Below are 144,179 nucleotides of genomic sequence, written 5' to 3' on the forward strand. Positions count from 1 at the left end.
AATATAAGCAGCTACCAGCAGCCGCCTCTGCGGGGCACGACACCGCATTCAGAATTGTGCACTCAACTCGCCTCTTCTTCCATGCTGGCCTTATATTCGGCATGTTTGCTGCAACAACTCACACAGCCTTCCTGCGAGACTGTGCCCTGGCATCGACGCAATGGGACGAGGATTGCACGCAGCGACCAGTTACGACCAATTATCAGCGGCTAATCTGCAAACATCGAGCACATCCCGGCGCTATCAGCGATAACCGCCGAGAATATAAGCAGCTACCAGCAGCCGCCCCTGCGGGGCACGGCACCGCATTCAGAATTGTGCACTCAACTCGGCTCTTCTTCCATGCTGGCCTTATATTCGTCATGTTTGCTGCAACAATTCATACAGCCTTCCTGCGAGCCTGTGCCCTGGCATCGGCGCAATGGGACGAGGATTGCACGCAGCGACCAGTTACGACCGATCATCAGTGGTTAATACGCAAAAACCGAGCACATTCCGGCGCTATCAGCGATGACCACCGGGAATATAAGCAGCTACCAGCCGCCGCCCCTGCGGGGCACGACACCGCATTCAGAATTGTGCACTCAACTCGCCTCTTCTTCCATGCTGGCCTTATATTCGGCATGTGTGCTGCAAAAATTCACACAGCCTTCCTGCGAGCCTGTGCCCTGGCATCGACGCAATGGGACGAGGATTGCACCCAGCGACCAGTTACGACCAATTATCAGCGGCTAATCTGCAAACATCGAGCACATCCCGGCGCTATCAGCGATAACCGCCGAGAATATAAGCAGCTACCAGCAGCCGCCCCTGCGGGGCACGGCACCGCATTCAGAATTGTGCACTCAACTCGCCTCTTCTTCCATGCTGGCCTTATATTCGTCATGTTTGCTGCAACAATTCATACAGCCTTCCTGCGAGCCTGTGCCCTGGCATCGGCGCAATGGGACGAGGATTGCACGCAGCGACCAGTTACGACCGATTATCAGCGGCTAATCTGCAAACATCGAGCACATCCCGGCGCTATCAGCGATAACCGCCGAGAATATAAGCAGCTACCAGCAGCTGCCTCTGTGGGGCACGACACCGCATTCAGAATGGTGCACTCAACTCGCCTCTTCTTCCAGGCTGGCCTTATACTCGGCATGTTTGCTGGAACAATTCACACAACCTTCCGGCTAGTCTCTGCTCTCACAGCGACGCAATGGGTCGAGGATTGGACGCAGCGACCAGTTACGACCAATCATCAGCGGCTAATCTGCAAACATCGAGCACATCCCGGCGCTATCAGCGATGACCGCCGAGAATATAAGCAGCTACCAGCAGCCGCCTCTGCGGGGCACGACACCGCATTCAGAATTGTGCATTCAACTCGCCTCTTCTTCCATGCTGGCCTTATATTCGGCATGTTTGCTGCAACAATTCACACAGCCTTCCTGCGAGCCTGTGCCTTGGCTGCGACGCAATGGGCCGTGGATTGGACGCATTAACCAGTTACGACCGATCATCAGTGGTTAATACGCAAAAACTGAGCACATTCCGGCGCTATCAGCGATGACCACCGGGAATATAAGCAGCTACCAGCAGCCGCCCCTGCGGGGCACGACACCGCATTCAGAATTGTGCACTCAACTCGCCTCTTCTTCCATGCTGGCCTTATATTCGTCATGTTTGCTGCAACAATTCCCACAGCCTTCCTGCGAGCCTGTGCCCTGGCAGCGACGCAATGCGCCGAGGATTGGACGCAGCGACCAGTTACGGCCGGTCAACAGCGGCTAATCTGCAAACATCGAGCACATCCCCGCGGTCTCAGCTATGACCGCCGAGAATATAAGCAGCTACCAGCAGCCGCCCCTGCGGGGCACGGCACCGCATTCAGAATTGTGCACTCAACTCGCCTCTTCTTCCATGCTGGCCTTATATTCGTCATGTTTGCTGCAACAATTCCCACAGCCTTCCTGCGAGCCTGTGCCCTGGCAGCGACGCAATGCGCCGAGGATTGGACGCAGCGACCAGTTACGGCCGGTCAACAGCGGCTAATCTGCAAACATCGAGCACGTCCCCGCTGTCTCAGCGATGACCGCCGAGATTATAAGCGGCTACCAGCAGCCGCCTCTGCGGGGCACGGCACCGCATTCAGAATTGTGCACTCAACTCGCCTCTTCTTCCATGCTGGCCTTATATTCGTCATGTTTGCTGCAACAATTCACACAGCCTTCCTGCGAGCCTGTGCCCTGGCAGCGACGCAATGGGCCGAGGATTGGACGCAGCGACACGTTACGACCGGTCAACAGCGGCTAATCTGCAAACATCGAGCACATCCCGGCGCTATCAGCGATGACCACCGAGAATTTAGGCAGCTGCCAGCAGCCGCCCCTGCGGGGCACGACACCGCATTCAGAATTGTGCACTGAACTCGCCTCTTCTTCCATGCTGGCCTTATATTCGTCATGTTTGCTGCAACAATTCGCACAGCCTTCCTGCGAGCCTGTGCCCTGGCAGCGACGCAATGGGCCGAGGATTGGACGCAGCGACCAGTTACGACCGGTCAACAGTGGCTAATCTGCAAACATCGAGCACATTCCGGCGCTATCAGCGATGACCGCCGAGAATATAAGCAGCTACCAGCAGCCGCCTCTGCGGGGCACGACACCGCATTCAGAATTGTGCACTCAACTCGCCTCTTCTTCTGCTGGCCTTATATTCAGCATGTTTGCTGCAACAATTCATACAGCCTTCCTGCGAGCCTGTGCCCTGGCATCGGCGCAATGGGACGAGGATTGCACGCAGCGACCAGTTACGACCTATTATCAGCGGCTAATCTGCAAACATCGAGCACATCCCCGCGGTCTCAGCGATGACCGCCGAGAATATAAGCAGCTACCAGCAGCCGCCCCTGCGGGGCACGGCACCGCATTCAGAATTGTGCACTCAACTCGCCTCTTCTTCCATGCTGGCCTTATATTCGTCATGTTTGCTGCAACAATTCACACAGCCTTCCTGCGAGCCTGTACCCTGGCAGCGACGCAATGCGCCGAGGATTGGACGCAGCGACCAGTTACGGCCGGTCAACAGCGGCTAATCTGCAAACATCGAGCACGTCCCGGCGCTATCAGCGATGACCGCCGAGATTATAAGCGGCTACCAGCAGCCGCCTCTGCGGGGCACGGCACCGCATTCAGAATTGTGCACTCAACTCGCCTCTTCTTCCATGCTGGCCTTATATTCGTCATGTTTGCTGCAACAATTCACACAGCCTTCCTGCGAGCCTGTGCCCTGGCAGCGACGCAATGGGCCGAGGATTGGACGCAGCGACCCGTTACGACCGGTCAACAGCGGCTAATCTGCAAACATCGAGCACATCCCGGCGCTATCAGCGATGACCACCGAGAATTTAGGCAGCTGCCAGCAGCCGCCCCTGCGGGGCACGACACCGCATTCAGAATTGTGCACTTAACTCGCCTCTTCTTCCATGCTGGCCTTATATTCGTCATGTTTGCTGCAACAATTCGCACAGCCTTCCTGCGAGCCTGTGCCCTGGCAGCGACGCAATGGGCCGAGGATTGGACGCAGCGACCAGTTACGACCGGTCAACAGTGGCTAATCTGCAAACATCGAGCACATTCCGGCGCTATCAGCGATGACCACCGAGAATTTAGGCAGCTGCCAGCAGCCGCCCCTGCAGGGCACGACACCGCATTCAGAATTGTGCACTCAACTCGCCTCTTCTTCCATGCTGGCCTTATATTCGGCATGTTTGCTGCAACAATTCACACAACCTTCCTGCGAGTCTCTGCTCTCGCAGCGACGCAATGGGCCGAGGATTGGACGCAGCGACCAGTTACGACCGGTCAACAGTGGCTAATCTGCAAACATCGAGCACATTCCGGCGCTATCAGCGATGACCGCCGAGAATATAAGCAGCTACCAGCAGCCGCCTCTGCGGGGCACGACACCGCATTCAGAATTGTGCACTCAACTCGCCTCTTCTTCCATGCTGGCCTTATATTCAGCATGTTTGCTGCAACAATTCATACAGCCTTCCTGCGAGCCTGTGCCCTGGCATCGGCGCAATGGGACGAGGATTGCACGCAGCGACCAGTTACGACCGATTATCAGCGGCTAATCTGCAAACATCGAGCACATCCCGGCGCTATCAGCGATAACCGCCGAGAATATAAGCAGCTACCAGCAGCCGCCTCTGCGGGGCACGACACTGCATTCAGAATTGTGCACTGAACTCGCCTCTTCTTCCATGCTGGCCTTATATTCGTCATGTTTGCTGCAACAATTCGCACAGCCTTCCTGCGAGCCTGTGCCCTGGCAGCGACGCAATGGGCCGAGGATTGGACGCAGCGACCCGTTACGACCGGTCAACAGCGGCTAATCTGCAAACATCGAGCACATCCCGGCGCTATCAGCGATGACCACCGAGAATTTAGGCAGCTGCCAGCAGCCGCCCCTGCGGGGCACGACACCGCATTCAGAATTGTGCACTGAACTCGCCTCTTCTTCCATGCTGGCCTTATATTCGTCATGTTTGCTGCAACAATTCGCACAGCCTTCCTGCGAGCCTGTGCCCTGGCAGCGACGCAATGGGCCGAGGATTGGACGCAGCGACCAGTTACGACCGGTCAACAGTGGCTAATCTGCAAACATCGAGCACATTCCGGCGCTATCAGCGATGACCGCCGAGAATATAAGCAGCTACCAGCAGCCGCCTCTGCGGGGCACGACACCGCATTCAGAATTGTGCACTCAACTCGCCTCTTCTTCCATGCTGGCCTTATATTCAGCATGTTTGCTGCAACAATTCATACAGCCTTCCTGCGAGCCTGTGCCCTGGCATCGGCGCAATGGGACGAGGATTGCACGCAGCGACCAGTTACGACCGATTATCAGCGGCTAATCTGCAAACATCGAGCACATCCCGGCGCTATCAGCGATAACCGCCGAGAATATAAGCAGCTACCAGCAGCCGCCTCTGCGGGGCACGACACCGCATTCAGAATGGTGCACTCAACTCGCCTCTTCTTCCAGGCTGGCCTTATACTCGGCATGTTTGCTGGAACAATTCACACAACCTTCCTGCGAGTCTCTGCTCTCACAGCGACGCAATGGGCCGAGGATTGGACGCAGTGACCAGTTACGACCGATCATCAGTGGCTAATATGCAAACAACGAGCACCTCCCGGCGCTATCAGCGATGACCGCCGAGAATATAAGCAGCTACCAGCAGCCGCCTCTGCGGGGCACGACACCACATTCAGAATTGTGCACTCAACTCGCCTCTTCTTTCATGCTGGCCTTATATTCGGCATGTTTGCTGCAACAATTCACACAGCCTTCCTGCGAGCCTGTGCCCTGGCATCGACGCAATGTCACGAGGATTGCACGCAGCGACCAGTTACGACCGGTCAAAAGCGGCTAATCTGCAAACATCGAGCACATCCCGGCGCTATCAGCGATGACCACCGAGAATTTAGGCAGCTGCCAGCAGCCGCCCCTGCGGGGCACGACACCGCATTCAGAATTGTGCACTGAACTCGCCTCTTCTTCCAGGCTGGCCTTATATTCGGCATGTTTGCTGCAACAATTCACACAGCCTTCCTGCGAGCCTGTGCCTTGGCTGCGACGCAATGGGCCGTGGATTGGACGCATTAACCAGTTACGACCGATCATCAGTGGTTAATACGCAAAAACCGAGCACATTCCGGCGCTATCATCGATGACCACCGGGAATATAAGCAGCTACCAGCAGCCGCCCCTGCGGGGCACGACACCGCATTCAGAATTGTGCACTCAACTCGCCTCTTCTTCCATGCTGGCCTTATATTCGGCATGTTTGCTGCAACAATTCACACAGCCTTCCTGCGAGCCTGTGCCCTGGCATCGACGCAATGGGACGAGGATTGCACGCAGCGACCAGTTACGACCGATTATCAGCGGCTAATCTGCAAACATCGAGCACATCCCGGCGCTATCAGCGATAACCGCCGAGAATATAAGCAGCTACCAGCAGCCGCCTCTGCGGGGCACGACACCGCATTCAGAATGGTGCACTCAACTCGCCTCTTCTTCCAGGCTGGCCTTATACTCGGCATGTTTGCTGCAACAATTCACACAGCCTTCCTGCGAGTCTCTGCTCTCACAACGACGCAATGGGCCGAGGATTGGACGCAGCGACCAGTTACGACCAATCATCAGCGGCTAATCTGCAAACATCGAGCACATCCCGGCGCTATCAGCGATGACCGCCGACAATATAAACAGCTACCAGCAGCCGCCTCTGCGGGGCACGACACCGCATTCAGAATGGTGCACTCAACTCGCCTCTTCTTCCAGGCTGGCCTTATACTCGGCATGTTTGCTGCAACAATTCACACAACCTTCCTGCGAGTCTCTGCTCTCACAGCGACGCAATGGGCCGAGGATTGGACGCAGCGACCAGTTACGACCAATCATCAGCGGCTAATCTGCAAACATCGAGCACATCCCGGCGCTATCAGCGATGACCGCCGACAATATAAACAGCTACCAGCAGCCGCCTCTGCGGGGCACGACACCACATTCAGAATTGTGCACTCAACTCGCCTCTTCTTCCATGCTGGCCTTATATTCGGCATGTTTGCTGCAACAATTCACACAGCCTTCCTGCGAGCCTGTGCCCTGGCATCGACGCAATGGGACGAGGATTGCACGCAGCGACCAGTTACGACCGATTATCAGCGGCTAATCTGCAAACATCGAGCACATCCCCGCGGTCTCAGCGATGACCACCGAGAATTTAGGCAGCTGCCAGCAGCCGCCCCTGCGGGGCACGACACCGCATTCAGAATTGTGCACTGAACTCGCCTCTTCTTCCATGCTGGCCTTATATTCGTCATGTTTGCTGCAACAATTCGCACAGCCTTCCTGCGAGCCTGTGCCCTGGCAGCGACGCAATGGGCCGAGGATTGGACGCAGCGACCCGTTACGACCGGTCAACAGCGGCTAATCTGCAAACATCGAGCACATCCCGGCGCTATCAGCGATGACCACCGAGAATTTAGGCAGCTGCCAGCAGCCGCCCCTGCGGGGCACGACACCGCATTCAGAATTGTGCACTGAACTCGCCTCTTCTTCCATGCTGGCCTTATATTCGTCATGTTTGCTGCAACAATTCGCACAGCCTTCCTGCGAGCCTGTGCCCTGGCAGCGACGCAATGGGCCGAGGATTGGACGCAGCGACCAGTTACGACCGGTCAACAGTGGCTAATCTGCAAACATCGAGCACATTCCGGCGCTATCAGCGATGACCGCCGAGAATATAAGCAGCTACCAGCAGCCGCCTCTGCGGGGCACGACACCGCATTCAGAATTGTGCACTCAACTCGCCTCTTCTTCCATGCTGGCCTTATATTCAGCATGTTTGCTGCAACAATTCATACAGCCTTCCTGCGAGCCTGTGCCCTGGCATCGGCGCAATGGGACGAGGATTGCACGCAGCGACCAGTTACGACCGATTATCAGCGGCTAATCTGCAAACATCGAGCACATCCCGGCGCTATCAGCGATGACCGCCGAGAATATAAGCAGCTGCCAGCAGCCGCCCCTGCGGGGCACGACACCGCATTCAGAATTGTGCACTGAACTCGCCTCTTCTTCCAGGCTGGCCTTATATTCGGCATGTTTGCTGCAACAATTCACACAGCCTTCCTGCGAGCCTGTGCCTTGGCTGCGACGCAATGGGCCGTGGATTGGACGCATTAACCAGTTACGACCGATCATCAGTGGTTAATACGCAAAAACCGAGCACATTCCGGCGCTATCATCGATGACCACCGGGAATATAAGCAGCTACCAGCAGCCGCCCCTGCGGGGCACGACACCGCATTCAGAATTGTGCACTCAACTCGCCTCTTCTTCCATGCTGGCCTTATATTCGGCATGTTTGCTGCAACAATTCACACAGCCTTCCTGCGAGCCTGTGCCCTGGCATCGACGCAATGGGACGAGGATTGCACGCAGCGACCAGTTACGACCGATTATCAGCGGCTAATCTGCAAACATCGAGCACATCCCGGCGCTATCAGCGATAACCGCCGAGAATATAAGCAGCTACCAGCAGCCGCCTCTGCGGGGCACGACACCGCATTCAGAATGGTGCACTCAACTCGCCTCTTCTTCCAGGCTGGCCTTATACTCGGCATGTTTGCTGCAACAATTCACACAGCCTTCCTGCGAGTCTCTGCTCTCACAGCGACGCAATGGGCCGAGGATTGGACGCAGCGACCAGTTACGACCAATCATCAGCGGCTAATCTGCAAACATCGAGCACATCCCGGCGCTATCAGCGATGACCGCCGAGAATATAAGCAGCTACCAGCAGCCGCCTCTGCGGGGCACGACACCGCATTCAGAATGGTGCACTCAACTCGCCTCTTCTTCCAGGCTGGCCTTATACTCGGCATGTTTGCTGCAACAATTCACACAACCTTCCTGCGAGTCTCTGCTCTCACAGCGACGCAATGGGCCGAGGATTGGACGCAGCGACCAGTTAGGACCAATCATCAGCGGCTAATCTGCAAACATCGAGCACATCTCGGCGCTATCAGCGATGACCGCCGACAATATAAACAGCTACCAGCAGCCGCCTCTGCGGGGCACGACACCACATTCAGAATTGTGCACTCAACTCGCCTCTTCTTCCATGCTGGCCTTATATTCGGCATGTTTGCTGCAACAATTCACACAGCCTTCCTGCGAGCCTGTGCCCTGGCATCGACGCAATGGGACGAGGATTGCACGCAGCGACCAGTTACGACCGATTATCAGCGGCTAATCTGCAAACATCGAGCACGTCCCCGCGGTCTCAGCGATGACCGCCGAGAATATAAGCAGCTACCAGCAGCCGCCCCTGCGGGGCACGGCACCGCATTCAGAATTGTGCACTCAACTCGCCTCTTCTTCCATGCTGGCCTTATATTCGTCATGTTTGCTGCAACAATTCACACAGCCTTCCTGCGAGCCTGTGCCCTGGCAGCGACGCAATGCGCCGAGGATTGGACGCAGCGACCAGTTACGGCCGGTCAACAGCCGCTAATCTGCAAACATCGAGCACGTCCCCGCTGTCTCAGCGATGACCGCCGAGATTATAAGCGGCTACCAGCAGCCGCCTCTGCGGGGCACGGCACCGCATTCAGAACTGTGCACTCAACTCGCCTCTTCTTCCATGCTGGCCTTATATTCGTCATGTTTGCTGCAACAATTCACACAGCCTTCCTGCGAGCCTGTGCCCTGGCAGCGACGCAATGGGCCGAGGATTGGACGCAGCGACCCGTTACGACCGGTCAACAGCGGCTAATCTGCAAACATCGAGCACATCCCGGCGCTATCAGCGATGACCACCGAGAATTTAGGCAGCTGCCAGCAGCCGCCTCTGCGGGGCACGACACCGCATTCAGAATTGTGCACTCAACTCGCCTCTTCTTCCATGCTGGCCTTATATTCAGCATGTTTGCTGCAACAATTCATACAGCCTTCCTGCGAGCCTGTGCCCTGGCATCGGCGCAATGGGACGAGGATTGCACGCAGCGACCAGTTACGACCGATTATCAGCGGCTAATCTGCAAGCATCGAGCACATCCCGGCGCTATCAGCGATAACCGCCGAGAATATAAGCAGCTACCAGCAGCCGCCTCTGCGGGGCACGACACCGCATTCAGAATTGTGCACTGAACTCGCCTCTTCTTCCATGCTGGCCTTATATTCGTCATGTTTGCTGCAACAATTCGCACAGCCTTCCTGCGAGCCTGTGCCCTGGCAGCGACGCAATGGGCCGAGGATTGGACGCAGCGACCCGTTACGACCGGTCAACAGCGGCTAATCTGCAAACATCGAGCACATCCCGGCGCTATCAGCGATGACCACCGAGAATTTAGGCAGCTGCCAGCAGCCGCCCCTGCGGGGCACGACACCGCATTCAGAATTGTGCACTGAACTCGCCTCTTCTTCCATGCTGGCCTTATATTCTTCATGTTTGCTGCAACAATTCACACAGCCTTCCTGCGAGCCTGTGCCCTGGCAGCGACGCAATGGGCCGAGGATTGGACGCAGCGACCAGTTACGACCGGTCAACAGCGGCTAATCTGCAAGCATCGAGCACATCCCGGCGCTATCAGCGATGACCACCGAGAATATAAGCAGCTACCAGCAGCCGCCCCTGCGGGGCACGACACCGCATTCAGAATTGTGCATTCAACTCGCCTCTTCTTCCATGCTGACCTTATATTCGGCTTGTTTGCTGCAACAACTCACACAGCCTTCCTGCGAGCCTGTGCCCTGGCATCGACGCAATGGGACGAGGATTGCACGCAGCGACCAGTTACGACCGATTATCAGCGGCTAATCTGCAAACATCGAGCACATCCCGGCGCTATCAGCGATAACCGCCGAGAATATAAGCAGCTACCAGCAGCCGCCTCTGCGGGGCACGACACCGCATTCAGAATGGTGCACTCAACTCGCCTCTTCTTCCATGCTGGCCTTATATTCGGCATGTTTGCTGCAACAATTCACACAGCCTTCCTGCGAGCCTGTGCCCTGGCATCGACGCAATGGGACGAGGATTGCACGCAGCGACCAGTTACGACCGATTATCAGCGGCTAATCTGCAAACATCGAGCACATCCCGGCGCTATCAGCGATGACCGCCGACAATATAAACAGCTACCAGCAGCCGCCTCTGCGGGGCACGACACCACATTCAGAATTGTGCACTCAACTCGCCTCTTCTTCCATGCTGGCCTTATATTCGGCATGTTTGCTGCAACAATTCACACAGCCTTCCTGCGAGCCTGTGCCCTGGCATCGACGCAATGGGACGAGGATTGCACGCAGCGACCAGTTACGACCGATTATCAGCGGCTAATCTGCAAACATCGAGCACATCCCCGCGGTCTCAGCGATGACCGCCGAGAATATAAGCAGCTACCAGCAGCCGCCCCTGCGGGGCACGGCACCGCATTCAGAATTGTGCACTCAACTCGCCTCTTCTTCTATGCTGGCCTTATATTCGTCATGTTTGCTGCAACAATTCACACAGCCTTCCTGCGAGCCTGTGCCCTGGCAGCGACGCAATGGGCCGAGGATTGGACGCAGCGACCAGTTACGGCCGGTCAACAGCGGCTAATCTGCAAACATCGAGCACGTCCCCGCTGTCTCAGCGATGACCGCCGAGATTATAATCGGCTACCAGCAGCCGCCTCTGCGGGGCACGGCACCGCATTCAGAATTGTGCACTCAACTCGCCTCTTCTTCCATGCTGGCCTTATATTCGTCATGTTTGCTGCAACAATTCACACAGCCTTCCTGCGAGCCTGTGCCCTGGCAGCGACGCAATGGGCCGAGGATTGGACGCAGCGACCCGTTACGACCGGTCAACAGCGGCTAATCTGCAAACATCGAGCTCATCCCGGCGCTATCAGCGATGACCACCGAGAATTTAGGCAGCTGCCAGCAGCCGCCCCTGCGGGGCACGACACCGCATTCAGAATTGTGCACTGAACTCGCCTCTTCTTCCATGCTGGCCTTATATTCGTCATGTTTGCTGCAACAATTCGCACAGCCTTCCTGCGAGCCTGTGCCCTGGCAGCGACGCAATGGGCCGAGGATTGGACGCAGCGACCAGTTACGACCGGTCAACAGTGGCTAATCTGCAAACAACGAGCACCTCCCGGCGCTATCAGCGATGACCGCCGAGAATATAAGCAGCTACCAGCAGCCGCCCCTGCGGGACACGACACCGCATTCAGAATTGTGCACTCAACTCGCCTCTTCTTCCATGCTGGCCTTATATTCTTCATGTTTGCTGCAACAATTCACACAGCCTTCCTGCGAGCCTGTGCCCTGGCAGCGACGCAATGGGCCGAGGATTGGACGCAGCGACCAGTTACGACCGGTCAACAGCGCCTAATCTGCAAGCATCGAGCACATCCCGGCGCTATCAGCGATGACCACCGAGAATATAAGCAGCTACCAGCAGCCGCCCCTGCGGGGCACGACACCGCATTCAGAATTGTGCACTCAACTCGCCTCTTCTTCCATGCTGACCTTATATTCGGCATGTTTGCTGCAACAACTCACACAGCCTTCCTGCGAGCCTGTGCCCTGGCATCGACGCAATGGGACGAGGATTGCACGCAGCGACCAGTTACGACCAATAATCAGCGGCTAATCTGCAAACATCGAGCACATCCCGGCGCTATCAGCGATAACCGCCGAGAATATAAGCAGCTACCAGCAGCCGCCTCTGCGGGGCACGACACCGCATTCAGAATTGTGCACTGAACTCGCCTCTTCTTCCATGCTGGCCTTATATTCGTCATGTTTGCTGCAACAATTCGCACAGCCTTCCTGCGAGCCTGTGCCCTGGCAGCGACGCAATGGGCCGAGGATTGGACGCAGCGACCCGTCACGACCGGTCAACAGCGGCTAATCTGCAAACATCGAGCACATCCCGGCGCTATCAGCGATGACCACCGAGAATTTAGGCAGCTGCCAGCAGCCGCCCCTGCGGGGCACGACACCGCATTCAGAATTGTGCACTGAACTCGCCTCTTCTTCCATGCTGGCCTTATATTCGTCATGTTTGCTGCAACAATTCGCACAGCCTTCCTGCGAGCCTGTGCCCTGGCAGCGACGCAATGGGCCGAGGATTGGACGCAGCGACCAGTTACGACCGGTCAACAGTGGCTAATCTGCAAACATCGAGCACATTCCGGCGCTATCAGCGATGACCGCCGAGAATATAAGCAGCTACCAGCAGCCGCCTCTGCGGGGCACGACACCGCATTCAGAATTGTGCACTCAACTCGCCTCTTCTTCCATGCTGGCCTTATATTAAGCATGTTTGCTGCAACAATTCATACAGCCTTCCTGCGAGCCTGTGCCCTGGCATCGGCGCAATGGGACGAGGATTGCACGCAGCGACCAGTTACGACCGATTATCAGCGGCTAATCTGCAAACATCGAGCACATCCCGGCGCTATCAGCGATAACCGCCGAGAATATAAGCAGCTACCAGCAGCCGCCTCTGCGGGGCACGACACCGCATTCAGAATTGTGCACTGAACTCGCCTCTTCTTCCATGCTGGCCTTATATTCGTCATGTTTGCTGCAACAATTCGCACAGCCTTCCTGCGAGCCTGTGCCCTGGCAGCGACGCAATGGGCCGAGGATTGGACGCAGCGACCCGTTACGACCGGTCAACAGCGGCTAATCTGCAAACATCGAGCACATCCCGGCGCTATCAGCGATGACCACCGAGAATTTAGGCAGCTGCCAGCAGCCGCCCCTGCGGGGCACGACACCGCATTCAGAATTGTGCACTGAACTCGCCTCTTCTTCCATGCTGGCCTTATATTCTTCATGTTTGCTGCAACAATTCACACAGCCTTCCTGCGAGCCTGTGCCCTGGCAGCGACGCAATGGGCCGAGGATTGGACGCAGCGACCAGTTACGACCGGTCAACAGCGGCTAATCTGCAAGCATCGAGCACATCCCGGCGCTATCAGCGATGACCACCGAGAATATAAGCAGCTACCAGCAGCCGCCCCTGCGGGGCACGACACCGCATTCAGAATTGTGCACTCAACTCGCCTCTTCTTCCATGCTGACCTTATATTCGGCTTGTTTGCTGCAACAACTCACACAGCCTTCCTGCGAGCCTGTGCCCTGGCATCGACGCAATGGGACGAGGATTGCACGCAGCGACCAGTTACGACCGATTATCAGCGGCTAATCTGCAAACATCGAGCACATCCCGGCGCTATCAGCGATAACCGCCGAGAATATAAGCAGCTACCAGCAGCCGCCTCTGCGGGGCACGACACCGCATTCAGAATGGTGCACTCAACTCGCCTCTTCTTCCATGCTGGCCTTATATTCGGCATGTTTGCTGCAACAATTCACACAGCCTTCCTGCGAGCCTGTGCCCTGACATCGACGCAATGGGACGAGGATTGCACGCAGCGACCAGTTACGACCGATTATCAGCGGCTAATCTGCAAACATCGAGCACATCCCGGCGCTATCAGCGATGACCGCCGACAATATAAACAGCTACCAGCAGCCGCCTCTGCGGGGCACGACACCACATTCAGAATTGTGCACTCAACTCGCCTCTTCTTCCATGCTGGCCTTATATTCGGCATGTTTGCTGCAACAATTCACACAGCCTTCCTGCGAGCCTGTGCCCTGGCATCGACGCAATGGGACGAGGATTGCACGCAGCGACCAGTTACGACCGATTATCAGCGGCTAATCTGGAAACATCGAGCACATCCCGGCGCTATCAGCGATAACCGCCGAGAATATAAGCAGCTACCAGCAGCCGCCTCTGCGGGGCACGACACCGCATTCAGAATGGTGCACTCAACTCGCCTCTTCTTCCATGCTGGCCTTATATTCGGCATGTTTGCTGCAACAATTCACACAGCCTTCCTGCGAGCCTGTGCCCTGGCATGGACGCAATGGGACGAGGATTGCACGCAGCGACCAGTTACGACCGATTATCAGCGGCTAATCTGCAAACATCGAGCACATCCCGGCGCTATCAGCGATGACCGCCGACAATATAAACAGCTACCAGCAGCCGCCTCTGCGGGGCACGACACCACATTCAGAATTGTGCACTCAACTCGCCTCTTCTTCCATGCTGGCCTTATATTCGGCATGTTTGCTGCAACAATTCACACAGCCTTCCTGCGAGCCTGTGCCCTGGCATCGACGCAATGGGACGAGGATTGCACGCAGCGACCAGTTACGACCGATTATCAGCGGCTAATCTGCAAACATCGAGCACATCCCCGCGGTCTCAGCGATGACCGCCGAGAATATAAGCAGCTACCAGCAGCCGCCCCTGCGGGGCACGGCACCGCATTCAGAATTGTGCACTCAACTCGCCTCTTCTTCTATGCTGGCCTTATATTCGTCATGTTTGCTGCAACAATTCACACAGCCTTCCTGCGAGCCTGTGCCCTGGCAGCGACGCAATGGGCCGAGGATTGGACGCAGCGACCAGTTACGGCCGGTCAACAGCGGCTAATCTGCAAACATCGAGCACGTCCCCGCTGTCTCAGCGATGACCGCCGAGATTATAATCGGCTACCAGCAGCCGCCTCTGCGGGGCACGGCACCGCATTCAGAATTGTGCACTCAACTCGCCTCTTCTTCCATGCTGGCCTTATATTCGTCATGTTTGCTGCAACAATTCACACAGCCTTCCTGCGAGCCTGTGCCCTGGCAGCGACGCAATGGGCCGAGGATTGGACGCAGCGACCCGTTACGACCGGTCAACAGCGGCTAATCTGCAAACATCGAGCTCATCCCGGCGCTATCAGCGATGACCACCGAGAATTTAGGCAGCTGCCAGCAGCCGCCTCTGCGGGGCACGACACCGCATTCAGAATTGTGCACTCAACTCGCATCTTCTTCCATGCTGGCCTTATATTCAGCATGTTTGCTGCAACAATTCATACAGCCTTCCTGCGAGCCTGTGCCCTGGCATCGGCGCAATGGGACGAGGATTGCACGCAGCGACCAGTTACGACCGATTATCAGCGGCTAATCTGCAAACATCGAGCACATCCCGGCGCTATCAGCGATAACCGCCGAGAATATAAGCAGCTACCAGCAGCCGCCTCTGCGGGGCACGACACCGCATTCAGAATTGTGCACTGAACTCGCCTCTTCTTCCATGCTGGCCTTATATTCGTCATGTTTGCTGCAACAATTCGCACAGCCTTCCTGCGAGCCTGTGCCCTGGCAGCGACGCAATGGGCCGAGGATTGGACGCAGCGACCCGTTACGACCGGTCAACAGCGGCTAATCTGCAAACATCGAGCACATCCCGGCGCTATCAGCGATGACCACCGAGAATTTAGGCAGCTGCCAGCAGCCGCCCCTGCGGGGCACGACACCGCATTCAGAATTGTGCACTGAACTCGCCTCTTCTTCCATGCTGGCCTTATATTCTTCATGTTTGCTGCAACAATTCACACAGCCTTCCTGCGAGCCTGTGCCCTGGCAGCGACGCAATGGGCCGAGGATTGGACGCAGCGACCAGTTACGACCGGTCAACAGCGGCTAATCTGCAAGCATCGAGCACATCCCGGCGCTATCAGCGATGACCACCGAGAATATAAGCAGCTACCAGCAGCCGCCCCTGCGGGGCACGACACCGCATTCAGAATTGTGCACTCAACTCGCCTCTTCTTCCATGCTGACCTTATATTCGGCTTGTTTGCTGCAACAATTCACACAACCTTCCTGCGAGTCTCTGCTCTCGCAGCGACGCAATGGGCCGAGGATTGGACGCAGCGACCAGTTACGACCGATTATCAGCGGCTAATCTGCAAACATCGAGCACATCCCGGCGCTATCAGCGATAACCGCCGAGAATATAAGCAGCTACCAGCAGCCGCCTCTGCGGGGCACGACACCGCATTCAGAATGGTGCACTCAACTCGCCTCTTCTTCCATGCTGGCCTTATATTCGGCATGTTTGCTGCAACAATTCACACAGCCTTCCTGCGAGCCTGTGCCCTGACATCGACGCAATGGGACGAGGATTGCACGCAGCGACCAGTTACGACCGATTATCAGCGGCTAATCTGCAAACATCGAGCACATCCCGGCGCTATCAGCGATGACCGCCGACAATATAAACAGCTACCAGCAGCCGCCTCTGCGGGGCACGACACCACATTCAGAATTGCGCACTCAACTCGCCTCTTCTTCCATGCTGGCCTTATATTCGGCATGTTTGCTGCAACAATTCACACAGCCTTCCTGCGAGCCTGTGCCCTGGCATCGACGCAATGGGACGAGGATTGCACGCAGCGACCAGTTACGACCGATTATCAGCGGCTAATCTGCAAACATCGAGCACATCCCGGCGCTATCAGCGATAACCGCCGAGAATATAAGCAGCTACCAGCAGCCGCCTCTGCGGGGCACGACACCGCATTCAGAATGGTGCACTCAACTCGCCTCTTCTTCCATGCTGGCCTTATCTTCGGCATGTTTGCTGCAACAATTCACACAGCCTTCCTGCGAGCCTGTGCCCTGGCATCGACGCAATGGGACGAGGATTGCACGCAGCGACCAGTTACGACCGATTATCAGCGGCTAATCTGCAAACATCGAGCACATCCCGGCGCTATCAGCGATGACCGCCGACAATATAAACAGCTACCAGCAGCCGCCTCTGCGGGGCACGACACCACATTCAGAATTGTGCACTCAACTCGCCTCTTCTTCCATGCTGGCCTTATATTCGGCATGTTTGCTGCAACAATTCACACAGCCTTCCTGCGAGCCTGTGCCCTGGCATCGACGCAATGGGACAAGGATTGCACGCAGCGACCAGTTACGACCGATTATCAGCGGCTAATCTGCAAACATCGAGCACATCCCCGCGGTCTCAGCGATGACCGCCGAGAATATAAGCAGCTACCAGCAGCCGCCCCTGCGGGGCACGGCACCGCATTCAGAATTGTGCACTCAACTCGCCTCTTCTTCTATGCTGGCCTTATATTCGTCATGTTTGCTGCAACAATTCACACAGCCTTCCTGCGAGCCTGTGCCCTGGCAGCGACGCAATGGGCCGAGGATTGGACGCAGCGACCAGTTACGGCCGGTCAACAGCGGCTAATCTGCAAACATCGAGCACGTCCCCGCTGTCTCAGCGATGACCGCCGAGATTATAATCGGCTACCAGCAGCCGCCTCTGCGGGGCACGGCACCGCATTCAGAATTGTGCACTCAACTCGCCTCTTCTTCCATGCTGGCCTTATATTCGTCATGTTTGCTGCAACAATTCACACAGCCTTCCTGCGAGCCTGTGCCCTGGCAGCGACGCAATGGGCCGAGGATTGGACGCAGCGACCCGTTACGACCGGTCAACAGCGGCTAATCTGCAAACATCGAGCTCATCCCGGCGCTATCAGCGATGACCACCGAGAATTTAGGCAGCTGCCAGCAGCCGCCCCTGCGGGGCACGACACCGCATTCAGAATTGTGCACTGAACTCGCCTCTTCTTCCATGCTGGCCTTATATTCGTCATGTTTGCTGCAACAATTCGCACAGCCTTCCTGCGAGCCTGTGCCCTGGCAGCGACGCAATGGGCCGAGGATTGGACGCAGCGACCAGTTACGACCGGTCAACAGTGGCTAATCTGCAAACAACGAGCACCTCCCGGCGCTATCAGCGATGACCGCCGAGAATATAAGCAGCTACCAGCAGCCGCCCCTGCGGGACACGACACCGCATTCAGAATTGTGCACTCAACTCGCCTCTTCTTCCATGCTGGCCTTATATTCTTCATGTTTGCTGCAACAATTCACACAGCCTTCCTGCGAGCCTGTGCGCTGGCAGCGACGCAATGGGCCGAGGATTGGACGCAGCGACCAGTTACGACCGGTCAACAGCGGCTAATCTGCAAGCATCGAGCACATCCCGGCGCTATCAGCGATGACCACCGAGAATATAAGCAGCTACCAGCAGCCGCCCCTGCGGGGCACGACACCGCATTCAGAATTGTGCACTCAACTCGCCTCTTCTTCTATGCTGACCTTATATTCGGCTTGTTTGCTGCAACAACTCACACAGCCTTCCTGCGAGCCTGTGCCCTGGCATCGACGCAATGGGACGAGGATTGCACGCAGCGACCAGTTACGACCGATTATCAGCGGCTAATCTGCAAACATCGAGCACATCCCGGCGCTATCAGCGATAACCGCCGAGAATATAAGCAGCTACCAGCAGCCGCCTCTGCGGGGCACGACACCGCATTCAGAATGGTGCACTCAACTCGCCTCTTCTTCCAGGCTGGCCTTATACTCGGCATGTTTGCTGGAACAATTCACACAACCTTCCTGCGAGTCTCTGCTCTCACAGCGACGCAATGGGCCGAGGATTCGACGCAGCGACCAGTTACGACCAATCATCAGCGGCTAATCTGCAAACATCGAGCACATCCCGGCGCTATCAGCGATGACCGCCGACAATATAAACAGCTACCAGCAGCCGCCTCTGCGGGGCACGACACCACATTCAGAATTGTGCACTCAACTCGCCTCTTCTTCCATGCTGGCCTTATATTCGGCATGTTTGCTGCAACAATTCACACAGCCTTCCTGCGAGCCTGTGCCCTGGCATCGACGCAATGGGACGAGGATTGCACGCAGCGACCAGTTACGACCGATTATCAGCGGCTAATCTGCAAACATCGAGCACATCCCCGCGGTCTCAGCGATGACCGCCGAGAATGTAAGCAGCTACCAGCAGCCGCCCCTGCGGGGCACGGCACCGCATTCAGAATTGTGCACTCAACTCGCCTCTTCTTCCATGCTGGCCTTATATTCGTCATGTTTGCTGCAACAATTCACACAGCCTTCCTGCGAGCCTGTGCCCTGGCAGCGACGCAATGGGCCGAGGATTGGACGCAGCGACCAGTTACGGCCGGTCAACAGCGGCTAATCTGCAAACATCGAGCACGTCCCCGCTGTCTCAGCGATGACCGCCGAGATTATAATCGGCTACCAGCAGCCGCCTCTGCGGGGCACGGCACCGCATTCAGAATTGTGCACTCAACTCGCCTCTTCTTCCATGCTGGCCTTATATTCGTCATGTTTGCTGCAACAATTCACACAGCCTTCCTGCGAGCCTGTGCCCTGGCAGCGACGCAATGGGCCGAGGATTGGACGCAGCGACCCGTTACGACCGGTCAACAGCGGCTAATCTGCAAACATCGAGCTCATCCCGGCGCTATCAGCGATGACCACCGAGAATTTAGGCAGCTGCCAGCAGCCGCCCCTGCGGGGCACGACACCGCATTCAGAATTGTGCACTGAACTCGCCTCTTCTTCCATGCTGGCCTTATATTCGTCATGTTTGCTGCAACAATTCGCACAGCCTTCCTGCGAGCCTGTGCCCTGGCAGCGACGCAATGGGCCGAGGATTGGACGCAGCGACCAGTTACGACCGGTCAACAGTGGCTAATCTGCAAACAACGAGCACCTCCCGGCGCTATCAGCGATGACCGCCGAGAATATAAGCAGCTACCAGCAGCCGCCCCTGCGGGACACGACACCGCATTCAGAATTGTGCACTCAACTCGCCTCTTCTTCCATGCTGGCCTTATATTCTTCATGTTTGCTGCAACAATTCACACAGCCTTCCTGCGAGCCTGTGCCCTGGCAGCGACGCAATGGGCCGAGGATTGGACGCAGCGACCAGTTACGACCGGTCAACAGCGCCTAATCTGCAAGCATCGAGCACATCCCGGCGCTATCAGCGATGACCACCGAGAATATAAGCAGCTACCAGCAGCCGCCCCTGCGGGGCACGACACCGCATTCAGAATTGTGCACTCAACTCGCCTCTTCTTCCATGCGGGCCTTATATTCGTCATGTTTGCTGCAACAATTCACACAGCCTTCCTGCGAGCCTGTGCCCTGGCAGCGACGCAATGGGCCGAGGATTGGACGCAGCGACCCGTTACGACCGGTCAACAGCGGCTAATCTGCAAACATCGAGCACATCCCGGCGCTATCAGCGATGACCACCAAGAATTTAGGCAGCTGCCAGCAGCCGCCCCTGCGGGGCACGACACCGCATTCAGAATTGTGCACTGAACTCGCCTCTTCTTCCATGCTGGCCTTATATTCGTCATGTTTGCTGCAACAATTCGCACAGCCTTCCTGCGAGCCTGTGCCCTGGCAGCGACGCAATGGGCCGAGGATTGGACGCAGCGACCAGTTACGACCGGTCAACAGTGGCTAATCTGCAAACATCGAGCACATTCCGGCGCTATCAGCGATGACCACCGAGAATTTAGGCAGCTGCCAGCAGCCGCCCCTGCAGGGCACGACACCGCATTCAGAATTGTGCACTCAACTCGCCTCTTCTTCCATGCTGGCCTTATATTCGGCATGTTTGCTGCAACAATTCACACAACCTTCCTGCGAGTCTCTGCTCTCGCAGCGACGCAATGGGCCGAGGATTGGACGCAGCGACCAGTTACGACCGATTATCAGCGGCTAATCTGCAAACATCGAGCACATCCCGGCGCTATCAGCGATAACCGCCGAGAATATAAGCAGCTACCAGCAGCCGCCTCTGCGGGGCACGACACCGCATTCAGAATTGTGCACTGAACTCGCCTCTTCTTCCATGCTGGCCTTATATTCGTCATGTTTGCTGCAACAATTCGCACAGCCTTCCTGCGAGCCTGTGCCCTGGCAGCGACGCAATGGGCCGAGGATTGGACGCAGCGACCCGTTACGACCGGTCAACAGCGGCTAATCTGCAAACATCGAGCACATCCCGGCGCTATCAGCGATGACCACCGAGAATTTAGGCAGCTGCCAGCAGCCGCCCCTGCGGGGCACGACACCGCATTCAGAATTGTGCACTGAACTCGCCTCTTCTTCCATGCTGGCCTTATATTCGTCATGTTTGCTGCAACAATTCGCACAGCCTTCCTGCGAGCCTGTGCCCTGGCAGCGACGCAATGGGCCGAGGATTGGACGCAGCGACCAGTTACGACCGGTCAACAGTGGCTAATCTGCAAACATCGAGCACATTCCGGCGCTATCAGCGATGACCGCCGAGAATATAAGCAGCTACCAGCAGCCGCCTCTGCGGGGCACGACACCGCATTCAGAATTGTGCACTCAACTCGCCTCTTCTTCCATGCTGGCCTTATATTCAGCATGTTTGCTGCAACAATTCATACAGCCTTCCTGCGAGCCTGTGCCCTGGCATCGGCGCAATGGGACGAGGATTGCACGCAGCGACCAGTTACGACCGATTATCAGCGGCTAATCTGCAAACATCGAGCACATCCCGGCGCTATCAGCGATAACCGCCGAGAATATAAGCAGCTACCAGCAGCCGCCTCTGCGGGGCACGACACCGCATTCAGAATTGTGCACTGAACTCGCCTCTTCTTCCATGCTGGCCTTATATTCGTCATGTTTGCTGCAACAATTCGCACAGCCTTCCTGCGAGCCTGTGCCCTGGCAGCGACGCAATGGGCCGAGGATTGGACGCAGCGACCCGTTACGACCGGTCAACAGCGGCTAATCTGCAAACATCGAGCACATCCCGGCGCTATCAGCGATGACCACCGAGAATTTAGGCAGCTGCCAGCAGCCGCCCCTGCGGGGCACGTCACCGAATTCAGAATTGTGCACTGAACTCGCCTCTTCTTCCATGCTGGCCTTATATTCTTCATGTTTGCTGCAACAATTCACACAGCCTTCCTGCGAGCCTGTGCCCTGGCAGCGACGCAATGGGCCGAGGATTGGACGCAGCGACCAGTTACGACCGGTCAACAGCGGCTAATCTGCAAGCATCGAGCACATCCCGGCGCTCTCAGCGATGACCACCGAGAATATAAGCAGCTACCAGCAGCCGCCCCTGCGGGGCACGACACCGCATTCAGAATTGTGCACTCAACTCGCCTCTTCTTCCATGCTGACCTTATATTCGGCATGTTTGCTGCAACAACTCACACAGCCTTCCTGCGAGCCTGTGCCCTGGCATCGACGCAATGGGACGAGGATTGCACGCAGCGACCAGTTACGACCGATTATCAGCGGCTAATCTGCAAACATCGAGCACATGCCGGCGCTATCAGCGATAACCGCCGAGAATATAAGCAGCTACCAGCAGCCGCCTCTGCGGGGCACGACACCGCATTCAGAATTGTGCACTCAACTCGCCTCTTCTTCCATGCTGGCCTTATATTCGTCATGTTTGCTGCAACAATTCACACAGCCTTCCTGCGAGCCTGTGCCCTGGCAGCGACGCAATGGGCCGAGGATTGGACGCAGCGACCAGTTACGGCCGGTCAGCAGCGGCTAATCTGCAAACATCGAGCACATCCCGGCGCTATCAGCGATGACCGCCGACAATATAAACAGCTACCAGCAGCCGCCTCTGCGGGGCACGACACCACATTCAGAATTGTGCACTCAACTCGCCTCTTCTTCCATGCTGGCCTTATATTCGGCATGTTTGCTGCAACAATTCACACAGCCTTCCTGCGAGCCTGTGCCCTGGCATCGACGCAATGGGACGAGGATTGCACGCAGCGACCAGTTACGACCGATTATCAGCGGCTAATCTGCAAACATCGAGCACATCCCCGCGGTCTCAGCGATGACCGCCGAGAATATAAGCAGCTACCAGCAGCCGCCCCTGCGGGGCACGGCACCGCATTCAGAATTGTGCACTCAACTCGCCTCTTCTTCCATGCTGGCCTTATATTCGTCATGTTTGCTGCAACAATTCACACAGCCTTCCTGCGAGCCTGTGCCCTGGCAGCGACGCAATGGGCCGAGGATTGGACGCAGCGACCAGTTACGGCCGGTCAGCAGCGGCTAATCTGCAAACATAAGAGCACGTCCCCGCTGTCTCAGCGATGACCGCCGAGATTATAAGCGGCTACCAGCAGCCGCCTCTGCGGGGCACGGCACCGCATTCAGAATTGTGCACTCAACTCGCCTCTTCTTCCATGCTGGCCTTATATTCGTCATGTTTGCTGCAACAATTCACACAGCCTTCCTGCGAGCCTGTGCCCTGGCAGCGACGCAATGGGCCGAGGATTGGACGCAGCGACCCGTTACGACCGGTCAACAGCGGCTAATCTGCAAACATCGAGCACATCCCGGCGCTATCAGCGATGACCACCGAGAATTTAGGCAGCTGCCAGCAGCCGCCCCTGCGGGGCACGACACCGCATTCAGAATTGTGCACTGAACTCGCCTCTTCTTCCATGCTGGCCTTATATTCGACATGTTTGCTGCAACAATTCGCACAGCCGTCCTGCGAGCCTGTGCCCTGGCAGCGACGCAATGGGCCGAGGATTGGACGCAGCGACCAGTTACGACCGGTCAACAGTGGCTAATCTGCAAACAACGAGCACCTCCCGGCGCTATCAGCGATGACCGCCGAGAATATAAGCAGCTACCAGCAGCCGCCCCTGCGGGACACGACACCGCATTCAGAATTGTGCACTCAACTCGCCTCTTCTTCCATGCTGGCCTTATATTCTTCATGTTTGCTGCAACAATTCACACAGCCTTCCTGCGAGCCTGTGCCCTGGCAGCGACGCAATGGGCCGAGGATTGGACGCAGCGACCAGTTACGACCGGTCAACAGCGGCTAATCTGCAAGCATCGAGCACATCCCTGCGCTATCAGCGATGACCACCGAGAATATAAGCAGCTACCAGCAGCCGCCCTTGCGGGGCACGACACCGCATTCAGAATTGTGCCCTCAACTCGCCTCTTCTTCCATGCTGACCTTATATTCGGCATGTTTGCTGCAACAACTCACACAGCCTTCCTGCGAGCCTGTGCCCTGGCATCGACGCAATGGGACGAGGATTGCACGCAGCGACCAGTTACGACCAATTATCAGCGGCTAATCTGCAAACATCGAGCACATCCCGGCGCTATCAGCGATAACCGCCGAGAAGATAAGCAGCTACCAGCAGCCGCCCCTGCGGGGCACGGCATCGCATTCAGAATTGTGCACTCAACTCGCCTCTTCTTCCATGCTGGCCTTATATTCATCATGTTTGCTGCAACAATTCACACAGCCTTCCTGCGAGCCTGTGCCCTGGCATCGACGCAATGGGACGAGGATTGCACGCAGCGACCAGTTACGACCGATTATCAGCGGCTAATCTGCAAACATCGAGTACATCCCTGCGCTATCAGCGATAACCGCCGAGAATATAAGCAGCTACCAGCAGCCGCCTCTGTGGGGCACGACACCGCATTCAGAATGGTGCACTCAACTCGCCTCTTCTTCCAGGCTGGCCTTATACTCGGCATGTTTGCTGCAACAATTCACACAGCCTTCCTTTGAGCCTGTGCCTTGGCTGCGACGCAATGGGCCGTGGATTGGACGCATTAACCAGTTACGACCGATCATCAGTGGTTAATACGCAAAAACCGAGCACATTCCGGCGCTATCAGCGATGACCACCGGGAATATAAGCAGCTACCAGCAGCCGCCCCTGCGGGGCACGACACCGCATTTAGATTGGTGCACCCAGCTCGGCTCTTCTTTCACGCTGGCATGTTTGCTGCAACGCCTGACACAGCCTCCCTGTGAGCCTGTGCCCTGACTGCGACGCAATGGGCCGAGGATTGGACGCAGCGACCAGTTAAGATCCATCATCAGCGGCCACTCTGCCAACAACGAGCACATTCTGGCGCTATCAGCGATGACCACCGAGAATATAAGCAGCTACAAAAGCTGCCCCTGCAGGGCACGATATCACGTTCAGAAGGCTGCACTCAACTCGGCTCTTCTTCCAGGCTGGCATTATACTCGGCATGTTTGCTGACACAATTCACACAGCCTTCCTGCGAGCCTGTGCCCTGGCATCGACGCAATGGACCGTAGATTGGACGCAGCGACCAGTTACGACCGATCATCAGTGGCTAATATGCAAACAACGAGCACCTCCCGGCCCTATCTGCGATGACCGCCGAGAATATACGCTGCTATCAGCAGGCGCCTGTGTGTGGCACGACACCGCAATCAGAATGGTGGGATCAACTGGCCCCTTCTTCCAGGCTGGCCTTACACTCGAAATGATTGCTGCAACACCTGACACAGTCTCCCTGCGAGCACGTCGTGGCAAATGATACTTAATACAGACAAATGTAAAATGTCAGTTAGCCGGAAGCATTCAAACTCGCTGTTTACTTATACCCTTAACAGCGTCACGCTGACCCGCACGTCTTCTTATAAATACTGAGGTCTTTATCTGACTTGAAAGGTTTCCTGGGCGGAACATATTCAAAACATAACTGCCAAAGCATCGCGCACGCTTGGCTACCTGAAGTGAAATCTTCATAGCGCACCTCTTTTTACCCGCAAGCTAGCATACTTAACATTTGTGGGTCCACAACTAGAATATACGTCAGGTATCTGGTCACCCCATCACGCTTATATAATTCATTCTCTCGAAGCAATTCAGAAGCGTGCAGCGCGTTTTATTTCTCACTTCAGCCGTCATTCCTGCATAACAAACGTCAAGTTATCCTTATCTCTAACAAGTTTCCAGACACGTGGGGATATCGCACTTGTTTGCCTACTACAGAAGCAAATATACAGTCGTCACGCGACAACACTGCCACTTACACGCCCATTGCGCACTTCATGTCGCCTACATAATAATCTAAGCTTCCAACGTGTATTCGGCCGAACACTCACGTTTAATTCTTCTGGTTAGCCACGTGCTATAAAGTTTTGGAATAGTGTTCTGGACTGCATTGCTACGACATGTGATCATTGATATTCAAAAATGAATTGACTACCTTTATGGATTCTTTATATAGTACATAGATTGTGTTCGCAATGTTTGGTTTGGTTTAGGGGGGTTTAACGTCCCAAAGCAACTAAACCTATGAGGGAGGCCGTAGTGAAGGGCTCCGGAAATTTCGATCTCTTGGCGTTCTTTAACGTGCACTGAGATCGCACTGTACACGGGCCCCTAGAACCTCGCCTCCATCGAAATTCGACCGTCGCGTGTGTCCGGAATGAGTAAGTTGAATCAATGCAGTGCCGCTATTCCTGTATTTTTTTTTTCCGGTGTTAATAGAATATGTTTTTCTTTCAAGCAGGTTTCAATAAATGTATTTAGTTCAATGTATTTAACACCCTATTGAAACATCCTATATGAATCTTAAACCGGAACCGCATATCGATTTATTGTACAAGATTTCCGATACCCAATTACCGCGGTATCATGTATGAAATAGGATAGTCCTATATTATACAGGATAGCCCTGTATTATACAGGACAGCCCTTTATTATACAGGATAGCCCTGTGTCATGCAGGCTAGCCTTGTATTATATAGGACGGTTCTGTATCACAGGACGAAGGCAGAAATAAAATGCTTCAAATATATCCCAGTGGTCCTAAATCAGCACAAAACTGGGGCATTTCTCCAACAAGTGCCATAAGTGTATGTACATACCAACTCCTGCAGTACACAGAGCCTCAGAAACTGGTAACCTGCGATTATCAGTGATTCGCATTGCAGTCGATGTGCAATTGTCTTATTTGCTCACAGGTTTCACCAAGTATTGGCAGCTCTCTGAATGATGCCTAAAGAAACTCCAAAAATGTTTATTTCTTGCGCATATCATGAACCAGCTCACTCAAATAGTGGTTTAGCTTCTTGCGACAATCTGTCGGTGCAGGCTTCTCTAGAGGGTTCTGGCTAATGAAGTATTCAAGAGCACGTGTGGAAAAGAAAATATGATTGCCGGTACATATACCCCCAGCTGATCAATGGATTAGGCACTGACACACAGCACAACGCATGAGGCACTGCGACATGCAACTTACAGCCAATGACTTGTAGGTTTTCCGGTGTCGTTGCCTTTCTACCCACTGCGGAGAACTCTGTTTTGAGGTAGCAATGCCAAGCTTGGCCTGTCACGCTCCTTTCCAGGAGCTGTGGGGTCGTCCACAGGCTGCGGGGCGCGCCCTTACAAAAACGTGAGTACTTCGGTGCCGTCATAAGTCCTGTAAGCTTTGTTGAAGGCATAAAAATGCCATTCCCGAGGTGGACCTGTATGCAGACACAATATATATATTTGAACGAGGAGTAACAGAGCAATATACAGGGTGTCCTAGCTAACTTTACCCAGTATTAAAATATATTCCGCCGCACTCTAAGACAACGGTACCAAATGAATGTTGCTGGCTATTGCATGGAGCAACTCACGTTAGTTTTTCGATTGGGCTTAATTGCATATTACTCGAGATAAAATAACCAACTTCGTAAGAAACGAAGATATAGGTGAAAAAGTTCAATTGAAAAGTTTTTGCATCCCATTGAACAGTTTCTAACTATGCATCTATTACGCATCGTTTTTCTTCTCTGCAGATGACCGCGACATACAAAAAATACCACATTAGGTGTCCGCAATTGCGCCACGATAGCAGTGCCGTCCGACGTTCAGCCCAACAAACAAACAGGCTTAATTGCATAACAGTCGAAATTAAATAACCTACTTCATAAGAAACCAAGATATAGGCGATAAAGTTCAATTAAAAAGTTTTAAAACGGCCAGCGAAACCTCCAATTGAACAGCTCCTAACTGTACATCTGCTAAGTATTTTTTTTGTTTTCTTTAGGCGCCCGCAAAATACAAAAAATACCACTATAATTGTCCGCAATAGCGCCACGATAGCAGTGTAGTCCGACGTTCGGCCCAACAAACAAACAGGCTTAATTGCATAATAGTCGAAATTAAATAACCTACTCCATAAGAAACGAAGATTTAGGCGAAAAAGTCCAATTAAAGAGTTTTAAAACGGCCAACGAAACCTCCCATTGAACAGTTTCTAACTACATCTGCTAAGTATTGTTTTTGTTTTTTCCAGATGCCAGAAAATACAAAAAATACCATGTTAGGTTTCGCAATTGCGCCACAATAGCAGTGCTGTCCGACGTTCGGCCCAACAAACAAACAGGCTTAATTGCATAATAGTCGAAATTAAATAACCTACGTCATAAGAAACGAAGATATTGGCGAAAAAGTCCAATTTAAAAGTTTTAAAATGGCCAGCAAAACAACCTATTGAACAGTTTCTAACTATACATCTGCTAAGTATTGTTTTTGTTCTTTTTCAGATGCCCGCAAGATACAAAAATATACCACTATAATTGTCCGCAATAGCGCCACGATAGCAGTGCAGTCCGACGTTCGGCCCAACAAACAAACAGGCTTAATTGCATAATAGTCGAAATTAAATAACCTACGTCATAAAAAACGAAGATATTGGCGAAAAAGGCCAATTTAAAAGTTTTAAAACGGCCAACAAAACCTCCCATTGAACAGTTTCTAACTATACATCTGCTAAGTATTGTTCTTGTTTTTTTCAGATTCCCGCAAAATACAAAAAATACTACGTTAGGTGTTCGCAATTGCGCCACGATAGCAGTGCTGTCCGACGTTCGGCACAACAAACAAACAGGCTTAATTGCATAATAGTCGAAATTAAATAACCTACGTCATAAGAAACGAAGATATTTGCGAAAAAGTCCAATTTAAAAGTTTTAAAATGGCCAGCGAAACCTCCTATTGAACAGTTTCTAACTATACATCTGCTAAGTATTGTTTTTGTTCTTTTTCAGATGCCCGCAAGATACAAAAATATACCACTATAATTGTCCGCAATAGCGCCACGATAGCAGTGCAGTCCGACGTTTGGCCCAACAAACAAACAGGTTTAATTGCATAATAGTCGAAATTAAATAACCTACTTCATAAGAAACTAAGATATAGGCGAGAAAGTCCAATTAAAAAGTTTTAAAACGCTCAACGAAACCTCCCATTGAACAGTTTCTAACTATACATCTGCTAAGTATTGTTCTTGTTTTTTTCAGATGCCCGCAAAATACAAAAAATACTACGTTAGGTGTTCGCAATTGCGCCACGATAGCAGTGCTGTCCGACGTTCGGCACAACAAACAAACAGGCTTAATTGCATAATAGTCGAAATTAAATAACCTACGTCATAAGAAACGAAGATATTGGCGAAAAAGGCCAATTTAAAAGTTTTAAAACGGCCAACGAAACCTCCTATTGAACAGTTTCTAACTATACATCTGCTAAGTATTGTTTTTGTTCTTTTTCAGATGCCCGCAAGATACAAAAATATACCACTATAATTGTCCGCAATAGCGCCACGATAGCAGTGCAGTCCGACGTTTGGCCCAACAAACAAACAGGTTTAATTGCATAATAGTCGAAATTAAATAACCTACTTCATAAGAAACTAAGATATAGGCGAGAAAGTCCAATTAAAAAGTTTTAAAACCCTCAACGAAACCTCCCATTGAACAGTTTCTGACTATACATCTGCTAAGTATTGTTCTTGTTTTTTTCAGATGCCCGCAAAATACAAAAAATACTACGTTAGGTGTTCGCAATTGCGCCACGATAGCAGTGCTGTCCGACGTTCGGCACAACAAACAAACAGGCTTAATTGCATAATAGTCGAAATTAAATAACCTACGTCATAAGAAACGAAGATATTGGCGAAAAAGGCCAATTTAAAAGTTTTAAAACGGCCAACGAAACCTCCTATTGAACAGTTTCTAACTATACATCTGCTAAGTATTGTTTTTGTTCTTTTTCAGATGCCCGCAAGATACAAAAATATACCACTATAATTGTCCGCAATAGCGCCACGATAGCAGTGCAGTCCGACGTTTGGCCCAACAACCAAACAGGTTTAATTGCATAATAGTCGAAATTAAATAACCTACTTCATAAGAAACTAAGATATAGGCGAGAAAGTCCAATTAGAAAGTTTTAAAACGGCCAACAAAACCTCCCATTGAACAGTTTCTAACTATACATCTGCTAAGTATTGTTCTTGTTTTTTTCAGATGCCCGCAAAATACAAAAAATACTACGTTAGGTGTTCGCAATTGCGCCACGATAGCAGTGCTGTCCGACGTTCGGCACAACAAACAAACAGGCTTAATTGCATAATAGTCGAAATTAAATAACCTACGTCATAAGAAACGAAGATATTGGCGAAAAAGGCCAATTTAAAAGTTTTAAAACGGCCAACGAAACCTCCTATTGAACAGTTTCTAACGATACATCTGCTAAGTATTGTTTTTGTTCTTTTTCAGATGCCCGCAAGATACAAAAATATACCACTATAATTGTCCGCAATAGCGCCACGATAGCAGTGCAGTCCGACGTTCGGCCCAACAAACAAACAGGTTTAATTGCATAATAGTCGAAATTAAATAACCTACTTCATAAGAAACTAAGATATAGGCGAGAAAGTCCAATTAGAAAGTTTTAAAACGGCCAACAAAACCTCCCATTGAACAGTTTCTAACTATACATCTGCTAAGTATTGTTCTTGTTTTTTTCAGATGCCCGCAAAATACAAAAAATACTACGTTAGGTGTTCGCAATTGCGCCACGATAGCAGTGCTGTCCGACGTTCGGCACAACAAACAAACAGGCTTAATTGCATAATAGTCGAAATTAAATACCCTACGTCATAAGAAACGAAGATATTGGCGAAAAAGTCCAATTTAAAAGTTTTAAAATGGCCAGCGAAACCTCCTATTGAACAGTTTCTAACTATACATCTGCTAAGTATTGTTTTTGTTCTTTTTCAGATGCCCGCAAGATACAAAAATATACCACTATAATTGTCCGCAATAGCGCCACGATAGCAGTGCTGTCCGACGTTCGGCACAACAAACAAACAGGCTTAATTGCATAATAGTCGAAATAAATAACCTACGTCATAAGAAACGAAGATATTGGCGAAAAAGTCCAATTTAAAAGTTTTAAAACGGCCAGCGAAACCTCCCATTGAACAGTTTCTAACTATACATCTGCTAAGTATTGTTCTTGTTTTTTTCAGATGCCCGCAAAATACAAAAAATACTACGTTAGGTGTTCGCAATTACGCCACGATAGCAGTGCTGTCCGACGTTCGGCACAACAAACAAACAGGCTTAATTGCATAATAGTCGAAATTAAATAACCTACGTCATAAGAAACGAAGATATTGGCGAAAAAGTCCAATTTAAAAGTTTTAAAATGGCCAGCGAAACCTCCTATTGAACAGTTTCTAACTATACATCTGCTAAGTATTGTTTTTGTTCTTTTTCAGATGCCCGCAAGATACAAAAATACCCCACTATAATTGTCCGCAATAGCGCCACGATAGCAGTGCAGTCCGACGTTCGGCCCAACAAACAAACAGGTTTAATTGCATAATAGTCGAAATTAAATAACCTACTTCATAAGAAACGAATATATAGGCGAGAAAGTCCAATTAAAAAGTTTTAAAACGGCCAACGAAACCTCCCATTGAACAGTTTCTAACTATACATCTGCCAAGTATTGTTCTTGTTTTTTTCAGATGCCCGCAAAATACAAAAAATACTACGTTAGGTGTTCGCAATTGCGCCACGATAGCAGTGCTGTCCGACGTTCGGCACAACAAACAAACAGGCTTAATTGCATAATAGTCGAAATTAAATAACCTACGTCATAAGAAACGAAGATATTGGCGAAAAAGTCCAATTTAAAGGTTTTAAAATGGCCAGCGAAACCTCCTATTGAACAGTTTCTAACTATACATCTGCTAAGTATTGTTTTTGTTCTTTTTCAGATGCCCGCAAGATACAAAAATACCCCACTATAATTGTCCGCAATAGCGCCACGATAGCAGTGCAGTCCGACGTTTGGCCCACCAACCAAACAGGTTTAATTGCATAATAGTCGAAATTAAATAACCTACTTCATAAGAAACTAAGTTATAGGCGAGAAAGTCCAATTAAAAAGTTTTAAAACGGCCAACGAAACCTCCCATTGAACAGTTTCTAACTATACATCTGCTAAGTATTGTTCTTGTTTTTTTCAGATGCCCGCAAAATACAAAAAATACTACGTTAGGTGTTCGCAATTGCGCCACGATAGCAGTGCTGTCCGACGTTCGGCACAACAAACAAACAGGCTTAATTGCATAATAGTCGAAATTAAATAACCTACGTCATAAGAAACGAAGATATTGGCGAAAAAGTCCAATTTAAAAGTTTTAAAATGGCCAGCGAAACCTCCTATTGAACAGTTTCTAACTATACATCTGCTAAGTATTGTTTTTGTTCTTTTTCAGATGCCCGCAAGATACAAAAATACCCCACTATAATTGTCCGCAATAGCGCCACGATAGCAGTGCAGTCCGACGTTTGGCCCACCAACCAAACAGGTTTAATTGCATAATAGTCGAAATTAAATAACCTACTTCATAAGAAACTAAGTTATAGGCGAGAAAGTCCAATTAAAAAGTTTTAAAACGGCCAACGAAACCTCCCATTGAACAGTTTCTAACTATACATCTGCTAAGTATTGTTCTTGTTTTTTTCAGATGCCCGCAAAATACAAAAAATACTACGTTAGGTGTTCGCAATTACGCCACGATAGCAGTGCTGTCCGACGTTCGGCACAACAAACAAACAGGCTTAATTGCATAATAGTCGAAATTAAATAACCTACGTCATAGGAAACGAAGATATTGGCGAAAAAGTCCAATTTAAAAGTTTTAAAATGGCCAGCCAAACCTCCTATTGAACAGTTTCTAACTATACATCTGCTAAGTATTGTTCTTGTTTTTTTCAGATGCCCGCAAAATACAAAAAAATACTACGTTAGGTGTTCGCAATTGCGCCACGATAGCAGTGCTGTCCGACGTTCGGCACAACAAACAAACAGGCTTAATTGCATAATAGTCGAAATTAAATAACCTTCTTAATAAGAAACGAAGATATAGTCAAAAAAGTCCGAATAAAAAGTTTTAAAACGGCCAGCGAAACCTCACATTCAACAGTTTCTAACTAGTCATCTGCTACGTATTGTTTTTGTTTTCTTCAGATGCTTGCAAAATACAAAAAAATATCGCATTAGCTGCCCGCAATTGCGCCACGATAGCAGTGCTGTCCGACGTTCGGCCCGACAAACAAACAGGCTTAATTGCATAATAGACGAAATATAAATAACCTTCTTAATAAGAAACGAAGATATAGTCAAAAAAGTCCAAATAAAAAGTTTTAAAACGGCCAACGAAACCTCCCATTGAACAGTTTCTAACTATACAACCGCTACGTATTGCTTTTGTTTTCTTCAGATGCCCGCAAAATAAAAAAAATTACCAGGATAGGTGTTCGCAATTGCGCCACGATAGCAGTGCTGTCCGACGTTCGGCCCAACAAACAAACAGGCTTAATTGCATAATAGTCGAAATTAAATAACCTTCTTAATATGAAACGAAGATATAGTCAAAAAAGTCCAAATAAAAAGTTTTAAAACGGCCAGCGAAACCTCCCATTCAACAGTTTCTAACTAGTCATCTGCTACGTATTGTTTTTGTTTTCTTCAGATGCTTGCAAAATACAAAAAAATATCGCATTAGCTGTCCGCAATTGCGCCACGATAGCAGTGCTGTCCGACGTTCGGCCCAACAAACAAACAGGCTTAATTGCATAATAGACGAATTATAAATAACCTACTTCATAAGAAACCAAGATATAGGCGATAAAGTTCAATTAAAAAGTTTTAAAACGGCCAGCGAAACCTCCAATTGAACAGTTCCAAACTATACATCTGCTAAGTATTGTTTTTGTTTTCTTTAGGCGCCCGCAAAATACAAAAAAATACCACTATAATTGTCCGCAATTGCGCCACGATAGCAGTGCAGTCCGACGTTCGGCCCAACAAACAAACAGGTTTAATTGCATAATAGTCGAAATTAAGTAACCTACTTCATAAGAAACGAATATATAGGCGAGAAAGTCCAATTAAAAAGTTTTAAAACGGCCAACGAAACCTCCCATTGAACAGTTTCTAACTATACATCTGCCAAGTATTGTTCTTGTTTTTTTCAGATGCCCGCAAAATACAAAAAATACTACGTTAGGTGTTCGCAATTGCGCCACGATAGCAGTGCTGTCCGACGTTCGGCCCAACAAACAAACAGGCTTAATTGCATAATAGTCGAAATTAAATAACCTTCTTAATATGAAACGAAGATATAGTCAAAAAAGTCCAAATAAAAAGTTTTAAAACGGCCAACGAAACCTCCCATTGAACAGTTTCTAACTATACAACCGCTACGTATTGCTTTTGTTTTCTTCAGATGCCCGCAAAATAAAAAAAATTACCAGGATAGGTGTTCGCAATTGCGCCACGATAGCAGTGCTGTCCGACGTTCGGCCCAACAAACAAACAGGCTTAATTGCATAATAGTCGAAATTAAATAACCTTCTTAATATGAAACGAAGATATAGTCAAAAAAGTCCAAATAAAAAGTTTTTAAACGGCCAGCGAAACCTCCCATTCAACAGTTTCTAACTAGTCATCTGCTACGTATTGTTTTTGTTTTCTTCATATGCTTGCAAAATACAAAAAAATATCGCATTAGCTGTCCGCAATTGCGCCACGATAGCAGTGCTGTCCGACGTTCGGCCCAACAAACAAACAGGCTTAATTGCATAACAGTCGAAATTAAATAACCTACTTCATAAGAAACCAAGATATAGGCGATAAAGTTCAATTAAAAAGTTTTAAAACGGCCAGCGAAACCTCCAATTGAACAGCTCCTAACTGTACATCTGCTAAGTATTTTTTTTGTTTTCTTTAGGCGCCCGCAAAATACAAAAAATACCACTATAATTGTCCGCAATAGCGCCACGATAGCAGTGTAGTCCGACGTTCGGCCCAACAAACAAACAGGCTTAATTGCATAATAGTCGAAATTAAATAACCTACGTCATAAAAAACGAAGATATTGGCGAAAAAGGCCAATTTAAAAGTTTTAAAACGGCCAACAAAACCTCCCATTGAACAGTTTCTAACTATACATCTGCTAAGTATTGTTCTTGTTTTTTTCAGATTCCCGCAAAATACAAAAAATACTACGTTAGGTGTTCGCAATTGCGCCACGATAGCAGTGCTGTCCGACGTTCGGCACAACAAACAAACAGGCTTAATTGCATAATAGTCGAAATTAAATAACCTACGTCATAAGAAACGAAGATATTTGCGAAAAAGTCCAATTTAAAAGTTTTAAAATGGCCAGCGAAACCTCCTATTGAACAGTTTCTAACTATACATCTGCTAAGTATTGTTTTTGTTCTTTTTCAGATGCCCGCAAGATACAAAAATATACCACTATAATTGTCCGCAATAGCGCCACGATAGCAGTGCAGTCCGACGTTTGGCCCAACAAACAAACAGGTTTAATTGCATAATAGTCGAAATTAAATAACCTACTTCATAAGAAACTAAGATATAGGCGAGAAAGTCCAATTAAAAAGTTTTAAAACGCTCAACGAAACCTCCCATTGAACAGTTTCTAACTATACATCTGCTAAGTATTGTTCTTGTTTTTTTCAGATGCCCGCAAAATACAAAAAATACTACGTTAGGTGTTCGCAATTGCGCCACGATAGCAGTGCTGTCCGACGTTCGGCACAACAAACAAACAGGCTTAATTGCATAATAGTCGAAATTAAATAACCTACGTCATAAGAAACGAAGATATTGGCGAAAAAGGCCAATTTAAAAGTTTTAAAACGGCCAACGAAACCTCCTATTGAACAGTTTCTAACTATACATCTGCTAAGTATTGTTTTTGTTCTTTTTCAGATGCCCGCAAGATACAAAAATATACCACTATAATTGTCCGCAATAGCGCCACGATAGCAGTGCAGTCCGACGTTTGGCCCAACAAACAAACAGGTTTAATTGCATAATAGTCGAAATTAAATAACCTACTTCATAAGAAACTAAGATATAGGCGAGAAAGTCCAATTAAAAAGTTTTAAAACCCTCAACGAAACCTCCCATTGAACAGTTTCTGACTATACATCTGCTAAGTATTGTTCTTGTTTTTTTCAGATGCCCGCAAAATACAAAAAATACTACGTTAGGTGTTCGCAATTGCGCCACGATAGCAGTGCTGTCCGACGTTCGGCACAACAAACAAACAGGCTTAATTGCATAATAGTCGAAATTAAATAACCTACGTCATAAGAAACGAAGATATTGGCGAAAAAGGCCAATTTAAAAGTTTTAAAACGGCCAACGAAACCTCCTATTGAACAGTTTCTAACTATACATCTGCTAAGTATTGTTTTTGTTCTTTTTCAGATGCCCGCAAGATACAAAAATATACCACTATAATTGTCCGCAATAGCGCCACGATAGCAGTGCAGTCCGACGTTTGGCCCAACAACCAAACAGGTTTAATTGCATAATAGTCGAAATTAAATAACCTACTTCATAAGAAACTAAGATATAGGCGAGAAAGTCCAATTAGAAAGTTTTAAAACGGCCAACAAAACCTCCCATTGAACAGTTTCTAACTATACATCTGCTAAGTATTGTTCTTGTTTTTTTCAGATGCCCGCAAAATACAAAAAATACTACGTTAGGTGTTCGCAATTGCGCCACGATAGCAGTGCTGTCCGACGTTCGGCACAACAAACAAACAGGCTTAATTGCATAATAGTCGAAATTAAATAACCTACGTCATAAGAAACGAAGATATTGGCGAAAAAGGCCAATTTAAAAGTTTTAAAACGGCCAACGAAACCTCCTATTGAACAGTTTCTAACGATACATCTGCTAAGTATTGTTTTTGTTCTTTTTCAGATGCCCGCAAGATACAAAAATATACCACTATAATTGTCCGCAATAGCGCCACGATAGCAGTGCAGTCCGACGTTCGGCCCAACAAACAAACAGGTTTAATTGCATAATAGTCGAAATTAAATAACCTACTTCATAAGAAACTAAGATATAGGCGAGAAAGTCCAATTAGAAAGTTTTAAAACGGCCAGCGAAACCTCCCATTCAACAGTTTCTAACTATACATCTGCTAAGTATTGTTCTTGTTTTTTTCAGATGCCCGCAAAATACAAAAAATACTACGTTAGGTGTTCGCAATTGCGCCACGATAGCAGTGCTGTCCGACGTTCGGCACAACAAACAAACAGGCTTAATTGCATAATAGTCGAAATTAAATACCCTACGTCATAAGAAACGAAGATATTGGCGAAAAAGTCCAATTTAAAAGTTTTAAAATGGCCAGCGAAACCTCCTATTGAACAGTTTCTAACTATACATCTGCTAAGTATTGTTTTTGTTCTTTTTCAGATGCCCGCAAGATACAAAAATATACCACTATAATTGTCCGCAATAGCGCCACGATAGCAGTGCTGTCCGACGTTCGGCACAACAAACAAACAGGCTTAATTGCATAATAGTCGAAATAAATAACCTACGTCATAAGAAACGAAGATATTGGCGAAAAAGTCCAATTTAAAAGTTTTAAAACGGCCAGCGAAACCTCCCATTGAACAGTTTCTAACTATACATCTGCTAAGTATTGTTCTTGTTTTTTTCAGATGCCCGCAAAATACAAAAAATACTACGTTAGGTGTTCGCAATTACGCCACGATAGCAGTGCTGTCCGACGTTCGGCACAACAAACAAACAGGCTTAATTGCATAATAGTCGAAATTAAATAACCTACGTCATAAGAAACGAAGATATTGGCGAAAAAGTCCAATTTAAAAGTTTTAAAATGGCCAGCGAAACCTCCTATTGAACAGTTTCTAACTATACATCTGCTAAGTATTGTTTTTGTTCTTTTTCAGATGCCCGCAAGATACAAAAATACCCCACTATAATTGTCCGCAATAGCGCCACGATAGCAGTGCAGTCCGACGTTCGGCCCAACAAACAAACAGGTTTAATTGCATAATAGTCGAAATTAAATAACCTACTTCATAAGAAACGAATATATAGGCGAGAAAGTCCAATTAAAAAGTTTTAAAACGGCCAGCGAAACCTCCAATTGAACAGTTCCAAACTATACATCTGCTAAGTATTGTTTTTGTTTTCTTTAGGCGCCCGCAAAATACAAAAAAATACCACTATAATTGTCCGCAATTGCGCCACGATAGCAGTGCAGTCCGACGTTCGGCCCAACAAACAAACAGGTTTAATTGCATAATAGTCGAAATTAAGTAACCTACTTCATAAGAAACGAATATATAGGCGAGAAAGTCCAATTAAAAAGTTTTAAAACGGCCAACGAAACCTCCCATTGAACAGTTTCTAACTATACATCTGCCAAGTATTGTTCTTGTTTTTTTCAGATGCCCGCAAAATACAAAAAATACTACGTTAGGTGTTCGCAATTGCGCCACGATAGCAGTGCTGTCCGACGTTCGGCACAACAAACAAACAGGCTTAATTGCATAATAGTCGAAATTAAATAACCTTCTTAATAAGAAACGAATATATAGGCGAGAAAGTCCAATTAAAAAGTTTTAAAACGGCCAGCGAAACCTCCAATTGAACAGCTCCTAACTGTACATCTGCTAAGTATTTTTTTTGTTTTCTTTAGGCGCCCGCAAAATACAAAAAATACCACTATAATTGTCCGCAATAGCGCCACGATAGCAGTGTAGTCCGACGTTCGGCCCAACAAACAAACAGGCTTAATTGCATAATAGTCGAAATTAAATAACCTACTCCATAAGAAACGAAGATTTAGGCGAAAAAGTCCAATTAAAGAGTTTTAAAACGGCCAACGAAACCTCCCATTGAACAGTTTCTAACTACATCTGCTAAGTATTGTTTTTGTTTTTTCCAGATGCCAGAAAATACAAAAAATACCATGTTAGGTTTCGCAATTGCGCCACAATAGCAGTGCTGTCCGACGTTCGGCCCAACAAACAAACAGGCTTAATTGCATAATAGTCGAAATTAAATAACCTACGTCATAAGAAACGAAGATATTGGCGAAAAAGTCCAATTTAAAAGTTTTAAAATGGCCAGCAAAACAACCTATTGAACAGTTTCTAACTATACATCTGCTAAGTATTGTTTTTGTTCTTTTTCAGATGCCCGCAAGATACAAAAATATACCACTATAATTGTCCGCAATAGCGCCACGATAGCAGTGCAGTCCGACGTTCGGCCCAACAAACAAACAGGCTTAATTGCATAATAGTCGAAATTAAATAACCTACGTCATAAAAAACGAAGATATTGGCGAAAAAGGCCAATTTAAAAGTTTTAAAACGGCCAACAAAACCTCCCATTGAACAGTTTCTAACTATACATCTGCTAAGTATTGTTCTTGTTTTTTTCAGATTCCCGCAAAATACAAAAAATACTACGTTAGGTGTTCGCAATTGCGCCACGATAGCAGTGCTGTCCGACGTTCGGCACAACAAACAAACAGGCTTAATTGCATAATAGTCGAAATTAAATAACCTACGTCATAAGAAACGAAGATATTTGCGAAAAAGTCCAATTTAAAAGTTTTAAAATGGCCAGCGAAACCTCCTATTGAACAGTTTCTAACTATACATCTGCTAAGTATTGTTTTTGTTCTTTTTCAGATGCCCGCAAGATACAAAAATATACCACTATAATTGTCCGCAATAGCGCCACGATAGCAGTGCAGTCCGACGTTTGGCCCAACAAACAAACAGGTTTAATTGCATAATAGTCGAAATTAAATAACCTACTTCATAAGAAACTAAGATATAGGCGAGAAAGTCCAATTAAAAAGTTTTAAAACGCTCAACGAAACCTCCCATTGAACAGTTTCTAACTATACATCTGCTAAGTATTGTTCTTGTTTTTTTCAGATGCCCGCAAAATACAAAAAATACTACGTTAGGTGTTCGCAATTGCGCCACGATAGCAGTGCTGTCCGACGTTCGGCACAACAAACAAACAGGCTTAATTGCATAATAGTCGAAATTAAATAACCTACGTCATAAGAAACGAAGATATTGGCGAAAAAGGCCAATTTAAAAGTTTTAAAACGGCCAACGAAACCTCCTATTGAACAGTTTCTAACTATACATCTGCTAAGTATTGTTTTTGTTCTTTTTCAGATGCCCGCAAGATACAAAAATATACCACTATAATTGTCCGCAATAGCGCCACGATAGCAGTGCAGTCCGACGTTTGGCCCAACAAACAAACAGGTTTAATTGCATAATAGTCGAAATTAAATAACCTACTTCATAAGAAACTAAGATATAGGCGAGAAAGTCCAATTAAAAAGTTTTAAAACCCTCAACGAAACCTCCCATTGAACAGTTTCTGACTATACATCTGCTAAGTATTGTTCTTGTTTTTTTCAGATGCCCGCAAAATACAAAAAATACTACGTTAGGTGTTCGCAATTGCGCCACGATAGCAGTGCTGTCCGACGTTCGGCACAACAAACAAACAGGCTTAATTGCATAATAGTCGAAATTAAATAACCTACGTCATAAGAAACGAAGATATTGGCGAAAAAGGCCAATTTAAAAGTTTTAAAACGGCCAACGAAACCTCCTATTGAACAGTTTCTAACTATACATCTGCTAAGTATTGTTTTTGTTCTTTTTCAGATGCCCGCAAGATACAAAAATATACCACTATAATTGTCCGCAATAGCGCCACGATAGCAGTGCAGTCCGACGTTTGGCCCAACAACCAAACAGGTTTAATTGCATAATAGTCGAAATTAAATAACCTACTTCATAAGAAACTAAGATATAGGCGAGAAAGTCCAATTAGAAAGTTTTAAAACGGCCAACAAAACCTCCCATTGAACAGTTTCTAACTATACATCTGCTAAGTATTGTTCTTGTTTTTTTCAGATGCCCGCAAAATACAAAAAATACTACGTTAGGTGTTCGCAATTGCGCCACGATAGCAGTGCTGTCCGACGTTCGGCACAACAAACAAACAGGCTTAATTGCATAATAGTCGAAATTAAATAACCTACGTCATAAGAAACGAAGATATTGGCGAAAAAGGCCAATTTAAAAGTTTTAAAACGGCCAACGAAACCTCCTATTGAACAGTTTCTAACGATACATCTGCTAAGTATTGTTTTTGTTCTTTTTCAGATGCCCGCAAGATACAAAAATATACCACTATAATTGTCCGCAATAGCGCCACGATAGCAGTGCAGTCCGACGTTCGGCCCAACAAACAAACAGGTTTAATTGCATAATAGTCGAAATTAAATAACCTACTTCATAAGAAACTAAGATATAGGCGAGAAAGTCCAATTAGAAAGTTTTAAAACGGCCAACAAAACCTCCCATTGAACAGTTTCTAACTATACATCTGCTAAGTATTGTTCTTGTTTTTTTCAGATGCCCGCAAAATACAAAAAATACTACGTTAGGTGTTCGCAATTGCGCCACGATAGCAGTGCTGTCCGACGTTCGGCACAACAAACAAACAGGCTTAATTGCATAATAGTCGAAATTAAATACCCTACGTCATAAGAAACGAAGATATTGGCGAAAAAGTCCAATTTAAAAGTTTTAAAATGGCCAGCGAAACCTCCTATTGAACAGTTTCTAACTATACATCTGCTAAGTATTGTTTTTGTTCTTTTTCAGATGCCCGCAAGATACAAAAATATACCACTATAATTGTCCGCAATAGCGCCACGATAGCAGTGCTGTCCGACGTTCGGCACAACAAACAAACAGGCTTAATTGCATAATAGTCGAAATAAATAACCTACGTCATAAGAAACGAAGATATTGGCGAAAAAGTCCAATTTAAAAGTTTTAAAACGGCCAGCGAAACCTCCCATTGAACAGTTTCTAACTATACATCTGCTAAGTATTGTTCTTGTTTTTTTCAGATGCCCGCAAAATACAAAAAATACTACGTTAGGTGTTCGCAATTACGCCACGATAGCAGTGCTGTCCGACGTTCGGCACAACAAACAAACAGGCTTAATTGCATAATAGTCGAAATTAAATAACCTACGTCATAAGAAACGAAGATATTGGCGAAAAAGTCCAATTTAAAAGTTTTAAAATGGCCAGCGAAACCTCCTATTGAACAGTTTCTAACTATACATCTGCTAAGTATTGTTTTTGTTCTTTTTCAGATGCCCGCAAGATACAAAAATACCCCACTATAATTGTCCGCAATAGCGCCACGATAGCAGTGCAGTCCGACGTTCGGCCCAACAAACAAACAGGTTTAATTGCATAATAGTCGAAATTAAATAACCTACTTCATAAGAAACGAATATATAGGCGAGAAAGTCCAATTAAAAAGTTTTAAAACGGCCAACGAAACCTCCCATTGAACAGTTTCTAACTATACATCTGCCAAGTATTGTTCTTGTTTTTTTCAGATGCCCGCAAAATACAAAAAATACTACGTTAGGTGTTCGCAATTGCGCCACGATAGCAGTGCTGTCCGACGTTCGGCACAACAAACAAACAGGCTTAATTGCATAATAGTCGAAATTAAATAACCTACGTCATAAGAAACGAAGATATTGGCGAAAAAGTCCAATTTAAAGGTTTTAAAATGGCCAGCGAAACCTCCTATTGAACAGTTTCTAACTATACATCTGCTAAGTATTGTTTTTGTTCTTTTTCAGATGCCCGCAAGATACAAAAATACCCCACTATAATTGTCCGCAATAGCGCCACGATAGCAGTGCAGTCCGACGTTTGGCCCACCAACCAAACAGGTTTAATTGCATAATAGTCGAAATTAAATAACCTACTTCATAAGAAACTAAGTTATAGGCGAGAAAGTCCAATTAAAAAGTTTTAAAACGGCCAACGAAACCTCCCATTGAACAGTTTCTAACTATACATCTGCTAAGTATTGTTCTTGTTTTTTTCAGATGCCCGCAAAATACAAAAAATACTACGTTAGGTGTTCGCAATTGCGCCACGATAGCAGTGCTGTCCGACGTTCGGCACAACAAACAAACAGGCTTAATTGCATAATAGTCGAAATTAAATAACCTACGTCATAAGAAACGAAGATATTGGCGAAAAAGTCCAATTTAAAAGTTTTAAAATGGCCAGCGAAACCTCCTATTGAACAGTTTCTAACTATACATCTGCTAAGTATTGTTTTTGTTCTTTTTCAGATGCCCGCAAGATACAAAAATACCCCACTATAATTGTCCGCAATAGCGCCACGATAGCAGTGCAGTCCGACGTTTGGCCCACCAACCAAACAGGTTTAATTGCATAATAGTCGAAATTAAATAACCTACTTCATAAGAAACTAAGTTATAGGCGAGAAAGTCCAATTAAAAAGTTTTAAAACGGCCAACGAAACCTCCCATTGAACAGTTTCTAACTATACATCTGCTAAGTATTGTTCTTGTTTTTTTCAGATGCCCGCAAAATACAAAAAATACTACGTTAGGTGTTCGCAATTACGCCACGATAGCAGTGCTGTCCGACGTTCGGCACAACAAACAAACAGGCTTAATTGCATAATAGTCGAAATTAAATAACCTACGTCATAGGAAACGAAGATATTGGCGAAAAAGTCCAATTTAAAAGTTTTAAAATGGCCAGCCAAACCTCCTATTGAACAGTTTCTAACTATACATCTGCTAAGTATTGTTCTTGTTTTTTTCAGATGCCCGCAAAATACAAAAAAATACTACGTTAGGTGTTCGCAATTGCGCCACGATAGCAGTGCTGTCCGACGTTCGGCACAACAAACAAACAGGCTTAATTGCATAATAGTCGAAATTAAATAACCTTCTTAATAAGAAACGAAGATATAGTCAAAAAAGTCCGAATAAAAAGTTTTAAAACGGCCAGCGAAACCTCACATTCAACAGTTTCTAACTAGTCATCTGCTACGTATTGTTTTTGTTTTCTTCAGATGCTTGCAAAATACAAAAAAATATCGCATTAGCTGCCCGCAATTGCGCCACGATAGCAGTGCTGTCCGACGTTCGGCCCGACAAACAAACAGGCTTAATTGCATAATAGACGAAATATAAATAACCTTCTTAATAAGAAACGAAGATATAGTCAAAAAAGTCCAAATAAAAAGTTTTAAAACGGCCAACGAAACCTCCCATTGAACAGTTTCTAACTATACAACCGCTACGTATTGCTTTTGTTTTCTTCAGATGCCCGCAAAATAAAAAAAATTACCAGGATAGGTGTTCGCAATTGCGCCACGATAGCAGTGCTGTCCGACGTTCGGCCCAACAAACAAACAGGCTTAATTGCATAATAGTCGAAATTAAATAACCTTCTTAATATGAAACGAAGATATAGTCAAAAAAGTCCAAATAAAAAGTTTTAAAACGGCCAGCGAAACCTCCCATTCAACAGTTTCTAACTAGTCATCTGCTACGTATTGTTTTTGTTTTCTTCAGATGCTTGCAAAATACAAAAAAATATCGCATTAGCTGTCCGCAATTGCGCCACGATAGCAGTGCTGTCCGACGTTCGGCCCAACAAACAAACAGGCTTAATTGCATAATAGACGAATTATAAATAACCTACTTCATAAGAAACCAAGATATAGGCGATAAAGTTCAATTAAAAAGTTTTAAAACGGCCAGCGAAACCTCCAATTGAACAGTTCCAAACTATACATCTGCTAAGTATTGTTTTTGTTTTCTTTAGGCGCCCGCAAAATACAAAAAAATACCACTATAATTGTCCGCAATTGCGCCACGATAGCAGTGCAGTCCGACGTTCGGCCCAACAAACAAACAGGTTTAATTGCATAATAGTCGAAATTAAGTAACCTACTTCATAAGAAACGAATATATAGGCGAGAAAGTCCAATTAAAAAGTTTTAAAACGGCCAACGAAACCTCCCATTGAACAGTTTCTAACTATACATCTGCCAAGTATTGTTCTTGTTTTTTTCAGATGCCCGCAAAATACAAAAAATACTACGTTAGGTGTTCGCAATTGCGCCACGATAGCAGTGCTGTCCGACGTTCGGCCCAACAAACAAACAGGCTTAATTGCATAATAGTCGAAATTAAATAACCTTCTTAATATGAAACGAAGATATAGTCAAAAAAGTCCAAATAAAAAGTTTTAAAACGGCCAACGAAACCTCCCATTGAACAGTTTCTAACTATACAACCGCTACGTATTGCTTTTGTTTTCTTCAGATGCCCGCAAAATAAAAAAAATTACCAGGATAGGTGTTCGCAATTGCGCCACGATAGCAGTGCTGTCCGACGTTCGGCCCAACAAACAAACAGGCTTAATTGCATAATAGTCGAAATTAAATAACCTTCTTAATATGAAACGAAGATATAGTCAAAAAAGTCCAAATAAAAAGTTTTTAAACGGCCAGCGAAACCTCCCATTCAACAGTTTCTAACTAGTCATCTGCTACGTATTGTTTTTGTTTTCTTCATATGCTTGCAAAATACAAAAAAATATCGCATTAGCTGTCCGCAATTGCGCCACGATAGCAGTGCTGTCCGACGTTCGGCCCAACAAACAAACAGGCTTAATTGCATAATAGACGAATTATAAATAACCTACTTCATAAGAAACCAAGATATAGGCGATAAAGTTCAATTAAAAAGTTTTAAAATGGCCAGCGAAACCTCCAATTGAACAGTTCCAAACTATACATCTGCTAAGTATTGTTTTTGTTTTCTTTAGGCGCCCGCAAAATACAAAAAAATACCACTATAATTGTCCGCAATTGCGCCACGATAGCAGTGCAGTCCGACGTTCGGCCCAACAAACAAACAGGTTTAATTGCATAATAGTCGAAATTAAGTAACCTACTTCATAAGAAACGAATATATAGGCGAGAAAGTCCAATTAAAAAGTTTTAAAACGGCCAACGAAACCTCCCATTGAACAGTTTCTAACTATACATCTGCCAAGTATTGTTCTTGTTTTTTTCAGATGCCCGCAAAATACAAAAAATACTACGTTAGGTGTTCGCAATTGCGCCACGATAGCAGTGCTGTCCGACGTTCGGCCCAACAAACAAACAGGCTTAATTGCATAATAGTCGAAATTAAATAACCTTCTTAATAAGAAACGAAGATATTGGCGAAAAAGTCCAATTTAAAAGTTTTAAAACGGCCAGCGAAACCTCCAATTGAACAGTTCCAAACTATACATCTGCTAAGTATTGTTTTTGTTTTCTTTAGGCGCCCGCAAAATACAAAAAAATACCACTATAATTGTCCGCAATTGCGCCACGATAGCAGTGCAGTCCGACGTTCGGCCCAACAAACAAACAGGTTTAATTGCATAATAGTCGAAATTAAGTAACCTACTTCATAAGAAACGAATATATAGGCGAGAAAGTCCAATTAAAAAGTTTTAAAACGGCCAACGAAACCTCCCATTGAACAGTTTCTAACTATACATCTGCCAAGTATTGTTCTTGTTTTTTTCAGATGCCCGCAAAATACAAAAAATACTACGTTAGGTGTTCGCAATTGCGCCACGATAGCAGTGCTGTCCGACGTTCGGCACAACAAACAAACAGGCTTAATTGCATAATAGTCGAAATTAAATAACCTTCTTAATAAGAAACGAATATATAGGCGAGAAAGTCCAATTAAAAAGTTTTAAAACGGCCAACGAAACCTCCCATTGAACAGTTTCTAACTATACATCTGCCAAGTATTGTTCTTGTTTTTTTCAGATGCCCGCAAAATACAAAAAATACTACGTTAGGTGTTCGCAATTGCGCCACGATAGCAGTGCTGTCCGACGTTCGGCACAACAAACAAACAGGCTTAATTGCATAATAGTCGAAATTAAATAACCTTCTTAATAAGAAACGAAGATATTGGCGAAAAAGTCCAATTTAAAAGTTTTAAAATGGCCAGCGAAACCTCCTATTGAACAGTTTCTAACTATACATCTGCTAAGTATTGTTTTTGTTCTTTTTCAGATGCCCGCAAGATACAAAAATACCCCACTATAATTGTCCGCAATAGCGCCACGATAGCAGTGCAGTCCGACGTTTGGCCCACCAACCAAACAGGTTTAATTGCATAATAGTCGAAATTAAATAACCTACTTCATAAGAAACTAAGTTATAGGCGAGAAAGTCCAATTAAAAAGTTTTAAAACGGCCAACGAAACCTCCCATTGAACAGTTTCTAACTATACATCTGCTAAGTATTGTTCTTGTTTTTTTCAGATGCCCGCAAAATACAAAAAATACTACGTTAGGTGTTCGCAATTACGCCACGATAGCAGTGCTGTCCGACGTTCGGCACAACAAACAAACAGGCTTAATTGCATAATAGTCGAAATTAAATAACCTACGTCATAGGAAACGAAGATATTGGCGAAAAAGTCCAATTTAAAAGTTTTAAAATGGCCAGCCAAACCTCCTATTGAACAGTTTCTAACTATACATCTGCTAAGTATTGTTCTTGTTTTTTTCAGATGCCCGCAAAATACAAAAAAATACTACGTTAGGTGTTCGCAATTGCGCCACGATAGCAGTGCTGTCCGACGTTCGGCACAACAAACAAACAGGCTTAATTGCATAATAGTCGAAATTAAATAACCTTCTTAATAAGAAACGAAGATATAGTCAAAAAAGTCCGAATAAAAAGTTTTAAAACGGCCAGCGAAACCTCACATTCAACAGTTTCTAACTAGTCATCTGCTACGTATTGTTTTTGTTTTCTTCAGATGCTTGCAAAATACAAAAAAATATCGCATTAGCTGCCCGCAATTGCGCCACGATAGCAGTGCTGTCCGACGTTCGGCCCGACAAACAAACAGGCTTAATTGCATAATAGACGAAATATAAATAACCTTCTTAATAAGAAACGAAGATATAGTCAAAAAAGTCCAAATAAAAAGTTTTAAAACGGCCAACGAAACCTCCCATTGAACAGTTTCTAACTATACAACCGCTACGTATTGCTTTTGTTTTCTTCAGATGCCCGCAAAATAAAAAAAATTACCAGGATAGGTGTTCGCAATTGCGCCACGATAGCAGTGCTGTCCGACGTTCGGCCCAACAAACAAACAGGCTTAATTGCATAATAGTCGAAATTAAATAACCTTCTTAATATGAAACGAAGATATAGTCAAAAAAGTCCAAATAAAAAGTTTTAAAACGGCCAGCGAAACCTCCCATTCAACAGTTTCTAACTAGTCATCTGCTACGTATTGTTTTTGTTTTCTTCAGATGCTTGCAAAATACAAAAAAATATCGCATTAGCTGTCCGCAATTGCGCCACGATAGCAGTGCTGTCCGACGTTCGGCCCAACAAACAAACAGGCTTAATTGCATAATAGACGAATTATAAATAACCTACTTCATAAGAAACCAAGATATAGGCGATAAAGTTCAATTAAAAAGTTTTAAAACGGCCAGCGAAACCTCCAATTGAACAGTTCCAAACTATACATCTGCTAAGTATTGTTTTTGTTTTCTTTAGGCGCCCGCAAAATACAAAAAAATACCACTATAATTGTCCGCAATTGCGCCACGATAGCAGTGCAGTCCGACGTTCGGCCCAACAAACAAACAGGTTTAATTGCATAATAGTCGAAATTAAGTAACCTACTTCATAAGAAACGAATATATAGGCGAGAAAGTCCAATTAAAAAGTTTTAAAACGGCCAACGAAACCTCCCATTGAACAGTTTCTAACTATACATCTGCCAAGTATTGTTCTTGTTTTTTTCAGATGCCCGCAAAATACAAAAAATACTACGTTAGGTGTTCGCAATTGCGCCACGATAGCAGTGCTGTCCGACGTTCGGCCCAACAAACAAACAGGCTTAATTGCATAATAGTCGAAATTAAATAACCTTCTTAATATGAAACGAAGATATAGTCAAAAAAGTCCAAATAAAAAGTTTTAAAACGGCCAACGAAACCTCCCATTGAACAGTTTCTAACTATACAACCGCTACGTATTGCTTTTGTTTTCTTCAGATGCCCGCAAAATAAAAAAAATTACCAGGATAGGTGTTCGCAATTGCGCCACGATAGCAGTGCTGTCCGACGTTCGGCCCAACAAACAAACAGGCTTAATTGCATAATAGTCGAAATTAAATAACCTTCTTAATATGAAACGAAGATATAGTCAAAAAAGTCCAAATAAAAAGTTTTTAAACGGCCAGCGAAACCTCCCATTCAACAGTTTCTAACTAGTCATCTGCTACGTATTGTTTTTGTTTTCTTCATATGCTTGCAAAATACAAAAAAATATCGCATTAGCTGTCCGCAATTGCGCCACGATAGCAGTGCTGTCCGACGTTCGGCCCAACAAACAAACAGGCTTAATTGCATAATAGACGAATTATAAATAACCTACTTCATAAGAAACCAAGATATAGGCGATAAAGTTCAATTAAAAAGTTTTAAAATGGCCAGCGAAACCTCCAATTGAACAGTTCCAAACTATACATCTGCTAAGTATTGTTTTTGTTTTCTTTAGGCGCCCGCAAAATACAAAAAAATACCACTATAATTGTCCGCAATTGCGCCACGATAGCAGTGCAGTCCGACGTTCGGCCCAACAAACAAACAGGTTTAATTGCATAATAGTCGAAATTAAGTAACCTACTTCATAAGAAACGAATATATAGGCGAGAAAGTCCAATTAAAAAGTTTTAAAACGGCCAACGAAACCTCCCATTGAACAGTTTCTAACTATACATCTGCCAAGTATTGTTCTTGTTTTTTTCAGATGCCCGCAAAATACAAAAAATACTACGTTAGGTGTTCGCAATTGCGCCACGATAGCAGTGCTGTCCGACGTTCGGCCCAACAAACAAACAGGCTTAATTGCATAATAGTCGAAATTAAATAACCTTCTTAATAAAAAACGAAGATATTGGCGAAAAAGTCCAATTTAAAAGTTTTAAAACGGCCAGCGAAACCTCCAATTGAACAGTTCCAAACTATACATCTGCTAAGTATTGTTTTTGTTTTCTTTAGGCGCCCGCAAAATACAAAAAAATACCACTATAATTGTCCGCAATTGCGCCACGATAGCAGTGCAGTCCGACGTTCGGCCCAACAAACAAACAGGTTTAATTGCATAATAGTCGAAATTAAGTAACCTACTTCATAAGAAACGAATATATAGGCGAGAAAGTCCAATTAAAAAGTTTTAAAACGGCCAACGAAACCTCCCATTGAACAGTTTCTAACTATACATCTGCCAAGTATTGTTCTTGTTTTTTTCAGATGCCCGCAAAATACAAAAAATACTACGTTAGGTGTTCGCAATTGCGCCACGATAGCAGTGCTGTCCGACGTTCGGCACAACAAACAAACAGGCTTAATTGCATAATAGTCGAAATTAAATAACCTTCTTAATAAGAAACGAATATATAGGCGAGAAAGTCCAATTAAAAAGTTTTAAAACGGCCAACGAAACCTCCCATTGAACAGTTTCTAACTATACATCTGCCAAGTATTGTTCTTGTTTTTTTCAGATGCCCGCAAAATACAAAAAATACTACGTTAGGTGTTCGCAATTGCGCCACGATAGCAGTGCTGTCCGACGTTCGGCACAACAAACAAACAGGCTTAATTGCATAATAGTCGAAATTAAATAACCTTCTTAATAAGAAACGAAGATATTGGCGAAAAAGTCCAATTTAAATGTTTTAAAACGGCCAACGAAACCTCCTATTGAACAATTTCTAACTATACTTCTGCTAAGTATTGTTTTTGTTTTTTTCAGATGCCCGCAAAATACAAAAAATACTACGTTAGGTGTTCGCAATTGCGCCACGATAGCAGTGCTGTCCGACGTTCGGCACAACAAACAAACAGGCTTAATTGCATAATAGTCGAAATTAAATAACCTTCTTAATAAGAAACGAAGATATTGGCGAAAAAGTCCAATTTAAATGTTTTAAAACGGCCAACTAAACCTCCCATTGAACAGTTTCTAACTATACAACCGCTACGTATTGCTTTTGTTTTCTTCAGATGCCCGCAAAATAAAAAAAAATACCAGGATAGGTGTTCGCAATTGCGCCACGATAGCAGTGCTGTCCGACGTTCGGCCCAACAAACAAACAGGCTTAATTGCATAATAGACGAAATATAAATAACCTACTTCATAAGAAACCAAGATATAGGCGATAAAGTTCAATTAAAAAGTTTTAAAACGGCCAGCGAAACCTCCAATTGAACAGTTCCAAACTATACATCTGCTAAGTATTGTTTTTGTTTTCTTTAGGCGCCTGCAAAATACAAAAAAATACCACTATAATTGTCCGCAATAGCGCCACGATAGCTGTGCAGTCCGACGTTCGGCCTAACAAACAGGCTTAATTGCATAATAGTCGAAATTAAATAACCTACTCCATAAGAAACGAAGATATAGGCGAAAAAGTCAAATTAAAAAGTTTTAAAACGGCCAACGAAACCTCCTATTGAACAATTTCTAACTATACTTCTGCTAAGTATTGTTTTTGTTTTCTTCAGATGCCCGCAAAATACAAAAAATACCACGTTAGGTGTCCGCAATTGCGCCACGATAGCAGTGATGTCCGACGTTCGGCCCAACAAGCAAACAGCTGATCTAGCCAGGTGTGCTGCTGCTTAAAAGGTGATACTGGGGTTTGATTATACTAGAACTAGAGATATCGGAGCATCGATGAGCCCCGCGAGCATCTAAGAAGGGAAGCTCAGAGAGGCCATCGATCTCTATCAGCTGCGCGCCAAAAAGTATGCTAGAAGTAACGCGCTTACGGAAAGACTACTCGGAGTCTTTGGCCGACGGCGCAGCCAATGGTAACGCTAGGCGCAGCGGGGCCGTCTGCTGCGCTTGCGCAAGCGCGCCGAGATGGCACCCAAGAAGGGAGGGGAGCAGCTTCAAAAAAATGTGACGTAACCGCCTCTCTTGAGCCGCGAGCAACGCGCCAAACCGCCAAACGCATCAGCCGCGGCGGCCTCTGTCCACTTCCTCACTCTCAGGTATCCACGGAGCAGACAACTCACGTTGCACAACGTCGCCTCACAATACCTGCTACGCGGCAGACCCATTTCTGTATTCCTCGTAACCACACCGTTGCATTCTAGACTGTAAAAATTATGAGATCACTGCGGCACCTTATATTTAAAAACGGCACGCTTCGTTTTTAAATTTGGCGCCAGTTTTTCTCCGGCCCCGCCCACTTTTTTGATATTTCGGCTCTAATTACATAACTAGCCCACATGCACCTCACGCTTCCTTCTGAGAGATTTTTTGATGCTCTATCGAATGCAACCATTCTTTTTCTTATAACTAAATTCGTTCGAAAGTTATTGTGATGACACGAAGTCGCAAACATAGCCATACGATGCTTACGCATTAATAAAAGCTCAGTAATCAGTACTGAGTTCATTGAGCCATCCTATATTAGACAGGCACGAAACTGGCAGAGTGCACCAACATACTCATCTCTTACCTGCCCCTTTATGTCTACAAATGCAGGCGGTGGCGGCTGATGGGCGTCAGATTCGGGTGCGTCCATCTGGATGGACAGATATAACGTACTGGAAAGATTGTATTCGCACAAAAAATACCCGAATATCGACGACTTGTGTCGAGCATGCCCGCAAACTTATTGGAAGATTAAAAACAAACCGAAAAAGGCCAGAGTCGTCCACTCACTTGCCCTGAGCGCTCCGAGGGCCCAAAGGAATTTTAAACCACGAACTTCACCGCGCGGTTTTCACCTGGATATGCTTCAATGCCTAACGGTCGAGTAACGTAAAATCACATCTGCGTCATGTGCCAGCAAATGTTGCGAAGAAAATTATATCGCACGTAAGATACAGAAAGTTAATCGACATATATACTCATGCACGCATACGGCAGAATGCGAAATGATTTCAACTCACCTCCTAGCTCCAGAATATCCGCATTGTTGTAATAGCCATCTTCGCCGTGTCGAATATCTGACCTCCAATACGTGCTCACGTTCTTCCTCGTGTCTGTCGGGCTCTCGGCTTACAATCACTGATGAGCGGAACACTTACGATGGCCTTGCCGCCGTCACCGTAGCGCACATACGCGTAAGTTGAAAAACGCATTTTCATTAGAGAGTTTTAGTTTCACGTACGTACAGAGTTCACGTACGCAAACGTGAGAAGTCTACGTAGCATACGCGCATGTAGTTTCAAACCCTTTTATTTGCACGTACGCGACATACGCCGCGCGCTCTTCTACTCACAGATGAAGATACTGCTGTAGCCACTCTAAGACAAGACGAGTCAAAGCCAAGCCAGTCAAACTGCGTCGGAGCTCTGCTTCGTCAGGCTTAACAGCTGAAAAACCGCCCTTCTGTCTGAAAAACAAAAGCTCTTTGCCACTTGAAACCTTATGCGAGGGTAAGAATGGGCAAATTGAAGGCGAATACAACAGTTTAGAACACGATATCGCGTCGAGGGATTAGCGACGAAGCTGTTATCGCTGTGAAGCGGCGGGCAGGGCGCCGCCGTGTTTGTCAACGCTACGTACGCAAGCAACACAAAGACCGCAACGTAAAAATCCGAATCTCACGTACGCACGTGAGACTAGCGTATACCCTTTGCGTTCTGCGCATGCGCACTGGTCACCCGTAAGAGCTCTACGTACGTGAAGCCTCTACGTACGTGATACTAAAACTCTCTATTGTTAGAATTTGAGGTACCGCATAGAGAATGCTATAAAATAAAAACGACTGCTTTAAAACAGATCGAAGTCGCTGAGGATCAAAATTACTGCTACAAACGAGTGCGATATATATTAAGTAGAGTTGTAACCAGGATATCGTATATTAATTCAACACGAAAAGCCCAAAAACTGAGAGCTTCGCTTCCCGCGCACCGACGCCACAGACCGTTTGGCGATATGCCGACAAGCGAGGCACAAAGCGTAGTCCCGCAAGCCTCCCCGTCACGCCGACAGAAGTGGCGCTGCTGTTCTCTGGCCAGCACACGGCGTCCAGCCCAGAGTGGACGCGCGGGCCGTATGGTGGTGGTAGCAAAAACTTATTCTGCAAGATAATTCGAGGAACGCAGGCAGGCAAGTAGCCAGAATTTTTTTTTTCGGCAGGGGCGCACCTAAACTTTCCCCCACTGCACCAGTGCCCCTCTCCCTTGGCAGTCATTTCCGAACTTGTCCGGGCACGTCACGGGCGGAGCGCATTGAGTCAGCAACGTGTCGATTGGTACACGCGCTGTTCTCCCCGCTGGCGCTCTCATTGTGTGCACGTGCTGTCCTGCTCGCAAGTGCACAAACGAGGGGTTGCCGCTCGTTGTGTCGCGGCATTCAGGGTGTGGAGGAACTTATTCTTGCGTCAGGGACTGTCAGAATAGTTCTCTGAACACCATAGGCCAAAAGCTGCCCGTGGAATTGTACAGATTTGCTGGAGATTTCCTACATTGTTGAGGAAAACGCGCGTATTTTAATATTGGTAAATTGTAAGGTACGTTAATGGAAATATTTAAGGTAATGACATTCAGAGTGTGGAGGAACTTATTCTTGCGTCTGGGACTGTTAGAATAGTTCTCTGAACACCAAAGGCCAAAAGCTGCCCGTGGAATTGTACAGATTTGCTGGAGATTTTCTACATTGTTGAGGAAAATACGCGTATTTTAATATTGATAAATTGTAATGTAAGTTAATGGAAATATTTAACTTAATGACATTAAGAGTGTGGAGTAACTTATTATTGCGTCAGGGACTGTCAGAATAGTTATCTGAACACCAAAGGCAAAAAGCTGCCCGTGAAATTGTACAGATTTGCTTGAAATTTCATACATTGTTGAGCAAAATACGCGTATTTTAATATTGGTAAATTGTAAGGTACGTTAATGGAAATATTTAAGGTAATGACCCATCCTTTCAATGTGTTGCAAAATCTCTTTAAAATTTTCCATAGCACGCATCGAGCAGTTCACGACAGCGAAAACGTCAATAGCAAAAATAAATGCAATTGCCTGTAGATGGGAGATTATTACAGTATAATCTTGAAATGTATAAAAAAACACGTTCATACACTCGTTCCCAGTCAAAAAATTATTTTATCCGGAATTGTTGACTATGAAATCGTTGTGAACCAGATACGGCAAGTCTGAATGACTGATGCGCAGGGAGGAGTCAGCATTTCTCTCTTGCTAAACTTGTTTGGTATGTTGCACATGTAATATTATTTCTGACCACTTAACGTTGTAAATAATTAAGCATGCAGTGTATATTAGTAAAGATCGCGCTAAGGATACACATGTTTATTACTTTTTATTCGCCAGTAAAGCCCTTCGCCGGTCAGGTAATGCAAAAAAAAAAAATTATTTTGGAGACTGAAATCAAGAAGGAGGAAGAGGAAAGGCAGGGAGGTAAACCAGAAGAATAGCCGGTTTTGCTACCCTGAACATGGGAAACGGGTTGAGGGGAGAAAAATATGACGGAGAAAAGGCAGTTGCAGGAAATTTTTTGCATGCAGTAAAGTAACTTCGGAAAGTGAGCCAGCGTCACACGTCGGAACAATAAGGCGGTCACTGACCTTGCCTCACACGCATCTGCATAACGCTGCTGTTGACTGACATCAAACCAAATACAGGTCGGGTATGTCCGATTTGCACTCTGAACCATTCTTGTCTGTTCGATTTGAGCTCCAGACCGGACTCGTCTGTCCGGTTTGAGCTCCGTACCACACTGGTCTCTTGAGTTTCGAGCTCCGTACCGAACCAGTCTGTCCTGTACGAGCTTCGAACCAGACATGGTCTGTCCGGTTTGAGTTTTATACCGGACTGGTCTGTCCGGTTTCAGTTACATACCGGACTGATATGAATCAATATGTTTCGGTAAAATCCGGTTCGTCGCGATATGAGATTTTTGAATGGGGTATTGTTTACATTTGTACTTTTTGACGTTGTACCAGATTTTGTAATATTGTAACCCCTCCCCTCATAAAATGTTCCAAGATTAAAACCAGTGAGGTATTTGTATAAATAAATAATAAATAAAACAGTGCAACAAATGAAAGCATGCTTCATGGCCTCCTAGGTCTGGTCACTGTTTCAGTTCACCGTGCTCCAGTTTGCCGCGCTCCACGTGAGGGAAGAGCCTAGTTAATACCTCCTAAAGTTTTCTGTTGCTGCGTCCATTTCAAGGATCAAAATGTTCCCATCGTGCTTACGACTGAGTACAATTTAACGCACGCTTTCTTCGTACATACGCTGCATTTTCTATCGAAGGAAAAGAAGTTGTTGCTTTTTGAGGTAAAATAAGTACCCCGCTTTGCTTCTTAAAGCCGATAGAGGTTTTATCAGCCACTTCAACGCTTCTCTCGACTGGTTTATCTCACGACGATTTCCTGTTCCACTTCATTCGCCGCTGCCAGTTCTTCGAATTTGCTGCTAGCGTGAGCTTGCCCACTCCGGCCTAAGGTTCCTGCAGCGCCGCTTCTCACATGAGTAGTGTCCGCACAAGCGTTTGAGAGTATGGCCTGCTGCCGAAGTGTTGGATATTCGAGAATACCTACCGGCATGCAAGGCCGGGGGAATCTTGTATGGTATAAAATGAGGTCTACGGCTTGTCTGGTTTTGCTTCTCCTCGTGTGCGAGACAACTGGTGAGTGAATCCTTGGCAAATGACTCCCTTACGTCTCCATGCGCACTCCTCCTCTTCTTTGATTAAGCTGTCATTTGTTGAAACAAAATCATGAAGGAGCATCTTCCGAACTAGAAAAAGACCCTACTGTTCCAAGTGCTTTTTTACTCACCACTGAAATGAGAATGCAATGCATGAATTCAAGTCTGTGGTAGCAAACAGTGAATACATAAGCGAAATATTTTTTTTGTTGTCTAGGCCTAATCTAGTCAAGTTTACTAGGCAAGCTATTTTAAAACCCTTTTGTTCGCTTTTAAAAAATTCCACGCCCTGATGCTGGCCCTCGAAAGTAAGAAATTATAAGCGCCCTTTCTGTTCTTTCCCGCAGCCTCTGCCTATGAGGAGAAAAATTTCTTCTGTCCACAAATCAAGGATGATAGTGATGAACCTGTCATTGCTCCCACGTCCGTTTGCGATGGAACCGTAGACTGTGATCCCCCGAGTGCCGACGACAGCAGCTCAAACCTTTTCGACGAAAGTCCAGAGATTTGTGGTAAGATTAAAACTTTTTTTCCAACTTACTACCAATAGCCCTGTGCAAATGACAATTCAAATTTCCTATATTGATTGAACGTCTCTGCCTCCTGTTTTATTTATTGAAGAAGTATACCGAACAACCAAATTTACTGTATACTAGCCTAATATTTAGGTAAACGAATTCCTATAAGTCACCCCTTATTGTCTCTTCTAGCTCCGCCCTCGTACCTGGAGAAAAATGTTACACTCAAGAGCCGAGACGTGACCAGCACTTCCGCAAAGGTTTCCTGGTCAGCGGTCACACAATTTGTTTCAGATCACAAACTAAAATTAGCCGGCTACTTCTTTTCTGGGAAGTCGGCGCCCCACTCGTTCCAGAACACTGTGTCAGCGCGCCTGAATTCTTATCAGCTGCAATGGCTGAAGCCCTGGACCGAGTACACGCTGGTTCTCCGACCTTTCTACACAGTGAGCGGCAAGCATGAAAGAGAATACAAGCTCGGCAGAGCGGCTTCGGCGACGTTAAAGACGCTTTCATCAGGTAAGCTGATAACACTCAAACGAAATTCGAGAGCTTGGTTTCTCTTATTTTTATTTGTCATCATCATCATCAGAGTGACTACGCCCACTGCAGGGCAGAGGCCTCTCCCATGTCACTCCAACAAACCCTGTCCTTTGCCTGTTGCGGCCACTGTATCCCCGTAAACTTCCTAATCTCATCCCCTCAGCTAACTTTTTGCCACCCCCTGCTACGCTTGCCTTCACTTGAAATCCACTCCGTTGCCCTTAAGGACAAGTGGTTATCTTGCCTGCACAATAGATTCCCTTCCGAACACCATTTCTTTCTCTTGATTTCAACTAGGATGTTATTAATCCGGGTTTGTTCCCTCACCCACTCTGTCCGCTTCCGGTCTCTTAACGTTAGAAATGTCATGTTTTTTTCCATACCTCGTTGCCTTGTCCTTACCTTAGGCTGATTCCTTTTGGTTAGTCTCCAGGTTTCGGCCCTATAGGTGAGTACCGGTAAGATAAGCTGTTGTATACTTTTCTGCTGAGGAAAAAGCGCCGTTCATTGCCTGAGAAAACCTGCCTTATGCGCTCCACCGTATTCTTAATTTTCTAGTTATTTCTCTCACGATCAGAATCAGTGGTCACTACCTCCCTAAGCAGACGTATTCTCTTACCTGTTTCAGCACCTCGCTACCGATTACGGACTGCTGTTCCCTTGCGAAACTGTTGAATATTGCTTTAATTTTCTGTATGTTAATTTTCCACCCACCGTTCTGCTCGGCCGGTCTAACTCATAGATCACGCTTTGCAGTTCACCTCATGAGTCACTTAGCAAAGCAATGTAATCAGAGAGTTGCAGATTTTTAATTGTAGTACCGTTCAACTGTAACGTTCAAGCTTTTTTAAAGGGATGGGGAAATATTGTTAGTTACACTTTAAGCGCATTAGAAAAAACACACGAAGTGCAGAGAAAGGCTAGAACAGCCTGAAATGACACAGAAGTAACATTAAGAAAACAGGCCTGCCAAATGTACAGTTTCTATTACCCCCACGCGGATTTGTCTGCACCTGCACTTCGTACGTTTATTTTGTTACGATGAATAAAATAAGCACGAATAAAGAATTTACAAAAGAAATAGTGCCCCTTAAATGTAGTCCATGGAAAGTAGTTAAAAATTCTGTTATGTGCTGGTGAATTTAAAAATTATATATGGCTGTGAATGACAACCAGGCAGCACATTACCACTTTATTAACTGAATCACAGTAAAAAAGTTCAATTTTTATTTCAAATTTCGTACGACCAAAAAATACGGCTGCATATTTGTCGCGGTATTAAAAAAGGCTTCAGTCAAACGTCCGCATTTTGCTTGAACCTAGCCCATATCTTTGGTTGTTTTTATCAAGTATTACACAGCTTCCGAAATCCAAAATAATCATTTCAGATATTTTACGTTCTTACTTATTTATATCTGTCTTTAAGAGTGTTGACATCACACCAATGCATATTACGTCTAGGGTCGCCACTGGTGCTTCTTTAAAAAAATAGGCTACCTGGCGACTCTCGTTGGATTTACGTAGAAGTATTTTTCCCGAATATATCTTTTCTTTTCATGAGCGTTCTCTATTGCTGACCCGAAAAATCAATTTATTTTGTTTTACTTACAAAAATTTACCTTACCCCTCATGGCCAGTGGCGTTACAGAGGACTGGTGAATATACACAAAAACGGCGAGAAAAAATTCATTGTGGTACATGAATGTTAAATAGCACTTGAATATGCAATGTTAGCTAGTGCTACACGTCGTTGCTCATATTTTCAATGGCAACAACTTCTTCGGGAAGGTGGTTCTATTCACGTGAGGAATTCGCGCCAGGAATGATTTCGAGAACCATTCCGTCTTACATGACAACATTACGGCTTTGTGATGATAATCAATCCGGAGGGATACTTAAATCTGCTGGGCGATGAAGTGATCAAGTAGAGCGATATGATGATACAACTTGTGCGACAGGGTGGTAGGGAGCACGTTTCTACGTGACATTACCATCGGAAGGCAGAGATTAGACAATGGCAGTTATACTCGCTGTACGTTTGTAGTTAGAATAAAACATACAGAGTTATTCTGGACTATCTCGAGATCACTAAGTTCTCATGCGTAGGTTCCCATACCAGAGTAGCATACTCGAAGTTAGGTCGCATTGATGTTTATATAACAACAGTATAAAGTAATAAGGAACATTTAAAAAAATTGCGACGTAAGTAGCGTAGCATTCGATTAGTATTTTTGATAATGTTCTCTCAATGAATTCACCGGTTAAGGTTAGGAGTAATGCAAACGCGTAGGTATTTATATGACGAGGCTGATTTTAAAGAATAGTTATCGATGTACTAGAAAGGTGGCGCTGAAGTTTTTACATGCAGGTTGGATCTCCTTTTCTTTTATTTGGCTGCATTAACCATTTTTTTGCCCCAATTTCCTAATATGATTAGGTCGGACTGAAGTATTGTAAAGTCCTTAGCGTTGGTTATTCCTTTAAAAATTACGCTCTCATCAGTGAATAGCTGAATATGAGAGTTCGTAGGAAAGCGGAGATCAATAACCTAAATTAGAAACAGCCCGGGTCCACGAACTGAACTTTGTGGAACTCCGCAAGATACCTCTGTAAAGCTGGAGTTATAACCGCTAGCAAAAACAAAGTGTGCGTGATTAAATATAAAACTTCAATCCGTTTCAATAAGTTGAAGTCACTATTCAGTTGTTTCAGTTTGTGAAGTAATAGCATGTGACAGACCCTGTCGAAAGCTTTTGAAAAATCTAATTTACAGCCAGCTACTGATGATAGGTCTAGAATATGATAAAATCCACGTGTAAATGATAATAACTCGTTTCACATGAGTAAGATTTTCGAAAACCATGTTGTGCTGGCGCAAAAAATGAGTTCGTTTCAAGGAAGTTTACAAGGTTGGTGCTTATGACATGGTCGAGAATTTTAAACAAGTACCAGTAAGGGATATAGGACACTATTTACTAGGGGACAATTTGCTGCCAGATTTGTTGATTGAAACCGCTTTTCTGATTTTTCATTCAATACGTAGCGTTGATTGGTCAAATGATTGCTTGAAAAGTTTGGTTAGTATTATGGAAGAATAAGCTTAAGTGCTTTTTAAGAATGCAGCCATAACACGAAGCGGCATGAACACTGAGTCCATCAATAAGCTTATTTACACCAGGAGTACCAACAATTGCAGGCCGAAGGGTAACATACTAACAAGAGGAGTGTTTTTAAGCATATGTACATACATCAGATATGGCTGTAAAGATGTCATCGATTCTGCGGTTTAGATTCGTGGCGCAAATGTGGAAGGAATGGGATCGCCTGAAGGGTCATATAAGGCGATGGTATCTTTGGTGGAAAGATTATTTATACGTAAGAATTATTTTACATCGGTGGTTAGCGTGGGGGGTAGGACATGTCAGTGGAAGTGATTTTTAGCGTCGTTGAAAGCCTCCACATATGTTTTGGACGCCACCGTAGGCGCTGCCATCGTTTGTTAGTTGGCGAGAGCATTGCGATGCGGTAGAGAGTTTAGTTTTGTTAGATAAATGGTTAATGTGATTATTATGTCAGAGAGAGTTTAAGTGGGCGGTAACCTTGCATTGTGGAATGTATTGTTCAGTGAGACTATAGCTGTGAACATGCTCTAGACAGTTTCAAAATTGCGGTTATCAAAGCTATGAAAGAAAACATCGATAAAAGTTGATCAACATTTAATGCGTAAAAATTTGCTTGGTTGTAATCTCTAACTATTTTCTCATTTCATTCGTATTCGGAGGGGCCAGATTAATGTGAAAGTGCAGTAGTAAGTGGTCGCTGATGCCTGGCAGGTGAGTAATAGGTGAGACTATGTCAGATCGATTTGTCAGAATTAAATTTAGTGTATTCGCTGCATTTGTTATTGTACTTGCTTGTATGCACAACTTCACTAACAATATACTGAACACATATCTAAAAATTCGCCACCTTGAGACGAGAACTCGGAAAATAAAGGGTAAACGATGATCAATTTTATTCGGGAAATTTAAAGCGCTAATTCATAATAGTTGGGATGACTGCAAGCCTGTTGCGACGATATTAATAGCATTGTAAACTTCCCTACTAAACATAAGCGAGGAGAAATGCAGATGGTAGCATAACTCTATTACTGCTTTGTGTTGATTAAGGACAATCGCAGACCATAATATTTCTGGGCTAGTCTGAAGATGTACACATGATGACGGCATACTAGTTGCAAAAAACCGAAGCACACCGCTGCCTCTCTACATGGCACGGTCAAAGTGGAAGAATGAAAACGTCGAGCATTCAAAAGGATAGCAGTGTCTCGAACATGCGCATTGAGCCATGTTTCTGTTAACGCGTTGGTTGGAGCTAATTTTTAAGTGTGAAATGAGATACAGTGACAACTCTACCTCGGAGAATTTCCCTTGTGTTGCTTAATTTTGTCCAATTCTGTCTGACGATGACCCAGCAGTATATTACGGGCATCGCTACTGGGCAGAAACTTCCCCTACTGCGAAGAAACTCAAAGGTTAAGGCGAAAACCTAAAATTAAGCGGAAAACAGTGCGGCAGGCTGTGGACAAAAAAAATGTAGGTCAGACATTACGAGAAAGCAAAATAATGATATCCTGGTTAAAGTAAGGAGGAGGAGGAGAAGGACGAGTAGAAGAATGTCGCGAATTGGTAGCGCGTCCCCGACTTTCCGAAGGGGCATGCTATCGCGTGCAGATTCGAACAAGATGACAAGAGAACAAAGAGATCAAACAAAACAAAATGCAGCCGTATTTATAATTTAAAGGGAAAGGGGTCAATAAGAAATGGAAACGAAAACAAGAAAAACACACACTCAACACGCGTACAATACTACACAATAAAAGGAAAGAGTTCACCAGGTACTGGGCGTCCCAGGTGAAGCGGGGATGCCTTGCAGACAGGGCGGACGTGGGTGGTTGTAGTGCGACGCGTCGTTGGCGCTGCGTCGAAGGAAGCAACGGAAGCAACTTGGCGGTGGCAGGAGAAGGGTAGCCACGTTCCGTCAACGGCGTCACGAAACGCCAGAGGGTTAAAGCAGGCTATCCTTTCGGCAGCATGGACCCTGAGTCCATCGGCTGCCACCTCCACGCTTGCAAAGAACGCAGTAGGATTTGGTCGGTGATTCAAAGTAGGTCACGTGGCAGCACGGACCCCACGTCCGACGGCTGCCACCTCCACGCTTGAATGACACGACCTCCACTGCGCTCTCTCCCTTTACACCTCCGTCGTATGTCACGTCAGCTCTCCGCTCCTTATGCTCGCGACGCTCCCTGACTCGTAACCTTGCACAAACCTTTCGCACGTGCACACGCGCAACGCTGGGCTGGCACGCGCAGCGCTCCGCTGTCCGACGCACCACTGTCGACGCACCGCGCTCAAAAATCCTCCGCAGATGTTTTGTGCACTTCACAAGTATAACCGGAAGAGTAACCGGTTTGTAATTAAAGTAAAGGAAAAGAAATGGGCATGCGCAGAACCTATGAGCCTAAGGAAGGAAAACCGACTGGTAGCATAGGAAGGTAGGCCTGAGTGGCCGATGGACAACTTAGATCACGATGAGGAGACACCGAGATTGCGGTGTTACGGTGGATAGCGCTAACACAACATAGGGCCATAGGGTTTTTTGGAGGGATATAAGATATGATCTTCACCTGCGAACAGGGTGATGGTGACGATAAACAAAAAAATTGAAAAGGTTAACAATGAACCTCGTTTAAGAGCTATGAGAGCATTTTCCCTTAATTCAGAGCCCACCGCAAACATAAAAGAGTTTGGTTTATAATTTTATCTTTAATAACAATATTTGTAGAAAAATGAAGCAATAATCACTACTAGCGCAGGGCAACAGCAGTTCAGGTAAGTCGCAAAGCGCTTGAATCGGTAAGGTTATACATTTATGTAAAGCATATAGCGACCGCGCGCTACTGACTAGGCACGGTAAATAGTTAGAAGAAAAAAGGAGGTGGGGAGCGTTTGGCAAGGACTCTGAGATGATGAATGGATGTTTACAAGTATCTCCACAAAGAAAAATATAAAAAACTATCTTACCAGTACACATCTATGGGGCAGAAACTTTGAGGCTAACGAGAAGGCTTCAATTTATATTGAGGACAACGCACCGTGGCATGCAAAAGAAAATGATGGTTGTAGCGTTAACGCGGGAAAAGGGAAGAGTAGGTAAGGAAACAAAGACGAGAGAGAGAGAGAATAAACATTTAACTGTAAAAAGAAGACCGGGGCGGATTGTGGGTGGGGTCCTCAGTCCAAGACTCCAGTGGCTTCCGCCGATGCTTTGGCGATGGCGACTAGCGCCTCCAGGTCTTTCCAGGGTGCCGCTGGCCAGCGTCATCCCCCACTGCTCCAGCGCCGCGTTGCGCGGGTTTAAGTGGTTCGGTTCATCTGAGCATGTCCGTGTAATGTGCGTGAATGTGGGAATTTCTCCACACCAAGGACATGTATCTGCCTATAATGTTGGGTGAATGCGGTGTAGGTGGTGAAGATTGGGTAAAGTGAGTGTTTGCATGCGCCTTAGGTGGTAGGATTCCATCGGGGAAGGTTTCTTATGTGGCGGGAGGTAGAGACGCCTATTTAGGTGGAGGGTGTATAGGCGGGTTGAAAAATGGGTTAAGATGGGGTAGAGAAGGGAGTCAGTGTGCCCCGCTCGGTTGGTGTAATCTCGAGTTAGGCCATCTGTTTAATATTGCCATCGAGACCTGTATGTCCTGGGACCCAGGTGATGACTTGACCGCACTGGAGATGGCCGTCCAGTACGCGGAGAGCCATGTGCTGGACGCGTCCACACGTATCGGCTCTACATGCGGCTTGTGAGTCTGTAAAAATGTGAGTGCCGTGGTGTTGCGTGTCGCTCATTTTGATGGTGATTGCTATTGCAATGGCTTCAGCGGCCGTCGGATCCAGTGCCGTGAACGACGCTCCAAGAAAAGGGGTGTTGGCGTGAATGACAGCAGCGGAAGCATATCTGTGGGGCTCTGCATAGGAAGCCGCATCCACATATAGCCGAGGTGCCTTGGCCGTATTGCCTACGGAGGCTGCGAAGACGGGCCAGACGGCGCGGGGCCTGTGACTCGTGGTTCATATGGCGAGGGATAGGGTCCATGTAAAGGCGTGCGCGAACAGCATTTGGAAGAACTCTGGTCAGAGCCATGGTCCTGGAGGCTTGCGGATCACCTATCCTTGAAAGGATGGCCCTACTTGCCTAGGTGATGAGGAGACGAGTCAGTTGGGAGTTCCGAGCAGCCTCCTGGATTTCAGCAAACGAGTTCAAGTCAAGAAGTCTTTATTGAGTAACACAAACAAAATGTATACACAGATATTTGGACCGATAGCCAATGAGGCTAGTAAGCGGTCCAATACAAAATAACATATAGGACAGCAATCACAAACACATTGAAGAAAAACTAACTTTGTAGCCTTGCTTCCATTCCCAAAAAATGTTTCTTGCATGTCAGTTTGAAATTCCTAGCTTGCTTTATTTCAATTGGCAACGAGTTCCAAATTTTCGCTCCTCTAAATTCTATTCGTCTTTCTCCGTACGCATTATGGCAAATTGGAAGGTTAAAATTGCCATTGCTGGCTTGTCTAGTGTTGCGGACGGGAATACTGAATGCACCAAGAGGTAAGGGGTAGTTGGTATTTATAATATTATTAACCATAAGAGCTATTTTGTAATCGCGTAGGGTTGAGAATGACATGATTTGCATTGCGTCAAAAGTGTTATTGTTAGAACTATTCGAAGAAGGTAATCCCATGGTTTTCAAGGCACGTTTTTGTAATCTTAGCAATGGTGTTAAATACGTTTTGTATGTGATTCCCCATGATTCACTGCAATAACTGAGATGACTGTGACATAATGAAAAATACAGTGATCTAAGAATAGCAGGTGGAAAGTGCCGCCGTGCCTTAGCCAAGGTAAAACAACCGTACGCAATCTTTTTACACACATTGTGCACCTGTTCCTTCCAAGACAAGTGGTAGTCAAACATGACCCCTAAATATTTAAAAGAAGACACACTATCAATAACATTGTTGTCAACACATATAGAAAAATCACTTGATTCAATACACTTTTGTTTTGAACGAAAAATAACATATTTAGTTTTTTCAGTGTTTAAAGTTAGATGATTATTACGAAACCAGGTCGAAATACGTTGGAGTTCATTGTTAATAGGATTTTCTATTGACTCAAGTGAGTTGCCAGTAAAGATAAGTGCAGTGTCATCCGCATACATCAAAATTTGAGAACACTGTATTGCATTGGGGAGGTCATTAATAAAGATTGAAAATAAAAGCGGTCCCAGAACTGACCCCTGGGGTACACCACACGTAACAGTTTGGTATGCAGACTTGAACTGTTTGAGGACAACTTGCTGCTGTCGTGAAGAAAGATAACTTTTAAAGAATTCAAGTGCCCCGCTACGCACACCATATGCTTCCAGTTTCATTAAAAGAATGGAGTGTGAGACTGTGTCGAAAGCTTTTTTGATGTCTATAAATACGCTTACAGCAACATTATGATTATGAAGAGCAGATAGGATAAGCTGTGATAGAGTAACTACAGCCGTGGACGTGGACCTGCTAGAAACAAATCCGTGTTGCTGAGGACAAATAATATGATTAGCATCAAGAAAGGTTTTCAGTTGGAAAGCAATTAATTTTTCAAAAATGGTATTGACGACAATCAGTACAGATATTGGCCTGTAACTAGACGGGTTGTTAGGGTCACCAGTTTTAAATATCGGAACAACTTTTGCAACTTTTAAAGTATCGGGGTATAAGCTAAAGTGTATCGCGTGATTGAATATTCTGCACAAAGGAACACAAAACAAATCAATGTTGTCCTTGATTACCTTAGCCATTATGCCGTCTGGCCCGGCCGCTTTATTCGTGGGCATGTTCGCCACAACACTTGCAACTTCATCGCTAGTAATGTTCGAGAAACTGAATTCATTATTAATACATCGAGGTACGCCGGATGTCACTGAAGCTAAGGGAGTAGGTTGCGCACTGTTCTGACCGTAGGTTGTGAAGAACTGATTAAACTGGTCTGCAGTCTCTATTGACAAGTTGTCAGGAACGATCTGTTTTCTTTTAACTGTTCCCGTAACTTCTCCTACAATCTTCCATACTTGCTTAGTGTCATTTCCTTGACGATTAACCAAATTAGTATAATACAATTTCTTTGATTTTCTCATCAGCGCCACGGATTTGTTTCTGTAATACTTAAACTGTTTCAAGTAATAAGCATTTGTTCTGTTGTTTTTGAGCTTATTGTAGTATGAATCCTTTTTTTTCAATACTGTGAGTATTTCCTCAGTAATCCAAGGACATATGGCATGTTTATAGTTGCGCCGAGAAAACTTCAGCGTAGACTTAGTAATTGCATCGGAAACAGCAGATACGAAGTTAGCAAAGTCAGTGGGAACGTCACTGTGACACAGATTTTCGAAATGAATAGATTCGAGCAAACGCCTGACATGCGCGTAGTCCACCCGTGAAAATACATTGGTATGGGTAGGGCAAGTACAATCGATACCCGACCATGGCAAGAACAGAAAAGTTGAACAGTAATCAGCTATGTTTTGGTTACAAACACCAGCGCAGGCATCCATATCACGGTTACATAAGATGTGATCAATAATTGTTGCAGACTGATGTGTAATTCTAGTGGGCACATTGATAACGTTCTTGAGGTTGAACGATTCCAGTAAGAAAATATAATCTGGACAGTCATCCTTTGATAAGTCGATATTGAAATCACCAACTATTACTAACTGATTATTAAAAGACATCGGAGGAACCAGAATGGACTCCATATCAGATATTAACTGACTTGTGCACGTGTTTGGCGGACGATATACCACGCCTATTACGACGTCTGTCTTAAGGCGAATAAAAAGTGCTTCCGTGGTTCTAGAGCTCAGAGAGGAATCCGAGAGTTGTTGATAATCTATGCCGTTTTTTAGAAAAAGAGCAACGCCACCCCCTCGTGCGGTGCTATCTCTTGGTAAAGATAGCGTTGTGTAACCCGGTATGTACGGTATTTCTCCTTTCTTAAGCCAGGTTTCAGTTACAGCGATAAGATCATACTGGAAAGAATGTTGCGATAAATGTACAGTGAGTTGGTCTAGATTTTTATTTATGCTGCGGACATTGCAATGAAAAATGGAAAGGTTTTCGCTCTCGCGCCACTTAGCACTGATTTCCTCAACGGAAAAAGCCATGTTTCTAGACTACCTGAGCAAGATCAGCGTCACAGGTTATATGTAGAACATGCGAGGTATCTGTCTTGCGCATCAGGATCTTGCCATCAGATACCCATGTGTGTTTCCACTGTTTTTCCTTTTTGGCTTTCCGTGCTTTACCTAGCAAAATTTTAATTGCCGGGCACAAATGTTCGTTGATGAACACGGGATTCTCGTGATCATCAAAGCTCAGAAGTGTAGTGTTCAGCCGTTGCTTTTTCGCTTTTTTCAGAATGCTGTCTCTCACTTTCCTGGAGGCAAACTTAACAATGATGTTGGGTTCGTCCTTGTTTTTTGAGGGCACACGATGGATAGCTTCAACATCGGATTCATCGAACTCGGTGCTCAAGAGATGACAGATCGATGTCATCACTGAAATCAGATTTTCACTGGGTGCTGGAGGGATGCCTTTGATTTCAAGGTTGTTTCTTCTACTGTACTGCTGCAGTTCAGTTAATTCGTGCCTGAGAGTTTTCACTTCATTTGTGAGTCGGTTGTTTTCTTTTTTCATTTCCTGGTTTACGTTTTTCACGTCAGACAGGGTCTTTTTGAGCTCAGAGATCTCTGTTCTAAATTCTTTGAACTTTTCATTGATAAAACCCATTGAAGTTTTGACAGATTCCATTTCAGATTCAATCACATGTTTTAAATCTTGCTTTAGTTCACTTTGCTTAGAGTCAAACTGTGCACTCAAGTCAGTCATAGCCTTTACAAGTTCTTTTATGGTTGAAGAAGGCTTATCACCCATGCTGGACACAAACACGAACGGAGCAATCCAGTAGCCTAAGATCAATGTTTGTAATCAAAGATACAGGATACACACCTGCAATGAACGAAGAAGGCGGTTAGCCTCTGCCTGGTTGCGAAGGCTGCCTGGATTGCTCCGTGAGTGATGTGGGGACCGTCGTGCTGCTGTTATATAGGGGACGCCGTTGATATCGGACAGTAGTGCGCAGGTGCGGCTTGCCAGTAGAGAAGGGAGGGAGGGGGACGATCCGTGGACACGTGTAGGTTCCGCCAGCAGTGACGGTAGCAGCTTCGGATTCCGCTTCTCAAACGCGCATTTCTGCAATGAACGAAGAAGGCGGTTAGCCTCTGCCTGGTTGCGAAGGCTGCCTGGATTGATGTGTGGACCGTCGTGCTGCGGTTATATAGGGGACGCCGTTGATATCGGACAGTAGTGCGCAGGTGCTGCTTGCCAGTAGAGAAGGGAGGGAGGGGGACGATCCGTGGACACGTGTAGGTTCCGCCAGCAGTGACGGTAGCAGCTTCGGATTCCGCTTCTCAAACGCGCATTTCTGCAATGAACGAAGAAGGCGGTTAGCCTCTGCCTGGTTGCGAAGGCTGCCTGGCTTGCTCCGTGAATGATGTGGGGACCGTCGTGCTGCAGTTATATAGGGGACGCCGTTGATATCGGACAGTAGTGCGCAGGTGCGGCTTGCCAGTAGAGAAGGGAGGGAGGGGGACGATCCGTGGACACGTGTAGGTTCCGCCAGCAGTGACGGTAGCAGCTTCGGATTCCGCTTCTCAAACGCGCATTTCTGCAATGAACGAAGGCGGTTAGCCTCTGCCTGGTTGCGAAGGCTGCCTGGATTGCTCCGTGAGTCATGTGGGGACCGTCGTGCTGCGGTTATATAGGGGACGCCGTTGATATCGGACAGTAGTGCGCAGGTGCGGCTTGCCAGTAGAGAAGGGAGGGAGGGGGACGATCCGTGGACACGTGTAGGTTCCGCCAGCAGTGACGGTAGCAGCTTCGGATTCCGCTTCTCAAACGCGCATTTCTGCAATGAACGAAGAAGGCGGTTAGCCTCTGCCTGGTTGCGAAGGCTGCCTGGATTGCTCCGTGAGTGATGTGGGGACCGTCGTGCTGCGGTTATATAGGGGACGCCGTTGATATCGGACAGTAGTGCGCAGGTGCGGCTTGCCAGTAGAGAAGGGAGGGAGGGGGACGATCGGTGGACACGTGTAGGTTCCGCCAGCAGTGACGGTAGCAGCTTCGGATTCCGCTTCTCAAACGCGCATTTCTGCAATGAACGAAGAAGGCGGTTAGCCTCTGCCTGGTTGCGAAGGCTGCCTGGCTTGCTCCGTGAATGATGTGGGGACCGTCGTGCTGCAGTTATATAGGGGACGCCGTTGATATCGGACAGTAGTGCGCAGGTGTGGCTTGCCAGTAGAGAAGGGAGGGAGGGGGACGATCCGTGGACACGTGTAGGTTCCGCCAGCAGTGACGGTAGCAGCTTCGGATTCCGCTTCTCAAACGCGTATTTCTGCAATGAACGAAGAAGGCGGTTAGCCTCTGCCTGGTTGCGAAGGCTGCCTGGATTGCTCCGTGAATGATGTGGGGACCGTCGTGCTGCGGTTATAAAGGGGACGCCGTTGATATCGGACAGTAGTGCGCAGGTGCGGCTTGCCAGTAGAGAAGGGAGGGAGGGGGACGATCCATGGACACGTGTAGGTTCCGCCAGCAGTGACGGTAGCAGCTTCGGATTCCGCTTCTCAAACGCGCATTTCTGCAATGAACGAAGAAGGCGGTTAGCCTCTGCCTGGTTGCGAAGGCTGCCTGAATTGCTCCGTGAATATCCTAGTTGAAATGAAGAGGAAAAGGGAATCGGCAGTTAATGCGCAGGCAAGATAACCGATTGTCTATGAGGGTAACGGACTGTATTCCTAGAGAAGGCACGTGCAGCAGGGGGCTGTAGCAAGCCAGGCGGGTGGATCAGCTTCTGCAGTCTGCGGGGATAAGACTGCCGTAGCTGGCACAGGACATGGTCTTTTGGAGAGATATAAAATATTCATTTGTCCTGAAATGGCGTAATTAGCGTAATGAGGTCAGGATTTGATATGTGTGATTAGCCCAAATTCAAATATGCCAGCCCTCTGTGAGCCTCAAAATTGTGCAGTGAAATCAAAAGCTGTCCTATTTTCATAATGCGACAAAGAAATTATCCATTTAAAAAAAGACCAGCAATGAATATCTAACTGTTCTAGAATGAATCCTTTACTGGGAAGAGAAATACAATTCTGCCAATTTTTCCTTTTTGAATTAATAGTTATCCTCATTAATTTTATTTCAACCATCAGTAAATAAGGTCAACGGCCTTTCGATTATTTTTCTGACACCATTATACTTGAAGAATATAAGGAAAATGAATTTTTATTTCTACAATAGCAGCAACATTTCTTTATTGCTCTTTCTTTGAGAGAGCACCAAAAGGAGGAGTTTATACAGATATCCTTGCGCATTTATATGCAACATAAACACATATATATGCAATTAGGATTGTGAGGTAATATTTCCATCGCGTATTTCACGGCTTGTTTGAATGCCGGAAACGTAAAATGGTTTGTTAGTATTGTTGAAACCGGAAAAAATCCATGAGTACCATTCTCTTTGGGACGAGCTTTCAGATTAGAATTAGCTATCAGGTTTCGCACGTAGCAACGATTTATTCCTTGCTCGATCTTCAATGGGTGGAAAAAATATCGAACGGTCAGGGTCAGGTGTAGTCCGGCCGTTCCATACCACGTTAACAGGTGTTTATGTTTTAATAATGTTGAGCAATTGGAGTACATATTTTATCAGATTTTTTCGCGTCAATCATGTAATCAGGTGCGGAAGTTAAAGCTTTTCCTTTCACACTTTTTTGTCAGAAAGAAAAATTTCATCTTTTAAAGCTCAATTTTTATCTGGTTTGCAAATAACCCCTTCTTCGAATTTTCTTGTTTTCTCTTGCTGTATGATGGTTGTGGAAAATACCCCAACTGTAATATTGATTACCTGCATCCCCAAAAACTCTCAGTTATCACTGGTAAAATGAAACACTTTTAGCCTTGTCAGCGACAAATTTTCGTGGTGTTGTTTAAAAAAAAAGTTCAAATGCTCAAAAGAACAAAACAGGTCAAAAACTGCGATAAGAGGTGGTTTATACGACGAAAAATAAGGATTTATAAGATATGTGTCTTTCACTGGTATTGAGTTTTGCGCCAATGCTCGTGTTTGAAAATATTGGCGTTTATCTTATAATCTTATATTCTATCCCATTGAGGTGACTGGGGTAAAAGTTTTCTCACTGTGTGTACCAGATGTGAGGGCACAAATTTACTAATGTTTTTGTAAGTCTTTTCGTGGGCAGTGTCCCATTGTGACCGGCGAGGTGATTGCACGGTGTCGTCACACACGCTGTCCTCTTCCTAGCGCGGAGCCTACCGAAGATGACGAAAGCAGTGCGAGGCGCATGCAAAGAGTGGTCACGTGGTCACGGAATGGAGCCACACGTCCGTATCATAGCTAAGCTGTAAAGGCCAATGGTGAAGTCCTTTCCTGGCTACCGTGCCTTTTGGAGCAATAAAATATGATACAGCTGTCTAGGTGAAAGAAACCGCGATTCAAGCATAGTTGTGTTCACAGTGCCCGGAACGCAAGGAATAAGCTGCGTCATATTACATCACATTGGCCTGCCTACAGGGCAAGGTAGTGCGAAAGATGGCCAACCCCATTTAAGAGCAGTGGGACGCAGCGCGGTCCAGTACAAGCCTGAAAGACCAGCTGAAACTGATAACCCGGGCTCGCTTGTCAGCTGAGGCCTCTGGGCCTCTGTACCTGAGTCCTCACCTACTAGACCTCGCCACATTTTTAGTGCGCAAGCAATATTGGCCACGAACTCGCAGTTTCGCCGTGCCTACATTCCCACCGTGCTCGTACCGCACCACATGACCAACCACGTGACTGGTCACGTGACCAACCGCGTGACGAACCACGTTACAACAACTAGCCAGACAACCAGACTAACCTGGAATTGCAATCAAGATTAACCAATGCTAACCAAGCTATGCTACGTATATGCTACGTACACGCGTATGCTACGTGCTTTCGCTACGTATATCCTGGCATAGCCGATCTAAGCCACTGCCAATTTTTCTTTTTTTCATGTCCATAGTTTACCCTGAATAATTTGCGCAGACATTACAGGCACCTGCAATGTTACCTTCAAGCAGCAAAAAAAAACATATTTGCACTGTAGAGAACATAACGCTTTTAGAGACATTAGCTTTCTGTAGATGTAAAACACCGACATTCCACAACCATCAACTTGAAATAAAACCATGCTCAGTCACTGCATACGTGGATACAGTTTTGTATGGTTATTTTAAAAAAACGTGTGGGGACTGTAAATAAATATTTCCGGCTTTGTAACAATCATTCATAGCACACCGTTTAAATCGGAAATGAAATGTTTAGAACTTGCTGGAAAGATTAACAAAATTTTTTTATTTGTAGTGAGTTAAACCATTATATTGCACTGGTCAGTACGCATTAATTTTCTGGCCTATGCCACATTTGCATTAGCTCTAGCCGCGGTCTCAGGAGGCGGCAAAAACCGGTCATCCGACTGCGTCTTTCCACTCTTCGATAGGCTAAGCCACGCTTCAAGAAATCTATCTGCGCCGTAACATCAAAAATAACAAAAAAGCACAATTTCTCTAATGCCTTTGTTGGTATTGGTGACTCTTTTTATCTCCCAACCCTTGTCTGCTTAATAGTTCAACGAGAACCTCTGTTCTCTAAGTGGTGTTGTCATACTAGTGATATTTTCATTCTTTCCCAGTTTCCGCCCTAACCGTTTATGTTCCAAGTGATAGTCTGGCCAATACTTGACGTTCAACGCCAGCCGCTTGCATGACACTGCCGCTGGTTAACCCTTTTAAGTTTAGGCGATGCATAACCTAAACGTTCCTGAAAGTAACTGATTGGCAAGCCACCGCTATAACTCATTTGGTAGAGCAGCGCACTCACCATACGGGTGATGTGGGCTCGAGCCCACTGGCAGCATGAGGCTCTTGTTCTGTTTTGTATTATTCTCGATTATCTTAGAGGCATTAAATTATGACACTATTAATTTCAAATTCATCAACACGAGAAATAAAAAAAAACAATTTTGAATGCATTTCTTGGATTAGGTTACAGTTGGTTTTCTTCACCCTTAGTTGCTTAGATTAGACTCAGCGTCATTCTTGATGCCTTCAGTCATGATTTCCTAATCCGGGCACAACCCTTTCCCGATTGGGAAGCCAACACCAATAGTCGCTTGAGTGTATATACGGTGGGTCAGCAGCCATGCTTTTTGGCTACTTTTCTCAGAGCCTGAATTGCCCGGACTGGTGTCGGTGCTCGCCTCACAAGAACGAAACCTGTTGCTGAGCATCGTCGGCCCTTCGGCTTGGAACAGCAACCCAGCCGGATTCCACGTGCGCTGGCAGGCAACCACCGAGAGCCAGGGGCCACGTGGAGAGCTGGACATTGGGCTGCCAGCAGACTGGTCGCCTGAAGAAAACGTGCTGAACGCAACCCTTCCTCTAAAAGGAGGCATCGACTACCATCTGTTCGTGAGCGCAGTGGGTTCGGGCGACTCCGAACAAACCCTACGGGGCCCAGAAGTTCAGCTAAACGCTAGTGTGCCATTGGGTGAGTCATGACAGCTGCTATGTATGCACGAAATGCGAGTCAACATTTCGCTTTGAAGATATCAGCGATACCTGGCAATGCGTGTAGAAAAGCTGTATCCCACCGCCGCTTGCAGTGTAAACAAGTGATATGAAGATTTACTGCCTACCTTTTCCAGTTTTATTTTTTATTTCTTCACAAAAAGACGAGATTTCCTAAAAGCCACAACCGAGAAAAGGTAACACGTCTTATACTAAAAATAAACCTTTGTAGTATCTTTTATACAAGAACATACGACGTGTCGAAGGAAAATTTCAGAAAAAAACCAGCACAAAAATGAGCACAGCGTAAAGTTAGCTATTTTTAAATTAGATTAAAACATCAATTCATAACACGTTTCGCGTCTCTACAATGTTTCGTATACATGTTTCACTACCTTAGCGAGATTCAAGATGTCTTCACTTTTGTGGGGTATCAGATAAAATGGGGCGTCCAAATTCTTTTTATGAACATGAGCTTACTAGACAAATATTTCATCGTTCTGAGGAAACTATACAAATTATAAACAGCTGCCACTGATTTCTATGACATCTTTTAGATTTTTAAAATGTTTCCTTACTATGTCGTTGTCGCAAAAGATATGCTGAAGTGCAGGTTAGACAAAATATTTCAAACCCGCCGCGGTGGCTCAGTGGTTAGGGCGCTCGACTACTGATCCGGAGTTCCCGGGTTCGAACCCGACCGCGGCGGCTGCGTTTTTATGGAGGAAAAACGCTAAGGCGCCCGTGTGCTGTGCAATGTCAGTGCACGTTAAAGATCCCCAGGTGGTCGAAATTATTCCGGAGCCCTCCACTGCGGCACCTCTTCTTTCCTTTCTGCTTTCACTCCCTCCTTTATCCCTTCCCTTACGGCGCGGTTCAGGTGTCCAACGATATATGAGACAGATACTGCGCCATTTTCTTTCCCCAAAAAACCAATTATTATTATTATTATTAAATATTTCAAAGCCATTAGCATCATTTGTTGCTGCTATAAGAGAAATATAAAAAAATCTGATTTCTCTTTCTACCCTGATTTCTCTTCTAGCCTACTTTTGCATCATCATCATCATCATCATCATCATCATCAGCCTTACTACACCCCCTGCAGGGCAAAGACCTCTCCCATGTCTCGCCAATTAACCTTATCCTTTGCCAGCTGCATCCACCCTTTGCCTGCAAACTTCTTAATCTCATCCGCCCACCTAACCTTCTGCCGCCCCCTGCTACGCTTACTTTCTCTTGGAACCCACTCCGTTACCCTTAAAGACCCGCGGTTATCTTGCCTTCGCATTACATGCCCTGCCCAAGCCCATTTCTTGCTCTTGATTTCGACTAGGATGTCATTAACCCGTGTTAGTTCCCTCACCCACTCTGCCCGCTTCCGATCTCTTAACGTTACACCTATCATTTTTCTTTCCATGGCTCGCTGCGTTGTCCACAACTTAAGCTGAACTCTTTTCGTTAGCCTCCACGTTTCTGCCCCGTAGGTGAGTACCGGTAAGATTATGCTGTTGTACACTTTCCTCTTGAGGGAAATTGGTAAACTGCCACTCATGATCTGCGAGAATTTTGCATATGCGCTCCACCCCATTCTTATCCTTCTAGTTATCTCCCTCTCATGATCCGGATCAGCTGTCACTACCTGCCCTAAGTAGACGTATTCCGGCACAATTTCTAGGCTCTCGCTGCCAATTGTGAACTGTTGTTCCCTTGCTAGGCTGTTGAACATTACCTTGGTTTTCTGCATGTTCATTTTTAGACCCATCGATCTGCTCTGCCTGTCTAACTCGTTGATCATGATTTGCAGTTCACCTCCTGAGTGACTGAGCAAGGCAATGTCATCAGCAAATCGCAGATTATTTAGGTATTCTCCATTTATTCTTATTCCCAACTGTACCCAATTCAGGCCTCGAAATACCTCCTGCAAACATGCGGTGAACAGCATTGGCGAGATCGTGTCTCCTTGCCTGACGCCCTTCCTTATTGTAATTTTATTACTGACTTTATGGAGGACTATAGTAGCTGTGCAGTTTCTAAATATATCTCCCAGTATTTTGACATAAGGCTCTTCTACCCGCTGATTACGCAATGCCTGTATGACTGCTGAGGTTTCCACTGAGTCGAATGCTTTCTCGTAATCAATGAAAGCTATATAGAGAGGTTGGTTATATTCTGCGCATTTCTCTATCACCTGATTGATAGTGTGAATATGATCTATTGTGGAATATCCTTTACGAAAGCCTGCCTGATCATTTGGTTGATTAAAGTCTAACGTTGCCCTGACTCTATTAGCGAGTACCTTAGTAAATACTTTGTAGGCAACGGATAGTAAGCTGATCGGCCTGTAATTTTTCAAGTCCTTGGCGTCTCCCTTCTTACGAATTAAGATAATGTTTGCATTCTTCCAAGCTTCTGGTACAGTCGAGGTCATAAGGCATTGCGTATAGAGGGTGGCTAGTTTTTCTAGCACGATGTCCCCTCCATCCTTCAACAGATCTGCTGTTACCTGATCCTCCCCAGCTGCTTTTCCCCTTTTCATTGCTTCTAAGGCTTTCTTTACTTCATCTTTCGTTACTGGCGGGATGACGCATTGCTGTGCACTGCTGTCTTTCTCATTAGCGCTCTGATTACATTGGCTACTGTACAGGTCTGTGTAGAACTCTTCGGCTACGTTAACTATCTTATCCATATTGCTAATGACATTGCCCTGCTTGTCTCTTAATGCATACATCTGGTTTTTACCTATGCCTAGTTTCCTCTTCACTGTTTTTAGGCTACCTCCGTTTTTTATAGCATGCTCGATTCTCTCCATATTAAACTTCCTTATGTCGGCTACCTTGCGCTTATTTATTAACTTTGATAGCTCCGTTAGCTCTATTCTATCGGTAGTGTTAGATGCCTTCATGTTTTGGCGCTTCTTAATCATATCTTTCGTCACCTGAGATAGCTTCCCGGTATCTTTTCGAACTGTCCTACCGCCCACTTCTACTGCGCACTCCGTAATTATTGATGTCAGGTTATCGTGCATTGAATGAACATCAAGATCATCTTCCTCAGTTAAAGCCGAATATCTGTTTTGCAGCGCTATCCTAAAACTCCTGTGCTTTCCCTCTTATGGCTAACTCGTTAATAGTCTTCTTCTTCGCTAGCTTCTTCCGTTCCCTCTTCAAGTCTAAGCTAATTCTAGACCTTACCATTCCATGGTCGCTGCAACGCACCCTTCCGAGGACGGCCACATCCTGAATGATGCCAGGTTTAGCGCATAGTATGAAGTCGATTTCATTTTTAATCTCACCATTGGGGCTCTTCCAGGTCCACTTCCTGTTTTCTCGTTTGCGGAAGAAGGTATTCATGATCCGTAAATTATTTCTATCCGCGAATTCGACTAATAACTCTCCCCTGCTATTTCTAGAGCCTATCCCATAGTCACCTACCGCGTAGTCGTCAGCCTGCTTCTTGCCCACCTTCGCATTGAAGTCGCCCATCAGTACAGTGTACTGCGATTTTACTTTATTCATTGCTGATTCTACGTCCTCATAGAAGCTTTCAACGGTCTGGTCATCATGGCTGGATGTGGGTGCGTAGGCCTGCACCACTTACAGCTTGTACCTCCTATTCAGCCTAATTACTATAGCTGCTACCTTCTCGTTAATACTGTAGAACTCCTCTACGTTGCCAGCTATATCCTTATTAATGAGGAAACCCACACCTAGTTCTCGTCTATCCTCTAACCCGTGATAGCACAGTATGTGTCCGTCCTTTAGTGCTGTATACGCCTCACCTGTCCTCCTAACTTCGCTAAGCCCTATCACATCCCATTTAATTCCCGCTATTTCCTCAAACAGCACTGCTAGGCTAGCCTCACTAGCTAAAGTTCTAGCGTTAAACGTTGCCAGGTTCAGATTCCAATGGCGGCCTGTCCGGAGCCAGAGATTCTTAGCACCCTCCGCTGCGTCACAGGTCTGACCGCCGCCGTGGTCAGTTGCTCTGCAGCCGCTGGGGACTGAGGGCCGAGGGTTAATTGGTTTATTCATAGAAGGTTGTGGCCAAGTACTACACCAGGGTGGCCAAATCCTGCTCTGGTGAGGGAGTGCGTTGTCGGTTTTGGTCACCGAGATCAGGCCGCACTCCAGGCCTGGTAATGCAATTCCATCGACACGCGGATTTTTTTTAAAACCCGGTGGAGAATTGCGCGGCACCAGGATTTGAACCCCGGTCGTCTTGCACGTGAGGCGGATGTTCTACCTCTACGCCATCGCTACTTTTGCATAAGAATATGTAAACGCTTCATCGCAAATGGTGCGCAATTCTTTAAGTGCTTCTAGCTTTTAAAATGCATCCAGGGCGACGTTCAAGAGTGCGAAAGCACCTAAGTTTTGTTATGCATGTAATGATAGCTAAAAAGGCTTTTTCATGACAAACACCCATCAGCCGTGATGAGCAAAAAGCTCATGCTTCATAAAATTCTCCTTACCGGGAAAGAGATGGCAAGAGCTCCTGCGGAAAGCATGACTATGACAACCCTGACCACCATCTCTTCCTAAAGTGTCGCTCACATAGATGATCAGACACCACCTCGACTGAAAATTCTCAACGGGTCTAAGAAGCATAGAAACCTGACGTGAGCAGTTAGATCAGTTGATGTGAAGCATTGCCATTTTCGTCTTCTGGATATGCAGAATCGCAACTTGGTAATTCAAACACTAGCCTCAATACCTCAAGTAAACAGAGAGTATTCGCGAGCTAATGAGGGCAGTATTCTATAGCCTCCTTCCTGTCTTTATTATAAAATACAAGGAAACCATAGCTACGTCCGGCTTACAGAAGACCACCCCAAGCTACTGAAATTATTTTGTAGTAATATAATGAGAGAAATGGGAAGATATATGGCAGCAGACAAGGGAAAGGGTGACTGTGACAACGGTTTTAGGATAAGCAAGGGGAAGTTATTAGTATCGTACTTAGAGTCATGAGTACCTTCTTCCACAAACCGGAATCTGTTAGTGGAAGTGGCAGACTGAAAATGGCGAAACTAAAAATGAAATTGACTTAACATTGCGCGCGCATTCTCGCACCATATAGTGCTCGGGAAACCAAGATGTAGTGACCGCACGATGGTAGGATCCCCAGTTTGCATTCACTAGTGGAGGCCTGGAAGGAAACTTGCGCGACTCAGGTTGCTCTTCCCGAGCAGCCTCTCGCAACCAAGCATTCATTTACCTGACACTGTTCGCTGTTTGCTCACAAACTGGTGGGTAGGTTGTGGTAACGCCAAGGCAGTCCACCTGCATCCTAGTTGGCTTTTCTGGGTATTTTCTAGAAATGTTGTAGCGATAGCTACATTACGGTAGCATTTCGAGCCTTGAGCATGGCGGCGCCGCCACGATGTCACCTGGATGGTCACGCTGCAGAGCAGCTGCCGGCGGCGCGACGCCGTGGTTGATCACCTGGTTCGTTACGTGGTTGGTCACTTGACCAGCCACGTGATGCAGAGCAGCTGCTGCTGCTGGCGGCGCGGCGAGTCGGCGAAACTCAGCTGCAACAGCTGTGCGCATGCGCCGTGTCAAGTAGGACGAAAGTGAAGAAGGAACGCCCAGCGAAACGGAGTGGCGAAAGACTGACTTTGCAATTCAACTGAGCAAGTACCACTCGGCCAAATGTAGCTATCGCGTCGCACTGGGTTTAACCAGAGCAAAACTACCTCCAATTTTGCTTATGGTCAACGGCGACGACGTTCAATTTACTGCGACACGACCTCATTAAGGCTATCGCGTTAATACTGCGGCGCTCAGCAGCGCAGCAGACGCAGGCGGTGCGGCAGTGGAGCGCCACGAATAGCCCTGAAGGAGAAGGCAACCGCAGCGCCTGCAGAATATGAGGGAGAAAGCAAGGACCTCGGAACCGCATCAGGGGCGGCACGGAGGGAGCGTTCTGCTAGCGCCACTGCCAAATTCGAGCGCCACCTACCAGATGACTTGCAAAGCTTTCTTAGATAAAGCAAAATTGATCCACTCTTGCCAGTGTAGTCGGCGCTCCCGCCAAGCAACCGTTATTTGGCAGCTTAGGTGAGGGTATATCATTGACGTACTAGACGCTGCTAAAAAAGCTGCGGACCAACACAGTCGCTATGAACATTGAGGGAAAGCAAAGAAGTTGAAGATTTTTAAGCTATAGTCACTAAATCATGCAGTAACTTTAAAATTTTGTGGATCCTGGGTACGAATTTTAATATAGCCTCCCTATCGCCTGAGTCGCTTTTGGACGTTAGGCCCTGCAAAGTGAAAAAAATTTTAGTATAGAGGAGACGAGGTTTTTTAAGCCGGTATAAGAACAAACAAAAAACTTCAATTCCATATCTGCGGAACCGGTACACATGACGTCAGACAATTTTTATCTCTATCAAGGTGCTTTTGATGTAATAAAAACCAAAAGATCCAAAGAAACCATCTGAAAAGCTGGGAGAATTAATTTTGTCATGACATGAAACTCGAAAGAACAAACCAAGCATTTGGTTTAGTTTGCAATCATAATTTATTTATTTATTTCAATAGAGTCATGGCCAAACAGGTGGTACAGACAGGGGTGGTGCAAAAAAGAAAGAAAAACACAAGTAATATTAGTACTATTAAAAAAAGGTGGTCGATCAGTGCCGATTTGAACGATGATGCATCCACAAATGAGAGAGTAGCGGTGGAAGGGGGTTGCACTCAGTGCATGATTTTGGCAAAGATGAGTAGGAGACAACATTGTTACGGCAGCAGGGAATGACGCCCTTAAACCGGTAGTCAATGAGAGATGATACGTACGAAGGCTGGACAAGAACTTCGCTGTTTAATTATGGTTTAAGAAAGAAAGTTTTATGAAACTGGGACCGGAGAGAAGTTTTCCTACAGAGATGTAAATCTGGTAACCTAAAATTCGATTTCATTAATAAAGCGCTGGCTGTATGACGATAGCTGGAGCTAATGAAAAGAGTGAATCTGTTACGTATAAATTCAATGTCGTCAGTCAAGCTTTGTTGAGCTGCATGCTATATTGCCGATGCGTATCAGAGTAATATTGGTCATAATAACGAAATATGTAGTCTTCTAATTCCGGAAAAAAATTGATTTAACACCTCATTATTCAATCCCTCTTGTTACAGATTCTTACGAACTATCAGCTACTGCAATAGACTATTCCAGAGCAGTCGTTTCCTGGCGTTCTTCAGAGCGAGCGGACATTTTCAAGGTAATTTTCACACGTGACGCTTACACCGCTTCCGATGTTTTGCTGCTAAAAAAATTTCGGAAAGTTTATTTCTGTTGCACTGAGGCTTTCCACAAGCTCCCTTAAATAACTGCTGTCGGGGAGATGTGGCAGCTGCTTCATAGTGTCCTGGCAAAAGGGGAAAAAACTTAATTGCCTTCATTTTCTCTCACTCGTCGGCGCTCGGGAATTCAGCCACAGGCGAAATGAGTTTGTCAAAAAAAAAAAACTGATCTGACAAAACGAGCTAAAACGTTGGGGATGTTTCTGTGTGAGAAGTCGATTACCAATAAGCTAGTTTCTTCAGCCTTATGCGATCATCAGCGAGATCACTTGTGAAATCATAGAACAGGGCCACCGTCTGTGCACTGTTTTTCCCAATGCACATGGGCATATTCGACTTTATTCTACTGAAGCGTTGCATGCATGATGTGCTGATTTTTAGCCCAGTCTGCGGTTGCTTAGCACAGTGTACGTCAAGAATTCTCTACTAAGAATTCCACTGTATGTGAGATGACTGTATTTACTGATCAGTGTCGGTGGACAATTATAAAAGAAAAATACAACAGCAGCAATCTGAAGATAATCTAAACTTTTCATTTTTTTCAGGTGACAGTCTTTATTGACGAAGTGAGTGCAGCAAAATTGTTTCTTTACTTTTGTGTTAGGCAACCAAAAACCAATTATTGCTAGAGAGGCTGTTATCAACAGGCTCACGGCAAGGTTAGATGAAGAGGGTTACGCACAAACGCAACATTCCTTAGCTTCTGTTTCGCTAATTGTAATTTCTCTATGGGTTTAATTGCTTTCATGCTTCCGCGTTTCAATGAGGTCTTTTGTGTGCCGAGATAGCTTGACAGTATCTTGTCTCTATACTGAATAAAAATCAGATATAAAGGTTACGCTTAAGAGGGTGCTTACGAGCAGTTCATCGGAAGTGGGCGTTACATTGAACCACGCTGTGTCGATGAGAACCTTTTCCAGGCATTGTTTTACAGAAAAAAATCCTTTCATCGGCAACGTTGCGGCTGAGTGTACACCCCAACAAAAATTAGACGCATTTACTGAAGATACTCTTTAGCAAGTCTACAGGATAATCAGATGTCCCGGGAACAGTTGGATTTACCCCCTATGTTTAATTCGATGTTTTCGCTGTAAGGAATACTGCTGCCTGGCCTTCTAGTCGACAGCGGAATTGTGGAGTGTGAAGAGAGGTAGGTTGACGGTAGGTAGCGCTTTTGGAGGGCAAAGCTGGGTGGGTGGGTGGTGCATGCCGCTTCTAGACGGCGAGGGTAGGCTACAGTGGGTAGTTTAAACGAGGTTGACGGAGGGTGCGGTAGGAAGATGGATGGTAGATGGTGCTCATGAAGGGTGAGACTTCATTCTCAAGGCCAAAAACAAACTACTACGTTTCTTTATTGTCTCTCGGGTACTGTATTTGTGGCACAAGCTAGTTGCGGATCTTGTGGGGTGCGATCTGGCAGTCTGGATTACGTTCCACCTATTGTTTCTAAATTTATCAGGCTCTTAGACCACGTGCACTTATGAGAACAATAAATTGCGTACTGAAGTTATTACGAATTGTTTGTGTTTGCCCCACGTTGTGAACCAGGTTACGTATAGCGCAGAACTTTCCGAGGATTCAAACTCGAGCCTTGACATGGCATGTGGTAAAATCAACCCGAGCAAATCGCTGTTCCGAGTGAGGAAGATACTTTAGCGTGTACTGACGACTCCCTCATACCAGAACGCCGATGTGCGTAGTTAAAATATATTTTAGTAGCATAGTTATTGCAAGAATTAGTTTAATCTCTTTTCTGTCTCGTTTGACAGAAATTCCACTTCGTATGTATACTCAGCACTTCTAGGCTTCTTTTCAGGGCGAAGAAAACTGGCGTGCCTACACAACTCGGGTTTTTGAAGGAACAGGGAAGGTGACTTCAAGATACAGCGCCATTATCACGGAATTACAGCCTTGGAAGTTCTATATGGTGCGCCTCGAAGGTTGCATCGCTGAAAACTGCAGTGGTGCATTGAACACAACGTTCAGCACACTACCCGAACGTAAGTATGAAAATTTCATCCTTCCCCACATAAAGTAATGCGCCTGGCTAACCCTATCTCTTGCATTGAAGCAAGAAGTGTTTGGCCAGCTTACACCGAATCTAATTTGTGTATTAATTCAGCCAAAACCCCAACATAGATTATGGGTCGATGGGTCTACACAAACCCAGTAACCTTGCTGACTTGGAGTCTGTAACCGCATAAACAGTTTCCATGAAAAGGACATTGAACAACAAAACTTTTAGACGTCAGCAGGGCGATTCGAATTATGGAAACACATATCAGCATTGCCAAAAGACATTGAACATATTAGAAGGACTGTTCAGAATATTTTCTCTAGCGCATTATTCTAAATAAAATATTGAAGCTCATCTGTCTTACTCTGAAGTGCGGCACCTTTAAAGTACGTTGTAGGTTTTCTGAGATATACTCAGCTAGGTAAATATTCCTCTTTATCAGTTCCGAGGATACCAGGACAACCAAGTTGAAATCGGATTATTAGCAACAGAAATCTGTGCGTTTATATGCACTCCTAATGCATTACTTCTTTTAAAAGCTCTGACTGAAGTTTCTGTATCAGTTGAATTGAGGACTGCAAGATCTCGCCTCAGGCTGCCTTAAGAGTTCCAATTTTGTCGAATGAATTTTGTGTAGTGAAAGGAACAAATTGTCACCATTTAGGCATAAAAATCCAGAATCGTTCTGTGCTCTGGCTGCAGTATAGTCATTTTTTTCTGCCATCTTAGCTTGGGTGTAAACAGTTACTTGTATTCTGAAACCTGGGGCGACCTTACCTTGTTCATGTCAGAACTGTTCGTCAGTGCGTTTTTCTTCTCCAGTAATTATCTACCAATTTTTTTCTTTGCAATTAATTATGCCATGTAAAGATGAAAATCCCACACATAATGTGAACAGCCACAATCTTTACGAAAACGCTGTGGCTCTCTAAACCAGCGTTCGTCAGCGCAAACACAAGCTTCGTCAGGTTCGTCTTCGTAATGCTCTTCCTCGGCCGTCGGCTCTGGCCGCCGCTGCGACAAGCGTCACCTGTCTTGCTTACAATACCCCCGGAGTGAAAGGCGAGATGCTGGCGGCCTAAGGAAACGATACGACAGCAGGGTGTTAGTAGGGTTGCAGGCGGTCTACTCGGACAATTTCACGGCCGCGGCGACCGCTATCAGGCGAAGGCGTGAGGGCCTGGTCGAGATAATTGACCGGATAAGTTTGTTGAAGAACGCGATAGGGGCCCTGGTATTTACTCAGCAGTTTGGTAGACTCCCAGGACTGGAAGAGGGCACCGAAATCGAAACCAAGGAGTCCAGAAGATCAGAAGATGGCAGACAGATAGAAGCGGCGCGGGTTCTTTTCTGGTGGCGCTGGTCGTGAGATGTGAAAGAACGGACGAGTTTCCGGCATTCTTCGGCATGCGTAGCGGTCGGTTGTAAATTCGGAGGCATCTGGGCGGTAAGGGAGTATGGTGTCGATAAAGTAGGAAAGCTCCCGGCCATGAAGAAGAAAATACAGGGAGAAACCAGTAGTTGCTTGATTTGCAGGTTGTAAGCGTAGGTAACGAAGGTTAAAACATGTGCTAAATATGGATGATAGAAAGAAATGTACTTCGCCATCATGTCGCCGAGGGTCCGGTTAAACCGCTCGGTCATGCCACTCGGCCGCCGTGCTACGGAAACGTTATGCGGTGAATGATATGACACTAACTAAGAAGGATTTCCACGACGCCGCACATGAACACGCTACCACGAACCGTGAGAAATTCCTAACAGGTGACGTCATATGCCATCACAGCTGTTAGTGGGCCAGTTTACGCATAGCGCGTGAGATGATCAATGGCGGCAATGATCCAGTTGTTCCCTGCCGAAGAGGTGAGAAGAGGGCCATTAAGATCAATCCCAACGCGGTCAAATTGGCAGGCTTGACAAGGTTAAAGCTGCAGGGGAGTAGGTAAACGCGTTTATAGGTTCCTGCGACGGTGACGTTCGAGACAAGATCGGACGTACCGGCGAACAAAACAATACATGCCACGCCAGTAGTACCGAAGACACAGGTGGGTAAAACAGCAGGCTAGCATGGGCGCATTGCGGTTCGTCGTGATAACTGGCACAAATCACGGAGCAGAGCTGCCGTGGAATTCCGAAGAGGCATTTGCGACCATTTTCTGGGTAGTTCTCACGCTACAGCAAGTCGTCACGCAGGACAATGTGATGGGGTTCACGACGGAGAGCCTTAGAAGGGGGCCGCGATGAACGGTTGGCTAAGTAATCCGGAACACAAGCAACCCTAGAATGGTTTCGCTGTTCAGAAGCCATATCAGTGGTGTCAAGGGAAGAGGGTATGAGGCTAGAGAAAAATGGAGGGTCAGGATCAGAGGGTACAGTGGAACGCTAGAGGGCGTGGGCATCTGAGTGCCTACGACTGGAGCGATAGATGACCCGACTATCGTAATCTTGTAAACGGAGAGCTCAACGAGCGAGACGGCTCGACATATCTTTGAGAGAAGACTGCTAGCAACGAACATCGTGACATGTGATGGCATCGAACGGGCGCCCGTATAAGTAACGGAGAAATTTTTTGATTGCCGAATTATTTGCTAGCATTCTTTTTGCGTGACTGAGTAATAAGTATGCTTTTGTGAGCGTACGGCTGGCGTAAGCAATGACGTACTAACAGAAACCAGGTTTCCGCTGAGCAAAAACGGTTACCCAGAGCAATAGGGTGTTCGTGTGGAGTTCTGTCGGTGTAGAAGGGTCGAAATGACGCAAGGTCGAAGGAGAAGTGAGAAGACAACGTGGCGTTGTAAAGGCGTCTTCGCACGCAGGAGACCGTTATGACAAGTCGTGGCTGCTGGCGAGAAGTTTTCAAGGAGGCGATAATAGCAGGAAAAATTCTGAAGAAGCGGCGAAAGTACGAAATAGGGCCAATGTAGCTTCTGAGCTCTTTCAGGGATGCGGGCTACGGAGCATCAGTCGGGGTTCTTAGCAGGGTCCGGGAGGACACCGTGTTTGCACGCGATGTGGACAATGATAGTCAGCTGGCGAGCGCCAAAGCGACACTTCTTTAAGTTGAGCTACAGGCTAGAACCATTGAGACATGGAAGAACACCCTCGAAGCAATGAATATGAGACGGAAAGTCCGACGAGTAGATGACAGCATCGTCCATGTAGCAGAGGCAAGACTGTCATTTCAGCCCGCGGAGTATGTTGTCAATGATTTGCTCAATAGTGGAAGGAGCGTTGCTCAGACCAGTGGGCATGAGATTTTTATTTATCTATTTCACTATATTCTGAGCCTTTTCTAAGCTCTGGCAGGAGTGGAATGATGTAACAATACATACAAAAAGTCAAGGCGTTCCGAAACATGAATCAAGGAAACAAAGAACATGTGAATCATCCCATCAGTAGAGTGCACAGCTGTTGCTCAGTCAAGGACACTCATGAACAAGTAATTATAAAAGAAAGTAGCGGCGAGCAATATTATTTCACAAAAGTGGCTTTTTAGAAGAAATATTCAACATTTCTAAAAGCATCAAGTGACAGATCATTCATAAACTGGTGGGGCAGGTTATTACGTAATTCTATGGCACGAGGAAACAATGAAAACTTTACGTCATTCCTTGAAGCCAGCGGTCTTATCGACGTATCATGATTGAATCCTTTAGAGGCGTCTTTATCTATGCTAACTTTATCGAAATTAAGCATAAAAAGAAATTTTGTGCTCCAATCTGTCGTCAGCAGTCTAACGTCCAGATGCCCGCCCTTTTTCCCAGAAGTGTCACGCTATTGTATTGTGGGTAACGACAGTAAACGAAACAGGCGGCTAGGTATTTAATTATTTTTCTTTTTTCAGGTAAGACTGACCGGGGCTTCAAACTATCGCCCTGTACTCAAGAATGGGTCTTAATAGGGTCTTGTAGGCGTTAAGCTTAACATGCAAGGGTGAAGCTGACAACTGTCATCGGGTGAATCCAAGTTGTCAGTGTGCTTTTGCACAGATGTCTATCTGTGATTCCCAAGACAATTTTTCAGTGAATCTCAGGCCCAGGTATCCTGAATAATTATTACACATCACAACAGATCCTGATAAGAGATAAGTAAAGTAAATAGGATTCTTTTTCCTCGTTATGCTAATTGATGATGTTTTTTGACATTTATTTTCTTACCCCAATTGTCATACTAGAAAGCAATGTTAAGCAGTGTTAAGTTCAGATTAAGTTGGTTATCTTCAGAGCGAACAATATTGCACACAACGCAGTCGTCAGCAAACAGTTTTAATGCAATATTTCGAGTGACGCAAGGAAAAATATTATTGATATATATTTAAAAAAGTGCAGGCCCTAATACGGATCATGTCAGGCGTGATGAAAGGCGTTTTCGGGCGATCAGCTTTGGTCATTGGCATCTGGTAGTACCCACAGCGCAGATGCAGAGAATAAAAGCACTCCGTCCCCTGCAGGCAGTCAAGCGGGTCATTATTACGAGGCAAGAGGTAGAGATCCTTCCGAAAAATTTTGATTAGACGACGACAGTCAAACAAGAAGCAAATAGAGTCGTTTCTTTTCTTTACAAGTACCACCGGAGAAGCCAAGGAACTCTGAGAGGGTTGGATCACTCCGTGTTGTAGCATGTCGCTCGCCTGCTGTTCATCAATTATGCGGCGGTAGTGGCGGAGGCGCGGTAGGGGCGCTGGCGGAAGGAACCATGCGCTGTGATTTTGATATGGTGGTTAACTCTCCTAAACGTTGGTTGGTGGGAGTCGAAGTACCCGCGGAAGGGTTGAAGCAAGACAACGAATTGGGCGCGTTGGAGAGGCGGTAAAGCAGCATCGACGGATTGAGAAAACGCATCTGGTGCGGTCATGTCAGCAACTTCGATGAGAGGAGTAAGGGCATTGATGTAATGCACGTCAGGTTCATAAATCACAGGAGAAGCGTCGACTGGATCGATGACAGCAACAGTGCCGGACGATTCTCCCCGAAGTAAGGTGGTGGAAAAAGGTGACGGGTTCACAGGTGCAGCATTAGTTGATGGCAGGCGCAGCAATAGTGAATTAATCTACCCTTAAGGATAGTATTTTATGATGTTTTTAGAGTTGTTTTATATGCGGGAGTCGCAAGCTGTCAATGCATATTGAAGTGTAGGTCTGAAGTAAACTTCGTAAGCCTCGAGTTTTAACAGCATGGAGCTCTTGTCATCACAGTGCACACAGATACAATGTATTTTGTCCAATTTTTGTGGTGGTTTTATTCCTGACTGTTTATTTTGATTTACAAATGTAATGTAACGAGGAAATGGTTTGCTTGCATTAAAAGTACGATTACTTAAGTTAGTTACAGCCGCAAAGGAACACAGTTAATTATGGTTACTACGATTACCCATCAATCAGGCTAATATGACGATGATTGCAAGATATCATTGAGGATAAGTTGACAGGAAAGGAATTTACTCTTTATGAATAATCCAATAGACAGGAGATCGCTAAATTTATACTAAGGTGTTCAGGCTTTCGACAGCATTAATAATGTAGATAACAGATAATATTGGAACCAGAGCAACGCCTGTGTATAGCCCGAATAAATATGAAATCATCAACAACTAAAACTATCAATACATGATCACATAACCTTGCCAAGAAAGTATGAAACTTAACCTAAGGACTACTCATCAATGTTCACCTAAATATGGTAAGGTTGCTTCCGAAAGAAGGCTAGAAAATTTGAACAGAAAATTCACCGTAGAAGAAATTATTAATGTTCTTGGGTAGAGCGTCCGTAAAGGGATGGCATCCTGAAATTAGAATTTGATTACTTCCTTATTTCAAACATTATTCCGGCTTGGCAGATTTTCCCCTTACATATGAACTGCCCCTGCTCCTGCATACAGTGATTTGCCTTGCATTCTACTCGGTGTCTTCGTTTGCAGCGAGAGAGCCAGGCGCGTACTATTTTCCAGTCCGAGCTCTAACCAGTCCGAGCTCTACAGTACGAGGTCTCAACCAAACTATTTGACGATGCATACTTTCGGGCGTCTCAAAAGATTGGCCATAGAGGTGAGAAACCTTTAATTCTCACAGTGATGACCATGTTCAGAAATTGAAAATTGAAAATTGAATTTGGTGGAAAGGAAATGGCGCCGTACCTATCTCACATTAGGCGGGCACCTGAACCGCGCCGTAAGGGAAGGGATAAAGGAGAGAGTGAAAGAAGAAAGGAAGAAAAATGAACCGTAGTGGAGAGCTCCGGAATAATTTCGACCACCTGGGGATCATTAACGTGCACCGACATCGCACGGCACACGGGCGCCTTAGCATTTCGCCTCCAACGAAACGCGGCCGCCGCGGCCGGGTTCGAACAGGAAAACCCGGGTTCGACCCCGGGCTCTCGATCAGTAGCCGAGCGCTCTAACCACTGAGACACTGTGGCGGGTCATGTTCAGCTCAAAACCCGATAAAGAATTATCAAGTCTGATATGAACTGAAGTGGTCAGAGTGCAAGAAAGGCTTTTTTTAGAAATCTAAACAGAAGCATAATTATTTAATGATTTCACCGAGGTAACGTATGAGGTGGTACCAGACGGGTTATCGACATCCAAGTTACGTCAGCAACAAGTCGACGTCGTCCATGTTGTGCGTATGAAGCCGTACTACTCGGAGCGATCTTGACCTCCTACTTCCCTTTCTTACCATCGAGACGATGCTTCCTGAGGAGGGGGCAAATGCCGCATGCAAGAAGGCGCCAAAGATGACGACTGGATCTAGGAGCGCAAGGCTGGAAGAGGAAGAAACTGAAAACGCGAAGGGACTCTTTCTGGTAGACCAGTAAACCGTTTTTTATCTTAATCTCTCCTCGGGGTTCTACCGAGTCGGGAAAATATGTAGCGTAAAATATGAACCACACGAAAAGGAGAGATTAGAGTTTAAAAAATGTCTGAGCTTCTACAAGTCAAATCCGCGTAAAATCGGTGTCTTTTATGCTAAACATAAGCTTCGAATTCAATATTTCGTACTCCTTTTTTCAGCGCGGTATTTACTGAAGTAAAATACTAAGTGCTCAAGAACTATTAGAAAGAAACCAGGCATCAAATTACGCAGAACAGCGTTGGTACAGTGTTTTGGCGGAATCTAGCAAAGTGGAGCAGATTTGCAATAACGAAGCAATTACTCAATGCCGCGGCTACCCGGCGCTACCATACGGCTACAAATAAAAGCTGTACAGCTTATGTAGACATTTCAAAATTGAAGCAAAATTATTTCTGGTCCGGGGATCCAACCCGGACAGCAGAATTTTGCATGTATAAGCTCATCCTCAAGCAAAACAAAAGTCCCAGTCTCGCGAGGGCAAAAAAAGCATTCAGCGTGAGCCACAAGCTGGCTGCCAGCAGAGTCACAGCTACCGGTAAACGGGGCGGTGCAGTTTTTATTGAATTACGAGTCCATATCCCTAGTACTTTTCACCAGGGCACCAGTATAGAGCTCTGCAATTCAGTGGGGAGCCACATTCCGGCGCTCTCCAACCAAATATTGTCCAGTGGGCCCCGCAGAATATGACACAATTGGTGCAACAACGATAATTGTATGTGCTGTAGTTACGCATACAACGTTTGAAGACACTTGAAGGCTACAGTTTAAAGTAGCTTTTTTTTGTGTTGAAGCCAGTATTCTCAAATTACTGTTATTAAGATTTCAAAGGCTTTTATTTGTGAGAAGGATAATCCCGTCAGCTTTGCTACGACAAGAATTTGTGAAATCAAACTCAACGGTTAGCCTTGAGACGTTATGAATAAGCATCTTCTAAAGTGAACCAACTGCATTACGCATGGGCGTATGCTGTTTCAAAAGAGTCCAAGAGGGCATGTTGTCGGGATTTTTGGGGCATGAAATTACCAACGGAAAAAAGCGAAAAAAAACGACTTGACGAGAGAACAAGACAACACGAGCGCTGGTGTTGATCTGGTGTCTGGTGTTGACAGCGCTGGTGTTGTCTTGTTCTCTCGTCAAGTCTGTTTTTTTCACTGTTTTTGGTTTATAACTTCAAGAGAGTCTCACTCGCAGTTTAAAGCATTAATATTCAACTGCACCCATTGCGGATGAAATTTTGCATGGTCGCATTCTCAATTGCCAACGTGACCACAGTGTGTCTGGAGAAAGCAATGGACTTTTTAGCACTCAAAATGCGCCGACGACGGAGAACTGCAATGAAATAAAGTCGGCCGAGATAAGCATTAGAGTTCAATCGAATGAATGTGCAGAAAATATGCTCCCTAATAGCCTAAGTGGTACGAGATTTGCGATTGAAATGAGCCATGAGAGCACTGTAGGACTCTCAGCACAGTCTTGACTGGCCCAGTATGCTCAGTTGGATCACACATGCAGTCGAAGTTTTCACACCTTAAGGAGAGGTATGTGCCCGGCCGGAACTATTTCGTCTCTTTCCTGAGAATACCCGGAACAACTTGACTCCCCATGCTTTGTGCTCTCACCTACATAACGTAGTTCTGCTGCAGAATAATTATCAGGCTTCGTAACACAATGCTCAGTCTCAGCAAGATAAATGATGCCTTCTTTAAGAGAAACCACATCTTCTATACTGTAGGGACGAAGCGCCGTCGACGTACATGCGACTACAGTTCTGTCTTCCATCCTGGTGGGTGTAAAAAGAGCTTCCTCACTAAGACAATGACTTATGAGTGTATAAATAGCTACAGCAAGTCCATCGTCAATATGAGTCTGTTATTTCAAAGACGACACAAATTTAGCAAGCTTATCTGCTTCCGAAAGATTAGCATGGTAAACTGAGTTTTTATGAACAATAGGTGAGCTAGTATGTTTTATTACGGTGGACGAGTGTGTTGACAAGCCGACAACGGCACCGAGGACTTCCTATGGATCCATGAAGTGCTCCTGCAAAGAGGCTTCTGTAATAGATTAAAGCAGCTCAGGACCTTCACAACATAAGATACAGCGCAGTCCTCAGTAGGTCGCCCTCAGCGTCAGCGCTATCGAGAAGGAATACGAAGTGACCCCACCCTAGTGCAACCGAGATACAAATGGCCTTGTATGCAACAAAAGTAGGCTACGAATTCTGGAAGCAGTGGAGTTATGGTCCGTCGCTAAATGTAACGCCATCAACAAGCGTCAACTTCACACCGCGATTAACCGTCCGCATCTCCTTAATTTCTGAGATTAGTGGTATTGTAGACTTACTCCCTTTCTTTAATATACACAGCTTTTTTCTAGGAAACAAAAAAAAACGTGAATGACGTTTTTCTCTGTGCTCTTTACACACAATCTTCCTGCAGAAAATAAGACCTTGTGTTGGACTAGTTGATTTCGGTTCATTTTTCATTCTCAAGGGGTGAAAATAGGACAAAATACGATAGTTAATAGCACGAAGCGCCACTGTCTTTTCATCCGCTTTCGTGTTTTCTCCTGTTTTCGCGCATTTAAAAAACTAGTATAAAAATTCTTCGACATGAACACCAGTTATGGTAACTGACATAAAAGTTTAAATGCGTATAAACATCTGATTATTCTTCAAATTGTATCGGAGATGTTTCTCTCTCTGTACTGACGCTTTTGGTTAATCTGCGCAGTTCTATAATATAATGGTCTTATCGCAAGTTGTTATGTATTCTAAAATGGTTTGGTCTTTTTTTTCCCACCACGGTCCCCATTACTTTTAAAGAATTCCCGTCTCCCTCAATTATCAGGGTCGAAGCGACTGACACAAGTTCATTCGAACTCGCCTGGGTGTTTCCTGAACCGGACCGACGCGTCTTCAACGGATTCCGAGTGCGTTATTGCCCGAAAAACGTCGACTCATGCTTCTTGATTTATACAAAAGATACGACCTTGAAGGTTAACGGGCTGGAGCCTGGCTCAGTTATCAGTATTGACGTGCGAGCACAATTCATAAGTACCAGGGGAAGACTTTTACTTGGACCTCCTGGAACAGCAACTGTCAGTACGTGGACTAACGGTGAGTAGACTATTTGTGTCGCATCAGGGCTGCTATTTTCTGTACTGGACAGGCGAATTATATGTGTTAACAGAAGTTTCGTTTTTGCAAAATAAAGCTTCTATGATAATATTATCACTGTGTGGAGTACACGTTTGTTCTCTTGAGACTTATTCCTTATCAGGTTAAGGTGAAATCTGGGAAAGTTAGTCCACCCGTGCGAACGCGGGTCGTAAGTACTCATGTGGAAAACGTTGAAACCTCTTGGTCCTGCCTGCAGTTTTACCAAGGTGCTTTGTCACTCTGTTTCACCCTTCAGAGCGCTCCATAATTAGAGCACTGCTGTTCGAAGCAACAAGGTCACTGAAGATTACGTATCCCAGTGTTGAATAAAGCGCTCTTTTCAGTATTCAAGCACGTGAATTGCTGCCTAATATTCAGTGTGATAAATTCTATGAATGTCCGCCGCAGGATATGGATCTCTGTTACCATAAAGGCAAATGTGAATAGGTGTTTTTCAATGTCTAGTCCATATATGGGCCTCCTGTTTAGTAAGCAAGCACATGAATTGATGCATATTGTTCACTCTCCTGTGGAAATCTATCAGAGTCGTCTGACCATATAAACATTTGTGACCAAATAGGTGAACGTGAATTGAGCTTTTGCGTTTTCCTGATTATGTACGAGGTGTCTCCGCAAAGTAACGAAACAGGGAGCACCAGCCGGTAAGTAAAAAAGATTTTTCAAAGGCGGCAGTGCCACAACAAGTTTGTCGTCTTCATGTTTTAGCGGACGTCCTCCGCTTGGACCAGCTCCATGCTTTAGAATATAGTATGCCTCTATCCCCACTTCCGCCAAATACGTAGGGCTATCTGTGAGACACCTGCCGTCTCAAAGCGAACCAACAAACCACATTCACTGAGATATTTTTTGCTGTTCGTGGTCATGTTACGAAAATGCAAGAATGACAAAATCACAGTGCTAAGGCTTTTATTCAAGGCAATCAACAGTTCTGATATATGCTGATTTAACATGAAATATTGCTTTAAAATGACAGTTCAATAGGTTATGTGTTCCAGATTCACTGCAAAGTTATCAGAGTGCCTTGACTTTCCAGTGTGCCTTGACATCACTTTACAACTATGCTGGCATTGGCATGTTCATTATGTTATTGGAAAGCTTGCAATATGTGGTGTTTTTTTCGCCATAACACGAGAATGTTCGCGCAAGATTTTAGTGATTTACTGTTTAAAACGTATGTAAGATCTGTGCTTGAATATGCTTGTACTGTATGGGACCCGCCGACAAAGACGGGCAGACAGAAATTAGAAATAGTTCTGAACTTAGTGACTCGCTATGAGTGTGAAAATGATAGTAAACACATTAGTGCGCCTAGCGTAAAACTGGAAGTACATTGGGAACCTCTTGAAGTGAGATGTAGAAAGCCAAAGCTAAATTTTTTTCGTAATATATAATCCACTAAAATTGCAATTCCCAGAGAAAGGTACATTTTGCATCTATACTATAGATTCGAGCGGGTTGATCACAACTATAAAGTGTGCGAATTCAGATCAAGAACTGATTTTTTCATGATGTGGTTCTTTCCCTACGCTCTTCGAGAATCGAATGCATTATCTTCGTTTCTTGTTAATAATACAGGCAATGAAGTGTTTGCATCGTCATTTTTACTGCCCTTGCAATTTGTCCTTTTTGCATGACACTTGGAGCAAATAGGTGGGATGCCTTTTTATGAAGAACGTACGTCATCTTTATAAAAAGCGCCTAGTGTAACTTAGGCGGAAATACCTTTTAATATTGTCATGACCACGTATTGATTACAGTTCCAGTCGCGGAGCTGTTCAATGAAGCAATTATTCGAGGCACTACTGACGCTGTCTTGCTGTCCTGGAGATGTAGCAACAGCAGCTTCGATCACCTGCAGGTACGATAATGTAATGCACAAGGAGGAAATGTTCAGTCATGGTGACAGCTGCTTTCGGACAAATAAGAATGTCTCACGGACAACTGACCAGAGCTATACTCTTAAAAGACGGTCTTCTGGACGTCTATCGCATTTACGGTGCTCTTTCCTGGCACCAGTAGTCGATCTGGCGTATGTTTGAGCGCATGTTAAGGCGTTTGGTGTGTACTGTCCCATCGGCGTTTTTGCCAACCCTGTTACACCTAAGGCAAGAGGGACCGCACCCCTCATCTCTGATAGCCCTGTGCAGGGCTGGCCTATGCAACCCTGTGTCCACAAATTATAGGATCTCGTACCACGCCTGACCTACTGCCTTTCTCCGTAACGCCTTCGATGCCTTTCGAGGGGCTTATTAGCCTACTGCTGTTGACATCGAAACGCAAATCTCAAAAATGTCGCTTTTGTCTCCTTCATATTTCTCAGAATAACCTTAATTCGAGTTTGCAATTGCGGTTCCATTCACCCGTATTCTGAAGCCCACCTGGGGCGGAAGACGTAAGGAACACTTCCTTTTGAACTGACTGCGGTGGCTGAGTGGTTAGCATGCTCGGCCACTGTGCTGGTGGACCCAGGTTTGATTCTGGTCGCGGCGGCCACTTGTGATGGAGGCAAGACGCAAAAATTGTCCATGTGCTGACAAAGTGTCAGCACATGTTGAAGAGTGACAGCTGGTCTGAATTAATCGGTAGCCTTTCGTTAAGATGTACATCCTAGCCCAAGTGACACTTGCAGATGCTAAAACATGAACTTTAGTTTGCTTTAGTGTCTCTCTTTGTCAAGTTGAGGGTTTGTTTTATCACAATCAAAACTTTCCTGTTGTAAAGTCACCTCAAATGGCTATCGCTGTGTGAAACAAAATTTCGTTTGGTTTGCATATCAACGCAGGGAGATTGCTAGATCCGCGGCTATTTTACTGTGCCAAATTAAAAAGGCAATGATCTCTAATCATGATCAAGGTTTCTTGCTCTCTTTTGCAATCAGTGAACGAACACATTACTTTTGAGCAGGATCGCACATGGGTAGCGGATCTTTTGAAGCCGTGCTGCTTTTGTTGCCGTTTTGCTTGCATACGGTATTGGTGCCCTGTTCAGAATGGGTAGCACAGCTACCACTGTTAGCGGAAAACTAAATGCTTGCGGCTGCTATGTGTACTCAGATTAAGTACAGGGTTTGCAAGTTTTAACCATTTATTAAGTTATGCTTCTTTATTACCACTCACATTTTCTCGCACTTGTGCGTACACTCCCAGACACCATTAGAGCGTCTGAGGGTAGCGATCTCGGTCTCAGAGGAGAAGCCCTAGACTCAGCGTTGCAAGCTCAGCCAGAAACCAGCTAGAAATTGACAAGGGGTGGTCGTTTGGTGTCCAGGTTTCGCAGGTCGCAAGCCATAGATTTGGTCGGAGCCAAAGGTTCACAAACAAAGCCAGTACAGCAAAGACAGGATAGAGAGGATTGCATAGTCACTCTTATGAGCTCATACAAAGTAACTTAGAATACAACTCGTGACTCGAGAGAGACTGCAATACAACAAGAAGCCTTGCACTTAAAGTGCACTAGCTAATATAAGGCAGAGAAAAACAAACAAAACACAACTTCCCCGGCACTGTTAAAGTGGACGACCAAAGGATAACGACGGAGCCGTCCCGTTTTCTGGCGCACGCTGCCGCACTGGTTCGTGGCTGGGCGAGTAGTGTTGACCCGGGAGTCGAGCGGGTGCGTTTATCTGAAGCATAAGCGGCAGCTCGGGCTGACAAACACATAGGCAAATATATAGGCGCACTCCGCGTCTCTTCGTTCTTCGCGCCAAGGTGGGCGCGCATATACACAAAATACCACGTGTACAATTTCCTTCTCATTCACGCTCCGGGCGCTAGTCCCCTTTGGTCAGGCGTGGAGACCGGCTTCGAGAACCTTCCAGTCCTTCTTGCGATGCGCCGCCGCTGGCGCGCGAGCGAAGGGAAGAGGGCATCACAAAGCACCCTCAAGGCTACGCCCTCTCCGTCGACGATGGGTAGAAATTACTCAAATTTTCTCCAATTGAAGGCGCGCGTGGAGATGTTTCCTTTGGCGCCGCATCGGCTAGCAAAGTGGAAAGGGGGCAAACAGAGAAGGTTAGGCGCTCTCCGGGATTTCTTCGCCACTGCTGTAGATTTCTGTACGGCGCTCGCTGGCGATTGTTGCGCGCTCCGCTGATATCCCGAAATTGCGCCGAATTTTGTGACGCCCACCGCCTCTGGCAACCACCGTTTTCTTGTCTGTTGAGCAGTTGGCTTTGGCTTCTAGTTCGACTATGGTCAACTTGAAGAGTTCTCGCAATGCCAAAAATTGCAGGTCACTATAATTTGCAGCACATTCAAATCAGCCTGAATATCATATAGGTCCACATCGGAGAATGTTAAAGACCACGGGTGGGGTCGGCCAAATTTTGTGATTGGCCTGCGTCAAATCTGCAGGTCACCTTTGTATATGGCACATTCAAACTAGCCTGCATAACATTTTTGGTCCAAATACGAGGTGAAATTTCAGTAATTGGGGTGGGCCAAACTTTGAAATGGCCAAGACCAAATTTCGTGGTAACCATCGTGTTGGACGCATTTTAATTAAGTTAGTATCGATTTTGATTCCTTCTAGGAGGTCAAACATTCAGGGCGGAGTTCGGCCAAATTTGGTACTGACCTAGTCCAAATTTGCAGGTCACTATCGTATTGCGAATTTTCAAATTACTTTGCATATCGATTTTGGTCCAAATTCAACAAGGTCAAATTCCGTGGATGGCTCAATTTCGGGGGTGGGGTGTGCCAATGTTTATCATGACTAAGCCCAAATTTTGGGACACCATTGCATTCTCCATTGTCAAAGTAAGCTTCGGCATCTGACCAAGGGCTGTTGCTATGAAATCGCAAAGAAGTCAGATCTACATGAGATCTACCTCACATCAATGTCAGATCTACCTGCTGTAACTCGGGTTTCGGCATGGAATACACGTGTCGCTTTAAGTATTATTCTAATTACCCGCGCAACCAAATGTATCTGCTCTTCTTTGTATACAGTACAAGACAACAGAGCGTGGACAATGGACAACCTGCGACGAATCGGCCAACTGCGAAGCCACTGTGAACCACGGACGGACTCGGGTGTTCACGAGTGGTGACCTGATACTCACACAGCAATCTCTGCGAGATTACGTTTGGGTTCGCTGCTGCAATAACCACGGATGCGGAAATCCAGATCATGTCACTGTGCGATCCGACAGTGTAGGTATGGCAATCAGCAATTTTGAAATGCATATTATTTTAGTGCGACGGCACCAAGAATCTTATAGCGTCCCTGATCTTGAGGGTAAAGAAATGAAATAAATATTGCCGCGACAGAGCTTCTAGCTCGCAAAGGCGCGAACAGATCAGCTTTGCTGACCACTACGCGAGAGCACTATGCTATCACCGTGGCGGATCGCGCCTCGCGTTAAACTGCAACACACTCTCGCAATGTGCATTGCACATCGTCGTCTTCACAAACTTCCTTCTGCGGTGCGAACAGATAACATCAACTTAACCTCGATAAATGCTTAACCGGAGTCTAATATCGTCGCCAGACGGGCCGATGGCCCAGCAGAACCAAACCTTGAGCCAACCACGGTAACCACACGATTTCTCACATCTACTTGGCTTAACTACGTAAAAACCTTACCACTTTATTCTTCCTCGCCGAAAGCAGAATATTGGAGGGCGTATATATAGATGTCGCGAACCTTTATGTTTATTCATCGATGAACATTTAGCGGATGCGATGAATGAATTCTGTGTCCCTTAATAACAAGTGTAATTAAAATATTATAAAAATCAGAGAACATAAGTACACTACGCAGTGTAATAAATACGGCCGAGGGTAGTAATGCGAAGTTTAAACAGTCCGTTGTTTCAGCAAGATTATATTGAGGAAAAGTTTGGTAATGAACAATACGCCGCGTAAAGCATGATAACACAGGCTCGAAAGCTATGTAGTTCGTCAGAATGCTGCCACAGTACGTAATACTGTAGGTTTTTAAGGGGCGCTTGGTGTTGTCTTAAAGCTTTTTTAGCCTTTTATTGGCAATTGTAAGAATGTGGAGTAGGCATGATGCAAAAAACACGTTAATTCTCATGTCCTCTCTGTTTTCTGCTTGGGTTTCTAAATTTCCCCACCCGTTTGATATTGAGGGTGGGGAGCCATTCGGAGTGTCTATGATTGTCGGCTTTTCTGTATTCGCTGTCGCTACAATCCATATTGCCGTAATGTTTTGTCGTTTGACGGGAGCGCCGCTGTTTTCTCGTGGCATGGAACCATGAAATGTCCAAGCGCCGCCGGAGCTGCCTTTGGGCTACCTTCGAGTGCACGAAGGACGGGCGCGTTGCGCAAGGCGGCGTTACCGCGATACAGTCAATTGTCCCATGTCACAGAAAAGCCGGTGCCGTCGGCAACAATAAGCAGCTTGTATAAAACTATATAAAGCAGCGGATAAGCAGCTTGTTTAAAATTGACGTGGAAAGAAAATTCGGATAACTTCGATTCTGTTAGGAATCGAACTCACGACCTTTGGTCTCTGATACGGGCACTGTACCCACAAGCAACGGAACGACGTTGATTAACCTGAGTAAAGGTGGATGTGGCGAATGCAATGATCATGGTCTTCGACTTAGGCGCCTTGGAGGCATGTCGTGATGCATGCGTGAGCAATTATTAGTATGCTAATTAGCAATTAAGTATATAAAGAAGCGACGCGAAGCGGACAAGGTAACAGTATTGCGTTATACCCTCAAGGGTGAAGCTTAAGAGTTCCCCTATTTTTTCCTTCAAGAGGTGTGATCCCGCCTAAGCGAAACGCAGGTACGGAGTACTGCTGTGTCGTGGCCCGCTACAAGAGTGGACAGAAAACTAAAGAACGATATGCACTTGTGCAACTGCACCAATTCCCAGGAAGGTAGTGCGAGAACGAACGGCGACAAGCGTTGGTCACCACAGTAAAAAGAATGCAACATTTCCAGCTGTCTTTTATTTCGCTTTCTGCTCTGGATCTTGCAGATTTTGCTTCCTTCTGCCTCTTCCAATGACCTTAATTATTAAGTAACAACGGGTACGTTAGCGACCACTGCGCTAATTTTTGCTCACTTGTTATAGCCGAGTTACGACTGCCTCGAAGAAACATCGCGTTGTTATAGCCCATATTTTTTTGAATAATCAACAAAGCGAGAGATGGGCACTGGACGAGAAACATCATTTGCAGCATTTACTGCTTTTCCATCACGGCTGATCTCGTTTCTGTTGTGTTGTTCCTTCACATAGAAGTTTAATAATTGTTGCGCATTTTTTAAGCGAAATTTATTGCCCCAGGGCATCGATGATGCGTGAAGGTGTGATGAATGATGTAATAGAGATTAAATGAATGGAAAAAGGTTAGCTGATTTGATGAAGTACAGTAGAGAACGATGGTACGGTCCCTACGTCCAGGCAATGTATGAAGCAGGGTTGCTTGGTGAAAGACAAGCTACTATCAGGTGCCGGATCCTTGTAGGCTTGAGAGCTCGGCAGTCCCACAGTAAGTGATGTATGTCGGCTTCAATGTCCTCGTGTTTACATATCGGACACCCTACCGAGGAAAAAAATCTCGGTACTGAGGCCATTTCCGAGTGACAGCTGGTGTGAGGGCAACCCCGACCCGGATCCTCCTAAGCACAGCCTCCTCTGCACGGGTAAGACCGCGGAGGAGGGTTAGCGCACACGGAGGGATGAGAGCACGTGTGTGGCGCCGGAGGAGTTCCTTTCTTGATGAAAGGAGGGAAAAATTGTCCAAATGAAGGAGCCGAGGCGGTGATGAGTTTGTATTCGCAAGGCGGGTCGCTAAATCTGCCTGGCTTTGATAGGTCAGCAGATCCCGTGGGTCCCGCTCAATACGTACTGGCTGCGGGATGCTTGCCACGACCCGGTGGATGTCCTGACATATCGTTGGACAGCGGCTAACACATCGCAGCAACCGGACAACTTGAAGGGCGTTAGTGCGAATGACAACGCGGGCCGCAGGGAGCATAGTTATGTCGGCCACGGAGCAGAGTGCTTCTTGAACTGCGACGAGCTCAGCACAAAAGGACGGAGGGGGTTCCGTAAGCTGAAACCAAGAGGTTTGATTCAAGGAAGGTTTGCACGGGCAGTAGATAGCTGTTGTTGCCTTGCAATCTTTTATGCTTGCGTCTACGTAGACAACAATGGATCTGTCAGGCAGGCAAGCATCTTGCTCCTCAAATTTCTGGCGAAGCAACGATGCCGAATTAGCAGATGTTGGCCGGCGATTATCTGTTGGCTTGTTGTCGCTGAGCTGTACAAACTTCCATGGGGAAGAACTGGCGTTGGCGGCTGAAGAATGGAGTGTGACGTTGCTTAAGTCCTCAGTGCATGCGTGGAGTGCGATAGACTTACCTTAAGGCTGCGCGCTTCACGGCGCTGCTGCACCAGCTCATCAATGGTATTGAGCTGCGCATTCTCTTGTAAAGCTATGACCGGTGTGTTGCGTGGAAGGCACGTAATGGTCATCATAGCCTGTCGGTTCACGCCTTCAAGACAATCCCATTGGGCTCTTGTAAGATTTTGAAACTGGGCTTAATAAAGAATACGGAGCTGCAGAACTGCCCTCACCAATTGCCGTGCAACGAACGAGCCTGCACCACCAGTTTTAGGAGCAATTCTTCTAATCAAACCGAAAGTCTGAATAGCTTGCATTTTTGAATGAGAAAGCCATGCAGTCGCTGGTCATGATTGGTGAATCATTAAGCCAAGGATTTTTACACTCGGACTTTCCTGTAGTGGGGTGCCTGATAGACAAAGACGGATTGGAATTGCAGCAAGTTTACGGCGACTCCAGCGGTTGGCGCCGGACGTGTTTTATGCACGGATAGTCGAAGTCTGATGGATGATGCGTGATTACAGGTAACATCCAAGGCAGATTGAAGGGCAGACTCCTGAGTACGGAGATCTTGGTGAGTACTCCGCACCGTGATATGGTCAGCGTACTGAAGAAATTTTATGTCACGGATGCCATGTAAGCGCCAAGCCAGCGGGATGAAATTAATATTAAATAACGTCGGCGACAATACTGACCCCTGGGGCACGCCGCAGAGAGGGACAAATGATCCGAACGCTTCGCCGCCGAGGCGTATTGCAAATTTTCTCCCTTCCAAAAATCATTGGACAAAACTACGCACTCTCAGAGGGAGATGAAACATGTCAATGAAGTTCAGAATGGCTGCATGACTGATTTTGCCATAAGCCTTTTCAACGTCGATTGCTAAAACAGTACGCACATTGCGGCTGCGGGTAGACGACAAAACTGCAGATGCCAAGACATCCAACCCGTCCTCTGTACCAATATATGGACTAAAGCCGATTTGTGCTGGGTGATAAAAACCGTGCTGCTCTAGCCACCATGAAAATCGTGTGGCTAGCATTTTCTCCGCCAGCTTGCAGAGCGTAGAAGTTAAGGAGATAGGTCGCAAGTTGGCAAGGTCCGTCGGAGACTTTCCAAGTTTCGGGATAGGAATCACGACAGCGGATTTCCAGCCCTCGGGCACTAAGCCATCCAACCATACTTTGTTTATGATGTTTAGTAGTTGAGTGAGTGCAGCAATACTCAGGTTCTTGTACACCTAGTACTGAATATTGTCCGGGCTGGGCTCTATTTTCTGTTTCGCATCATCTATTGCAGCCAGCAACTCAGGCATAGAGAATGTACACGCAATTCCACCTACGTCGACATCAGACGGCATTTGCAATACATGCGTTAAGATGCGTGACATATTTAAACTAGCGGCTTAATAAGGCACAGCATCGTATTTTGGGAAAACTTTCGCGCTGCTTCTTTGGCGAAATCATCTGGCGACAAGTTAGCCGCGAAGCATGGGGGTTGCTGCTGCGTCAGTCGAACGGCGACCGCGTTCCATTGTACGGAATGTTCGCCAGAGAGAGGCACTCGATGATTTCGCTGAACATTGTTCGCACCACGCATGCCACTGCCGTCGAGAGAGGTCGCGTTCATATTTGTGTGCCTTAGCTGAAACATAGTGGAATCGCGTGCGTGCCTGCGACGAAGGGTCTCGCGTAGCAGCCAGCTCGGCTTGACGGCGTGCCGCCCACAAGTTAAGAAGGCCGAGGTCTTGTGCCGGTCGACCAACATCAGTCCAGGTGGTAGTTGTAGCACTGTTGAACGCTGTTTGTAAGCGCTCAACAAGGATTGGCGAAGAATCAGAGAGATTGTCCATACAGGAGCGAAAACTGTCCCAGTTGATCACTGAACATTTGTAAAGTAAAGGTCGGAAATGTGAGGTGTGAACACCGACGATGATAGGGTGATGATCACTTCCCCAGAAGTCTGGCTCCATGAACCAGGAGGGAGTACCCGGACCCGACCACCACGTCAAGTCTGGAGCCTAGGAAGCACTTCGAGTTTGACGCACTGGCAGTGTTGCTGTCCCAAGATCGTTGAGCAGCACAAATTGGGCACTCGTGAAGGCGTCCCGCACACACCTGCTACGAGGGCTCGAAGTGGGGTACCCAAATCCTGGTGAGGGGCGTTAAAGTCGCCTCCGACTAAAATCGGACACCCGGGATACTGCCGACGGACACTTGCTAACCAGCCAAGATTAATACGAAGGAAGCACCACCGGCTGGTCTAACGTAAAATGAAACGACCACAACGGTTCCCTTCTTAAATTTCGCAGCCCCAGCCGCTACCTCTAGATACGACGTGCACCAATTTTCAGAGAGCAAGGCATACATGCGGAAAACGTCAGTCCACATACACCGCGCCTTTCCCGTGGGTGCAGCAGTTTGTACACGACAGTCTATCATTGAAGGAGACATGTAGGCACTGAAGCCTGCAATCGATGGCAAGGTGTTTCTTTCCTGTAGCAACATGGCCCATATCTGGAGCTTGTGAATTTGTAGTCGGGTCTTGAGCTCTCCCACCTTCGTTGAAATGCCTCTGCAGTTCCACTGCAGCACACCAGTACGACTGGAATTTGCCATTTCTAGCTACTAGCCCAAGCCCTGTAGAATCACGGACGTCAGGTTGTATAACTGGTTGACCATAATCCGGAGTAAAAAAGTCGCAGAGTTGTCCAGTTGGCATTGCGGTAATCTCGGAAGAGGCGGCAGGAAATGACACTGGTGGGCGCCAAGAAGGCGATGTTGCTGCGCCATTGACAGATGTGGCGGATGATTCCGCTGCCCATCTACGTCGAGCGAGGAGTTCACGGTGTTGCCGGAGCTTGGTAACCTCCGCTAAAAGACGTGCGATTTTTTCGTCGACTGCAGCCATATCGTCTTGTGGTAGTTCAGGCACACTGCGCTGCTTTGTTGGCTGTTTTCGGAGGCGTTCTTTTCGCACGGTATTGTTAGAAGGTTGCTGAGCTGAAGGATCATGCGAGATGTGCTCAGGGAGCTCCGGCCACTCGTCGTCATCCCACTGGAGAGCGGCGAACCGATTGGACGTCTGCAATGAAGTTATACTGTCATGTATTGGCCAATGCTTACTCATTCGACGACGAGCGTTTTGTGTTCCCTTTTGTTTTGTCGGACAGCTTGGAGATGTTATCTCGTGGTCGTCGGATTTAGAAAGGTCGCATCATAGGCCACTTTCCCTTCCGATGTACTTTCACCGGCAGCAAAGAAGGGGCAGGATTTGCGCATATGCCCAGTACGGAAGCAGTTATAGCAGTATACCGCACTCGGTTTATATGGCCGTGGCCGTAAAATGCATCCATATTAGTACAGACGGGCTGGTAGTGTCAGAGGGCCTTGCAAAGTGACTATGCAAGCGCGCCCCTTTTCCATGCGTCTGGCCTGGATGACACGGTGCGTGGGACAGTGCAGCTCACGCTGGAGTGCAGTTTGATCCTCAGTGATATCGATGTTGTAGACGACGCAGCGCTGCAAGTCGGAGCCTTCAACTATATACACTTGTACTGGCACTGATGCTTGTCAGTGAAATACTGGTGAGTGTTTGCAGCCGTTCTACGGCAGAGTCGGAAGCCACACTGCAATAGTGTTGGACTTTGTCCTGGCTGTGAAGTCCCGAAAACCTTTGGTTCGGAGGCACGCGTCCAGGTTAGCTTTTAAAATCTTGTTGGGTATTTCCGTGAGGCTTTTGTTGGCCAGTGATTTAATGGTCACTTTGTAAGAAGACGATCTGGATGTGGGTTCCACCGAGTTCTCTATCGTAAGGCAAGTGCTCTTGCCTTGGGAGCCATCACTCTCCGAAGATGGAATCGGTTGGCTGTCGTTTTAGGGACGCTTGTGAGTTGCGCGAGGGCACTTTTGCACGGCTAGAGGTGCCGATAAGTCCATTGGAATGCCCTGTTCATCATGCCGTGCGGTTTGAGGCCCATCCGGTGGTGTAGAGTTGATGGCCATGTGCCCTGGTGGCAGATCACTCGCGAGCAGTCCGGCATTTCGGGAAGGCAGGAGGGGTGCGTTTGCCGATGAACCGGAAGCACAAAGCTGGACCTGGCGCCGCGGATCAGGTGCCAACTCCGTGGCAGATGCTACCACGAGAGACGCCGGCAGAGCCACCTCCGCCAGCGCCGCAGCGGAGGCACTAAGCCTAGCGTCAGTGCCCAGCTCAGCTGCACTCATGCATGTTTTCCAGGAGGCCTCAAATGGTGGGAGTACGTCCGAAGCCTCTTTAGAAGGCGAGGATGCAGTTGTTTTCAAATAGGGCACGCATTTACGTGGATAACGAGGTATTTCTGATGAGCGATGTGCAACCATTTTGGCAGGGGCACACTTCTTCCTGTTGCGCTTTTATTATGAAAATTGCCAAAGGCTAGGCCTCATGCAGTTTACATGTTGAAAACGCTGCTTATATTAACAAAAGGCGTGTTTTTGTGATGTTCCTTTGTTTTGCAACGGCGTTATATTAGTAAATTATCGGTGTTAAAACCCACTGAAGAATTGCACGGTTTTTACAGAGTTTTTTCTGTTTGATGCCGCACGCGCGGTACAACCGCACGCCTGAGGTTCGGCACAACACGCACGCAACACCGCATTCACGCCACAAATCATAGAAATGCAAAGCTGATATTCTCACAGAAATTAGGTAGAAGCATGTCGTAAGAACCGAAATAAACGCCACGAGCGCTACGCCTGGCTTCTAAGAGCTGAAAGCTCATCTGCCACATGATGCAGCGAGTGGGTTATGGCTACGTGCACAGAGCACGCATGTCCCATAGCACGCATGTCCCATACTTTGCCACGATATTCTGTCGAGCAGCATGCTTTTGCCGTGCCGAAGATATTTTTTTCTGCGCTCCTTGTACTTTGTTCCCCGAACGCACGCAATTAGGTTTAGTAAGGTCGTAACATATAAAACTAGCAATGCATATCGTATATGTTTCAGGCTGCCGATTGCACGAGTTGTTGTTACTAATATTGACTTTTCATGTTCTTCTGTGCCTGCTAAGTGTTTGTAAGGATCCTCACACGTACATCGCGACTTGTTATTTGTAATTTTCAAAATGTTTTACTCGCCCAATCCTGCAACAGCCTCGTACAAGAGGGTATAAATAAATAAATAAATAAATGAATAAATAAATAAATAAATAAATAAATAAATAAATAAATAAATAAATAAATAAATAAATAAATGACTAAAAAATTAAATATATAACTAAATATGTTACGGTGGTGAACGAGTGCGCCACTTCATTTCAGAGTGCTGATAGTATACTTTCTATATTTGAAGCATATAATTAAACAGCGGATTTACCTCCACGCACACGTTGTAAACAATGTGATCGCTGATTTGAAAAACACACTTCGAAGTGAAATGTTCTTCAGTGTCGTTAATCACCTGCTCGACACAGTAGGCGTCATTATTGAGCTTCTCCCCTTTAATAAATTCTGCTTTTTGCATGTGTGTTTAAATCTGGCTTATCTACTTGAACCTGCAGTGCAGGCGATGCATTACGACGTGTCAGCGTGAGCGCGTACACATGCAAGTAAGCGCTAGAGAACACTGCTCCGTAAGCAGCCGGCGAAGCGGTCATCCCCCTTGATTTTCATTTGTGCCACAGATGATTCCGCACGTCAGGAACAGCACGAACTGCCAGCGCCAATCGGCTAAGCTTTGGATGCCTACGCACGGTCCATACCTATTTGTTGGAACCATGCCGACGACACGTGCGATCATAAGCAACATTAAATGTGCCGCCTTCCTCGGAATCTAAAAAATTCTAATATGTGGCCAGGACTACGTTCTGCGCTCAAGCCCGACATATCGACTGGAGTCGTTTGTATGTTACGTTACCTGAAAAAAATTCAAAGAACAGATTGAAAACAACCACGTAGCTTTTTAGGGGAATGAGAAGATGCATATGGGAGTACAAGAACCAGAAAACCGTTTATTGCAGCACAGAAAAAAATCCGAGGCAACATACCTTTCAGTTATGCCGTTCTCGCGCAACATAGTATCGAAAACATAAAGTGGTGAGAACGGTATCAAGCAAACAGTCTAAAGCTGCTTCTGCTGGAGGCTCTCAGAAGAGTTACGTATTCGCTGCTCAGTCGTCTGCACACACGACACAAGTAAAGCGCACATCCTCCAGACAACTAGCATTACGACATAACAGTTTAGTCATTTAATTATTTCAGGTCACCCTTCGATCACGGCAGCAACTGTTATACCGGACAAGCAGAGCGCTGTTGTGAAATTTGTTCCTCGGCGAGAAAGCAGCTACGAGGGCTTTGAAGTCAAATGGCGCTGCAACGGGGACAAGGAAGCTACCTCTAACTACGAATTTTCCAAAAGAGAATTTTGCAACCCCTGTCCTCACTTCCATGGACGTATACGGATGCAGGAGACAACCATCAACGGTAAGTTCTTTGCACCCAGTGGCAAAACTTGTTGCCTGCTGGCGTAACTTGCCCAAGGCAGTCATCAATCTGTCCCATTACACCGTCGCCTCTTTTAGGTTCCACCGACTAAGCAATGTTGCAGCTGTTGATAGCAAAACAAGTATCCACACCGCGATTCTCTAGATGTTGGTCAAATACCCTTGCTCTCAACTATGATGTGTTAAACTTCTGAACGAACGCATGTCAGGATACGGCCTCGAAGGCTTAGTTGTGTAAACTGTATTTGCTTTGATTTTTCAATTCAATGTTCTATTCCGGTGATAACACTACCGACGGATTTAATACAGAGTCAACCTTAACACTATGCAGCGAATTCAGCTTCCTTAACCACCTTGACCGTCTTGACTGGCTTCTGGCATTCATGTACTGCGGCCTAAATCTTTTACCTCCGACATGGTAAAGATCTTTATTTTTCTTCGGTGCGATCTTTTTTTCTTCGGTGCATGCTGGTAGTGAGGGCAGAGCAGCACTATCAGGATGAGGAGCAAAAACCCGTTCCTCTATATTGTGGAGATCGTCTTCGGTGTACTGCTTCCAGTCAACACCCCCAGACACGAAGGAACCGTGAAGATTATTACCCAATCATCCGGAACCACCAGCTTCCACGTGCGGAATCTGCCATCGCTGACAGCACGAGATTACCCATTCACAAGAGCGTTCATCGGAGCACATGACCTGCTGCAAGCGCCACCATATATATATATATATATATATATATATATATATATATATATATATATATATATATATATATATATATATATATATATATATATATATATATATATATATATATATATATATATATATATATATATATATATATATATATATATATATATATGCGCTACGAATAACCTGCTGGTATTGGGCACGGCAGCACTACCAGGATGCGGAGCAATAACCCGTTCCTCTATATTGTGCAGATCGTCTTCGGTGTACTGCTTCCAGTCAACACCCCCAGCCACGAAGGACCCGTGAAGATTATTGCACAACAATCAGCCGGAACCACCAGCTTCCACGTGTGGAATCTGCCATCGCTAACAGCACAAGATTATCCGTTCCAGCCGCCAAGTGTGTTCATCGGAGCACATGACCTGCTGCAAGCGCCACCAAATTGGTGTATATATATATATATATACGCACGACGAAGAATCTGCTCGATTTAGGCACGGCAGCTCTACCAGGATGCGGCGCAATAACCCGTTCCTCTATATTGTCCAGGTGAGGAAACTATCTGGTAAATGTGTCCCCTCAAATGACCTCTTTATGTTCGTGCTGCCGTTCCCGCAGCAATTGTCTTGTATCGCTGTGGTATTGAGCAAGTTGTTGCTCTTAGACGGTGATATTGAAACTAACCCAGGCCCGGATCTAACCCAAATTGCCAAATAACTCAAAGATATCGCTAGCGACATAAAAGACATAAAGGAAGTACGCCTCGTTGATATAGAAAAGAAGCTTGATGCCTTATCACAGCTTGAAAAGAAACTCGCCACCTGCCAAAACGAAATCTCACGAATGGATCGCGTACTGAAACAATGGGAAAGAAAATCGATGAGCTGGGAAACCGTAGCAGACGGTCCAACTTAATAATATAAGGAGTGCCGGAGGAGGAAGATGAAACTAATGAAAGTCTTGAAGAAAGAGTGAAGAAAGTTATAGTACAAGATACCCTCGAACTAGAAGCTGTCGCCATCGAGCGAATTCACAGGCTAGGTAGACAAGAAAAAAAGAAGACTAGGCCAGTTATTATGAAGTTGCTAGATTCGAGACAAAAAACGCTAATATTGAAAAACGGCTTAAAACTAAAAGACACAGAGTACGCTATCGGTGAAGATTTTTCTGCCAGAGTTCGAGATGTTAGAAAGAAACTGTGGGCCAGCGCCAAACAAGAACGAGAAAGTAAATAATACGTTGCGCTAGCCTTTGACAGGTTGATCATAAATAAGCGCGTTTATATTTGGGACGAAGAAAAAAATAGAAAGTTCCAATGCAACAAAAAGAACACAGAATTCAGCCCTCGAGTGACTCTTCAGAACACTCAGATAAAGAATTGTACGCCATAAATATAGATGCAAGAAGCATAGTGAACAAAACAGTCACTTGAAAGCCTCTTGCTTTGTCTTGAACCAGACGTAATTGGAATCACCGAAACAGGCTTTCACCTGAAATTTAAAATCATGGATTCGCTCCACTGAACTATTCTGTCATCAGAAAAGACCGTGGTTCACGAGGAGGGGGCATGGCAATACTGGTAAAGAAGCAGCTACCTTTCGTTATTCTACCTGAAGTTTCTTGCGCGGAAGCTGTTTTGTGCAAGATAATTTGTAAAGATACAGACATACTTACCGGCTGCATTTACAGAAGTCCTTCTACCGGATATGAAGCCATCACTGCAATGCAGGAATTTCTTCAGAACCGTGCCCGCAATTCACAGATTATTATCATAGGTGATCTCAACCTCCTCGACATAAACTGGACAGCAATGCACTATACATCAAGAGATTCAGAGGCCCTCATTGATTTATTGTTCAATTTTAATCTTCATCAAATTGTTTCAACACCCACACGTACCCAAGGAACAACTGGTAATATTCTAGATTTGATACTAATCATTGATCCATTTCCTGTAAACGGTGCTCAGGTTGACGTCATAGATGGCATCTCGGACCACAGTATACCTACCTGCCCATTACCATTACAGAGCAGTATAATATATCAGAAAAGCATGCAGATCGTAACTTATTTCGCTAAAGCAGACGACACTAGTGTTATAACACACCTTGCTCACGAATTCTAATCATTTTTCGACATTGCTTCGCGTGAGAGCACTGAAGTGAACACCTTGTGGGAACAGTTTAGAAACACGGTAACCTACTGTGTAGGTGCATTCGTTCCGCGAAAAATAAAACGGCCCAAGAAAAACAACTCGTGGATTACAAGGGATGTAATTCACGCACAATGGCAAGTCCAGCGGCATCGTAGTTCAATTAACAAAGAGAGGCAAACTGCTACCAAATCATTGAAACTAACCAGTGCAATCGCAAGGCTAAAAGAAATATCAAAACATGCAAAGGAACAGAACTTTAATGTGACCTTCCCTACACTTCTTAGAAATAAACGTCATACATTGTGGAAATATTTTCGCAAAGATAAAATGACAGCCACATACAACTTGTCCTTGGGGGAAAGCAGAAGAAACCTAACATGCACAACGATTTCTTTATCTGTTTTTACAAAAGATAACTTAATTCTTCCTAACACTTTCTGCGCATCTAGGCAATGGTGGCATCGACAGAATGCGGAGCACTAATCCGTTTGTCTTTCTTGTGCAGCTATGTGGCCTTCTTGGACATTTCATCGTTGGCTGTCCGGACATCAGCGTGCTGAACCTCTCTGCGCATGTCCATCTTTCAACGCATCAAGACATCGATCAAGAAATACGCCCACCAGCATTGGAATCTTGGCATCCGTATCATCATTCTTCGGCAACACGTTCTGATTGCCAGGAACCTAACCTGCAGGGGGCATCACTGTGCACTCAAGCTATAAAAGGGACTCACGCTCGTTTTGCAACCACTGGGCATGGTGGCATCGACAGAATGCGGAGCACTAATACGTTTGTCTTCCTTGTGCAGCTATGTGGCCTTCTTGGACATTTCATCGTTGGCTGTCCGGACATCAGCGCGCTGAACCTCTCTGCGCATGTCCATCTTTCAACGCATCATGACATCGATCAAGAAATACGCCCACCAGCATTGGAATCTTGGCATCCGTATCATCATTCTTCGGCAACACGTTCTGATTGCCAGGAACCTGGACTGCAGGGGGCATCACTGTGCACTCAAGCTATAAAAGGGACTCACGCTCGTTTTGCAACCACTGGGCATGGTGGCATCGACAGAATGCGGAGCACTAATCCGTTTGTCTTCCTTGTGCAGCTATGTGGCCTTCTTGGACATTTCATCGTTGGCTGTCCGGACATCAGCGTGCTGAACCTCTTTGCGCATGTCCATCTTTCAACGCATCAAGACATCGATCAAGAAATACGCCCACCAGCATTGGAATCTTGGCATCCGTATCATCATTCTTCGGCAACACGTTCTGATTGCCAGGAACCTGGACTGCAGGGGGCATCACTGTGCACTCAAGCTATAAAAGGGACTCACGCTCGTTTTGCAACCACTGGGCATGGTGGCATCGACAGAATGCGGAGCACTAATACGTTTGTCTTCCTTGTGCAGGTGAGCAAAAAGTATGGAAAATGTTTTCGTTCTAATGACCTATTCCTGTTGGTGCTGCCGTGCCCTCGGCTTTGTTGCTTGCTACAGGTTTTCACATTTTGTCTGAGGAAATTATTAATGTTAGCCGGTGACATTGAATCGAACCCAGGCCCTGACATGACCCGAATTTTACAACAGCTTAATGATATTGCAGTTGACATAGAAGACATGAAAGAGAACAGATTAGTGAACATAGAGAACAAATTAGATGCCCTGTCCAGGCTTGAGAACCGAGTAATGTCCTGCCATGAACAGGTTAGTTGTATGAGTACAACGATTGAAAGGCTTGAAGCAAGACTTGAGCAGCTTGAAAATTATAGCAGGAGGTCAAATTTGATCATATATGGCATCCCAGAAACTGAAGAGGAAACAAATGAAACGCTTGAAGAAACCGTAAACAAAGATATTTTTCATGATATTTTAGGACTCGACCCTATCCCTATTGAGCGGATACATAGGTTAGGTAAACCGGCAATTGACAAAACACGTCCTGTAATCCTAAAACTTTTAGACAGTAGGCATAAAACTGTGATACTCAAGAACGGAAAGAAACTAAAGGGAAAAGATTATTCAATTGGCGAAGACTTTTCAAAGAACGTTCGTGAACTAAGAAAGAAACTATGGGATAGCGCGAAGCCGAACCGAGATAAAAAAGAAAGGGTTTCCTTGGTGTTTGATAAGTTATATATCAATAATATTCCTTACGTTTGGGACTACGAAAAAAATGATAAAGTGAAGGTTCAAAAAAACGACGGTATCGGCGCAAGTCGGCCCGTGACGCGAAGTTGTACGCAGTTGCGAAACCGCTCACCGATAAAGTGAGTGGTTCATATACCTCAGCTTCTTTCTTCACTAAGACAGATAGCTTGTCTTGCCATAGTAACACGGGCCAATCTAGTATAAAAAGCTTGAGAATAGTTAACATTAACGCACGCAGCGTTGCAAACAAGAAAGACTCGCTTGAACTTAAACTGCTGGAGTTCGACCCACACATATCAGTCCTGACGGAAACTTGGTTACATGACAACTTAGCAGATGACCTGGTATTTCCTCCTCATTATAAAGTCGTTCGCAAGGACAGGACCTCAAGGGGTGGCGGAGTAGCCATTCTCTTAAAAGACTCTGTAGAATGCGACCTTGTATATGATGTTCCAGACCTTGAATGCCTTTGCATAAAAATTTCTTGCTGGGGTCATTCTTTCATCCTGTATGCTTGCTACAGGCCACCAGATGCCACACCCGACTATCTTATTAAGCTACAACATCACCTGTCTCATTTCCAAAAAAAGAAAATACTCTTAATAGGTGACTTCAATCTGCCAGATGTGTGCTGGGACCGCTTACAAGGCGGTGCTAAATCTGGGAGCAGTGCCGACGTTCTGTTTGATGTCATGCTTACTCATGATTTAGCTCAAATTGTAAATCAACCTACTCGCGTACAAGGTACATCTTCCTCTATACTAGACCTAGTTTTTGCTAACCGTCAATATTCTATGCATACTGTATCGGTCGAAACAGGCATTTCAGACCATCACCTCGTAAGCGTATCGATAGATTTAGTTAAGTCCCCATACCACAACAAAAAAGCCAGTCACGTACGATGTTTCAAGGATTATTCTAGGGCTGATAATGCCGCAGTGATTGAACATATCGAAACTTGTTTATCGAGCTTCGATGATAATGATGATGTCTGCAAGCTGTGGGAGCGATTCGTCGAAATGTGTCAATATTGTCTAAATACCTTCGTTCCAAATAAACGCAAAAAAAGTTCACAAACGCACACCTTGGATGACGCGGAAGATTATTCAACTGAAGCGAAAACTAAAAAGATCTAAGAAAAAAAAAACACCAGTTAAGTCAGATTGAAACGCTTAAAAATAATCTTGAACGTGCGGTTCGTGAGTCAAAAGACTTGTACTTTAACACAACGTTACCCAGTTTTGTTAAAAATGACCCAAGTAAATTTTGGAACTTCCTGAGTGACAGCAAGAAACATATCTCAAAAATAACAGCGGAGGGAGAGACATTGACTGATCCGATTGACATTGCACGCCATTTTAATTCTTTCTTTCACAGCGTATTCTCTGAAGCAGGTGTTCAAACTGTACAAAGCGCGTCATATTTTCCTGTATCGGAGGTTGACTTTCTTAGCCTCCCTGGTGTATTTGCTTTGCTTTTAGAACTGAAACCTAAAACTTCTTATGGTCCCGATAATTTACCAAATGTATTTTTGCGACGCTATACCGAAATAATTGTTATAATTGGTTTTTTGGGGAAAGGAAATGGCGCAGTATCTGTCTCATATATCTTTGGACACCTGAACCGCGCCGTAAGGGAAGGGATAAAGGAGGGAGTGAAAGAAGAAAGGAAGATTAGGTGCCGTAGTGGAGGGCTCCGGAATAATTTCGACCACCTGGGGATCTTTAACGTGCACTGACATCGCACAGTACACGGGCGCCTTAGCGTTTTTCCTCCATAAAAACGCAGCCGCCGCGGTCGGGTTCGAACCCGGGAACTCCGGATCAGTAGTCGAGCGCCCTAACCACTGAGCCACCGCGGCGGGGCCCGAAATAATTGCGAAGTTTCTTTTTGTGTTGTTTAAAAAATCTCTGCTGTCATCAAAACTTCCGGTTGAATGGAAGACTGCTCGAGTTATTCCCATCTTTAAAAAAGGAGACTGCACATTACTACAAAATTACCGTCCTATTTCTTTAACTACCGCATGCTGTAAAATGCTCGAACATATTATTGCTAAACATATTAACAAATTTCTTGAAGAACACTCCATATTAAGCGACTTTCAGCATGGGTTTAGAAAGGGCTATTCTACAATAACACAATTAGTTACAATAGTACACACTTTTGCTAACACACTGGATATGAATGGTCAAATAGACACCATATTTATGGATTTTAGCAAAGCATTTGATAAAGTTCACCACGAAAAACTCATTCAAAAACTAAAAAACATTAATCTTCCAGACATTTTAATATCCTGGATTCAAGATTACCTCACGAATAGAGTGCAATTTGTTTCAGTCGATGGGTGCAGCTCCAGTTGTCTCCCAGTCACCTCTGGGGTGCCCCAAGGAAGCGTCTTGGGGCCTTTGCATTTTCAGATTTAAATCAATGATATTGTTATTGTGGTTACTCCAGGAACTCATATTCGCTTGTTTGCTGATGATTGTGTCGTTTTCCGTCAAATTACGTGTACTAACGATCAAAACGAACTTGACCAGTGTCTTCGAAATGTTCTTGATTGGTGCAGTGAGTTTTCCATGGTTCTTAACACTGAAAAAACAGTTTCGATGCAAATAACACATAAAAAGAACCCAATTAACCACGTGTATACACTCGGATCATCAACACTAAAGCATGTTAATAGCTACAAATATCTAGGTGTAACAATCACAAGCAGTCTTTCCTGGAACTCACATATAGATAACATATGCTCCTCTGCATTTAAAAAGCTTTGTTTTCTGAGGCATAAACTAAGAAATTCACCTTCTCATGTAAAACTGCTAACGTATAACGCTTACATCAGGCCAAAGCTTGAGTATGCTTCGGTTGTTTGGGACCCATTCACTAAACTTAACATATATAAATTAGAAAGGGTTCAAAGAAAAGCTGTTAGGTTTATCTATTCCAAATTTAAAATCACCGACTCCCCCACTGACCTCATGGCGGCTAACAATATTGAAACACTTGAAACGCGAAGAGGAAAATATCGCCTTGAGTTTCTTTATTCTTTACTTAACCATAAGTTTGCTTTGGATCCTTCACAGTACATATCCCCCTTAACCACACGTTATACCCGACATCATCACATTCACTCATTGACACCGTATTTTGCGAAAACTGACTGTTTTAAATATTCGTTTTTTCCGCGGACAATATCCGATTGGAACCATGTTATGACATCGTAATAGTTTGCAAAATTTGTCTCCTCATTTTTATGTATATTTCTTTTCATTGTGTTCTGTATCTTTTGAGTTTTAAGAATATATGCCTGTCCTGCTTGGACCCTGAAAAGGGTCTGCAGTATGTACTAAAAAAATAAATAAATAAATAAATAAAAAATAAATAAATAATTGTATTGGTCCTCTCCACATAACAGATGATGGTGTTTTTAACTTGCTGCTAAACCTAGACATAAAGAAAGCAAGTTGTGCAGACGACATCCCAAATCAGTTCCTTAAACGATATGCAGAATGGTGCAGTAAATATCTCTGTATCATTTTTTGTAAGTCTTTATCTACTTCGAAAATACCCGGCAATTGGAAAAAAGCAAAGGTTCTACCCATTCATAAATCCGGAGATACAAACTCACCCTCTAACTATCGACCGATTTCACTTACCAGTACGTCGTGCAAAATTATGAAGCACATTATAACAAAACACTTAAAAGAAATTTCTGGAGACCGAAAACTTATTATCACCCCATCAACTTAGCTTTCGTCGTGCCTTGTGAACTGTCACCCTACTAACAGATGTTGTGAATGACCTAGCCCTTAGTATTGACGACTGCAGTCAAACAGATATAATACTACTAGACTTCTCTAAAGCATTTGACAGTGTAAGCCGCAACAAACTAATATAAAAACTACGCATCATAATTGGAGATGGCCAAGTGTTACACTGGATCACGGATTTTTTGACGAACCACTCACAATTTGTAACTTTCTAACAAGTTCAATCAAGACCGGTTCCCGTTACATCAGGAGTATTTACATCAGGAAATATTTCCCCTGTCGTTTGAATGCTTTCTTAATAAGCTGCGGAAGTTCGCTGTGGCTGTTGGGGTTAATGATGACATTTCGTTCAACGTGTCATGATTAACGGCAATAGGAACTGCGAGCTGCCGCTGCTTATCAAGTAACCACATGAAGGACCGTGGAAATAATTTCTATTTGGAAGGTGCACAGTAAGATATGTATTGACAAAATAAAAGAACGATGATAGTACTAATGACAAAAAATCTTTGCAGAAAAAGGAACGATGTGCTAACCCACTGACTGTTCATGAAATACAATTTTCTGTTTCGATGCACGGCATTAAAACCACATTACTCGGACAATAAGGATTGAAAATTCACCATAACTAAAGAAATTGCTGCTAGTTGCAGCCCACATTCTTAAAAAGTGGCAGTTTGTTTTGTATACAGGTTTGTACTCAGCGCGTCAAAGGGTAAAACTGATATTTGGCTTTCTTTAGGGAGGCCATGTTTGAATGAAACTGACGGAAATGAAATGATGGTGCTCTTTCTTTCTGTGCGTTTTTCACCGCCCTTTGTCTCATGACCAGAGTAGCGCAAAAGCGCTACAAGCAATAAAATGTTCAAGTGTTGATTTTTAATAAGTGGGGCAAGCAGACGCGAGCGACAACCATGATGAGGGGTTCGGTACAAGGCAATGTGCTTGATATGAAAGGTGGCGGGCTTTCGTAATCCGGGAAAATAAGAGCAAGAAACAGCGGCCGGAGAAAGTAGCCTCTGCGAGAGGTTGTAGCTATGCCGCCGCTTGCTTTTTGCAGAAGTTGATGTTTCAGCCGGGTAGTGTGCGCGCGGCGCCAACTCGGTAAGGCGACTGACTGGCAGCCAATACCAGTACGCTAAACAACCTACCGAAAGCTTTGTGAGATGCTGATGAGGAAGTAAAAGTGCGCCGAGAGAGCCAAACGAAGCAGGATGAATCTACCTGACATGGAAAGAAAAATTATACATAGAATCCTAATTGTAAACTACCCGCCGCGAAGAGTGAATAGTTATGTCTATCGGCTTGTGATTAAAGCTGAGAGCTTGGAGTCTAGTTGTACTTACAGATGCTGATTATTAATGAAAGCAAGAGGTAAGCAAGCTCATTTCTCACAAATCTACAAACAACCTATTTCCGAAGTATGGGGTCATTCGTTGCCTGCACATTTATGAATATGAACTCGTAAACCGGCTTTATTTTTCATCCGTTGAATGTGAAAATTTTGTTAAAACTGTTGCAACATTACAACAGCGAACAATAGATGTTTTCACTAGAAACCCCCCACAATGGCTAGTTCCCTATTTCTTCACCCATAACCAGTTTTAGTCATTAAAGCATAATGTTCCATCACTTCTAAACAAATATCCAAAGGAGCCGCCGCGGTGGCTGAGTGGTTACGGCGCTCGGCTGCCGGCCCGAAAGACGCGGGTTCGATCCCGGCCGCGGCGGTCGAATTTCGATGGAGGCGAAATTCTAGAGGCCCGTGTACTGTGCGATGTCAGTGCACGTTAAAGAACCCCAGGTGGTCGAAATTTCCGGAGCCCTTCACTACGGCGTCTCTCATAGCCTGAGTCGCTTTGGGACGTTAAACCCCCATAAACCAAACCAAATATCCAAAGGATTTTTTTCTATCTAACAAAGATTGTAAAAATTATTTCTGTAACTTCAACTTAACTCTTACGTGTGTCACCCTGATTTGATGTGTCTTCACTTGGTTTTAAACTGACTAATTGTCCTTTGACCGTGTGCTTCCATATCATCTTATGATTTTTTTCTTTTTATCTCACGGTTTGTTTAGTGTATATATACGATTTTGAGACCTGCTTTATTGCCCATATATTTTCAATGTGATCTTTGATGAGTGCGGTTTTCTTTCTTGTGTTGATAATCTGAGTCGACTGCTGTCTTGTAACTTGGCGGCTGGGCCATCGTCAATTTGCTTAGTGCAACGTTTACTCCAGGGCGCCGTTCAGAGTTTGTGTTTCTACCGCTCTGGAAAATAAACGAATTGAATTGAATTTACTGAACGATGTTGGTACGCGTGGGGCACCATAGTGGTACCAGCCAAAGGCGACATGTAGATACGCGAAGGTAACCCGCAAACATTTACAAACACATACACGTACAAAAAGAGCAGCCGAAAAAATCCCTGACATTGAAACCACATTCAAAATCTCTTGCATGTGCTGGCTTTATCCGGCTTCTGAAGTTTAATGCATGGTACTGATGCCAATGCTGCGACCCTGTTTGACTGATTTTGCAGGGTTGCCCACCAACGCAGAGGAATGCGAGTTCTTCGTCTCAATTTTTCAAGATATCGACGGACGGAGATATTACAGCTCACCACTCCAGGCCGTTCAAGCCTAGATTCTGAGCAGCAATCTCCATTTATTGGTTACTTTCAACTTAGGGTGATTTTCATCTTAAACCACACAAAAGAATAAAGCTTGTAGAGATGTACTCAAGGCCCTCTGACCTTTCGCTCGTCGCATACACTAATCGCCCTTATGCCCAATAAAGGCTTAAAGCAATCAAAGCTAAGCTCATTCAGTGTCATGGGTTTAATGCGCATCAAATAGACAAGAATCATGTTATCCACCAGCTTCTCGCAATCGACTCTACCGACGAAAGCACTCGCCTCTTTTCTTAGGCAGCGAAATACATTTGTTTTGCAAACTCCCATTTGATATTAATATATAACAGAGGTCAAATCTTGTCAAGGGCTGGTTAGTAGATCCACTGAATATAGATTTGCTGAGATGGCTGGCAAGCTTCCATCAAATTATGTTGCAAACCTTGGTGATGATATGGCAAGTAAACATATTCTGTTAAATATCAAAAATGAGAAACAAATTGGCAAGGTTTTAACATAGTTTAATAGCAGTGGTCGAGCGAAAGGCTGTGTTTTGCTTGGTTTAACTTGGTTTAGCTGTTTAGGATGTCATCTATCCCTCGGACGAGTAATTGTTGCTGCAAAGGCATATCATTTTAGTTTTCACCGCTCTTCATGTTACCTGTTGAGTCCCCTTCTTTTAAGTCTTCTTTAATCGGCTCAGTGAGCTTCAAATGGTAGAAGTTTACGTCATTAAACTGAATATATCGAGCCACAGGTCTCTTTCGCTTGGTTAATACTCGTTTCTCTTAGTTTAGTTTGGTTGTAATCAACAGAGAGTAATCTTCAAAGGCGGGCCACGTTTAGCGGCAATATTAGTCCGATAGTAGCATTAGTTGATGAAGACGACGACGTGCAATTCATAGCGCGATAGTGTGCTGCTGTTCAACAGATGTCATCGCCTGCGGCATTACCATAGTGCTCTCGCGCAGATGCCGGCGCAGCTCATCAGCTCGCGCCACCACTGGTTGGATTCCCAGTCGCGGCAATGTTTATTTTATTTATTTAAGGTAAACTCAATGTGAGGCTTCAGCGATTACCCGGCTTTTGTAGGTTTGGTCGTGAAGTAGAGGTTTAGAAAGGTCTCCTGTAAACAGAAGTACCGAGTTCCTAAAGACGTATGTTTTAAAATTAGAAAATTAACTGGCAACACTTCATGCGGGCATTCCGCGCTCTCAGAGACTGGCACAACATAAAATTCAAGAGTACAAAGGTGATTGAAACATATCGCAGTTAATAAATAATATAATTTTCATGACCTCCTATTTTTAAGTTTAGGAACGCAACGTTGGCATGTTTACTAAGAACAATATAATGTGTTGACATCAATCTATCTGAACAGCGTATTTTTTGTGACAAACCTGTAATGTTGATTAAACGCTCAAGGAATCGTGGAGAGCGCAGATGTGTAGGGGAGCAGTCCCTTCTAGCTTAGCTTCGTGGTCCGTACCACCAGCATGTGTGAGCACCTAGAAAGGCTAGCGTGAAGTCAAGAAATCGCATTGCGCTATTTTCTGGGAGTTCACTCGTTATTTCTAGTCCTAGTTCTTCTAGTCCTTAGCAAAAGCAGCAAAGAGAGCCGCATTGGCGAGATCCTGTCATCATGAAGTTCAAGGCAGTTTTGACGCCCAGAACAGCCGGCTGAAAGCAGCAGATTAAACGACGAGACTTCTATCCAGTGTCGGAGAAGGGATTCTGCAAGCACTTGGAGGCAGAAAGTATGTCAGAACCACATGAGAAGAAAGGAAGCCGTACGTGGTCATTCCTTACATTAATGGCATTTCCTACAGTCTCAAAAAGGTAAGCGCAAGAGCTGGTGTAAAAGTGCTCATGTAAGCACCCAACAAATTAAGAAGCCTATGCGCCAAAGTATACAGCAAACAAAGAAAAATCAGTGCAAGAAAAAGCACCGGAAAAAACATGTGAAATATGTGAAAAGTGGGTTTATAAAATACCTCTGTCATGCGGACGCACCTACATTGTTCAAACAGGGCGCTGTTTGAATGAACGGCTTCGAGAGCACAAAAGATCCCTAAAGGCCGCCATCAGAAGTGAATTAGTAAAACGATGCAGAGAGCGTGAATGTGACGTGCAGTTAAGCAACACAATGGTTATCACGTCATATTTTGATCAACGGACCAGAGGGACTGAAGAAACCTTCAGCATCCCACAAAGGAGCGACGTATGCGTCAGCATGCTTTCGTTAGCGTTTCGTGACGGCGAAATTGAATATCTGCGTGCGTTGTTCTAATCTTTTATCACGTGTACATCTTATGCGTTTGTCATGCGTCTGTCCTTTCCTTATTGCACGAGCGATATATATATATATATATATATATATATATATATATATATATATATATATATATATATATATATATATATATATATATATCTGTGTGTATGTATTCGACGAACGTGCATTAAAAACTATACAAGAACATGAAATGTGCTAGAATTTTACACACAAAGGAAATATGAATTCAAAATCTCGCCCGATCCCGCCCATATAACAGGAAATAGCAGCACAATACAGATGAAATTTCAGTTTATCAGATGTGTTCCTTGCATATAAATGAATACAGCCAGGAGACGCATATGCATAAACCATTTAACACACAATGTACAGAGCACTACGGCACCAGCATATAATAATGGCCAAATTTTTTCTCTAGCTCTGAGAAATCGCAAAAAATGAAGCAATAAAAACATAATACAGGCTGAAAGTTGATGCACCTCAAGCAAACATTCTAAAGGGTACAAAAGCATATATGCACACGCAAAAGCAAACGCAAGTAAAGAGCAACCTGGGTGGCAAAATAAAACACGATATGGGCGTACGATACAGATACGCGGTTTCAGGTCACGGTTATTTTGCAGGGTGCGACATCCCTCTGGCTTTGCCTCTCACACGAGCGTCGGAGTAATCTTGAGCGTGCTATCAAAACAGGAAAAAAAATTAATTCTGCTAGGCGAAAATAAAAAATGACCATAAACCAACATACCTTGACGACGTCGCCAACGAAAACCCGGGGATGAAATAATATGCTGCAAGAGCTGCAACTATATATATGAATTCAACGCAGCCTTCTGTCCTGCGCCTTCTCACGGCACAGCGAACGCTCAAACATACGCGTTACAACCTCGTTACACTCCCGTTTTATTTTCTTGTGACTAAGTGTGGAGATAAGACAGCTTGGAGCCGGATGGAAAGGGGGGACGTCTTGAGGTAGGTGCCCTGTCGTGCCGCACCCATGGTACAGCAGACGGCGCGTGCGGCACAATACGGCGTGGGGGGCGAGATCAAGGTGATCAAGGCACAAGTAATCTGGTGGGAGTGGGTTCGGAGTCAGCGACGCGAACACAACACAAACTATACCGCTGCGACAGGACGGCAATGTAGGTAGAGCAGGTTAATCCATGGGCACTCGTAGCAAGAGTATGGTGGGCCTCCGAAGATCTCTCCCGCCTATGACCGCAGTGGACCGCCACGCTGCCACCAACAGCACGCCACAGTCGTCGGAGGCGCTGAGAAATGCAGAGTGCGCGCTAGGAGTCGCCCATTGCCTTGAAATACGGTGCCGCGAATGACGCCTGGAAGAGCGCCATTATGGTGTAGGGCCGTTCAGCTGCGCAAAGGAGTTACGATGCGCGGCCGCTGCATCATTTCCAAAAGGAATTATGTGGGCACGCCGAGGTGCGTGGGAAAGCTGCCACGAATCCGTAGCTGTGAAGTTCACGACAGCTCAGTGATGAGAGCAAGAGCTGCCGCGCGCTGGGGCTTGCGTGCCAGCGGCTAGGGGCTGCGCTAATACGTGTGCTCAAGATGGCTTCTGTCCAGCGAGGAAGCCGGGCGATCGACGGCAGGCCATTCCTGCGCCTCTGCTAGACAGCGGCGGAACGAGGACTGCTGGTAGCTGGATATGCGTGCAGGGACCACCGCACCGTGCTGAAGTTGGAAACACTAGAGAAGACTGGCACGTTGGCGACCGCGGCTCCTGGCTGCGCGATCAAAATTTCGACCGCCCTCGCCTGCCTGCCTGCCTGCCTGCAGCATGGAGCCGACGGCCCACGAGAGAGATGCGGGGTTAACTGCGCTTCCTTCGGCTGTTCGAACAAAACTGTTTGATCTCTAAAAACGGCGAGTGCAAGAGCAAAACCTTCTCTCCCAGTAGCTTTTGGCGCGAGGGAGAGAGAAAAGGAAGCGAGGAGTCAATTTGTATTTTTTTTTTGAAAAGCATTTATTCCAAAAACGTTCTCCCGGTTACCTTTATGGGACCAAAATGCAATGATTTGTTTATGTTTCTGCTTAACACCCTCGAAAAACGTTTCTAGGCAATTAATGGGCGCACTGCCCTTTTGCTTGTGTTTCTGTGTCCTGCCTCTATGGCCTGGGAATGTTCGATAAATGTTGAACTGGGACTGGGACATTCCATCCTTTCTGGGCGCACCTGGGGAGGTACGCTGTTTGCTGGGTTATATTCTGCGCATTTTTCTATCCCCTGGTTAATAGCGTGAATATGGTGTAAGGTTTAATATCCTTTATAAAAGCCTGACTGATCATTTGTTTGATTAAAGTCAAAGTTTTTCCTGACTCTTCTGGGTATTACCTGAGTAAACCCTTGTAGGAAACGGACAGTAAGCTGAGCAGTCTGTAACTTTTCAAGTCATTGGCGTCTTCTTTATTATGAATTAAGATAATGTTTGCGTTCTTCCAAGCTTCTGGTATGGTCGACGTTATAAGGCATTGCGTAAAGAAGGTGGCTAGTTTTCCTAGCCCAATTTCTCCGCCCTCCTCCAATAAATCTTCTGTTACCTGATCCTCACCAGCTGCTTTTTTCTCTTTGCATTGCTCCTAGGGCTTTCTCTACTTCCTGTTTCGTTACTGGCGGGATGACGGATTGCTGTGCGCTACTGTCTCTCTCATTTACGCTCTGATTACATTGGCTACTGTATAGTAACAAGGTAACCATGTGGGCTTGTTGGTGCATTTCAGACATAACTTCACCAGCGAAAGCAAGGGACACCAAGAGAAGAAGAACACAGGACAAAGCTTTGTCCTGTGTTCTTCTTTTCCTGGTGTCTCTTGCTTTCGCTGGTGAAGTTATGTCTGGACTACTGTATAGATTTGTGTAGAACTCTTCGGCTACTTTAACTATCTTACCTTTATTGATAATGGCATTGTATTCCTTGTCTCTTAACGCATACATCTGGTTTTTACCTATGCCCAGATTGCTCTTCACCGCTTTCAGGCTACCTCCGTCCTTTAGAGCACGCTCGATTGTCTGCATATGAAACTTCCTTATGTCGGCTACCAAGCGCTTATTTATTAACTTCGATAGATCTGCTAGTTCTATCTGTTCTGTAGGGTTAGACGCCTTCATGCCTTGGCGCTTCCTAATCAGATCTTTCGTCTCCTGAGATAGACTGCCGGTATCCTGTCAAACCATCTTACCGCCTACTTCAACTGCGCACTCCGTGATGACAGCGGTCAGATTATCGTTAATTGTATGGACATTAAGATCGTCTTCCTCAGTTAAGGCTGAATTTCTGTATTGCCGCGATATCCTGAAAACGTCTATTTTTCCTCCTATCGCTAACACGATAATGGGCTTCTTCTTCACTAGCTTCTTTCGTTCCCTCTTCTAGTCTAAGCTAATTCGAGACCTTACCATTCTGTGGTCGCTACAGCGCACCTTTGCAAGGACGCCCACATCCTGAGCGATGCCAGGTTGAGCACATAGTATGAAGTCGGTTTCATTTTTAGTCTCACCATTGGAGCTCTTCCACGTCCAATTCCTGTTCTCTCGTTGGCAGAATAAGTTATTCATGATCGTTAAATTATTTCTATCTGCGAACTCTACTAATAACTCTCCCCTGGTATTCCTGGAACCTATCCTATAGTCACCTACCGCCTGGTCACCAGTTTGCTTCGTGCCCACCTTATCATTGAAGTCGGCGATCTGTACAGTGCACTCAGATTTTACTTTTTTTCATTGCTAATTCTGAGTCCTCATAGAAGCTTTCAACGTTCTGGTCATCATGGCTTGATGTAGACGCGTGGGCCTGCACCACCTTGAGCTTGTATTTCCTATTGAGCCTAATTACGATTCCTGCTACCCTCTCGTAAATACTATAGAACTTTTCTACGTTGCCAGCTATATCTTGATTAGTGACAAATCCCACTCCCAGTTCTCGTTTATCCACTAATCCGCAATAGCAGAGTATGTGCCCGTCCTTTAGTACCTTATACGCCTCACCTATCCTCCTAACTTCCGCATGCCACGCAATACAGACAGACGTGATCGTAATTGACTCCGCCGAATTCGTCTGAACGTTGCCTTCACTAAATCCTATTTACATAAAATTGGTGCAGCAAGTAGCCCTCTGTGCCCCACATGTAGTGTGCCCGAGGATATTCCACATTTGATCTCCCACTGCCAAGTCTTCAAGAATCATCGCAAGGCACTTTAAGTGCTTTATGACTCCGACAATACGGCTCCGTGCACCTGGAGCGTGTCCTTGGACCCGGGAGGGACGCGACTTCAGGTGTGGGCGGGACAAAAGCGTTTTTATTGTTTTTAAGAGACACGGGTTTGGTGGACATCCTTTGTCAATCATGTGTGTGTTGCTTGTGAGTGCGTGAGTGTGCTTGATTTTATCATTCCTCCTTTCTTTTTCTCTTTTCCTCTTTTTTTCACCATCCTCTTCTCCAATCCTCTCTTCTTTCACCCTCACCTGGAGTAGCATGTCAGGCCGACAACCAGGCAGACCTCTCCTGTTTCATTAAAGTCCTCCCCCCTTTCTCTCTCTGCTAGGCTAGCCTCACTAGATAAGGTTCTAGCGTTGAACGTTGCCAGATTAAGATTCCAGTGGCGGCCTGTCCGGAGCCAGAAATTCTTCGCACCCTCCACTGCGCCACTGGTCTGACCGCCGCCTTGGTCAGTTGCTCCGCAGCCGCTGCGGACTGAGAGCCGAGGGTCAACTGGTTTGATCATAGCCGCATAGCCACAACTGAAGATCTTATATTCATGCAGACGAAACAATGCTCTTTTTGGTAGATTTTGCAAGGGCTAACTGAGTGGCAGAGCTTTCGTGAGGGTTTCTGTTGTTTTACCTCGAATGAAATTCTTCGAGTTCGAGTGAAATTTTTAGGCCAGGCTAGGTCTTCTTCCTAGCTCTTTTTAATTTTCCGGAAAGGTTCTTTGTTTCTTGTTTTAGTTTCGAAACTGATTTTTTTCACTGTTTAATTCCACTTCAGCTTCACATGCTCTTTTTAGTTGCTATGGGGTAAAATTTTGTTTTGAACTGTTTCCTGAACCGGTCAGGGGTACGAAACTTCGATATAAACCACTCTCAAGCAAATATAAATGTGAGCGCCAATTCCTCTCATAGCGGACGGACGGAAGACAACTAGAGCGTCGCATCGTCGTCACGACAACGGTATCCAGCGGAAAAAAAACTTTACCCGCGAGCAGGAGTTTAACCGCTGCTGTCAAAAAAAGAGCAGCTTCGTGTCCCGGTCACTTAGATAATTCGGCCGCGGTCGCAGCATTACCGCGCTACATGCATTTGCAAGACTTATTCAGTTTTAAGCATCAGCAGACCTCCGGTCGCGTGATGTGCTGGTATTGTCGAAACCGAAACTAACCGGACTTCTCTACATCTGACCCGGCGCCCTTTAACTGAGGCTAAATTCGGAATTGATCAATAGTTTGAGAGTTCTGTATTTATCTTCATGATCTTATGCCTTTTTCACTATTTTATCAGTTGTTAACTAGGCCAAGCCGTTCGAGCTGGAGCACGTTCTGTGCATTGTTTTTGCGTTTCTGGTTTGGTGCCTTTTTCATGGTGTTTCCAAAGGAAGTGGCCATCAAGTGCTTAACTGTTAGCTCATTAAGAAATGTGTTGGTTGTATTGGTATAGCGGAGTAGCTCGAATGCTTGCTCTGGAAAGCATTTTTTCGCTTTTTAAGTAGCAAAGTCAGGCCCAGTCATAGCTTCACCTGAGGCTTTTAACGATTGGTGTTTTCAAATTACAGACACGTTCCTATGGATAACATGCTTGGGAACCTATCAGAGCGTCAAAGAGAGCGCTTAAATACGCCTTCCGCTTTCTTGTGCAATAAACTGACAGCCTACGCTTCTAAGCGTCGTGTGTGTTTCTTTATGTTGTCCTTACCCTTTCGCGTAGTTACAGCCTTCTTCGGCAGTCAGAGAAGCCATCAACGGCCTTTCGCTTCCTCATGGACCGAACATACAGAAGCTCCATCCACAACCGACGCGGGTGAGACCGCCCGGTTAATGCGAACGTGTGACCTAATATCGTCAAAATCACGGACAGTCGACGCATGAATTGAATGTGCGGACAACCTCGGTGACATCTAGCGTTGGACCAGCTGACTAACCACCTGCACGCACTATCGAGGTTAGAAGCACCAGCGAAGTGCTGGTATGACTCCCTGCTATCCGTCCACGAAACCTGGCTGGAATGAAAAGTGCAGCCCCCCCCCCCCCCCTTCCCAACGACAGCACGGATTCAACGGCTCCATCATTAAATGAAGCAACGATCTCACAAGCGAAGTGAGCTCTCGAGCTCTCGGAGGCACGCCGGTGCAGCATAACAAACAAGGCTAGCATTGTATATCTCATAACAGGCTTTAACGCCATGAATGCCTTTTAGAGCAGTAGAGTTGAGCATGCGCATGTACACTCTGGCGAACCAATTTCAGTACCTCAAACGTCTTCAACAGCTAATCGGCAATATTGGTTCTACATTTGCGAGCCAAGCAGCCCCCGAAACGCACCAGCCAAACTCATCGCCCATCACAAAAATAAGCAAGCATCGGCGTCGACCTTGGACGTCAGCTGCGATCGCAAGGACCCTTGTCGAAGGGCGGTGAGGAAGCTGTACTATGACGAGAGAGGAGAACCCTTCTGCTGTAACGCCAGTTATCACGGCCCTGTCTGCCTCAGATTCCCGGAATCGCAGGAAAGGAAATATTCGACGCCTGCAGGTGGAGGGGTCAAGACGGAAAGGATAGCAAAGAAAACAAAAGAGCGGTCCATGGCATCTGATTTCGAGATAGCGGTGCCGGCAAATGTAAAGTGCTTCATGGTGGAGAATGCAAACGGCTACGTCATACTGGCCTACATCGATCTCGGTAGCCAGTGCGTTACCCTACGGCAAGACGATGCGGATATAACTGAAATCCCTTACACAAAATAGACCAAGTCATTCACAATAACAGGTCGTGGGTCTGGACGTAGGACACCGTGTGTAGAAAGGAGCATTACCCTAACGGCCGACCAAACAGCAGTCATTCCCTCGTTGATCGTTCCGAACGTGGCACAGTCTATACCCATGAGAGTCTATACCCTGCAACCCCACGTAAGGAACACCCCACGAACTTTTCAGGAGCTCAATAATGTGGGAGAAAGCAACGACACGCTGCAATCTTGATATCCCTGATGCCCCAAAATGTCCCGTCTCCTTTCGAAGCAGGGAACCAGATTCGTGTCCCCACACTACGTCGGATTCGTTAAGCTCTGTGCCTCAGGCAGGACACCAAACTCTGATGTCTTCGTGGACATTCAGCTGAGGTGCCAAGAACGACGAAACTTTAAATACCACAATATGTCTTCAACGTTCACGAGGGAAACGAAACATTCATGCTTAACATGAACATTTTGAATCATGACTCGAATGACAGGATTGCGCGACCAATAACTTGCCACATTGAGGATGAGTCTCTCTGAACGGGTGAGTAGGACAACAGCGTTGCTAAGCCACTAGCGATACTGAGCGAGGCAGTGAAAACGGGAGAACGTGTTAGCCAGAGCAGTGAGAGAAGCTCGAACTGAATATTGACAACTGTCATGAGGTGCTTCGCAAGCAACGTTTCAGAAATCGGCTGCACGAACTCCGCCGAAATGGGCATTGAACTGAAAAACGCGGCGCTTGTGAAGATTCATCCTTACCAACTCTCCTTCGCGGAACGGGCGCGCACAAAGATAATGATGGAGGCAAAGCAGGCTGCATCGTTGTCGACTTCAAATCGGATATCGGATTATGCAAGCCCCGTCTTCTCTGTGCGCAAAAAGTCAAGCAGCAACGGCTGTGTGAGGATTACCGTGCTTTCAACCATGCGGCAACAAAGGTACGGTACTGGTTGCTGTTGACTGGTGATCAGTTTGACCGTTCCAAGAGAGAGTTCTCAAGTGTAGACCTCGCATCCGCCTACTGCCAGATTCTGATCTCTGAAGAGTAGAGAAAGAAGACCACGTTTGTAACTCCGGACGGACATTAGGACATTGTTGGGCTGTAATTTGTTCTGGCCAACGCACCGGCCTAGAGAATGATGAATGACATTTTGCTGTCCATGACGACAGTGCAAGCACTTTACCACCTGCGAATGCTTTCAGATGTCCTCCGCGGAGCGGGTCTGACGCAGCGCTTGAGCAGTTCCATTTTTTATGCGATAACATGGACTACATTTACTACAAAATTTCTGCCAGAGGAGTGCACCAGGGATAGCTAAAGATCCACTGCGTCGCTGACTTTTGAAGGCCTATGAACGTAGACCAGGTGCATCAATTGTTGGGTGTCGCAAACTTCTTTCGCAGATTTGTAAAAGCGCTCGCCAACACTACTAAAACCCAAAAGCAACTGGCAGCTGAAGAGACAGCCTTGAATTGGAATCAAAAGCTCGATGCTGCGTTTACTTAATTGAAAATTGAGATTGACAGGAAGGCCAATTTTGACGCATTTAACTTTCGACGCAACGACTTAGCTGCGCATGGATGCTTGTAAGATTGGTCTAGGAGCTTCCTTCTGCAAGAACAAGCAGATAGAATGATTCATCCTCTTGTCTAATAATAAGCCAAGTTTCGGTAAGTGCGATGATATGCGCCGAACAGGTGTCGAATGCCGATGAAAGAAGAAGTTTTCATATTCAAGATACTTCTGATACTTCTATTCCTGATACAGAATCATAACATCGGATGGTGATGAATGACCACTGCTCCTCTCGCGCCCCTAGGGTCGACTCCCACTGCCGTCGGTTACCCACCGGTCATGCTGTAATGAGTACAAGCCATTCTCCGGCCTAGTGCTCGGCTTTCTAGGGTGCATGACATGAGAAAAGAGCCCACATCTTCAAATTCCAACACTGTGTAAGACTGGAAAGGGCAAAAAAGCAGAGCAAAATGGGGAAATCATCACATTGGCTTATTTACGTTTTTCAAATCACTTATGATAAATTTTAAGTCTATCCATTCTTTCACAGGCAATATGAGCTGAAGAAAAAGCCATATGAACCACATAGAGTCAGTGGCCGCACCGAGAAACTGCGTAAAACAACAAATAAACTCCTATGGGAAGGCGCCGCTTCAGAGAACATTGTCATGTCATCTCCACTAGAGAGCATTGCTATCTGGGGCAGATCAGCTTGCATGTACTACCGCAACAAGCAAACAATGAGGGGCCGTCGTGTGTGCTACAAGGGCAATCAGGGCTCTGGCAATTATTAGAGCGCTTACGTCGGGTCCCTGTGGGGAGTAATTGCGGTATACGAAATTGGGGTTGCCCCTGCTTATATTAAAGGGCCCAATGTCGGTGTTGCTAGGGCTTCCTCAAGCCGCATTCCGACATCTAGCCCACATCGGTCCCTTTTCCGGTGCCTGAGGGCAGATGGAACATCACTGTGGGCTCTATAATCAAATTACCGCTGCTAGCCCAAATGGGGCTGCCTACTCGAAACCGCAGTAGGTCCCACATATGCCGTGGCGGGACTGAGAAACGGTCGTGCCCAAGTTCTACCCAGCACGGTCCCTAGTGGAGTACTCGAGGGGAGATTCAACGCAAATGTGGGCTCTCCGCTGAAAAATTGTCTTTTATTCTTTTGATACAAAACGGAGCTGCCAACAAGAAACTGCTGTAGATACCACGTAGGCCGTTGTGGCGCTGGAAACAGTACGCGTCCACATGCTTCCCACATTGGAATATTGCATGGTACTTGTGGACAGGTCGAACATAAACCAAATTGGGGCTGCACACACCAGACTGCAAAGACCTCACATCGGCCGTGCCGTGGCTGGAAAGCGGGCGTGCCTCACAAAGTACTCACATCAGTTCCTTTTCGGTGTCTTCTTGGCAGATGCAATACTAATGCTTGCGGTGTACAGGAACAAACGCTGCAAGCCTAAATTGTGCAGCCGATTCATTGCCGCAGGCGATCCTGCATCGACTACATCTGGGCTTAACCCACCAGCGGGCTCCATCATGTTATGCACGCATTTTTTCAGTTCATAAATTTGTATTATACACACTCCAAGCTGACTGTCCTAGAGGCAGTAGTACTAGTGGCACCTGAAATTTCTTTAATAGTTGCTTATTCACAGTCACTCCCGCTCCAGTCTCACTGAGAATCAATTGCATGCATAAAGTTTCAAAGCGTATTCATTAGTAATTACAAATGTTATGTTCATACAGAAGGCTAAAGATAGAGGGCCCAAAGCTTGGCACTGCAGTGGCACTGCACAAAAGCAAAAAAGAATAAATAGCAACACGAAGAAGCAGTTCATATAAATACAAACTTGTTATCGATATTTAAAAATATACTATGAAGTGAAAGGAAGCAATGCAACAAAAAAGTGGTTTTGATCAGAGAGAAAATCGGCTAGAACTAATGTGAATTAAAAAGCTTCTTAATCAAGAGTAACGAATGTGCGAGCGGAGTGTACGGTAAAATGACGATACATATGACGCTATTTTAATATTATGAGGCAATGAAGTCTATAATTTTATTAAAGAAAACCATACAGTCGGCAGTTTAGATAGTTCAAACTTTTGGTAGTGCAAAAGTATTGTAGGATGAAAATCAAGTAGTGTTACGGTTGATCACTTCTTGGATGTGTATGCACTGCAGAAGGTTGTGGTTAATTAACACAAGATAAGCAAATATGCGCAGGTATAATTTTATCAGTTCTGAAAAGCGAAGGATGTTGAGCTGAGAGTATAATAGGATAATTGAGGTATCCCTATTTGACCAAGTAATTATACGGAACGCTTGGTTCTTAATAACTTTAAATACGGAAAAATGAGAATGATATATCTGACCTCAAGAAGTGATACAATAATAAAGATGACAATGAATAAAAGCGCAGTAGAGTTGAATTAAGGTACGTAAACTAAACTAACGCCGTGCCTGCAGAAGAATTCTGAACCCATATGACATATTGTTTCGATGTTGTTAGATGAGTGTGTTAAATTTCAATTGATGATGCAGTTCTACAGCAAGAAATGTACAATGATCCGAGGGATGTAATGGTTAACTGTTGATTGAAAGAAAATTTGATAAAGTTGTAAGCTTCGAGCTGAACACTATGAACTTAGATTTCGCAGGATTAATCAGAAGTACATTTTTATTGCATTACTTAGTAATGATAACAAGATCATAATCGAGCCTGAATGTCAAGATATCAGAAGACTTATGTGAAGAGATAAGAGTGGTACCATCTGCATAAAATATACAATCGGTGGCACGAGAGACAGTTAGGATTATTTATGCAGATTAGAAAGAGAATTGGAACTAGAATGGAACCTTGCAGGACACCCACGTTAATATTCTTTTTGTCAGAAAAGTCACCTGATATATATATATATATATATATATATATATATATATATATATATATATATATATATATATATATATATATATATATAAACGTATTGGTTGCTAGAGGCAAAATGAAAGTTGTGAAACGCTTCATTTAACCACAGATTTATTTTGAGTCGGCGTTTCGGACAGAGCCAGTCCTTTCTCAAGACTGCAGTTATAGAGATCTTCTTCCTCTTCTTAAGGGGTTGGCATTGGCACATATAAACAAAACAAACAAACGGTGGCTGGAAAGAAGATGGGCACATAGGAAAGAATACTAGAAAAGAGATAGAGAAAGAAAAAGAAGAGGACAAATAAAAACGAAAAACGCGTTGTCCCCCCGCCGCCCACCCCGCAGCCGCGGGAAGCCGACCTGGGACTAGAAAAAAAGAAAGAAAAACGAGGAGCGGGAGGGGATAATGGCCGTCCCTCAAGGCAACAAAGCGGCGGCGAGTAAGGTGCACAGAAACCGACGGTGGCGGGATCGTCCAACAGACAAAAATTAGAGACGCGTGCACTCGCGTGCCCCGGCCATAAAGATTAAACAAATAAACACAACAAAATGCAGACAGAGCCGGAGACTTCTGTCATCTGGAACCTCTTCGGCAGCCAGAGTCAAGGCCGAATCAGCGGCGCCGTGAGCTTAACTAGACATACGTGCACTGTGCATGAAAACACCCAGACAAACAATGCAATAACAGCCGAGCTCGTGCCAGTGTCGTGTGGGATCTAAATGACAATGGCGGGAGGATTTAAGCGAGTAAGGTTTACAGAAACAGACGGTGGCGGAATTGTCCAACATATAAAAATTAGAGATGCGTGCACACGCGTGCCCCGTCCAGAAAGAGTAAACAAATAAACAGAATAAAATGCAGACAGGACAGGAGACCCGTCATCAGGAACCATTTCGGCAGCCCGACTCAAGACAGAATCAGCGGCGCCGTGATCTTAACTAGACACACGTGCACAGTGTCTGAAAAGAACCAGACACACACAAAATAACAAGAAAAAGGTGGCAAAACATCCGAGTTCGGGCAAGTGTCGTGTTGGAGGTAAATGTGAATGGCGGGAGCACTTAGCTCTTCAATTGTACCCCGCTCGGCAAGGTAATCGAACTGTAAAGATTGGGGTGGGATAGGGTGGGGGAGGAAGAAATTTGTGTGAGCTTGAAAAAGATGTCGCTGGCAAGAAACGACCGAGGTATGTCAAGCTGGCACTCGTAAGGTCAGCAATGGCCCTGCAATGGACGGATGGAAGACAATACACCTGGACTTTCATTAACGCCGTGAGGAATTGTTCCAAATTTGTAAATAAAGTACGACTCGCGTTGATCTCTTTCCCGGGTGTTGTGGAACCCACCCTGTGGGACTGTTAACTTAATTGCATCAAATTTGTGGCTTCTCTCATTAATGTGTTTTGACAAGGGAATGTCGGGTAGGGAAAGATACGCGCGGTGGTTAATAAAGCCAATTCTTAGAGGGTTGACGGTCTGTCCAATGTACTGCATACTGCACACACTGCATTCTAGGAGGAATATTACGTTGCAGGAATCACAATCAAAGTTGCCATTTATTTTCTATTTGAAGCCTGAAGATGTGCTTACTGCACAGCTTGATGTTTGTATGTGTTTGCAGACCTGGCATCTACTTTTTCCACAGGGCCGGCACCCCAAAACCTGCTGGTTTTTTTGTTTTTGAGTGTCCTACAAACCCGCCGCGGTGGCTCAGTGGTTAGGGCGCTCGACTACTGATCCGGAGTTCCCGGGTTCGAACCCGACCGCGGCGGCTGCGTTTTTATGGAGGAAAAACGCTAAGGCGCCCGTGTGCTGTGCGATGTCAGTGCACGTTAAAGATCCCCAGGTGGTCGAAATTATTCCGGAGCCCTCCACTACGGCACCTCTCTCTTCCTTTCTTCTTTCACTCCCTCCTTTACCCTTCCCTTACAGTGCGGTTCAGGTGTCCAACGATATATGAGACAGATACTGCGCCATTTCCTTTCCCCAAAAAACCAATTATTATTATTATGTCCTAGAATGTTTGGAATGCTTTTTGGTCGTCTGTAGACCGCGTGAGGGGGAGTAGTGAAAATTTTGGTGAGGCGCTCGCTTTGTTCGAGAAGATTTGCCCGCTGATCTGTTTCCTCGCAATAGCGACGTCCCTCCAGTATTTGGTCTCGGTTGAGTTTAGAAGCCTTTTCAATGGCATCGTCGACAATGGCGGGGGGGGGGGGGGGGGGGGGGTCATCGTTGCTTAATGAGGACTTCTCGCATGCGCTTGGAATTTTTTTACGAAGTCCTCGTCTTGGGAACATATTCTTTTAAATCGATGTCCCTGAGAGTATGGGATGCTTGTTTTAGAGTGACGAGGATATATATATATATATATATATATATATATATATATATATATATATATATATATATATATATATATATATATATATATATATATTAGCAGACAAGGTAAAGGAAATGAGGGGCTCGTTTGACAAACATATTAAGGAAGCCAACAGTCACGGAAACCAAGGGGCATAGGGGAATGTTTTTAATCTTTTTTTTATTTGTAGTGCCAGTCAATCGGTTTAAAGAAAATTACTTATAAAGCAGCAGAAAAAACAACCATGCCGCAGGTGGGATCCGAACCCACGACCTCCGATTATCGCGTCCGGTGCTCTTACCAACTGAGCTACGGCGACGGCTGTCCAATCTGCTGCTTTCGTGGGTTCAAGGTTCGCTTACACGCAGTAAACATAAATACCCACGAAAGCAGCAGATTGGACAGCCGTCGCCGTAGCTCAGTTGGTAAGAGCACCGGACGCGATATTCGGAGGTCGTGGGTTCGGATCCCACCGGCGGCATGGTTGTTTTTTTCTGCTGCTTTATAAGTAATTTTCTTTAAACCGATTGATAGGCACTACAAATAAAAAAAAGATTAAAAACATTCCCCTATGCCCCTTGGTTTCCGTGACTGTTGGCTTCCTTAATGTATTTATATAATAATATATATATAATATATAATAATATATATTATATTATTATATATTATATATAATTAATATATATATATATACCAAAAGTGATTTCTGGCAGCTGATTTGGTCAATATAATATAAAATCACCAACAATTGAAGAAACATAACAGGTTTTAATTCACGACGTTTCGGCTGGAGGACCCGCTTTTTTCGAGTGTAGTACAGCGTTTGAAACACGCAGTTTTTATAGAGAATGCGCAAGGTACAAAGTTTACAAGTTTACAGCAAAGCACGAGTTCAAAACACTAGGGGAGGAAAGGGAAGTGACCAGGAAGAACATTTTTTTTAACAGAGGAAGAGAGAGAATCGGTGACAATCTAAGAAGGCGTCTCCTAACCTGAATGCAGGTGTTCCCGAGGGGCCGAAAAATTTTTTTTAATAACAAAAGAATAACAAGATTAAGATAATAAAAATATAAAAACATATTTAAAAAAATAAAAAAGGGGGAGATTCTTTCCCACCACCTCAGGGCTGCCTTGGAAAGGCTATCCAGGTGTCCCTCCTCTCAGCATTTTGGTGAAAAGCGTGAAGGGCTCGACCCCTGTACAAGGAGGAAGCTACATTCTAGAGAAACTGGTAGGGGGGGGGGGGGAGGAGGGGGAGTAAAGAGGAATGCAAACGAGGCCTCTAATAAAGAAAAAAAGAAAAAAAGAAAGTAGTGAAAAAAGGAAAGAAGGGCCATTGTACAAGGCTTGGTAATATGCATTCAGAGAAGGGTGGTGGCAACACTGGAGAATACAAAATAGGACATTTAAAAAAAGGGGGGGGGGGGTATTCTTTTCCACCACCTCAGGGCTGCTTTGGAAAGGGGTGAAGGGCGCATTTTGGTGACAAGCGTGAAGGGCTTGACCCCTGTACATGAAGAAGGCAACATTTCAGAGGAACTGGTAAGGGGGAAGGGAGGGGGGTAAAGAGGAATGCCAACGAGCCCACTAAAAAAAGAAGAGAAAAAAGAAACAAAAACACAAAGACAAAAAGAATAAGAAAAAGAAAGAATATTAGGGGAAAAAAAGGAAAGAAGAGCCATTGTACAAGACTTGGAAATATCCATTCAGACCAGGGTTGTGGCAACACGAGAGAAATCAAATAATACAAGTTCCTAATCAATCCTTAGAAGGGCACTCCGTACACACGCATACAGATACAGACAAAAGACGAGGCTAACAGTAAATCCAACACCAGAAACGAACTGCAATGAGTCGGAAGTACAATCTACCGCAAGACAAATGACCATTCAGAGTAAACAATTCATCAATGTGTGAAGCGAAGACCGACATGACAGCAAAAAAATGAGGGGGGATAACAGCAAATGGGTGACAATATAATACAATGCGCGAAAATACATGATTAGAATAAAAATAAAAAGGGGAAAGAAAATAGCAGTAAATGTGGGACAATGCAAGTGAAAAAAGGAAAACACGTCGGAAGCTATGCTTGTTATGCATGCTGCCGCCCGTTCTATGAGTCTGGGATAATTATTTCTGATAGTCTGGGATAATTATTATTCTAGGAGTCTGGGATAACTATTTGTTACATCTATTGAGTGTGTAAGCATGATAGCCGGCCTACTGTTTCGTTAATGCCGCTCGAGACTGTGTTAAATTTGTGAATTAGGTACGATTCACAGCTCTCGCGGTCATAATTTGTTTTGAACCCTGATTGGAGTACAATAGCTGTAAAGTCATCGAATGGGTGCCCAAGGTTGTTGATGTGTTTTGAAAGTGGGAGATTTGGCTGTGTCCGCACATGTGATCTGTGGTTGTTGATGCGAATTCTGAACGGTGTAACTGCCCTACGTACTGAGCTTTACAGGTGCCACATTCCAGGAGGTAGACAACATTAGCGCTGTCGCATGAAAAGTTACCTTTTATCTTAAATGAGAAGGATGACGCTGTGCTTTTAGCACTGGTTGTTGTTGTCATCATCGGAGAGAGTTTGCACCTAGGTTTATTGCATGGCGCGGATCCTCTGAAGTTACGGTTGCCGATTGTAGACGATGTTATCATATCCCGGATGTTCCTTGCGCGCCTATACACAACACGTGGGGGATCAGGGATAACTTCTTTCATCTTTTCACTCTCTTGAAGGATGTTGTGGTGTTTTTTAAGAATTGTGCTAACATTGGGCATTGAAGCCGAATGGGTGAGGACCAGACTGACTTGATAGTCCGGGCGTGGCTGCTTTTTGCCATTTATGAGTTCGCGCCGGTCATGCTCTGAAGCTTTCTTGACTGAATCGTCGATGACTGACAATGGGTGCCTCTGTCGTGCTAGGTCCACACGGAGTTGCTCGCAGTTTGATTCAAAGTCGCCTTCTTTAGAGCAAATCCTACGGAAACGTAAGGACTGTTTTACAATGGTGAGTGTGACTGCTCTGGTAGTGTAGGTACTGGTGACGGTCGGTGGGTTTTCTGTAGACTGTTGTCTCAAGTTTGTTATTCGTGATGGTCACCTGGACGTCAAGAAAATCCATTGCCGAGGCTGAATTCGACGAGGAAAACGAGATGTTAGGATGAGTGCTGTTGAAGTCCGAAATAAACTTAGTGAGTTTTTCTTTACCATGTGTCCAGACCATAAATATGTCATCGATGAATCTTCTGTAAAATATTGGTTTAAAGAGAAAGTTGTTGAGGAATTTCGTCTCAAGCACAGCCATAAATATATGGTCTCTAGCACAGCCATGAATATATGGACCATATATTTATGGTCTGGACACATGGCGAAGAAAAACTCACTAAGTTTATTTCGGACTTCAACAGCACTCATCCTAACATCTCGTTTTCCTCGTCGCATTCAGCCTCGACAATGAATTTTCTTGACTTCCAGGTGACCATCACGAATAACAACCTTGAGACAACAGTCTACAGAAAACCCACCGACCGTCACCAGTACCTACACTACCAGAGCAGTCACACTCGCCATTGTAAAATCGCTTACAGTCAGTCCTTACGTTTCCGTAGGATTTGCTCTAAAGAAGGCGACTTTGAATCAAACTGCGAGCAACTCCGTGTGGACCTAGCACGAAAGAGGCACCCATTGTCAGTCATCGACGATTCAGTCAAGAAAGCTTCAAAGCATGACCGGCGCGAACTCATAAATGGCAAAAAGCAGCCACGCCCGGACTATCAAGTCAATCTGGTCCTTACCCATTTGGCTTCAATGCCCAATGTTAGCCCAATTCTTAAAAAAACACCACAACATCCTCCAACAGGGTGAAAAGATGCAAGAAGTTATTCCTGATCCCCCACGTGTTGTGTATAGGCGCGCAAGGAACATCCGGGATATGATAACATCGTCTACAATCGGCAACCGTAGCTTCAGAGGATCCGCACCATGCAATAAACCTAGGTGCAAACTTTGTCCGATGATGACAACAACCAGTGCTAAAAGCACAGCGTCATCCTCCTCATTTCAGGTAAAAGGTAACTTTTCATGCGACAGCGCTAATGTTGTCTACCTCCTGGAATGTGGCACCTGTAAAGCTCAGTACGTAGGGCAGACAGTTACACCATTCAGAATTCGCATCAACAACCACAGATCACATGTGCGGACACAGCCAAATCTCCCACTTGCAGAACACATCAACAACCTTGGGCACCCATTCGATAACTTTACAGCTATTGTACTCCAATCAGGGTTCAAAACAAGTTATGACCGCGAGAGCTGTGAATCGTACCTGATTCACAAATTTAACACAGTCTCGAGCGGCATTAACGAAACAGTAGGCCGGCTATCATGCTTACACGCTCAATAGATTTAACAAATAGTTATCCCAGAGTCCTAGAATAATAATTATCCCAAACTATTCCAAATAATTATCCCGGACTCAAAGAACGGGCGGCAGCATGCATAACAAGCATAGCTTCCGACGTGTTTTCCTTTTTTCACTTGCATTGTCCCACATTTACTGCTATTTTCTTTCCCCTTTTTATTATTATTATTCTAATCTTGTATTGTGGCGCATTGTATTATATTTTCACCCATTTGCTGTTATCGCCCCTAATTTTTTTGCTGTCATGTCGGTCTTCGCTTCATACATTGATGAATTGTTTACTCTGAATGGTCATTTGTCTTGCGGTAGATTGTACTTCCGACTCATTGCAGTTCGTTTCTGGTGTTGGATTTATTGTTAGCCTCGTCTTTTGTCTGTATCTGTATGCGTGTGTACGGAGTGCCCTTCTGAGGATTGATTAGGAACTTGTATTATTTGATTTCTCTCGCGTTGCCACAACCCTTGTCTGAATGGATATTTCCAAGTCTTGTACAATGGCTCTTCTTTCCATTTTTCCCCTAGTTTTCTTTCTTTTTCTTATTCTTTTTGTCTTTGTGTTTTTGTTTCTTTTTTTCTCTTCTTTTTTTAGTGGGCTCGTTGGCATTCCTCTTTACCCCCCTCCCTTCCCCCTTACCAGTTCCTCTGGAATGTTGCCTTCTGCATGTACAGGGGTCAAGCGCTTCACGCTTGTCACCAAAATGCGCCCTTCACCCCTTTCCAAAGCAGCCCTGAGGTGGTGGAAAAGAATCCCCCCCCCCCCTTTTTTTTTAAATGTCCTATTTTGTATTCTCTCGTGTTGCCAGCACCCTTCTCTGAATCCATATTACCAAGCCTTGTACAATGGCCCTTCTTTCCTTTTTTCACTACTTTCTTTTTTTTCTTTTTTTCTTTATTAGAGGCTTCGTTTGCATTCCTCTTTACTCCCCCTTCCCCCCCCCCCCTACCAGTTTCTCTGGAATGTAGCTTCCTCCTTCTACAGGGATCGAGCCCTTCACGCTTGTCACCAAAATGCTGAGAGGAGCGACACCTGGAGGGCCTTTCCAAGGCAGCCCTGAGGTGGTGGGAAAGAATCTCCCCCTTTTTTAAAATATTTTTTTATATTTTTATTATCTTAATCTTGTTATTCTTTTGTTATTAAAAAATTTTTTTCGGCCCCTCGGGAACACCTGCATTGAGGTTAGGAGACGCCTTCTTAGATTGTCACCGATTCTCTCTCTTCCTTTGTTAAAAAAAATGTTCTTCCTGGTCTCTTCCCTTTCCTCCCCTAGTGTTTTGAACTCGTGCTTTGCTGTAAATTTGTAAACTTTGTACCTCGCGCATTCTCTATAAAAACTGCGTGTTTCAAACGCTGTACTAAACTCGAAAAAGGCTGGTCCTCCAGCCGAAACGTCGTGAATTAAATCTTGTTATGTTTCTTCAATTTTTGGTGATTTTATATTATATATATATATATATATATATATATATATATATATATATATATATATATATATATATATATTAGCAGACAAAGTTAAGGAAATGAGGTGCTCGTTTAATAAACTTATGAAGAAAGCCAACAGTCACAGAAACCAAGGTGCATAGGGGAATGTTTAATTTTTTTAAATGTGTAGTACTGATCGGTGGGACAATAATACTTCGATTAATCTATATCTTAAAGAAAATAACTTATAAAGCAGCAGAAAAACAACCATGCCGCCGGCGGGATCCGAACCCACAACCTCCGAATATCGCGTGCGGTGCTCTACCAACTGAGCTACGGCGACGGCTGTCCAATCTGCTGCTCTCGTGAGTATTTATGTTTATTGGGTGTAAGGGAAACTTAAGAGTGTTCACCAGCGCCACCCTCGTCCATAGCGGCGGACGTAGCATGTCGTGTGTTACCGCGAGTGTGACGTGGAACGTCATATTATAAACAAAAACGTAGCATATGGACGGGACGAAGAAGGGCGAAGACAGGACGGTTGCTGCACTTACAACTGAATAGAACAAAATGAGACGGTAAACCACACCAAAGTTAAGGAAACGAGGGGCTCGTTAGATGGAGGGAGCCAACAGTCACCGAAACGAAGGTGCATATCAAAGTTTATCAAACAAACCCCTCATTTCCCTACTTTGCCTGCTAATAGCTTAACGGGGGTCTCGGTTCTGGCAGTCTTGATGCCATAGGCAGCATAAGAGGGCTCTCGCACAGTTTCCGCTCTCGCCGTTAGATGACGTTCTACGACACACTCACGGTAATACAGGGAGTGCTACGTCCGCCGCTATGGACGAGGTTGGCGCTGGTGAGCACTCTCAAGGTTCGCTTACACCCATTAAAACATAAATACCAACGAGAGCAGCAGATTGGACAGCCGTCGCCGTAGCTCAGTTGGTAAGAGCACCGAACGCGATATTCGGAGGTCGTGAGTTCGGATCCCACCGGCGGCATGGCTGTTTTTTCTGCTGCATTATAAGTAATTTTCTTTAAACCTATAGATTAATGTAAGAATTTTTATCCTATTGATTACACTAGACATTAAAAAAATAATTAAAAATAATAAAAATTAAACATTCCCCTATGCACCTTGGTTTCGGTGACTGTTAGCTCCCTTCATAAGTTTGTCAAAAACGAGTCCCTCATTTCCTTTACCTTGTCTGCTAATTGCGTAACAAGGGTCTCGGTTCTGGCAGTCTTGATGCCATAGGTAGCATAAGAGGGCTCTCGCACAGTTTCCGCCCTCGCCGTTAGATGACGTTCCACGTCACACTCGCGGTAAAACAGGACGTGCTACGTCCGCCGCTATGGACGAGGGTGGCGCTGGTGAACACTCTGAAGGTTCGCTTACACCGAATAAACATAAATACCCACGAGAGCAGCAGATTGGACAGCCGTCGCCGTAGCTCAGTTGGTAAGAGCACCGGACGCGATATTCGGAGGTCGTGGGTTCGGATCCCACCGGCGGCATGGTTGTTTTTTCTGCTGCTTTATAAGTAATTTTCTTTAAACCGATAGATTAATGTAATTATTATTATCCTATTCATTAGCACTAGACATTAAAAAATAAAAAATAATAATAAAAATTAAACATTCCCCTATTATGCACCTTGGTTTCGGTGACTGTTAGCTCCCTTCATAAGTTTGCCAATAACGAGTCCCTCATTTCCTTTACCCTCTGCATATATATATATATATATATATATATATATATATATATATATATATATATATATAT

General features: G+C 45.5%; 1 protein-coding gene across 5 annotated transcripts; it reads left to right on the top strand.

Moving 5' to 3' along the window:
• Positions 1–56,774: 56,774 nt before the first annotated feature.
• On the top strand, positions 56,775–120,568 carry LOC144127894 (uncharacterized). 5 transcript variants are annotated; one of them, XM_077660866.1, is made up of 12 exons: positions 56,777–57,009; positions 57,377–57,541; positions 57,740–58,066; positions 74,530–74,853; positions 82,018–82,103; positions 82,731–82,751; positions 83,990–84,185; positions 93,880–94,173; positions 95,994–96,094; positions 99,186–99,393; positions 108,808–109,029; positions 120,372–120,568. In XM_077660866.1, exons 1-12 carry the CDS (start codon positions 56,880–56,882, stop codon positions 120,473–120,475), a joined length of 2,178 nt encoding a protein of 725 aa, XP_077516992.1. In that variant the 5' UTR covers positions 56,777–56,879; the 3' UTR covers positions 120,476–120,568. The 5 variants fall into 5 exon arrangements, 4 of the variants coding, with proteins under 4 accessions (XP_077516995.1, XP_077516994.1, XP_077516992.1 ...); XM_077660867.1 differs by having other exon boundaries at positions 56,778–57,009; positions 84,002–84,185; XM_077660868.1 differs by lacking the exon at positions 93,880–94,173 and having other exon boundaries at positions 56,776–57,009.
• Positions 120,569–144,179: the final 23,611 nt, after the last annotated feature.

This window comes from Amblyomma americanum, chromosome 4 (genome assembly GCF_052857255.1).
Source record: "Amblyomma americanum isolate KBUSLIRL-KWMA chromosome 4, ASM5285725v1, whole genome shotgun sequence".
NCBI classification, from domain to species: Eukaryota; Metazoa; Arthropoda; class Arachnida; order Ixodida; family Ixodidae; genus Amblyomma; species Amblyomma americanum.

Bases quoted from the DNA above. Each gene is read 5' to 3' on its own strand.
- LOC144127894 (XM_077660866.1), top strand. From the start codon at position 56,880: ATGGCCTGCTGCCGAAGTGTTGGATATTCGAGAATACCTACCGGCATG. The intron at 84,186-93,879 runs GTAAGTATGAAA...TTACTTTTAAAG, and splicing joins GTTCAGCACACTACCCGAAC to AATTCCCGTCTCCCTCAATT. The intron at 94,174-95,993 runs GTGAGTAGACTA...TATTGATTACAG, and splicing joins TGTCAGTACGTGGACTAACG to TTCCAGTCGCGGAGCTGTTC.